The 144,179-nt window shown below is 42.2% G+C and overlaps 5 pseudogenes; 1 reads left to right on the plus strand and 4 right to left on the minus strand.

Moving 5' to 3' along the window:
• Nucleotides 1–15,703: 15,703 nt before the first annotated feature.
• LOC147452866 (monothiol glutaredoxin-S11 pseudogene) lies at nucleotides 15,704–16,328 on the minus strand (annotated as a pseudogene).
• A 1,746-nt stretch (nucleotides 16,329–18,074) lies between these two features.
• On the plus strand, nucleotides 18,075–27,417 carry LOC147452867 (mitochondrial adenine nucleotide transporter ADNT1 pseudogene; annotated as a pseudogene).
• A 14,325-nt stretch (nucleotides 27,418–41,742) lies between these two features.
• On the minus strand, nucleotides 41,743–66,566 carry LOC147452868 (uncharacterized; annotated as a pseudogene).
• A 16,380-nt stretch (nucleotides 66,567–82,946) lies between these two features.
• On the minus strand, nucleotides 82,947–85,405 carry LOC147452869 (uncharacterized; annotated as a pseudogene).
• An 8,483-nt stretch (nucleotides 85,406–93,888) lies between these two features.
• LOC147452870 (uncharacterized) lies at nucleotides 93,889–97,389 on the minus strand (annotated as a pseudogene).
• Between the last annotated feature and the right edge of the window lie 46,790 nt (nucleotides 97,390–144,179).

The raw sequence follows: 144,179 nt of genomic DNA on the forward strand, positions 1-144,179 counted from the left end.
AGCCCTGAAATTTTGTCTTGCACGTGCAGGTCCATCTTCTTGGAAGACAACTCTTCTAATCTCCTCAACCCTCTCTGCTTTAGAATGATATTTGGATTCATTAAAGTGAACATCATTGCTGCGGACAACCTTTCTGGATTCGGGATCCCAAAGTCACTACCCCATCTCACCAGAATTACCATAGCCTAGAAAGATGCACTTTCTACTCTTTGGCTCAAGTTTGTTCCTAAATTCCTTTGGAACGTGAGTATAAGCCTCACAGCCAAAGACTCTGAGATGCTTGTATGAGGGAATTTTGCCTGACCATAACATCTCTGGCACTGAATCCTTCTGCAAAACCTTGCTAGGAGATCTATTTACAAGATGAACAGTTGTTGATACAGCTTTAGCCCAAAACCCATTTGGCAGTTGTGCATTAGACAACATACTTCTGACCTTCTCTTGTATGGTCCTATTCATCCTCTCAGCAACACCATTTTGAGGAGGATTGTAAGGAGCAGTAAGTTCACGTTTTATACCTTTTGACTCACAAAAGTCCTGAAAGGCCTTTGAAACATACTCTCCACCATTGTCAGTGCGTAAGCAGTTAAGCTTCTTGCCACTCTGATTCTCCACAAGTGTCACAAACTTTTTGAAAACACTAAACACTTCATCCTTGTGCTTGAGAAAGTAAACCCATACTTTCCTCGAGTAATCATCTATAAATGTCATAAAGTAAGAAGCTCCCCCTAGAGATAGGTTAGGCATAGGTCCACACAAATCACTATGAACAAGTGCCAACTGTGTATCTCTTCTACTGCTTCTATGCTTATGTGGCTGCTGTGTTTGCTTACCATACAGACAATGTTCACAGAATTCAAAATCATTAAATGAAAATCCAGGCAAATAACCAGAACGAGACAAGATTTCTATTCCCTTCTTGGACATATGTCCTAACCGGCTATGCCACAAAGAAACGTTCGGCTGCTCGGTTACATTGATTACATTTTTAGAGACATTTGATACATAAATCATGTAAAGTTCTCTAGACTTTACTCCATGTGCTACTGTCATAGAACCCTTGGATATCTTCCACATGTTCTGTCCAAAAGTGGTGATGTAGCCAGCATCATCAAGTAAACCTGTGCTGATCAAGCTCTTTGTAATTGCGGGAACATGTCTCACATTCTTCAGCGTGAAAGAAGAGCCATTCTGAAACTTCAATTGAACATCTCCAACACCTAAGATCTCACATGTCTGCCCATTGCCTAGCCGAACATGATCTTTAGTGGTCACATAAGAAGTAAACCACTCCTTGTTTGGAGACACATGAAGTGATGCCCCTGAGTCTATAATCCAGTCACTCAGTGCATTTCCATCAGATGCTGTAAGAAGAGCGGAGTCCACTGTATTCTTCAAGAAGTAGATGTCTCCTGACACTAGACTGTCATCCTCTGCAACAGTGTTTGTCACATTTATTTCTTGAATCTTCACTGAGGACTTGTTCTTCTCACCATGGTCTTCAACTTTCTCTTTGCCTTTTTCTGCTTTCCATTCTCTGCAGTCTCTTTTCATGTGACCCTTCTTGCCACAATGGTAGCATTCTATGTCACTCTTGCCTTTAGCACTGCGGGACTTGCTACGAGACTAATTCCTCTTTCCACCTTTGTACTTTTCTTTGGTCCTTCCCCTGACAACTAAGGCTGTTCCTTTGCCTTTGTCCATTGTCTTTCTATTGGTTTCTTCAGTAAGCAGACTTCCTTCTACACCTGCTATGTTCAAACCATCTGGAGGTGTAGAATTACTCAAAGCTGTGTGAAAAGTGTCCCAACTTTCCGGCAATGTGATCAACAGGAACATAGCTCTAACAGGTTCATCAAACTTGACACCTTGAGCTGAAAACTGACTGTAGATGGTGTTGAATTCATTCAGATGATTGGACATAGGTGTCCCTTCTTTCATCTTCAAGTCAACAAGCTTCTTAAGCCAGTATACCTGTGAAGCTACACTCTGCTTCTCATAAAGATCACTCAGCTTTAACCATGCTTGATAAGCCGACATCTCGTCTGCTACATTGAAGTAAACGCTTTCTGCCAAAGTCAGCATAATGGTAGAAAGTGCCAATTCATCCATTTCGCTCCATTCATCTTCGTCCATATCTTTTGGTTTTATCCCCTTGAGCTTTATAGGTTTTATCTGCTTCTTTTGTACCAACACCTGCCAGATCTGCTTCTTCCACAATGGGAAATTGGTTCCATCCAGCTTCTTGATATTGTAAAGAGCAGTGTCTTGTGATCTAGCCATAGCTACGCTTCACAGTAGTTTACTTTCCTGGGAAAAATTCAGAAGAGTTTCCCCTGTAAACTGACCTCTGAACCAATATCAACCTGATGAACTAGTGGATGTCGCCTACAATCTGTGTGTAGATGCGCCCGTGTCGTATGTGACATGCCTCCAAGAACTGTGACCCTCCTTTGATGTGTAGGCAGCCACAAATCAACACTCTGGGAGTGTTGATATCCTCAGAACCTGCAGTCGTAGGCCGAAAACCCCAAATTTGCAGAGTCGGATCTGCACCCGCTGAGACCACGTAGTCAAAAATGGCTTGCGTAGACCTTTGTCGAAGCCGAACGGTGGCCGAGATGACCTCAAAATGAAATTCTGAGAACACGAAGCCCTTAGGGCCGTCCCACAGGATTTGGGGCCGTGTCTTCGCCTGTCGAATTTCACTCCAATCTGAGCTGGTGACTCTAGCCTCCTACAATGTTGCCCCGAGCCTCGATCTGAGCTCTGATACCAGTTGAAGGAGTACGAGCGGAAGTGCGACGCGAGAGAGAGTGCGAGAAGAAGAGCACGAGGATATGGTGAACTCGCTCTACTGTAATGTGTAGAGCATAGTGAGTTCTTATTAGGTTTTTACAAAAGAATATGTGTACATACTTGGCGGCCCGCCCACTTACCTGGGCGACCACATTGGGCTTTATACCCCAACAAGAAGTTTGCGGCTGTAGTGAGGAAACTTCAGAGCTTGGCGATGGCGAATGAACAACAATAGGTAGGAGGTCGTGCAGGAGATTTGCGAGGAAAAACGCTTCTCGCCTCATTGTTGTACGCATTCCTGCCATAAAAGCTCCACCACTTACCATTCCTAGAGTTTTGTGCACCACAATTGACGTGGCAGACATGCATTGGACAAGACTCTCTCTTATCTTTGAAATGATTACAATTGATAGTCCTTATGACTGTTATTCCCATAAAAACTGATATTGATTTCCATACTTTTATGTTCTTGGTATGGACATGGTTTGGCCGTATTGGTATTGTTTTGACTTTTTTAGTAGCTCTGGAAGTGGCTGCACATGAATAAGCCTAAAATAGTTGATTCTAGAATTTCCTAGTCTTCAGTTCCCAGACCATCAGTACCCTTTTCTCGAAAATTTTCTCTGGCTTCTGAATAATAGAGCTTGATTTTGGATCCATTATATACCCCTGGCAACAGTAATCTAGAAAAATATTTCAGCCTTATTGTGCCATTAAAGAGCACCCAATCAGCTTTAAATGGTCCTGCCCAGGCTATCTTTAAGTTTGGTTTCTTAGGGCCTAGTTTTGATTGATATAGGAGAACCAAATCGCCTTTTTGAAACTCCCTGACTTTAATTCGTTTGTCATGCTAGCGTTTTATTCTTTGTTGAACAATTTCTTATTCCAGCATAGCCCTCTATATCAACTCATCTAGCTGTGTTAGCTCCTCTAGTCTCTTTTTTAGATCGTGATTAAAATCCAAGCCATGCTCTACTGCTATCCTGAGACTGGGTATGACAAATTCCATATGTACAACAGCTTTAGTGCCATACACCGTTCTAAATGTACTCCGTAGTGATCTTATAAGCTGTTCTATATGCCCATAGAGTAGTTTGAAGTTTGAAGTCCCACTGCTCTAGCTTTTCTGCATAATCTTGGTGAGGATAGTCTTGATAGTCTTGTTGCTGCTTTCGGCTTGCCCATTGCATCTATGATAATATGGTGTGGATTTCCAATGCTTGACTGAAATAATTTCCATGAGAATATCCATAGTGTCATTTATAAAGTGTGTACCTTGTTCTGACACAATTTCCATAGGACATCCATATCGGCAGACAATATTCTCAAATAGAAACCTAGCAGTGGATTTTGTCGTGTTGTCAAAAAGAGACTTAGCTTCTACCCACTTGGTCACATAACATGTAGCCATCAATATATACTTATTCTTCCTTTGAGTAATATTCTTGAATGGACCCATAAAATCCAGACCCCATTTCATGAAAACACCCAGTGGCTGGACTGGTGTTAAAGGAGTCATATCTCCTGTTGTGGATCTGCCCATTCTTTGGCATATATCACATGTTTTACAAAAGCTTCTGAAATCAGATATTAAAGTTTTCCACCACAATCAAGCCTGCAGAATCTTCTTGAAAGTAATATCAGTAGAAAAATGTCACTAGATGCCCCATTATGTGCCTCTGAAATAGCTTGCATTCTACCCTCCATAGGCACACATCAACAAAGAATCCCATCGGCACCCAATTTGTAAAGTGAGCCACCAATGATAGTGAGCTTTAGACTTTTAATAACCAAAGCCTTCTTCTAAGTCTGAGTCCAGTCATCTGGGAACCCACCCTTATAAAGAAACTGATATACTTCATACAATTTTGGATCAATTGATTCTACCACTTGTAGCTGAAATAATTCTTCATCTACTGGCTTGTCTCTTAAAGACACCTTAGAGTAGCCCTCCGTACTCCTAGACAGGAAATCAGCACCACAATGGTTTTTGCCAGGTATATGGAAAATACAAAATTCAAATTCCATAAGGAACATCATCCACCATATCAGCCTGCCTTAAATAATGAATTTATTAATGATAAATAATAAAGCTTGATGATCTACATAGAAATGAAACAGCTTGCCCATCAAATAATGTCTGAATTTAGTAGCACTGAAAACCATCCCCAAGGATTCTCTTTCAGTACTTGAATACCTTTGTTCAGCCTCTCACTGAACCTCCAATTGGCAAAGTATAGTGGATAATTAGTTCTTCCTTCTGGATGAGCTAGTATTGCTCCCATCGCCAGTCTTGAAACATCAACATGCACATGAAAAATGACATCCCAATTCGGTTGTCGAAGAACTGGTTTACTGATAATGGCATTCTTTAATTTTTGAAAACTTTTCTCACATTCAGTAGTCCAACTGAACTTGTTGGTTTTCTTTGTAAGTTCATACAATGGTAATGCTTGGGAAGTAGACTTCTGCACAGATCTTATATAAAAATAAATATATCCCAAGAAAGAACTTAATTTTGATGCATTTCTAGGTGCCTTGGCCTGTTGAATGCACTCGATCTTGTCATTGGCCATTTCTATTCCATTCCTGGACACCACATGTCCCATTAACCGTCCTTTTCAAACTAAGAAAACAGATTTGAATGGATTCAAACAAATCCGCTTTTCCTGAGAGCGCTTAAAAACCATCTCAAGAAATAGTAAATGCTTCTCCTCTGTTGAATATACAGTGAAGTCATGCATAAATATGGCAAGGAATCGATGAATAACTTCACTGAATATTTCCATCATATATCATTGAAAAGTGGTTGGTGCATTGAAAAGGACAAATGGAATTACCAAATACATAAATGCTCCCCACTTCGTAATAAATGTGGTCTTACCCCAATCCTCAAGAGCAATCTATAATTGGTTATAGCCACTATACCATCCATAAAGCTATACATCTCATATCTTGCAATTTCATCAAGTAACATATCCGTGAAGGGTAATGGAAATGCATCCTTAATGGTTTGAGCATTTAGTTTCCTATAATCCACACATACTTTCAGCTTCCCATTATTCTTGGGAACAACCACAATAGGAAACAACCAATCACTACTGGCTACTTCAGTAATGAACCCAGCTTTTAGAAGGTTGTCAATCTCCTCCTTAACCTTCCTAGGCACAACCACAATAGGAAACAACCAATCACTACTGGCTACTTCAGTAATGAACCCAGCTTTTAGAAGGTTGTCAATCTCCTCCTTAACCTTCCTAGGCACAACCACAATAGGAAACAACCAATCACTACTGGCTACTTCAGTAATGAACCCAGCTTTTAGAAGGTTGTCAATCTCCTCCTTAACCTTCTTAGCATAATTTGGATTCATTTGATATCGCTGCAGTCATATTGGTTTGGCATCTGGTTTTAGTGGTATTTGATGTTGACATACCTCTGGATCCGCTCCTTTGAGATTAGTATATTCCCATGCAAACACATCTTTATAGTGCTGGAACATATGTCATGCCTTCTCTTTCATCTCAAGATTTAGATGTTTATTGACCTTGATCAATCTAGGGTTTTCCTCAGACCCCAAATTCCATTCCTCTATCTACTGATCATCTGGAAGCAACCAACTAGGCCCTCTTCCCTTTCTCTTGGTTGACTTCTCAATGTAATCCCAAGACGGTCCTCTGAGCTCTATGTTGAGATGTAGAGAGAAAGAGAGAGAGACAAGACAAGAGACACACCATATACGCTCCCAAAGACTGATTCATATTGAGGACAAGATACAAATATATAGGTGAGACCAAGTTCAGTAGAGTGAGCCATATATAGCTCCAACACCCCCACTCAAACAAAGGTCTCTAGCTTTGGATGAAAAAACCCTTGGGGAGTTCAAGGGAAAAACCCAAGCCCCTATACAATGTGAAATATGAACCAGCGGTGATGATGTGAAAGTGAATTGTGCATCTATGTACAAATGTTCAAGTGACTTAGATATCACAAGGTGCAAATGTGGAGTGTGCATAGTGCATGGTACCTAAAAGATTACAATGTCATATGTACAAAGCTATTACAATAGAAAAGAAGCTAATCTAGAAAGAGTGAGGCCGAAGCAACTCCAAGCTCCGAGTGCAAGAGGATGAAACGTGACTCATTGAGGCCTTTGGTAAAAATGTCTGCAATCATCTGGTCACTTGGACAGTGTTCAACCATAATGGTTCCCTTGCGTACTTCATACCTGACATAATGATAATGGACAACAATGTGCTTTGACTTATTATGTTGAACATAGTCTTTTGCAAGACTAATAGCACTTTGGTTGTCACACCGCAAGGGTGTGCTAGAAAGAGGAGAGTGACCAATATCAACCAGCATTTGTCGAAGCCAAATCAACTCACGAGCTACAAGTGATGCCGCAACATATTCTGACTCAGTCGTAGAAACTGCAACACAACGTTGTTTCTTGCTGGTCCAAGAAACAAGACAACCATTTATAAAGAAGCAATTTCCACTAGTAGATCGCATAGATAAATGTGAGCTTGCCCAGTCTGCATCTGTGTAACCCAAAAGAGAAAGAGATTGCATAGAATCCGATGTGAGTTGTCGTCGATAGACTAAACCAAAATCTGTAGTGCCTTTCAAGTATTTCAATACACGCTTTGCAACAAACCAATGCTTAAGAGAAGGACATGCAAGATGTTGTCCAAGATAGTTAGCAGCAAACAGAATATCAGGACGAGTGTTCATGCCAACAAACTGAAGACATCCAATCAAGTTAGCATAAGGTTGATTTGTGACAAGTTGACCGCCATTGTCAGAAGTATTCTTCGTAGAGCTCGCAAGACAAGGTGTGTTGGCTGAATGAAAGATTCCATACCAAATTTTTGAATAGTATCTGCAATAAACTTTGACTGTCGAAGGAATAAAATACCTTTTGTACGGTTCCGTTGGATTTGAATGCCAAGACAAGAGTGAATCTCTCCAAGATCCACCATATCGAATGCAGAAGACAATAACTTTTTCACTTGCTGAAGAAATCCCAAATCATTGGAAACAAGGATGGTATCATCCACATAAAGAGCAAGAATCACAAAACTGCTACCTTGGCGTTTTATGTATAAGTTGGGGTCTGACGAGCAAGAGATGAATCCTTTAGAGGTGAGAAAAAGATCAAATTTTGTATACCAGGCTCGCGAAGCTTGTTTGAGACCACATAGTGCCTTATGGAGTTGAGCAACAAGGTCTTCTTTACCTAGAATAACAAACCCTTCTGGTTGTTCCATATAAATTTTCTCTTCCAAGTCACCATTAAGAAAAGCAGTTCGCACATCCATTTGATGAGCTTCTAAATCAAATTGAACAGCAAATGCCAATAAAACTCGAACACTTGTAATGCGAACAACTGGTGAAAAAGTCTCTTGGTAATCAACACCAGCTACTTGGGAGTAACCTTTTGCAACTAAACGCGCCTTGAACTTGTCAAAAGATCCATCTGCTTTTACTTTTGTTTTATACACCCACTTACATTTAATAGCTGTACGACCAGGAGGTAATTCAGTTAGTATCCATGTACCTTTAGAGATAAGAGAATCGTACTCTGCTTCCATAGCCTCTTGCCATTGATCCTTTTGTGGTGAAGAGATAGCTTCATCATAAGTAACGGGATCTTCAGAAGTAGAAAAAGCATTATCAGCAATATTGTCATCATAAACATGACATGAGCCATGTTCAAAATCAATAGGCAGATCAACAAAAATATCAATATCATCATTGGCAACATTTGGAATGGATGGTTGTGAGGAGGAAAGTTGCTCTATAGGAAGAGTTTCATCTTCTGAAAGGAATGGAAAAGCCTGAAGCAATGATTTAGTATCATCAGAATCATCCATGGACCATGAGCCTCCCATAAGCTGTTCGTTAAAAGTAGCATCACGATTCACAATTACTTTCTTGGAGGAAGGGTCATAGAATTTGTAGCCTTTGGAAGTGTCAGAATATCCAATAAAAATAACTTTAAGACCAGGAGCATCAAGCTTTGTTCGTGTTTCTTTGGGAACATGAATATAAGCAATACATCCAAAGGTTCGAAAATGAGATACAGAAGGAATGTCACCTGTCCATGCTGTGATGGGTATCTTACCAGAGGGTGCAGTAGTAGGAAGATGATTCTGAATAAATGTTGCTGTCAAAGTAGCTTCAGCCCAGAAAACACGAGATAAGCCAGAATGAATCAGCATACATCTTACAGCATTGAGAATAGTGCGATTCTTTCGTTCAGCAACACCATTCTGTTGAGGCGAATATGAAATAGTGTGTTCATGATGAATTCCACTGTCAGCACAGTAACTCACAAACTCTAGAGAAACATATTCGCCTCCATTGTCACTACGAAGCTTCTTAAGGCGACGACCAGTTTGAAGTTCCGCAGCCTTGTGGAATTGTTTGAAAACAGATAAGGCTTCAGATTTTTGTCTAAGTAGAAATACAGTCGTATACCTTGAGAAATCATCAATGAAAGTAATGAAGTAGCGATATTGTGATCTCGAAGAAGGCAGAGGTCCACATATATCAGTATGAACAAGATCCAATATGTCATGAGAATGAGTTGTATTTGAAAGAGGAAAGGGTTTACGATTGTGTTTCCCAAGAGCACAAAATTCACAAATTCCCATATGGGGATGGGCTTTAAGATCCATGCCATGAACAAGATCACGACGTTGAAGATCAAGGAGTTTTGAGAAATCAGCATAAACAAAACGGTGATGCCATACTTTGCAATCATGATCACCTGGAGCAGTGAAAATATTTGCTACAGCATCATTGAGAGAGAGTTCAAACAAATTACCGTTTCGAGGAGCAGTGGCTATAGTCTGTCCATCTTTCTCAATTCCGCATTTGGTATAATCAAATCCAACAAACAGACCAAGATCAACAAGTCTAGCAACTGAAAGAAGATTACGTTGAAGATCTGATACATGTAATACTCCTCGCAAAATTCGAGTGGAAGAAGATAAGGTACCAAGATATAAGTCTCCAATAATCTTTACTTGACAAGTAGTATCATTAGCAAGATAAACAACACGTTGAACTGGCAGTGGATGATAGTTATGGAGCCACTTAGACTGATATGTCATATTTCCTGTAGCACCAGAATCGACAATAAAAAGTGATCCATCACATACATGAAGTATTTTGTCTGGAGCAACTGAATATAGGACGCAGCTTGTTTCTGGTACAATATTGTTTCGATGTTCACTAGCATATGCTCTATTCCGATCTGTGTCGAATCGACGCTTATAGCACATATGAGTGGGATGATCAGATCGTCCACAATATTCACAAGAAGAATAAGAAGAGTCTCTAGATAAACGTGGTTGTTTTGTGGTAATATTGTGTTCTTCATCATATTGACGTGCCCAACAATCATCTTCAGTATGGCCATTTCTGTTGCAGTAAGAACATTTCTTATTAGGAAATTTGAGACGAGAGAAAATATTACCGCGACGGCCACCTCTACGGTTTCCTCGTTGAAATGGACGCCTTCGAGCATAAAAAGCACGTTCCATCTGTTGTGACTCAGTCTCCTCTTGTGAAATCATAGCTGTATCGTGACCAGCATTCCGACGTTCTTGACGTTGAGAGTATTCAATTAAAGACATGCAAGCTTGGTCGAAATCAAGACCATCTTTATTAGAGAGAATAGTAACAATGTTATCATAAGAAGAGTCCTTCACCGTATCAAGGAGAAGTGTAATCAGTTGCTTTTGTGGAACAGGATCACCGGCAGCAGCAAGTTGAATAATAATAGATTTGAAAGACTCAATATGTCCCGTCATGGCAGTACCAACTTCATATTGTAACTTGTTAAGCAACCCTCTCAAATAAAGTATTTCTGTAACAGATTTCCTCTGAAAGTTTGCAATAAGGTACTTCCATACGTCATGGGAAGTAGGCAGTTCATACATATCAAGCAAAAGGGAATCAGTAAGAGCAGAAAGAATATACCGACGAGCTGCTTTATCACGTCGTTGCCAATCCGTATAGGCAACATTCCAATCTTCAAATATAGGTCCTTCAGTGATAAGCACGTTATCATTATCCGTATCAACAGGCTGAGGCGGACAAACACGGTTTCCAAGAACAGCATCGGAGAGTTCATCGCCTTCAAGAATTAACAACATCTTTGCTTTCTAGCCTGGAAATCCTTGACCTTGGAAAGGAGGAACAGAACGCTCGCCAGAAGGAAAGCCGTTGACAAGAATATTCATAGCCATATCTTGTCGCGAGAAGACGTATAAGATAAGATCGCAGAATTTGCACACCATATATGGTGAAGGCCGCAATTGAGAATGAGAGAGATATGAGTACTGCGTTCTGTCAACGATAAACGTAAGAAGGATGCTCAAGGAACGTCCAAAGATGTGAGAGACATCACCCAAAAAAGACAGGGTAAAGGAGACGTTAATAATAAACGAGTCTTCAAAATAGAGTGGCGTGAGACGCAAGATTGACGGCCACAATACGAATAGCAAAAAGCTAAATCTTCTCAAAAAAGTTAACGCCAAAATAAGAAAAATGATCGCGGACGCTTCACGAAGAAGTAGGACGAAGAAAGCTGCGTCAAGCTCTATTGCAGTAAAAACAGCATAACTTTCTGCTGCGAACTCCGATTGACGCAAACCTAGAACTCAAATCGAAGAGCTCGAGGAGACGAACAAGTTTTGGATGAAAAGTGCAGAACAGCAAGAACAACAAGAAAAATTGAGATGAAGTTCAGGGTGTCATTAACAAGAAAACGTAATCAACAATTAGATTGATTATAAATAAACGCCACATAAAACACTAATCATATTCTTCTTAACACAAAACAACCACAATTAACAAGAATCAACGTTCAAAAATAAAATTTGTAACAATTTTGAATCTTACATGCGAATCGCATACACAAACTGTTGTCACCATGAATTGAATCGGCGCGTGATCGTTACCGCTCTGATACCATGTTGAGATGTAGAGAGAAAGAGAGAGAGACGAGACAAGAGACACACCATATACGCTCCCAAAGACTGATTCATATTGAGGACAAGATACAAATATATAGGTGAGACCAAGTTCTGTAGAGTGAGCCATATATAGCTCCAACACTCTGAACTACTATTTTGATTTTCGGTAGCTCCTTCAGAGTGTGCTTGTTCTACTGGTGTATTGAAATCAACTGGTTCTTCTAGCCTTCAAGTTAGCTGGACTGGAAGTTCTCCTGAATTCAGTTCAGTGAACTGGTCTGGGTATTGTTTCTTTTGTTTTTCAGCTTGATCTTTGTTGAGTAAAAATGCATTGAGATCTATTTGTGTTAATGGAAAAATATTCATGGTTGCTATCATTCTCTCAATTTTTTTTCACCTTATACTTCTGGAAAATCTCTTTGGGTCTCAGTTTCTTTCTCCAACTTCTAGTATTATTCGTCTGAATCTGGATTCTGCCACTGGCCCCTTCTATTGTCAGAGTCTGATTAGCATAGTCATGAGAAGCCTGTGTCGTTCATAGCCATGGGCGCCCCAGTAGCATCCCATACGCTCCTTGCACATCTAGTACTAGGAAACTAGCTTTGAACTTTTCTTTGCCCACTCCTATCTACATACTCTCTATCATACCAGTTGCCTGCACCACTCAATGATCCGCCATTCAAACTTTGAAAGGTTTGTAACTCCCATCCTTTGCTCAAGTTGTGCCCCCTAAATGTTTACCCCTGCTTCTCTATCTAGTATGACACCCAATAGTGGTTCCCACTGTTTCCAAACTTTGTAATCCACCTAGATCACCGGCACTTCATCATCTCTGACAGCCGCCAAGTCCACTGATCTGGCCTCTGCCTCAGCCTTCATTTGTTGTCTGATGAATTTCGCAGCTTCAGGCAAAGTTTTTCTAATGTCCTCTAACTCCACATTGAGTTTCTGAATTCTCTCACAAATCTTGACATGAATTTCCTCTCTCTCCTAATCAGAGTTGTTATGAGAACTTGAAGAACTGGTAGTATCTTCACAATACCATTCCTTCATTTTAGTGCTTTCAGCTCCTTTGTCAGTTCCCAACTCTTCCATCAATCCTTGTACTGTAGCCAACATGATCTCAGGTATTCCAGGCTTTGACTGATCTGGTTGTGCTATTTGAGAAAATTGGGTGGTTATCTCTTGAACGAACCGTGCGTTAAAACTCTCTGGCTGCTCTAGTAGCTTCTTGGCTGAGTCCTTTGTGATTTTTGCCGCTAGTTCTCTCTACTCCTACCATTCATCAGCCACCTTTTCTTTACCCTTGGCCTTCCATACCTCTCTCTGCTGAGTCTTTGCTACTTTCAGGAGCGACTGGTTTTGCTGGGTTTTCTGGAATTTCCTCAATCACCACCCCTTTACTTCATGTTACTGCTTGTATAGGAATTGGTTTTGGAACCTTCGCCTCAGTATCCATAGTCTCACAGGTGGTTTTGGACACCAAGCCGCAAAATGCCGAGTCTTACCACGCATCGAGCGAGTTTTTCCGAGCAAAGACAAACCCGAGCAAGTGTTTGTACATAATATAGTAAATTTTATCATCAACATAATATTTTTTGTTTGTTATATATTGATGCACCTACAACAAAAAGAGTTTTCACTGGCTAAACTTGGAGGCTTTTAGTGTAAAACTAGTTAAAAATCCAAGAAAAATTTGATAAGATATTCAATGTTCTTTTTCCATTTGTTCCTACAAAAGGTTTTGTTGAACACTTTAACAGGATCCTCTCACTCTCTCTCTTTTTTAGTAAAGAGGATAGAGGATCCTTGGAACACCATTACTTTTCAAGTCATAACCAAAACTCCTATTAACTATTTTAGTATTCAGACCTCCACTCACAATTTTAATTGGCCTGGATCTTTTGATCATTCGAATTGTCTTGCTAGAAAGTGAATATTTACAAAGTGACTCCATCAATGCCGATGACTAGCCGGTTGTACGGATATGGCACATAAAAAAGAAGCCAAACTATAAACTATTAGATAATGGCTCGACTTAAAACACCAGTTAGCAGGCATCATGGGCGTTTTTTCCCCCCAACGCAATAATTTAAGTCTTCTCGTGACAATTGGCTTAGACAAAGCAGACAACTCCATCAAACCAGACCTTTAGCATGGTTAATAATCGAGCCACTTGCAAGACAGTGCGACAAGCCCTATAATTCTCCATTGCATGTACATCATTCCTTGAAATTGCATTGGTATGATCAACAAACTTTTGGAGACATACCTTGCTTCATAGAGCCAGGTATGTCTATGGGAGTGAGTTTGCCCTGCTGCATAAAATCTTTAACATACCAATCCAAGTTATCGGATGAGATAGCATAGAGAAAAGAGAAAGTGGGCACCCTTGTCTTATGGATTTATGCAATGGAGTAACATCTGTAAGAGTACCATTAACTGAAATTCTAGTTGACACATTTCAAAAAAGGAATGTGAAAAAGTGTCTGTCCAAACCCATATCATATAGAATTTGAAGTATGAACTCCCATTCCATTCTATCATAGGCCTTATCACACGCTCTATGGCCGATTGTTTGTGAGAAGATCTTTTAGAAGAGAGTTTTTTGCAATTTTGCAGTGGAGTGATCAACATCATATGTAATAATCAATGAATTATTATGCTCTTTGAATGTTGTACACTGGTGCTAGTACTACTACTTGTAATCAGCTGAAATATTGGCAGCTACAGGAGTCATAACATAGTAGTGCAAGCTCGTGCTCATGCCTCTTGCTTCTTCCCAATATCAGATGGCCAATTAGCTCTCGCTTCCTAATTGTACTTGCATGATTTACTACTTGATTTCCGCTGCAATGCTGCTTCATCTCCTTGGAGCTACGTCACATTAACCAATTCTTGCGGACCATATTTGGCGTTGAATCGATCATGAGAGATGAGAGGCCAACAGCCTGATAGCATCAGCAAGAAAATGTGCTGACAAGTGGGGACTCAAGTACATGAGCACTTCTGACACCTTAACATTGTCTCGCCCAAATGCCTCTTAAAGGGGAGGATCACATAAGATCTACGATTTCTCAATACTACTCTGGAGCTTGTGAGCCTTGATGTAGTCCCATACTTTCTTGAGGGCATTAGGCCTCGTGGTCTCCGAGGTTTGCAAGATGGGAGACAGGATGGAGGAGACCCTATAGAGGATCTGAGCGCCACCTCTGGGCTTGGGCTTGGGGTCGGGCTTGAGAGGTGTTTTTGAGTTCGGCCTTGGGCACTTTCTTGCTCATCTATTCACCAACTCATGCAAAACGCAGAGCAGTCACACACTAGACCAGGGGCAAGATTCCAATCGATGGGAAGACGAAGGATCACGATCGATGGCAAGAAGACAAATTGGGATTGGGTGGGGTTGAGCGATCGAAGCTGGCACTTGCAGGTACAACACCCCATACTGTAGAAACAAGGCTGCATGATACAGCCGAGCATTGGACGGCATGTACCGAAAAGCACTTGCATGGACCAGAAGAGAGACGTTGTGGTGATGGCGAGGCAACTTTACACAGCTTGCCGGCGAGAGAGGAAAGTGATGACGAGATGGGATGGCTGCAACATTACACACAGAAACCCTCACTTCTCCTCTCTCTCTCTCTCTCTCTCTCTCTCTCTCTCTCTCTCTCTCTCTCTCTCTCTCTCTCTCTCTCTTTGAGGAGTGCCAATAGCCTGCATGAATTGAAATGAGCTAAAAAGTTCAATAGTATGACAAAAATCCACAACCTAAGAGTAACAAGCTGCCTCAATAAGTCGGACGATTCAAATGCTTGAGAGACCACAATTCAAACATTGCACAATAAACATATGACAAAAAGCCACAGTTACAAGGTCTAGTGAATTGCAAGAAATCTATGATAAACTGGGTACTTTAATGTGTAAATTCTGCACAAAACTCATGAAGGTTTTACCAATTATGAGAGCTCTGCCTTCAACTCACCGCTTGCTTTTAGCTCCAAGATGATATGTCGCACCCTCCTATTAGTTCACCAAGCTGTAGATAAGTTGGCCAGTTGGCATACTTCTTCAGACCTTCTCGAACCTCATTATCACTAAGAATATGAAAGGTACCAAAAGATATACCCTCCTTTTGTAGTATGCTCACCACCTTGGAGTTGAAGCCACAACGCACCGCATTAGAAGAACCTTTCATGAAAAGCGTAGCGGGCGATGAATATATCAAACTCTTTAGTCTACTTTCAAGACTTTCTTTATGGACCACGCCTTTCTCCATCAGTAACTCCTTCAGTTCCCCGCTCTTCTACATCTTATTATCTTAGTGACAATATCACATCCACCGATGAGTTCACCAGCAATATACAACTGAGGGTATGTTGGCCAGTTAGAAAAAGATTTGAGACCTTACCCGACCGCCTCATTCTCTAGAATATCAAAGCTTCCAATTTCGATGCTAGTATCTTTCAGAATCTCTACAACCTTGTGGCGGCTGAATCCACACTTTGGCTCATTAAGTGAGCCCTTCATGAACAACATTACTAGCTTGAAGGCAACAAGACTCTTCAACTTTTCTTGCAAAAGCTCACCCTTGCCTGCCTGCCTCTGAGTCATTTGCAGACATAACAGAACCATTCATCTTACTTGCATCTCTAATTTCCTCTATTTTTTATGTCCTCTTCTCACCACCTCCAGGGCTATAAGCTCAGATACCTTTTGAGCCAATTCAGCTGGGTTGGCGCCCTCCAGTTTATTTACCAAGACGCCATTCTTGAACAAAACAAAGAAGGGAACAACTGACACATTGTAAGCCTCTGAGAAATCCTATGTCTCTGCTGCTTCAATGTTAATTTGAAGAAGTGGACGGTGGGATTGTCGGAGCAGCGAGAGAGAGAAAGTTTTCTTTGATTTCTGTTTGCTTTAGGCAAGGTTAGCATGATCGGCCGAAAAGCAAGCAAGCCTTAGCTAAGGCGGGTGTGGGCTGTGAGTACGGGGATTTTAAAGCTTGGGTGGGAAGTATTGCACGGCGCACAAAACATCACCCCGCAATCCCCCCCCCCCCCCCTGACTTGACGGTGTTGCTGCGTAAATCCTTGAGTGATGCAGCCATCTTCGAGCTCCGTTGACTTCTCAGAATCGCCCTCTTTTCTCTCTCTCTCTCTCTCTCTCTCTCTCTCTCTCTCTCAAAGAGTTTTTTTTTTCGACTGAGAGAGAGAGAGAGAGAGAGAGAGAGAGAGAGAGAGAGAGAGAGAGAAAGGAGGGCGATAGTGATAGTGGTGCTAGTGATAGAGATAGTGATGCTGGTGGCATAGATGAGCAGCGTTGCTAATGCTGAGGCGGAGGAAGTGGGGTGCAAAATAGTGACTGGGGCAAAAGCAGGTGAGGAGGCAAGCACAGAATGATGAGTACAACACTACGGAGGGAAATCCTTCGTTTTTGCAGATGATTCTGTTGCTCCCTACTTGCGATGAGCATCAACGCACAGACAAAGCAGGTGGCGCACCCCAAGGAGAAGGGTAAGCAAGAAAGGAAATCACCCTTACAAGAAAGGGTTCAAGAAGAAGGGCACAGGAAGGCATGGGTGGCCCGGGCCACCCTCACTAACTCAGCCAGCTACTTCGTCCGAGCGCGTCTTCTGTTCGTTTTTTGGTTTTGAATAAATAATAGGGAAAATTACCAAAATACCCCTCTAATTTGTGGAAATTCCCAAAATACCCCCAATATTTTATCATAAATCCCAAAATGCCCTTCAAATTCTCCAAAATTCCTGAAATACCCCTAGTTGTGAGATTAAATTTCTCTAAAGATGAAAAAATTTGTAGCTTTTCATAAGAACTCTTATTGTCTGTCAATATAGGATGCTAAAACTAGAATTTGATTTGGTAATGTAGGGTTTGGAGATTATTTTCTTCATTATTTTTTGACATAACTTCCCTTTTCTACGAGGTAAGTTATGACAATAATATTATAAGCACTCAAAAAAAGATCTCAATTGTCAACAAGGGATAAAGACTAGGAAACCTTGAACAATCCAACCAAAATAGTAACAAAGGCATTTTGGGAAATTTTGAAATTTGAGAGGTATTTTGGGAATTTCCACAAATTAGAGGGGTATTTTGGTAATTTTCCCTAAATAATACGGTGTCTGCACTTGGGTGCCAAAATGTGTTCTTTGTTGTAACCTTTTTACCTTGTAATTTTTGGTGTAATTTTTGTCTATCTTGCCTTTTTGTAAAGATAAATGTTCATCTTAAGGATGTTAATGCTCCTTCTTTTTTCTTTTAAATGAGAGAGAGAGAGAGAGAGCTCTTTTGTACCCTAAATCACTGGCAATCATTGGACATGGTTCGGGATATGCTTACAATGCAGACAAAGGATTCACCAATGCTCTATCGAGGAATGTTCCATGGAGCGTCAATGATAATGAAAGAGGAAGGACCATTAGCAGTCTCCAAAGGTTGGTTGCCGTTTGTTATTGGTGTGATCTCGTATGTGGGTTTGAATATTGCGGTGTATGAATCACTCAAAGACTGGCTGTTAAAGAGGAACATAGCAAGCAAGCGAGAAAAGAATGCTGATTTGAACGTTGTCAGGAGTTTTTTGGAGCAAGGGATTGCGCATATGTACATACACATGCATGGTGCATCGAATAAAGGATTGCCCAATTTCCATAGCCAGGTGGTTACGTGGGGCCCACATGTGTACAGGTAGGACAGCATGTACATAGTGCATCGATTTTCACTATCACCAGTACCAGTATGTTTTTTCTAAAATAATGAGGAGTTTATAGCGCGTAAAACTTCTCAAGGAAGCTGTCCGTGGGCCGACGACATGAGATAAGCAGGTGCGTCAGATGGCATCTAGTGGCGTTAGGAGGGCGGACGGGGTCAATATTTGCACATGGATGAATACGGACACAAAGTGGTGTTTTCTTGTGAGAGTTATGCAAAAAGGTCATCATTAGGACCACTTTTTCGGGCCACTTCACGTGGTTGCGAGACGCATTATTGAAAAGAAATGAGTGCCAGGTGTGCGCATGGATGCAGCAGGGTGACAACTATGCACTGCGAGGTCAGTTTTTGGCCTGTTCGGGGTCCGTTTGAGGTCATCTAAAAGGCCAAGGGTGCCCAACTAATAAAGCTAAGTGTGGGAACTGAAAAAACTGAGAGAAGACCAGAAAAAACGTGGAGAAGAGAGGAGGAACAGCCGCAGGTGTGTTTTTGCTCATTTTGGAGCTTGTTTTGGCCGTAAACTGCTCATCCGAGGTTGGATTTGAGCACTTTGACATTGCAGACTGGGGTTTTGGGCCGTTCCGGACGCGATGGAGCTGTCTATTTTGCCAAATTCCTCCCTCTTTTTTCTGTTGTTTTGGCTGTGTAAGTTTCTCCTATGAGCGAAGTTTCTGCTCCAATTTGTGATTGTATCTGGTATCTTTTACCCATATTGTGTGAGTTGTTTGCCCCATTGGTGTTGGCCCAAGCTCATTTGTATCTAAACATCAAAAATTCTCCTCTTTTGAGCTGAGTTTTTTGGGTGTGTGTGTGTGTGTGTGTCTGTGTGGAGTGGGCAAGTGGATAGTCTCTCTCCTCTCACTCCAGAGGTGTGTTCCCTGTCTCGGCCAGGTGTGTTGTGTAAGCCGAGTGGTGCCCCATAGTGTGTGTGTGTGTATCTTCCAAAGAGTGTGTGTCGGGTCGTTGTAGAGGCGCTGTGTGTGTTTTCATCCCGCTCACATTCTTTTGGCGCCCCCACGGAGGATCTTCTTCGAGTACCTTCTGCTTCGAGCTTCAAGCTTCGAGATTCGGGATTACAGGTTACAGGGACAGGTACAGGTACAAGTGATTCACAGAGGTACAGGTAGCTAGAGTACAGTGATATACTAGCAGTGATGTCACTTGCAGTTGTTGTGGGTATGCATCACTTGGCGCCTATTTGAGCGCATTGTCTGCTGGATTGTACGTTACTTGTGGAAACTGCCATTGTACGCATTTGTGGAGCCATAAATGGTTGTATTTGGCAGTCCCAACCATTTCTGAGACTTGGTCTGGAAGATAGTCATTTCTGAGACTTGACTATACGCGATTTGCATTAGCCTTCGTGTGAGGCTCGATAGCGTGAGGTTTTTATTGAGCTGGGGGATTCTCAAATGTAGAGATCCTTTCGGTGATACAGGTAGCTGGAGCACCCTTTTTGTGACCTCGCCATAGGCTATGTACTAGTGAGTCCTACTTGATGCTCGGGTTCTATTGTTGAGAGTTTATGCATACATATACAGTCTATATTTTGGGTTCCTAATGCTCTATTTCTGGGGAAACTCTGCCAAAATTTTTCCAAGTTATGATGGCTGGTTTTTTGGTATTTTGAGCCATTTATGCTGTTATGCTGCTGAGATTTGGGCAAAAATCAGAGGATAAGTCAGGTGTGCCTTCTTGGAAGCTTCACGGTTGGCTTTAATGGATGATCAAAATGGCCCTCAGTTCACTCCTTTTCATTTAACTCAAAGAATCCAGATTAATGTTCATGTGTCCAGGAAGATCTTTTTCCAGCAGCGCATAGTCTTTATGTTTGGGCCAAGAAGATTGAGAGAGATCCTGGAATGTCCTTTGCCTATTGTCATTCCGATGATTAACTATGAAAACTCATTTGATGTGCATGTGTTTGTCCTTATCTAAAGTTGAGCTCCATTGAAGTGTCTGGTGATTGGATAGTGAAAATTTTTGGGTTATTGCACGTGTGTTCAAAAGGGTTCTCAAAGCATTGTAACTTGGGTAGCCATGGCTTTCTCTTATCCGGAGTTTCATGGAAGAAGTGATGAAGATGTGGAAGACTTTTTGGAAAAGATGGAGGTTGCCTGCATTAGCAACCAGATTCATGACCCTGCGCAGATGTTACATCTTCTCCAAATTTGTTTGAAGAGTGATGCACGAGTTTGGTCTAAAGCATTTGAAGAGGAGTTGCGTGTGGCTGATCCACCTGTAAGGTTGAGTTGGGACAATCTACAACATGGGTTGGAAGTGGAGTTTGTGAAGATAGAAGATCCTGACAAAGTGTGGCAAGAAGTATAGGCTTTGGTGCAAAAGGAAGGTGAGCCAGTAGATGCGTACATACGTAAGTTTTCATTGGCATGGGAGCGAATGTGCAAGGCCTTAGCACCACAGGTACCCCCGCCTGACATGATGAAGAAGGACAGGTTCTTGGTTGGTCTTTGGGAGAATATACGTTGGAGAGTGGAGCTAAAGAAGCCTAGGACATATGAAGATGCAGTAGAGGTAGCAAGGAACAAAGAGTTGAAGTTGAGGAAAATGAGACAGTTAGGGGTGGAGTCTTTGCCAATGAGGTCTGAATTTCAGCCTATAGAGTCTTTACAAGGTCGCATGTCAGGGGTTCATCATAAACCAGTGGTTCGTCTTACTACTCAGGTTATGCCAGCAGTGGTCACTACATCGGTGCAAGATGATGGGCTAAGGCAAGACATGAGGCAAGTGGTAGATTTGATGAAGAATCTCAGCCTAAACATGCTAGGTCAAGTGGGAATATAATCGAGGTCGAGGGAGGTTTGAAAATCAGCCAAAAGGTGAAGAAAGGCCTAGGAATGGTGTTGGACAAAGCAATGGTAGGTACTGGAGGCAGACGCCCATATGTTATAATTGTGGAGAGTTGGGTCACATCAGCCTGCAATGTGATAAGCCACCAAGGATCGGGGGAGACATGTATCCATTGCCAAGACAGGTGCTAACTAGGTCAAATGATTATGGCATCAAAATTAAGGGAGAGGAAGGAACTAGTGGACTGACCCAGGAGGAAAAGGGAAAGACAAAAGTGCTAAGTGTAGTCACCTTGGAGAAGGCATCAAAGCTAGAGGATACATTAGTGATGCCTATTGGGAAGAGGACCACAGAGGATAAGGAAGGAAGAAGTGCCCCAGGTCCTAGTAAGAAGAAAGGAAAGATCCATGAAGGCGAGGATGTCAAGGCCAAGAGTAAAAGGAGAGCTCGTCGAAAGTTTCATGTTTTAGATTTTCCACTAGGGGATGGGCAATTAAGCTATGACTTGAAGGAGGATCTGATGATAAGGAAGGCAGATGTTACTTTTGGGCAGCTTATAGAGATGGTGCCTAAGCTAAAGCGACAGTGGAAGAGGATGGTTTACCCAATGGAGAAAGATCCAAAGAGAGGTTCAGTAAAGGTGTTGGGAATGGATGAGCTACCAGACATTTGTCCAATAGTAGATGTGTGGCATAAAAGGAAAAATTTGGGACAAGGTTATGTGGATGGTGGAGCCCAAATATGCGTCATAACACACTCATGCATTGAGAAGATGGGTCTCACAGTGGCTGGGGTGTCAGGTTTCCGGATCAGATTGGCAAACCATCAAAAAGTAAAATTCTTGGGTGTTGTAAAGAGCTTAGAAATGGAGGCATATGATGCAAAGGCAGTGGTTGATTTTCATGTGATGCCAGCAGGGTTGGGAGCATATCCTATTATACTGGGCAGACCATGGTTACGTGTAATGGGAGCTGTTCAAGATTGGCGACATGGTACGATTAGCCTCTATGGAAAGACAGGTACCAAGAAGCTTTATAATATGGACACAAGGAAACGATTAGAGGAGATTTATGAAGATGAGGATGAGTCTAGTGATGAAGACTCTTCCACAGTGACAGATGAGGACAATGATAGCACTACTAGCAGGGATGAGGATGCTAATGTTGCATTTCTTTTTATGGACAAAGAAATACAGGAGTTTGGTTTAGTTGCATTTGCGAATGAGGTTGAAGATGAAAGTGAAGGGCCTTATGAAGTGATTGAAGGGCTAATGCAAACCAAGGTTGAGTTGTCAAAGAAGCAGGAATTGATGACACAAATGATCAGCGGAGACCTCTCAGCTATGGAGAAGGATATATCTTTGCATATGTTGGCTAGTTTTCCTGATTTGTTCATTACTTCAAATGAAGAGATCAGAGGGTTCAAGGGTGAAGAGATGCATATAGAGCTGAAAGAAGGTGCTAAGCCAGTGCAGCAAAGGCTAAGAAGGATGGGTCAAGAGAAAATGGAAGCCTTGCGAGAAGAGGTGGACAAGTTATTGAAGGCAGGGTTCATAGTCCCTTTGGAGACCACAGAATGGGTGAGTCCAGTTGTAGTCAGTCCAAAGAAGGATGGGAAGTGGAGAATTTGTGTAGATTTTAAACCCTTAAACGCAGCCACTAAGAAGAACCCATATCCTCTTCCATTCATCGATCAGATCTTGGATTCAGTGGCAGGTTATGAGAGGTACAGTGTGTGTGATGGCTTTTCAGGCTATTTTCAATTGAAGATTTCTCTTAAAGATCGCACAAAGACAACTTTCATTACGCCATGGGGCTGTTATTGTTACACAGTATTGCCGTTTGGGTTGTCAAATGGACCATCTTTCTATCAAGAGAGAGCAAATTGGGTATTGGAACCATTCATTGGTAGTTGTGTTAAAGCTTTTATGGATGACTTCTGTGTTTATAGCAGTAGGGCTGAACACCATGAGAAGCTGCAGATGGTATTGGCTCGATATGATGAATGCGGAGGACAACTAAATCCAAAGAAATGTCATCTAGCACAGCCAAGGGTGAAGTTATTGGGCCATATGGTGTCAAAAAATGGCATTGAGGCTGATCCAGATAAGGTTAAGTCTATTATTCTTCTTCCATCACCTACGAGTACGAAGCAATTGGAAAATTTTATACACAAAGTGAAGTACATGGCACGGTTTATTCCATTGTCTTCGCAGCTTCTTTATCCATTACAGCAAGTGGCAAAGCATGATCCATTGCAATGGGATGACAAGTGTGAAGAAGTGTTTCAAGAGGTGAAAGAGGTGTTAGGGGGCTTGTCAGCCATGCAGGCTCCTGATTGGGAGAAAGTGTTTTATGTAAATCCATCAGTAGGGGATGATGCCATTGGAGCCATGCTATTGCAAAAGGGGAAGGGCAGCCATTATATGAGGCCAGTGTATTGTGCAAGTCGAGTGAAGTTGGTAGCGGAGAGAAAGTTCTCGGAAGTAGAGCTAGTGATGGCCAGTGTAATATTTGCTTGTCGACGATTTCGTCATTACTTGCTACCACGACCTTTTGTTTTCTTGACGAGTTATGCCTTTTTGCCACAGTTAATTAATGGCACTAACATGTCAAATGGGGTGAAGAAATGGGTAATTGAGCTGCAAGAGTTTGAGTTCTCTTTTCTAGTGGAAGATAGTACAAGGGCTACCCTAGCTGATTTGTTGACCTACAAGGAGAATCCCCTTATTGTTAAGGAAGAGGTGGTGAGAAAGGTAGTTGAAGAAGTGCCACAGATCAGCAATGCACATGTGTTGTTCTTTGATGGTTCATACAGAAAGAGCCACGATGCAGCTTCAGGGGGTATAGCACTTTATGATCCAGAGAGGAAGCTAGTATGCAAGAGAGGGTTCAAATTGGATGCTCATAGTAACAATGAGGCTGAATATGCTACTCTGGAAGCCGGATTACACATTTGTTTGAAGCATGGGGTTCGAAGGTTGAGCATAAAAGGTGATGCCTTGTTAGTGGTGAAGCAAGTTTTGGGTGTGTGGAAGAGCAAGAACACCTCATTGAAGGAAATGTGCTTCATAATTAAAGGCCTGTTAAAAAAATTTGAAGCATGGATCATCAGACACATTGAACGTGCTCTAAATGGAGAGGCACATGAAGCAGCTCAAGGAATGATTGGGGAGCTATTTGTGTTGAGGACCACTTTACCTCTTTATCATGGCCGGGAAAGTTTGGCTCAAGAAGAGGAGTTTTTGCTAATAGGAATCATTCCAAAGAAGATTCAGAAGTCTAAGAAGTATAGCTTTGTGCGTAGAGCATACAGGTACAAATTGATTGGTGATGTCTTATACATGAAAGGGGCTGATCTCGTGTTGAGACGTGTACCTTGGCGGGAGGAGCTTTACAGAGTGTTGGAAGAGAATCATGAAGGCGCATGTGGTGGCCATTTTGCTCTAAAGATCACCTTGCATAAGATTTTGCAAGAGGGGTATGTATGGCCTAGTTTGCACAAGGATGTTCACCATTGGTGTAGGTCTTGCAATAGGTGTCAAGCATTTGGGAAGAGAGTGTTGAAGCCAGAGCTACGAAAAACCATTATGGCATTTGATGTGTTTGAAAAGTGGGGCATTGATGCAATAGGCCCGTTACCTATCACAAGCAGGGGCAAAAGCTATATTTTGACGGCAGTGGACTATCTCTCTAGATGGGCAGAGGCTATAGAAGTAAAGAAGATCATTGCAAAGGATGTGGAAAAATTTGTGTATGATGAAATATGTTGCAAGTTTGGGGTGCCATTAGAGCTACTTTCAGATAAGGGGCCAGGATTTAGAGCTAAACTGCTAGACTTCTTATGCACAAAGATGAAGATTAGGCACCAGCATACCACTCCTTATTACCCGCAGTGTAATGGCTTAAATAAAAGATTCAATGGTGAGTTGGTACCAATTCTTGCTAAAGTGACAGAGCACCAAGGAAAGAATTGGGATTTGGAATTGCCTAGTGCATTATGGGCTTACCATACTTCGGTGAAGACAGGTACTGGGTTTACTCCGTTTCATTTGGTGTATGGAAAGGAAGCACTATTGCCTGTGGAGGTAGAGTTGCCTGCGGTCAAGATGTTAGAGAAGTTTCTTGGGACGCCTAGTGATGCATTCAAAGGGAGGCTCTTGCAGTTACAAGAGGTCCAGTTGGATAGGATGAGCGCATTGGAGCATTATAGGCAGATGCAGGATAAGGCTTTGGCAAAGATAAATGAAAAGGTCAAAAGTAAGGGTATCAAGAAACATGACTTGGTTTTGCGCTACAACAGTAATCTGGATAACACCTTCCAAAAGAAGTTTCAAATTAAGTGGGAAGGCCCTTTCAAGGTAGTGGAGTGTTTCCCGAATGGTACATATCAGTTGGCTAACTTGGATGGGTTTCTACATAAGTCAAGGGTAAATGGATTGCGTCTTAAATTGTATCATGCCAGGTTGATGATGGTCGAGAAGGATGAGCTGTATGTGGATCAAGGAGTGTTGGTGAGGGATGAGAAGACCTGTGATGCGGCGAGTCTCATATCTCTGTTTGCTGCTGCTGATCATAAATGATCTAGCAGGCTAGGGGATGGGCAAATTATGTCAGGAGTTTTTTGGAGCAAGGGATTGCGCATATGTACATACACATGCATGGTGCATCGAATAAAGGATTGCCCAATTTCCATAGCCAGGTGGTTACGTGGGGCCCACATGTGTACAGGTAGGACAGCATGTACATAGTGCATTGATTTTCACTATCACCAGTACCAGTATGTTTTTTCTACAATAATGAGGAGTTTATAGCGCGTAAAACTTCTCGAGGAAGCTATCCACGGGCCGACGACATGAGATAAGCAGGTGCGTCAGATGGCATCTAGTGGCGTCAGGAGGGCGAACGGGGTCAATATTTGCACGTGGATGAATACGGACACAAAGCGGTGTTTTCTTGTGAGAGTTATGCAAAAAGGTCATCATTAGGACCACTTTTTCGGGCCACTTCACGTGGTTGCGAGACGCATTATTGAAAAGAAATGAGTGCCAGGTGTGCGCATGGATGCAGCAGGGTGACAATTATGCACTGCGAGGTCAGTTTTTGGCCTGTTCGGGGTCCGTTTGAGGTCATTTAAAAGGCCAAGGGTGCCCAACTAATAAAGCTAAGTGTGAGAACTGAAAAAACTGAGAGAAGACCAGAAAAAACGTGGAGAAGAGAGGAGGAACAGCCGCAGGTGTGTTTTTGCTCATTTTGGAGCTTGTTTTGGCCGTAAACTGCTCATCCGAGGTTGGATTTGAGCACTTTGACATTGTAGACTGGGGTTTTGGGCCGTTCCGGACGCGATAGAGCTGTCCATTTTGCCAAATTCCTCCCTCTTTTTTTTGTTGTTTTGGCTGTGTAAGTTTCCTCTATGAGCGAAGTTTCTGCTCCAATTTGTGATTGTATCTGGTATCTTTTACCCATATTGTGTGAGCTGTTTGCCCCATTGGTGTTGGCCCAAGCTCATTTGTATCTAAACATCAGAAATTCTCCTCTTTTGAGATGAGTTTTTTGGGTGTGTGTGTGTGTGTGTGTCTGTGTGGAGTGGGCAAGTGGATAGTCTCTCTCCTCTCACTCCAGAGGTGTGTTCCCTGTCTCGGCCATGTGTGTTGTGTAAGCCGAGTGGTGCCCCAGTGTGTGTGTGTGTGTATCTTCCCAAGAGTGTGTGTCGGGTGGTTATAGAGGCGCTGTGTGTGTTTTCATCCCGCTCACAACGTCCTTGCAAAACTTGGATGTGGAGCAATAGCACGTACAGTGGGCCAGACTGTGGCATATCCACTTGATGTGCTATTGAGAAGGATGCAGATGGTGGGATGGAAGGATGCCTCCTCTGTCATCATTGCGGATGGTCAAAAGAAGGCACCGGTTCAGTACACTAGGATGATTGATGCTTTTTGGAAGACTGTTCGTAATGAAGGCAATGGAGCCTTGTACAAAGGCCTGATTCCCAATTCTGTCAAGGTTGTTCGTTCTATTGCTTTGGCGTTTGTGACATATGAGGTGATGAAGGATCTTCTTGGAGTCAAATTCCAAATATCAAATTAAGTGATTGTAAATGGACAAACGATTTCAAAGCACATTGGCCGTAGTACTGATTTGTAAGAGTCTCTAGTTTTTCAAAGAAGGAAAACTTAAATGATAAGTCCGGGTGTGCGTAGTAGGGAGGGGGGCAATCACTTTTACTCTTTTATTACTGAGAATCGAGAAAGATACCACCAATTGCACAAGCTACCATTCGTTGAAACCATTAGGGCTACCAATTGTAGGAGTCGGTAGCTACCAGAAGAACACGTAAAGAGGCGGTATCAAAGACATGTGTAGAGGAGCTTTTGCGGCCCTTTGCAGACGGATCTCAAAGTGTGGTTGTGCTCTGCAAGGACAAAGACACAGGTGCTCTTATGGTCTACAAGATGAACTGGGTCCATGCCTCTACAAGTAGACGACTGAAGAGTACAAAGTCTGCGGCGGTGAAACCAGTTGCTCTCACGTTCATGCCGCACTAGAAGGCCACGCAAGGGGGCTTTAAGTCTCAACAGCAAGCTAGGGGGGGGCTTTAAGCCTCAAACAACAAGCTACGGGTGGTGGTGGGACGGTTAGCCCATGCTTCTTGGTTCTGGTCGGGGTAGGCAGAGATCAATTCTTGCGTAGTTTTTCTTTGTGTCATGAGGTAGTACTACTTCAAGTATCCTGGCTGGAAGAATCTGCAAAGTATCTACGTAATAAAAAGAGAAACGACCCAGTAAATAAGTGTGGGTGTGCGCTAGTTTGATTCTTTCATATCAAGAGAGAGAAAGAGAGAGAGAGAGAGAGAGAGAGAGAGAGAGAGAGAGAGAAGTTTGATCTAGTAGCAACGCCTCTCCGGAGGTCTCCTTTTGCGGCCTCTACCCATCCCCAACAGAATTTCTGAACTCTTGCCTCACAGGAGCACATGCTCCTCCAATAGTCACGACAATTCTTCACACTGGAAGCTTAATTGGGTTGGGGAAAACCTACTCAAGCCGCAACACCAAAAATTATTATGCCACAAGAGATTAGGTCGAGATGCATCAACATCCAGAAGCTCTCCTTGTGATAGAGTACAAGGTCGCGTGGTGCACGTCAACACATATATGTTGATCCTACAACATGCAAAATCTCCGCCTCCTCACTCTCTTCCCTTCCAGCCTTCCCTGGCCATATATGATCCCCTCCTCCTCTCTCTCTCTCTCCCCCCTCCATCTCTCTCAATCTCTCTAAAAAAAATTCCACACTGGCGCGGGCTCTTTCAAAGACTTTTTTTTAAAGAGATTGAGAGAGAGCGAGGAGAGAGAAAGAGAGGGGGAGGGGTTGAAAAAAAAAACCTAAGTTTAGTGTAATCCCACCTACAAATTTTGAGATTTAGCTCTAAATTTTAAATTTAAAAAGTGAGAAAACCTACAAAAAAATTAGAGAAATTTAGCGTCATTTGGTGTAAAAACCTTCAAATTTAGTCAATTCACCACTAAAATTCCGATAGCTAGGTTTGCCAAGTTTTCTGAACATTTTATTTTTCGAGCATTGGCCCTGCACGTACGTGAAAGAGTCCGCGTCTCTTTCAAAGATATTTTTTGAAGGGTTTTGTTTATACTATATAGTTGTTGAAAATGATGACGATTGAACTTTCCTTGACCAACTCCTTCAAAACCAAATTTGTCAATGATTAGGGACCCTGAGATTTACCTTTCCTAGCCAACACAGTTTTTTGAACATGGCACAATGTTGTTTGTTGTAGCACAACCAACCTCCCGATTACCCCTTGGAGGGAGTTAACATATGGGGTGCTCAGGACCGAGGCCTGGGGACAGATGCAATGCTAGACTACCATCCATTTGAATTGTTATGAAGCATTGATGGACGTACAACTCTCAAACAATAGATAGAGTACAAAAAAATGGAGGGCTAAGCCGCATTAGGAAAAGCATTTCAAAGGAATACAATGACAATCATACACCATGGCGCTAAGAAGTGTATTCAGCATGGGGGCATCACATGTTGGGTGAGCAATCTGGGTCGAGGCATAACGGACAACTCAGAAGACTAGGAACCCCGAGCAATCTAGGAGCTTTGAGCTATGCTTATATAAACATGGAAATTTAAGAGAAGGTTTTTACACTAAATTTCTCTAAAGTTTGTAGGTTTATTCACCTTCTACTTTGAATTTTGAAGATAAACTCTCAAAATTTGTAAGTGAAATTACACTAAACCTAGCCTTTATCGATATGGGTAGGTGAAAGAGAACTAGCATGTGAACAAAGTTGTCATAAGAAAATTGTTTGTAGCTTTATCAACCTTGCATACTCTTCTATCAAAGCACTCTATATAATCCCCCACCATTACCACCTCCCTTGACACGTTTGCCGCCACCACCTTTGGCAACACCACTAACTCCCCCCCCCCCCGATAGAAGGCTGCCTATGATGGTGTGATCAAAACATTAATATATACCATGATGTGGATTTTCTCAAAAGAATAGTCTCATTTCAATAATAGAAGTATTTTCAAGTTTCCACCGTTTTCTCTAGAGTAACTTAGAATGCATAATATGTTATCATACATCAACCCACAATAACTTGAGGTAGAGCAAGAGAGAGAAGAAGAAGAAGCATAAGAAGAAGTGAAGAGAAGCTCGAGCTCACAGACTCTCCTTATTCATAAGATTTGTTTGAGTGGAAACCACCTTACTCTTTTAGTGTAAGTCCCGTGGTCCTATATGTAGGGAGGTAAGAATAGGAGATATATATCCATTGGAATCATGGTGCCACTATTCCCAACAAGGATCAATGGTGGTAGAAATGAGCTTCCAATATATGAGGGCAACTAGACGAATATCAACATGCCATTGTATGGGTTCCAATTGTTCTAGCCCATCAAAGGAAACATTGTACCAAACCCTTGTTCAAGGGGTTTTTTTGGTCAAAAAGTTGTGGTCGTTTTACCATTAAAAATAGGTGTAATCTTGTTTTAGTTTTTTTTTGTTGTTCTTGAAGTCACCTAAAAAATCTTGTTTGGTTTTTGTTTTGTATTGTGTGCCTTGGCCATTCTTGCTCGTTTTAGGGATTGCTCGAAAAATCTCGCTTGATATTTGAGATTCCTCCAAAATGCCCATACTTACCACAAGTATAGAAATTCAGGCTTTGGCTCTGGAAATTACCACGACCCCGGCCCCGGCTAGTACCCCCTTGGTATCTGTTGGCACCCACTACCAGTACCACTGATACCTGATTTCTGTTCTTGAGAAGCACTGGTAGTTTCCACTCTAATTGGTTCAGCATTGGTAAATGCCACCACCGACAAATCTTTTTCCTTCTTGAAATGATGAATTAGAATACTACAGTTGTTCCATAGATGGCCATAGGCTTTGCAATAAGTACACCATGGGCATTCATTTGAAACATGATCTTTAGATTTACACTTTGAACACGAGGTTTCCACTCTTCTTGCCGGTTGTCTAGTCTGGCTAATTTCAGCAATTTGTCGGGTCATCTCTTCAGCTTTCCTAGACCAAGATCCCTTATTAAGCTTGTCTTTGCTCTTTTCATTTGAGATACTTTTAGAACTACTGGAGGACCTACTGGAATCAGAATCCTCAATAGAAGTACTGCTACTACTGGACCTCCTCTTTCTATGACTCTTTTCCTTCTTAGCTTGTTGTTCTAGCTTCAAGGCTCGCTGTACCAAATCATTGAATTTGTTTGTTGGTGCTAGCACCTCCTGTTCCCTAAGCTTCTTACTACAAAAACCATGCCCGCAACCACTTTTTAGATGGTGGTTCTTGCAGTTATCTAGTTAGTTCCTTAATTTTCTCAACATAACTTTTGACTGACAATTTTCTCTACTGTATCTTATCCAATTCAAAGAGTATATCCTCATCTCCTCTGTTGTCTAAATATTCCAATCAAAAAGCTTTAAGCAGTTTATTATATGATATGAGTTGGCAAGCTGGGTAACGGTAGTACCATTTCCTTGCAAGTCGGGTAATGGTAGTACCATTTCCTTGCTACCTCCTTTAATGTTTGCGGAAAGTATTCACCCCAGTCATCTTCATCAATATTTTTCAAATCAGCATATTGCTCAAAGGGTTGGATATGAACATCTGGGTCATCTTTCTTTCCCCCTTTGAACACGGGAAAATAAATTTTCAATGAAGATGTGTAATCATGTCTATCAGCATCATTTCTTCCTCTTCTCACCTTGGGTCCCTGACTCCTTTTTGAAGCTTTCTTATAATGGTCTATGTCTGCATCCCAATTAATTTTTGCCTCCGTCTCAGTTCTTTTTTCCTCCCTGGATTTTCTACTAGAACTATGGCGACTTCCTTTATTGCCTTTGGCTCCTTCATCCCCCTATATTGTCCGAGAACTCTTGGCCTTGCGTTCTTCCCTTTCACCCTTCTTCTTCTGGACTGACTAGAATGGTGAGAGTCCTTTGCCTCATCAGCATGACTATGCTCCTCCTGAGCCTCAGTGTCAGTTACTTGTTCATTCTTAGGATCAGAATCTCTTTCTGACTCCTCAGGGATAGGGTCAACACGGTAGGATGGTTTCCGGCCACGGCTGGGTTTGGGTGCCATCACTGCAGCTAAAAACTCAAACTGGGAGAAGAGTTTTCTAGTTAGCAAGCAACAGATCTAGCCATCGTGATCGCCAAAATGGAATTGGATCTGATCTCTTTAGATAGCTGATTATAGTGTTAGAATTTAGAGCTATTGGTGAGTTGTTAGTTCAGTCAATAGAACTGGAAGAGAAGATAGAAACTGAACTCGAATAATTACATGAACTAAAATACATCTGTGCTGAAGCAAGAGACAGACTGAAGGATTGGAAATAGTGTTAAAATTTAGAGTTCATGAAGAATGAATACAAGGTATATCCGACTGAAGTACACTCAACTACTGTATTAAGGATTACACAGTAGGATTACAAGTGAAGATAGTGTAGCTCAAGAACAGTTTCAGGACTAAAACCACACAACTAAGAGTAAGAAGTCAAAAGATAAGTAGCCCAAAAGTACAATCAGCCCGATTACAATGTAATGGGTCCTATTTATAGCCCCTTGAAGTTACTATGGTAACCGCCATGGTAATTACTGACTGGTCCGCTGTTCGGCTTCCAGGAGCCAGTTCCCACCTATTGAGATAGTCTCCACCATCTACACCATCAGGTTCTTGTGGACTACCTCTTAATGTGGTCAAACTCTACTTTTATTCTGACTTAGAGGAACATGGATCACGATCCATGTTGGGAAGCCAAATTGACTTTTCTTGGCACCATCACATCTAGCATGATTAGTAGGTCCTATGGTATCAATTTTTTTAGAAATGGGTCTCTAAATTGAAAATTAGTTCAATTCTAACACTTTACCAAAGTACTTGGCAGTTTTGGGCTTTCGGTGTGTCTTTTTATATCCAAATTCAGTTTCTAAAAGGTCACTAGACTCCCTATGATACCCTCTAGCTATGGTGAAAATTTTGTATCAAATTGTGTCAAAGGAATATGGATCATGATCCATGTACCTAAGTGCCAAAATGTATTGAAACTTGATACACAACTAGTCCTTGGTCTAATGATGCTAGCTATATGGTTTTTGAGTGTTTTGGAGTTTTTTTAAGTCAACCAAAAATCAATTTTAGGGTATGTTTCAATGGTTTCCTCCTTGATCTATTTTTTGCCCTTTTGGCCACCTTTTGAACTTTTTTTGATAAGTGTGTTTTGGGAGAAAGTATTTCAAATGTTATCACTTTTCTACCTGCCAATTATCAGCTCAAAATTCCAAAAAATGACATGGATCGCGATCCATGTTTGGCAAGATTTTGGCATGACCTTTGGTGAGTTTGTGACAGAGAGTATGGTGATGCTCTTCCCCAAATCTTTTTGGATTTGACCCACTTAGGCCTAAAGTGTAGTTCAACTCCTCGTGAATGCAATGCTATAAAGTAATCACAAAACGAATGAAGGTTCGAGAGAAAACTCACTTTGAAGCTCATGACCGAGCTCTTCGCGAAGAGACTAGAATTGTGCAAGCTTGGCGTTGAAGAGTAGCTCTCACCATTGCTAACATGATCGTGTAGTGGCCTTCACAATGTAGCTTCTATAGTGTGCATAGAGAGTAGAATAAAACCTCACTCACTCTCTCACACAAAATACACAGTCACCACATGCTTAGTTGAGCTCAAAAGCTGATTAATTCAAACGTTGTTCGAGGGCTAAGAAAATTGGCTTATATACCTCAGCCTTGGAGGTACTAACTCATCAAAATTACTTCATATTTTCTACCATGGGTTCAACCGATCCGCATATTTAATGAGCTACAATCTGGAAACTTGATTGAGTCCCAAAAAACAATTAGAATTGACTCCGTCAAATTAAACAGTACAAAAATGGTGTAGCTTTCCCGTGTTTCGTAGTGTAAACAAACTATGTGGCACCTACACCCTGTTTTATATACAAAAACAAGCCAAGTATCTCATTGTATTGGTTATCAAGAGGTTCATTCATTTGAGAGCTTAGGCCTTCATCAAGCTTGACGTCCTCATCCACCTCCTATGCCAATAGAAAAAAGAGAAATCACATTGGGAGGGGCTTCAACTGCACAATTGCTAATGTAAACCACCGTTGGAGAGGAGGAATGGGAATACACCCAAAAACACACAGAGATGCCTCTCTATAGCTCACGGTACTCACAACACCCTTGTCCACTAGAAATTGCCATCAAAATTGCACACATTTGCAAGCAAGCCACCGTTTGCACACATACCAATGCACACACACTTTGCACCATCAACAGATAGCCCATCATCCAAAATTTTCCTTCTTCTAGCACTTCCAAAACATAACAACTCTCTCTCTTTCTCTATCACACACACAAATGATCTGGGGGGTGCACACCTCTCACACACCGGCATCACACACTCTGGAGTAGAGCAAAGGTGAGAAGGGGGGAAAGAGGGAAGAAACGGCACAAAATTTGGCAATGGTTTGCTTCTTCTTTAACACCATATACAATCTATGGATACTCCGCATAGGCTTGGCACCATTGGCACACACATTGGCTGGCACAAAATCTGGCTCGATAGCCCTCATTGGTGACTCCTCTATCTTGGCCACCTCCTTTGTGCAAGCTCTCTTTCTCCTCTTCCAAACTTTGAGCAAACTCCTCAAAAGAAAAAAATATGTTGCCCTTATAGGGTGTAGTCTTTTTTTGTTTCCGTTTTTTCATTTTTATCAACCCTTCCTTTTTAAAATACATGCACAAAAACTACCCCTCCTTTTTTGATAGCGTGCATGCCAAGATAGGCCCGTGCGAGCCCCCTCCTTTTGAGAGAAGTTATGATGCCATCATTGCTCAAGGGAAGGTTACTTTTCCCTCAAAAAACATATGCCCATTTGGAGAAGCGAGAACACACCCTACGCGAACCGCCACACAATCACCTTCTCCGACACGAGTGGCCAACACTACCTACTCCATCACCATCCACAAAACTTTGCGGCTAGGACCTCCCTTAACAACACCATAGCTTGAAATGTCATATCCCACGCATGAGATATCAGCTCCCCTCTCTCCCTTGGTTTGCTTATGAGGGTATTATCTCCCAATATACATAGTCCCATTTTTGTTCCCTCGCCATCATATGTGGGACTTATGCAACTACCACGTGGAATGTGCTCATTGATTTTCTTTCAGAAGCCTCCCAAAATTCACCAAAACACCTTCAAGTAAACCTTTTTTATCCATTTCAAACACCTACTACCTTGTGCCCTAGGACCCAATGACCGAGCCACAAAGTACGGTCAAAAACTTCAAGAAAACCTTTTTTGTCCCATTTCAATCACCTGCTACCTACTACCCCAAGACCTATAGACCAAGCCACAAATTTGGGCTGCCCTTGGATCTTGTCGGGTCCGCAAATAGAGGCCACCAAAACTTGACAAAATCACTTGGCACTATCGTGTCGGCAATTGACACTAAATTCAAGATTCAATATCTCCATGATCTGAAATTTGATTGACGTGGCATTAACTCTTATGGTCTTCACACACCACGTAGATTTCATACAAGCCCTAGTAAGGTTGCAAAAATTCCAGATGGCATACCTATCAAGGCAATCAAATTGGTAGAGAACTCGCCCCTGATGAAACTTTAACCTATCATATCTTGGTCATTTCAACTCCCAATGTTGATCCAAAAGGACCCACATGCACCATAAGATGAGTACTTTAGGTCCACACACTCACTTTAGCTTTGTAGAGACCTACAAACCACTTGGAATTTCAAACCATCATAACTTCCACATTGTAGCTCCGTTTGAGGAGCCATTCTGACTAGCCTGTAGACCACACTAAAGGACACTTTTGGCACACCCATTTATACACTTTTCATGCTTCAACCATCCACCCTTGATAGGCATCATAGTACAACATTCTATCTTTGAAAACCATATAAAGCATACAAATCCATTAGTCCTTGCCTGCTTTTGGATCTCCACATCTAATCAATTACTTTGGCATCACCTTGAGAGTTCACGTATCACTGCATTGCACTCTTCATAGCATCGACCAAATTTCGTTGCACCATCATTGCCCAACCCCCTTGCTAAACATTCATGCTCAACCAAAAACATGACTACGGGAGCTAGGAAACTACAAAATTAGTAAACATCATGAGAAAACCAAAAATTTCCTATTATACGTACAAAGTATTATTTGTGGTGTAGATGAGCCATGCTTAGGTTGGTTGCCTAACCGCCTCCGTAATCTAACCTCTTGGCTCAAACACTTGGCTTTGAGTGCATTCATCCATCTGCATCAACCTCCAATGGTGCTTTATCCAAGCACATAGGCATCCATCCATGTAGCAAGCCCATATCACTCTTGCACCTCACAAGAGCATCACCTTGCCTTTCTCGTGCTTGAAGAAGAGCAACACCATGCATACCATTCTATTTCAACACTTTTGACTCTACAAACACATCATCTGACCCTCCCTCCCAACCTTGTAAAGAGGAGATCTCTTGAACAAAGCCCCATATCTGATAGATAATGGATTGCGCTATTGTACTCACAAGCATACCTTTTGACCACGATTTATGTATCTCCTTTGAAAAGAAAATCCGCAACTTAGGATTCTTCTCAATAAACAATGGATCATGCTTGTTGACTTAGAGACTCTTCCATCATTGGATCTATACTCTCTTTCATATTTGCAATGCACTCAATCCCAACATCATCATTGCCTTCTTCATGAACTCGACCTTCAAGGTCAATCAAAACCTCTACTTTGTTGACTCCATCTACCTACTCTTCCGCTTCATCTGTATAGACAAGATTGTTCCATCCCTTAGGGTAGACCTTCATACCTCCTACACCACTTTAGCACATCCCACTGCAAAAATTCACAAGCATATCCATCAACTTGGAACTATGTAGCATCTTCACTTGCATGTCCTATGTTGTAGGCTTGGAATCCTCTAGTTGTCTTCTATTTATCACATTGGTTTTAATTCTTCCTGTTCCTCAAGCACATTGTTCATATCTTTTTCCACATGTAAGAGATAAATTTTTTTGTACCTTGAGCGAGATAAATTGGTTTTCCAAGTTGTATCTGCATCCATAGAACTACTATTGTCTACTTCTACCTCTTCTTCCATCTCAGGATTTGGATTTTTGTCAGCCTTCACCGCTTCAACATCATTTGAAAACCTCATCCGTAGAACTCCTATCGTCTACTTCTACCTCTTCTTCCATCTCAGGATTTGTATTTTTGTCTACCTTCGCTGCCTTAACATCATTTGAAAACCTCATCCTCTGATCCCTAGCACACATCAATGGGTTTTGACCAACCATACCTAGATTTTCCCGTGCATCTTCTACCCCATCTCAAACCATTTTCACTTCTTCCACTATTGGAGATTCCTTGATTGACATCCTTGGCATACAAATCATCCCATCTCTCTCCAGCCATATAACCTTGGTTTGTCTTGCATCATCACATCTCTCTACACCAACCTACGCTTCACCTCTACCACATTGACCTGCATAGGAACCACCGCATTTGAGAGACCCTACCTAGCTTGTCTCTTCTTCAAAATATTCTTGGTTTGGCCTCTTGCCAAATCAAACACTTCTGCATATGTCATAGGCCCATCTGCTTTGACCTTATCCCGAACATTCCTATGCAAGCAACCCATGAATTTTCTCAATTCTAAATAATCAACATTTTCTCTAGTAGCTACCTCTATCAGATAACCCCAAAGAGCTTCAAATTCGCATTTGAATGCTGAAAAATTCCCATCCAAGATTTGGTTCAGACCATCCAAGCTTCTGATTGACTTCATGTAGTTGCATGTCAGGCATAAATTGTCATAAAAAATCCGCTTACAAAGCCATCCAATCCATCTTTTATTCATTGTGCAATTCATTGTACCATCTTTTAGCTTTACAATGAACTAGGAGCGGAAAAACTTGAACCGCGTCTTCTTCTCTTGATAATCTACTCTCTAGCGTATACTGTAATCCAACAACTAGGTTTCTACATCTTCCACCCCAATGAAAATAAGAAATCCTGACCATGCCATCTTTAACAGCACCTACTCTTCAAAATTTTCACCTTTGGGTGGCACCCAAACCACAACTTCACCTTCAAAAGGGAGCAATGAACATACTCCTTTATGTGGGCACCAGAAGATGGAGAGGGGGAATGGGAACACAACCAAAAATAGACACATATGCCTCTCTATATCCCACGGTACTTAGAGCACCCTATTTACTCGAATTCACCATAAACACTATACACATCTGTACAAGAAAACCACCATTTGTACACATACCAATGCACATGCGCTTTGCACCATCAATAGATAGAATATCATCCCAATTTTTCCCACTTCTAGCACTTCCATCTCTCTTTCTCTCTCTCACACACACAGATGATCCAAGGGGCAGAGACCACTCACACACTCACACTAGAGTAGAGAGATATGGGAAGGGGGGGGGAAAGGGGGAAGAAACGGCACAAAAACTAGCAACGGTTTGCTTCTTCTTTGATAAAAATACCATAGGCAATTTGTAGATACTCTGCATTGGCTTGGCTCTCTCGGCACACTCATTGACACACAAAATCCAACACAATCGACCTTTTTGGTGCCTCCTCTATCTTGGACACCTCCTATGTGCAATCTCTCTTTGTCCTCCTCCAAACTTTGAGCAAAAACGAAAAAATATTTCCCTCCTAGGGTGTCATTTTTTAATCATTTTTCCATTTTTATCAACCAGTATTTTTTAAACTATATTCATAAGAGATACCCCTCCTTTTTGGCTATCTTGCATGCCAAAGAAGGACCATGTGAGCCCCCTCCTTTCTGGAAAAATGATGGCACCATTATTGCTAAAGAAAAGGGTTACTTTTCTCTCAAAAAAATTTGGCTCCATTGAGAACTAGGGGAGCACACCCAAAGCAAACGGGCATGCCATCACCTTATCCATTGTTGCAGATCATTGGTAGCGGGTGGCCAATGCCACCTACATTGTCACCATCCACCAAAAATCACCATTGAGATCACCCTTATCAATGCTACATCATGCAAGGCCATAGCCCATGCATGAGAGAGGTCCCCTCTCCCCCTTCGTTTTTTTATGAGAAGATTATCTCCCAATATAAATAACCCCATTTTTGTCCCTTGGCCATCGTTTTTGGGACTTATACAACTGCCATGTGGCACCCGCTCATCAATTTTCTCTCACAAGCCTCACAAATCTCACCAAAAAAAACTTCAAGTAAACCTATTTTTCCATTTTAATCAGCGGGGATGATTGGGTTCTAAAGGTGAGCCAGATCAGTGCTGGGATGCTCGTTGTGGGAAAAAAAGGAGAGAGAGGGTGTGCCACACTGCACAAAAGAGTAATTGTTGACTGGAAATGAAAACGGAACATAGACCTAATTGATTTTACTAACACGTTTGTCAAGGAGTGTTTTTAAGGAGTTTAAGCTCCTTTTACAAAAGCTAGACCAAATTAATTTAGCTTGCCCTTAGTTTGTGCGTCTGTTGATTCTCTCTGTTGATAATTGAAATTTTTTGAATGATTTTGAAGATCTTAAAAGAACGGTGAAGATGCACCCAATATTCCTTCATCTGCAAAAATTCCACCTTACTTGATTCCTTTCTTCATGCCTTTGAGCCTCCTTCTTGCTCCCCGAGGTTGAGAGAGAGAGACAGAGAGAGAGAGAGAGAGAGAGAGAGAGAGAGAGAGAGAGAGAGAGAGAGAGAGAGAGAGAGAGAGAGAGAGAGAGAGAGAGAGAGAGAGAGAGATAGAGAGAGAGAGAGAGAGAGAGAGAGAGAGATCTCGGTTCTTTTTTCCCTTGTATGTCATCCCTAAAAATATCCTCCCCCCCAAGCAATGAGAGCATCGTTCTTTCTAGGGAGCATTAAAAACACCTCTAATGGGCGTGGCATTCAAATTTTGACCGGCAAGAAATCTGCTGCAAATGGTGTCGATTAGGGGTTCCATGGGGCCCTAATCCTGGGGTTACTATTGTGAGGGCATCCGAGGCCCGTGGTGACCAACACAAGCTCTTCTCCTTCCTTCCTTGCTGCGTGCACTGCCATGGCTTCCTCCATTTTTCACCCTTCACACACATTAACCTCTCTTTGGCTCTATGGGTGGCCATTTTCCTTGGTTGCCTTTAGGCTTCCATTTGCCTTTGGCCTTGGGCGGGCGACTTCCCTTGGTTTTATGGGGCACCACATTTTGTATACTCATCGAGCAAAGCATGTCTAAGCATAACATTTGGTATACATTCCAGCCAACCACATTCAATGACACCACATTGGGTATAAATTCTGGCCAAATCATTCAATGGCACAACATTTGTCCTTAAATGACAATATCATCGTGAATTCTATTGCCCATATTAGAATCTTGAATAATGCCACATGTTTTTAAGATGCACGTATATGTGATTTTCATTTGATGGAAGGCATTCCCTTTGAACTCGGTTGTTTATTGCTTGTATCAGCTTCTTGGATGATGCCAAAGATTGTCCAGCTCAGTAGTGCCAGCAACTGACACCAACCTCAAGCCATATTATCTCATCAACTTGGACTCTGTTTGACAAGCCATAAACTCTTATAGACTTCTCAAGCTGCATAGACCACATACAAACCCTGTTGAGGCTATAAAATTCCCATATGGCACATCGATCGAGGCGGCTAACAACCTGGCACCTGCAAAAACCTAAGCTGGTAATAACTTGGTGACCATATCTCCAATTGCTGATTTGAAAATATTTACATACTCCACAAATTGATCACTTCAGGACCATCCATTCTCTACAATTGAGTCAAACTTCAAACTGCCATAATTTTTTCACCGTAGCTCCAATCGATGAGCCGTAAAGACAGGCCGGTAGAAAACTTCAAGAACTACAATTCTAGATCATAATCTTTCATCTGTGATCACCTCAATCATACTCCTTTTTAGCATCATCAAGGCATCTGTTCGTCCTTTAAAGCCGCATCTAGTGTGCATTAATTGTAAAACTAGCTTGTTAGCAAGCCCTCAACACGAATCATTAATTTGGTAAGATTCAATTAAGCTTGATGTGCATCTTCCTGGTATCTTTCTTAGCATGGAAGCGGAGCTGCACAACATCCAACCCCTCTTAACCTGCACAGCCTCCGGTCTATGCCAACTGCACTTAAGTAGCATCATGAAGAGCATCATGAGACTCATCATATGGTGCATACATAGAATTATATTCAAGAGGTTGATCTGTGTCGATATCTTCAACATTAATCTCACCTTCTCATTGCTTAGACAACTTAAATATTTTTCTTGCAATATGCACCTTGAGCTTACTGCCATCTAGCTCACATAGCTTATATTTCACATTATCATAAACATGAAGTACTACATATGGTCCAAACCATCATTTAACCATCTTTCACAAAGCAGTGTACTGATTCTCCAGCTACTTTCATATACAAGATCCAATCCCCATTTTTAATAGCATGAGTTCATAGTTTGTGCTTACCACCAAATGTTGCTTCATTCTTTAAACTTGCTTCCTTAAGCTCCACTTTAGCCTGTTCAATATCTTCCCAACGCCTTTCAAGTTGGCAAACGCACAAAGCAAGAAAATCTTCTGTAAACATACCTTCTTCCCATGGCATTATGGCCCAAGAAATAACTGCTTCCTCTATAGGCATAATGGGTTTTTTCCCATACATTAGCTCAAATGGCATAAAACTTGTAACAAAACTATTTGTAGTGTGATCAGCCCATAAAGCAAATGGTTGGAGTTTAGGCCAATCACCAATATGTCCTTAGCATGCCTTTTCTAAAGCTTTAACAATAGGTGCTACTCTCTTTCATGTTTAACATTACCCTCTGGATTGTATGTTGTAGTGAGAGCCAATTTAATGCCCATACAAGCAAAGAAATGTGTAGCTTCATCTGCATCTAGGTCTCCTTTATCAGCAGTGATTTTACCAACACAGCCATACCTGGAAATTACATCTTCAAGCAAAAATTTTCATACAATACTTGTAGCCTTTGTACGCAAAGCTCTTCCTTCAACCTGATTAGTGAGATCTTTTCTAGCAGAAACAATATACCTCATCTTCCAAACACCCACAGGCATTGTAATCGAATCTACTAGCCACTTGTAATGCACAGCTAGTGGATAAGTAGGATGTAATCCATCTCAATGCCGTACATTTTGGATATTGTTGGCATACTAAGCAAGTCTCCACAAATTAAGTAGCATCTTTGTACATTCCCTTCCACCAATAGTGATCCTTGATTTTGACAAAGTTTCCCTTACCTCTTTGTGTCCAACCCATAAGCTGTGGGTTGTTTCTTTATCACAAACAACCCACTGTGGTACCCCTCTTGAACGCTTTGGTTGCTTCTACAAATGACCATCCTTTAAAAAGTAGCCAGAAGAGGCTTTTTCCTTAACCTCTTGTACTCTTGATCACTGCATTTCTCTTGCCTATAAGAGTACTTAGGTAATGGCCTATCAAAAGACATTCTCCTTCATACTTCAAAAAAGACTTGAAAAACAGGATCATGAGTACCACAACTTACACGTAAATGAGAAGAGGTATAAAAATTTAAGCCCACATCATCATTAGTGGTAAGCATGTCATCTTCATCTTCATATCTCGCCCTTGAAAACATATTTGCAACAGGATTATCTCTACCTACAATATGACAAAATTCAGGGTTGAGAGACTTAATATAGGCTATCCATCATAGCATGGCAATGTCCAGAGTAGAGCATTTTTCAATCATCCCTATCAGTGGCAAGAAATCTGTTTCTACCATGATTGAAGCTCCAATAAAATATTCTTTATCAGTCCTTAGAGAAGTAGCAACGCCCCGAAGTTATCTCTTAACTTGTTGGTAACCTCGTTGACAAGCATTGAGCACATTTTCTCCAGATCGAATTGCATACTTGTGTCCTTCTACATCATCTTGACCTATAGCCCAACCAATACATGTCGGGCTAGTGTCAACAATTAAGATCACTCGCCTTCCACACTTATAGTCAACCTTTCTCAAGTTAGGAGCCTCGAGAAGCTACATTTTCAATTTTCTCATGGCCATCATACGAGCTTCTTCCCATACAAACCTTTTACCCTTCCTTAGCAATTGATAAAGCACCTCTGAAACATGAGGAAAGTGTGGCAGCCAAATATGATAAAATACACATGCACCCAAAAACCTCCAAATCTCAATGATCGATGTGCATGTTTCTTTCATCTTCTATATAGATTCAACTTTAACCTCTCTCGATCGCCTTCCATTTGGGCCACACATATGTCCCACAATTAAGACCTATTTAGCACAGCAAAAAAGTTGATTTTTTTCTCGGAAAGTGTTACGTTAACTTCTTATAGGCTAGATAAAATAGCATCACAGTCAGCAGTATGTTGAGCAACAAACCGTCGACACCCCTCTGATCTTTTACCTCATCTTTGGATCCTTCTTCACATTCTTTAATTGGTAGATCATCAATGAATTGCATAGTAACATGAGAGATAAAGTCCTTTAATACCTTATTCATTCCGCTCATAATATGAGCTACATAATTAGTTGCACCCTATGGCAGAGTCCAAATCCCTACCAAATTGAGAGGAGTGTGCATCGTAATAAGATCCCTGCTCTCTAAAGATAAATGAAATTGATCGTATCTAGAGTAAAGATCACCCATGGAGTAAATAGATCTACCTACAAAGGCCTCACCAAATTCATCCACAAGTGGGCCAATACCCACATTGCAGAGTGTTACCTTGTTAACCGGCTGCATGTCCTATATGAACCTTAAACTACCATTTTTCTTTGGAAAAGTGAACCATCGGTTGGAGTATGGTGCACATGATGGCTCCAAAATTCCCATTTGCATCTTCTCATTAATCATATCAATAAGCTTTGACAAGTGCTTTAGGAACTAGAATAGGATGTAAGCTTCATGGCATGTGAGGAACATTGAATATAACTATAGGTGAAACAACACTTGGATCGACACATCCAATCTCACTCGGCTCAAAAGAAAAAGCTTTATCGTGTTTTTTGAGCATACCTTGAAAGCACTAAATTTCCTCTTTGTTGAGGAAACCATCTTCTCCAATCTACAATTGGTGCAATGTCTCCTTAGTGAATTTATGCCCAATGTTCTTTGGATTCCTGAGCATAGGCTGTCAAGAAGCTTCTTTGATCAACCCATCACTTCTTTATGGCAGAGGTGTAGCCACTTGTCTCACTTTCTTTGCAAAAGTCTTGTACTTTGTCTCTACTTGTGCTTCAAATGCATTACCTGAATCATCCTCAATATGCATAAGTGCCTCATATATGCCCAGCTCCTCATACATGTCCATTGGGTGGAACTTAACCACTTCAATTACGCTTTTTAACCTTATCGCCTAATCTCCTCAAGCTCTAACATAGTATCTACATAAGAAACCTCTGCAAAGATCCTTGAAATCACATCATCTAGTTCAAGCACATCACATCCTTGCAATTCACTTTAGATACTTGAAATGTACTGCTTCTCCCACTTTGGCAAATCATTAAATGTTTTGTAAGATACTAAACCTTTAGATGTTAACCCCAAAAACCCTAAAGAGAAAGCTTCTCTTTTCAAGAACTTCTCCTCACGTGTACCACCATAGTCTCGCTTTATAGTGGAACTCTGAGAAAATCATGTGCAAACCTGTGTTCTTTGAACTTCTTGCGTATCTTTGGCAATAGATGATCACGTTGTGAGGGGGATGGAAACACACAGAACGCCTCTATAGTGACCCAACACACACTCTTGAGGTGATGTGAACACACACTATGGGGCACCACTCGGCTTATACAACCCACCTGGTCGAGACAGGGAACACACCGCAGAGGAGAGAGACTATCCACTTGCCCACTCCACAATGAGAGAGATAACACATACACACACACACACACACACACACACACACACACACAAAACTCAGCTCAAAAGAGGAGAACTTCTGATGTTAATGTACAATTGAGCTTGGGCCAACACCAATGGGGCAAATAGCTCACACAATATGGGTAAAATATGTCAGATACAATCACAAATTGGAGCAGAAGCTTCGCTCATAGGAGGAACTTACACAGCCAAAACAGAAGAAAAACAGTGAGGAATTTGGCAAAATGGAAAACGCCATCGCATTTGGAATGGCCCAAAACCCCAATCTACAATGTCAAAGTGCTCAAATCCGACCTCGGATGAGCAGTTTACGGCCAAAACAGGCTCCAAAATGAGCAAAAACATAGTTGCGGTTGTTCCTCTTCTTCTCTCCATGTTTTTTTCTGGTATTCTCTCTTGTTTTTCAGTTACCACACTTAGCTTTATTACTTGGGCACCCTTAGTCTTTTAGATGACCTCAAACGGACCCGGAATAGGCCAAAAAATGACCTCGCAGTGCATAGTTTTCACCCTGCTGCATCCATCCGCACACCTGGTGATAGCCGACTTTCGAAAATCAAAGAAATAAAAGAAAAAAAAATTCATTTCACCCCCCCACTCTCAGTAACCCCCCCATCGTAGCTTATTCCCCCCCCCCCCCCCCCCCCCCCTACGGGCATTGGATAAAAACTCTCTCTCTATCTCTCTCCCTCATTTTTCCCTACATACCCCTTCCCTAATATCTCTCTCTCCCAATTTACCCTCCCCAGCCAGGCAGAAGCTCTGAAAAACTCCCGACCCCTCTCTCGTGCTCCCTCTGTGTGAGCCGCATGAACCCCCCCCCCCCTTCCGCTCTCCGTATTCTTACACTCACTCTTACACTCACCTTTACATTCCCCCACACATTACCCAACCCCCCCCCCCCCCCCCCCCCCCCCCACCACCACCACCACCACTCTTCCCCACCTCCCCTTTTGGCCCGCTAATATTCCCTCCCCGACCCCTCCTCCCACTTCCCCACCCGCTCGCCTCACCCTCCATTGGCCTCGTCCCCCCCCCCCCCCTAAGCCTCATCCCCCCCCCTCTTGGCCCGCAGATATATTCCCTCACTCCACCCATTGACTTATCCCCCCCCTCGTCCTCAAGTTCCCATGCAAGACAATGAACCCCCCCCCTCTCCCTCTCACCCACACATCTCCCATACCCCACTCCCCAAAACCTCACCCCTCCCCCTCCCTCACACACTCTCCCTCTCTCTTATCCCAAAACCTCACCCCTCCCTCTCCCTAACACACTCTCCCTCTCTCTTATCCCAAAGCCTCACCCCTCCCTTTCCCTCACACACTCTCTCTCTTAGCGCGGATTCTCTCTCTCTCTCATCCGGGCGCTCAGGCCACGCAAGCAAGGAATTTTACACTCTCTCTCTCCCTCTCACGGGCAAAGTCGCATAGGCTCGCCTCACACACCATACACACACACACACATACTATCACCCCCCCTCTCCCCTCTCTCCCATCGAGCTATGCACAGCAGTCTGCAAAGCACGCACACACCCACCCATTCACCTCGCGTTGTGCACAGCAATCCGCATATCACCCACCCACACACCCTCACGGGTAGCGCAGTCCGCAAAACACACACACACACACACACACACACACACACACCACACACACACACTCTCTACCCCTATTCAACCCCTCCCCCATCCGCCTTGCGCAGAGAACAGGCCACCGGCCATCCGGCAGAAGAAGGAAAAAAAAACAAAAAAACTATTTATGTATTATATATATATAGCCCCCCCTTCCCACACATGTTTTCGCACACACCTACCTATATAACACACACACACACCCGCACAACACAAATACATAAACACACACACACATATACACACCGCACCACAGATACAATGAAGAAAACGACTACGACATCAACAAACAAAAGGAGAAGGATCCAAAGCACGCGCCGCCAACAACAAAAAGGGAAAATGTGCCGAAGGCATGCCCCGGCCGACTCCGAAAAGAAGTACGCTCGACACCGACGCACCAGCAGCACGCCATTCGCCGGCAACACGCAACCACGATGCCATCCAAGTAATTTATAGGTTATTTTCATCATTATTTTAGTTTTCACCCGAGCCATTGTAAATTTCCATTCTTTGTAAATATCCTCTCTCTAGGTGATGGTCACAAAGGCCCACCTAGAGATTCCGATCTTTTAATAACCTCCCCAAAACAAAGCAAGGGTCAGCCACACTGGTCCCACCACTTTCTTTGTCTCCCTGATTAAGCTTACCCTAACCACACTGGGATTACCATAATCCAAGCAGCCAACACCTATAAATTGGCACCGAGAGGTCACTATCGAGGGGGGGGGGGGGGGGGGGGGGGGGGGGCAATTCATGAGGAACCAAGCATTTGGTAGAGTGTAGTAGGAAGGATTGACACTATCACCATCACGGGGAGGGGGCTTGTGTGTTGGGTTTGCCTTGGGAATTGCACCATGCGAAGGGAACCACATCCATCTCTCGACTCCAATGGATGCACACACGTATGCACGCTCTTGGTGGTAAGTATTCACAATCATTGATCCGCCTTAGAGAACGCACCAAGTAGGTTGCACCACCTCCTCCCCCTACCTCTCTACCACCACAGCATGCCACCTTGTAAATATTGCAGAAATAATTCACCCTCACACCCCAGAGGGTTTTCATCATTTGCAAGTGCTCTCTCTCTCTCTCTCTCTCTCTCTCTCTCTCTCTCTCTCTCTCTCTCTCTCTCTCTCTCTCTCTCTCTCTCTCTCCCTCTCCCTCTCTCTCTCTCTCTCTCTCTCTCTCTCTCTCTCTCTCTCTCTCTCTCTCTCTCTCTCTCTCTCTCTCTCTCTCTCTCTCTCTCTCTCTCTCTCTCTCGGTGTGTAGGCTTGCGGTGTTCATATCACCGCGGTCTTGCGTCCTAGCCGCTCAAAGCTAGGTGGTGCCCCCTGTTCACTTTACCGTGGCAGGCTTGAGGCGTGCCATTTGGCCCCCAGAGTTTTAGAGGCCATCGGGGTTCAGGGTCCGCTTTGCGTCCGTCATTTGGTGCCCCCACGGAGGACTTTTCTAAGACCCTTCAGTTTACAATGCTGAAAGTGACGCCCACTATCAATCATGGACGAGTGGCTGAAGGAATTTTCTAACTGGAGGACGGAAGAAGAGGAGATGAAGGAGGCACTAGCCACCTTCATTGAGGTGCTACTGTCAGGCTGCAGTGTCATCAGCGTTCAAGAGGTAAATTCTCCATCTTGTGTCGCTCGTTCTAACTATAAATCAAAAGCATCACGTGGGAGATTTGTGAAGTGCCATCACATTTGTCAACCAAGGCACATGGTCGATGAGTGCCAGCAACGAAGGCAGCGAAAGGGCTGAAGTCATCTACATCGACATTCATCGCAAAGAAATCATTCACGTCAAGGAAGGGAAGCAAACGGTGAGGCCTCTTTTCCCTAAAGAAACTGCAGTCAAAGATATCACTCCAAAGTGTCCTAAAGGGTCTGCTCGAGCCAAAGGCAAGGGGACTATAGGCTAGCCTAGAAACACATGACCCTGAAGGGAGAGGCATCTGGCCAAGCAAGTGCTTCAAGCTCAGAGAGCCAGGTTGTACCCACTTTGTCAAAGAAGAAGTCATCTGAAGCTAAGCGGCGGAAGGTCGGCTACCAATTTGCACGACGCATGCGAGTGCTACCAATCCACTTCGACAATCCAGAAGAAGAAGTGGTGAGAAGATTCCCATGTCCTAGAGAAGAGTGGTTCAGCTAATGCTCTCGTTGTTTTAGGAAGTGAGTGGAGGACCTTCCTCCTCTCCCTGTACAACTTATCCTGAAGAAGCTCTCTACCATGGGAGAGACCCAGTGGGTTGGAGACGAGCTGCAGCTGAATGGAGTAGAATTCATGCAACACGCCGATTGCGAAAATTACCTACAATTGCTGTTAGCCAAAAAGGCTGGGAGTGGTCAGACGCGTTGCCATCACCCCGTACGTGCTGAGCAACGAAGGAAAGGTAGAGCCCATGAAAGGTAACGACCTCTTGTGGATGTGCCGACTCATCAACACTGACACGATAAGATTATAAGTAAGTATTCCACCCTCTGTGCATAATGGAAAACGGGCCGACGACATTCCCGTTCAGATTCTTGCAGCATATGCATGTGAATATCTATGTAGATAGGAAAGTCTTCTACCAACAGAAGATCGTTTACCTATTCGGTGCGGTGGTACTAGGAGAAATCCTCAATTCCCCGAACCCTATCATTCTCCCCATATTAGATTACCATCATTCCTTTAATGTCTCTATTTTTATCCTGTTTGATTACACTTAGACTGTAGAGCAAGACACAAGGAACACATTGTGCTATTTGGAATCAAATTCTGATTGCTAGGCAAGGAGAAAAGCGGATTACAAGTTGTAGCAGCAAGAAGCTCCCATAGTCGACGTCCAAGACTTTCTTCAGCTAATGATAATGTGTTAGTCAAAACTAAGGGTTTGGACTTAAGAGCTAAGGGGACTTTCCCACGGCCATATGCCACTTACAAGGGGTGTAGACTCAAAGAGGTTAAGAGGGCATGACAAAATATTTGACAATTGGGAATCCTTATTAGCAGAATTACACCACTTCTTTTGAAAAAATGAGTGAGTACAACAAGGTTTGGTGTACATCCGCCTTTTACGTGTCAGTCCGCTGTGTCCACCAAACAATCTTCTAATGTTGGTAGTTTTTGCCATTGAACTTCTCAATCTTGAGCTTCCCTTCCTTCGTCATTACTCCCACTCAATTCAAGGAATCCTTTCCTTGAGATACTCTAGCTACAAACAAACCCTGCTTTGATATCAGTTTGTTAGGAAATAGGATGTAGCTAAATAAATAGTAGAGTAGCTTACTTAATGGAGAGAGACAAATTTTCACACACGAGAGATTATAGAGTAGAGAGAGAGAGAGAGAGAGAGAGAGAGAGAGCGCACATACGATATACATGGTTTACCCTATGTGGGATACATCCATAGGAAAGAAGCCACTCAATGGCTTTAGTACTTCAAACAAGAAGTAGGCTACAAAGAGATTATACCCTTAATAGAGCTCCCACCTTGCTTCACTCTCACCACCTCACACCCAGCTTGTTGCACCACCTTCACAATGCTTCACCTCTTTAATCCAATTTTGTGTGTAGAAAAGGCCTCCTTTTATAGGCCAAAAGTGCTGCCCTCTCTTATGAGAGGCAGCCGTTTGTAGCCGCCCTTCTGTAGACAAGTCCAAATTGGACTCTCCAATTCGCCCATGTGTGGCTATCCTTGAGAAGACAAGTCCGCCTTTGAATTCAGCCACCGGCCATTGACTTCCAATCATTGGTGATTGACTACCGGCCACTGACCAACAAAACTGTTTTCTGACCACTTTTCGACTGCCGTCCCTGACCATAATTGGAAGTGAAATTTTTGGTTTCCGGTGAGTGATTTTTCTTCACGCACAATGGATTCTCCTCATAATAGGCGCCTTATAAATGTGTGTTTTTAATACAAAACATTACAAGAGGTAAATCGGGCTCTATACTTAACATAACCTATAGGCAATTGTTGTTGTTATCGCATCACCTGCATGAAAATCTACTCAAGTGCCCACCAAAATTGACCAACGAGAGTCCCTCCTGTAGAACTGGCCGCCACCACACCCTGCCAATTGTAACTCCCATGCACACTCCCATAGACAGGCGTTTAGAATCTCTCTCTCTCTCTCTCTCTCTCTCTCTCTCTCTCTCTCTCTCTCTCTCTCTCTCTCCTCTCTCTCTCTCTCTCTCTCTCTCTCTCTCTCTCTCTCTCTCTCTCTCTCTCTCTCTCTCTCTCTCTCTCTCTCTCACACACACACACACACACACACACACACACACACATTTTCAACCACCCACTCGCCATGCATGGAAACTCCTGATGCACACCCTTCTTGCGGCTTAGTTGGTTCCCCTTTCCCTCATCATTGTTACACTCTCTCTGAGTCATGGCACACACCAAACAAGTGGTCAAACTTGGTGGTGCAACTGTTGGGGTATAAAGCCCAATGTGGTTGCCCAGGTAAGTGGGCGGGCCACCAGGTATGTACGCATATTCTTTTGTAAAAACCTAATAAGAACTCACTATGATCTACACATTACAATAGAGCGAGTTCACCATATCGTCGTGCTCTTCTTCTCGCACTCTCTCTCGCGTCGCACTTCCGCTCCTTCTCCTTCAACTGGTATCAGTGCTCAGATCAAGGCTCGGGGCAGCATTGCAGGAAGCTAGAGTCACCTGCTCAGATTGGTGTTCTCAGAATTTCATTCGGAGGTCATCTCGGCCACCGTTCGGCTTCGACAAAGTTCTGCGCAGGCCATTTTTGACTACATTGTCTAGGCGGGTGCGGATCCGACTCTGCAAATTTGGGGTTTCGGCCTACGACTGCAGGTGTTGAGGATATCGGCACTCCCAGAGTGCTGATTTTTGGCTGTCTACACATCGAAGGACAGCTCACAGTTCTTGGAAGCGTGTCACATACGACACGGGCGCATCTACACACAGACTGTAGGCGACATCCACTAGTTCATCAGGTAGCTTGTGTTTGCTGCTTGATATTCCAGATCTCATCCTGACATTACAGGTACTTCCACATGGGATGTATTGTCAGAGATGATGTGTGTCTGTTGAGGGTTTGTTGGCTGTGAGTCAGGCAGCAAACAACCACCGTAGCGGTTACAACATACAGTGGGAAATTTGTGGATGTATGACTTTGTGGGAAGTCTATGTATTGTGAGATTTACTGCAGCCTTTGTTGAGGGTCGAGTGAGGTTTTATTGAGCTGGGGGATTCTCGAATGTTGAGATCTTTTCGATGATACAGATCTTGGACCGATCCCTCGAGCACCCTTAGATAGGCAGCTAGGATGTATTGACTATGAGTTAGGCAGTTGGGATTGCATCTTTGCTTTACTGCCGTTGAGGCATTGTCGCAGTCTATGCTTATAGGACAGTGACAGGACAGTGAGAGACAGTACAGGTGCAGGACAGGTTTACCCACAGCTTACAGTGTTAGAGAGACAGTGGTTTTTTGAGCTGTTTTTTGGTCTGTTTTTTTAGTACACCAGAGCCATTTTACAAAGGAGACTCTGCCAAAATTTTTGCAAAATCTGAAGCTTTCTTGGTTCATTTGACAGGTTGATATTGGTTCAGAGGTCAGTTTACAAGGGAAACTCTGCCGAATTTTTCCCAGGAAAGTAAACTACTGTGAAGCGTAGCTATGGCTGGATCATAGGATACTGCTCTTTACAATATCAAGAAGCTGGATGGAACCAATTTTCCATTGTGCAAGAAGCAGATAAAACCTATAAAGCTCAAGGGGATAAAACCAGAAGATATGGACGAAGATGAATGGACCAAAATGGATGAATTGGCACTTTATACCATTATGACGACTTTGGCAGAAAGCGTTTACTTCAATGTAGCAGACGAGATGTCGGTTTATGAAGCATGGACAAAGCTGAGTGATCTTTATGAGAAGCAGAGTGCAGCTTCACAGGTATACTGGCTTAAGAAGCTTGTTGACTTGAAGATGAAAGAAGGGACACCTATGTCCAATCATCTGAATGAATTCAACACCATCTACAGTCAGTTGTCATCTCAAGGTGTCAAGTTTGATAAACCTGTTAGAGCTATGTTCCTGTTGATCACATTGCCGAAAAGTTGGGACACTTTTCACACATCTTTGAGTAATTCTGCACCTCCAGATGGTTTGACCATAGCAGGTGTAGAAGGCAGTCTGCTTAATGAAGAAACCAACAGAAAGACAATGGACAAAGGCAAAGGAACAGCCTTAGTTGTCAGGGGAAGGACCAAAGAAAAGTACAAAGGTGGAAAGAGGAATTAGTTTCGTAGCAAGTCCCGCAATGCTAAAGGCAAGAGTGACATAGAATGCTACCATTGTGGCAAGAAGGGTCACATGAAAAGAGACTGCAGAGAATGGAAAGCAGAAAAAGGCAAAGAGAAATCTGAAGACCATGGTGAGAAGAACAAGTCCTCAGTGAAGATTCAAGAAATAAATGTGACAAACACTGTTGCAGAGGATGACAGTCTAGTGTCAAGAGACATCTACTTCTTGAAGAATACAATGGAATCAGCTCTTCTTACAGCATCTGATGGACATGCACTGAGTGACTAGATTATAGACTCGGGGGCATCACTTCATGTGTCTCCAAACAAGGAGTGGTTTACCTCTTATGTGACCACTAAAGATCATGTTCGGCTAGGCAATGGGAGACATGTGAGATCTTCAGTGTTGGAGATGTTCAATTGAAGTTTCAGAATGGCTCTTCTTTCATGCTGAAGAATGTGAGACATGTTCCCGCAATTACAAAGAGCTTGATCAGCTCAGGTTTACTTGATGATGCTGGCTACATCACCATTTTTGGACAGAACATGTGGAAGATATCAAAGGGTTCTATGACAGTAGCACATGGAGTAAAGTCTGGAGAACTTTACATGATTTATGTATCAAATGTCTCTAAAAATGTAATCAATGTAACCGAGTAGCCGAACGTTTCTTTGTGGCATAGCCGGTTAGGACATATGTCCAAGAAGGGAATGGAAATATTGTCTCGTTCTGGTTATTTTCTTGGCTTTTCATTTAATGATTTTGAATTCTGTGAACATTGTCTGTATGGTAAGCAAACACAGCATCCACATAAGCATAGAAGCAGTAGAAGAGATACACAGTTGGCACTTGTTCATAGTGATTTGTGTGGACCTATGCCTAACCTATCTCTAGGGGGAGCTTCTTACTTTATGACATTTATAGATGATTACTCGAGGAAATTATGGGTTTACTTTCTCAAGAACAAGGATGAAGCGTTTAGTGTTTTGAAAACGTTTGTGACACTTGTAGAGAATCAGAGTGGCAAGAAGCTTAAATGCTTACGCATTGACAATGGTGGAGAGTATGTTTAAAAGGCCTTTCAGGACTTTTGTGAGTCAAAAGGTATAAAACGTGAACTTACTGGTCCTTACAATCCTCCTCAAAATGGTATTGCTGAGAGGATGAATAGGACCATACAAGAGAAGGTCAGAAGTATGTTGTCTAATGCACAGCTACCAAATGGGTTTTGGGCTGAAGCTGTATCAACAGCTGTTCATCTTATAAATAGATCTCCTAGCAAGGTTTTGCAGAAGGATTCAGTGCCAGAGATGGTATGGTCAGGCAAAATGCCCTCATACAAGCATCTCAGAGTCTTTGGTTGTGAGGCATATACTCACGTTCCAAAGGAATTTAGGAACAAACTTGAGCCAAAGAGTAAAAAGTGCATCTTTCTAGGCTATGGTAATTCTGGTGAGATGGGGTACAGACTTTGGGATCCCGAATCTAGAAAGGTTATCCGCAGCAATGATGTTCACTTTAATGAATCTAAATATCATTCTAAACCGGAGAGGGTTGAGGAGATTAGAAGAGTTGTCTTCCAAGAAGATGGACCCAAGAAGATGGACCTGCACATGCAAGACAAAATGTCAGGGCTCAAGAGGAGCAAGGACAGGATAGATTGGAACCACAGGTTGTGGCTGAGCCTGAGCCACCTATTTTGCGTAGATCTGGATGTATCACACGACCTCCTGATCGGTTTGTTCCATCTATGAACTATGTCATGTTGACTGATTGCAATGAGCCTTCATGTTACAAGGAAGCAGTGCAAATGAAGGACTCCGGGAATTGGCAATTGGCCATGCAGTCAGAGATGACAACTCTGCATAAAAACCAAACATGGAAGCTAGTTAGATTACCACAGGGCAAAAAGGCTCTACCTTGTAAATGGGTTTACAGGTATAAGATCACCACTCATGATAGTCAGCCAAAGTACAAAGCAAGGCTTGTTGCCAAGGGCTTTAAGCAAGAACAAGGCATTGACTTTGATGAATTCTTCTCTCCGGTGGTCACAATAACTACATTGAGATGCTTTCTTGCATTGGTTGCCATATTAGATTTGGTGTTGCACCAAATGATGTCAAGACAACGTTCTTGCATGGTGATTTAGATGTGGAAATTTACATGCAGCAGCCATAAGGGTTTGTTGAGAAAGGCAAGGAAGATTTGGTATGCCAGTTGTTAAAGAGTCTTTATGGCTTAAAACAATCACCGAGGGCATGGTACCATAAATTCCACAAGTTTATGCTTTCTCAAGGCTACAAACGTAGTGAGTTCAATCACTGTCTATATACAAAGAAGGCTAAGGAAGGTAGTTGGCTGATCCTTATTTTGTATGTGGATGACATGTTGATTGCTGGCAAGCACTTGGAAGACATTTCAGCTTTGAAGTCAAAGATGGAAAAATCATTTGACATGAAAGACATGGGTGAGGCAAGTCATATACTTGGTATGCGCATTGAGAGAGACAGATCAAAGAAGTTGATTTGGTTATCTCAAATAGAGTATATTGACAAGGTTTTGCAACGTTTCGATATGGAGAAGGGAAAGGCATTGAGTGTTCCATTGCCACCATATGTGAAACTTAGCAAACAAGATTGTCCTGTGTCTAAGGAAGAACAAGCTGAAATGGATAATATTCCATATGTGTCTGCAGTGGGTAGTTTGATGTATGCAATGATTGCTACTCGCCCAGACATTGCATTTGCAGTGGGATTAGTAAGTCGATACATGTCAAATTCAGGCAAGAAACATTGGGAGGCAGTGAAAGGAATATTGAGATACCTGAAAGCTACAAAGAGTATGCGTATATGTTGTGGGAGTCAGGAGCTAAGTGTAAAGGGTTTTACAGACTCAGATTATGCAGGTGACTTAGACAACTGAAGGTCTACGTCAGGGTATGTCTTTACATTGGCTGGTGGAGCAGTATCATGGCATTCTAGATTACAAGATTTTGTTACTCAGTCTACTACACAGGCTGAATATGTTGCAGCATCAGAGGCATGCAAATAATCAATTTGGCTTAATCGACTAGTAACAGATTTGGGAATCAAAGAAGAGATTCCTGTGTTATATTGTGGTAGTCAGAGTGCTAAACAATTGGCTCGCAATCCAGTTTATCACTCAAAGACAAAGCATGTGGATGTGAAGTATCATTTCATCATGGAAATGCTCGAGGATAAGCAAATTCAGCTTGTCAAAGTTCACACCACAGAAAATCTTGTTGATCTACTTACAAAAAGACTTCCCTCAGAGAGCTTTGCGCATTTTCGCAAGCAGTTAGGTATAGGGTAGTACATCACTTCTCTACATCTCTTGTATATTAGCTTGTATAGTAGCTTCTCTCACACTTAAAGTACCACATTCGACTTTAAGTGGGAGGTTGTTGGGGTATAAATCCCAATGTGGTCGCCCAGGTAAGTGGGCGGGCCGCCAGATATGTACACATATTATTTTGTAAAAACCTAATAAGAACTCACTATGCTCTACACATTACAACAGAGGGAGTTCACCATATCGTTGTGCTCTTCTTCTCGCACTCTCTCTCGCGTCGCACTTCCGCTCGTACTCCTTCAGCAACCTCCATCCACCACCCATGCAGTGGCCTTTTGCTATCTCTCTCTCAGTGGCTTATGATCGCCATCTCTCTCTCTCTCTCTCTCTCTCTCTCTCTCTCTCTCTCTCTCTCTCTCTCTCTCTCTCTCTCTCTCTCTCTCTCTCTCTCTCTCTCTCTCTCTCTCTCTCTCTCTCTCTCTCTCTCTCTCTCTCTCTCTCTCTCTCTCTCTCACCCCTTTCCAACCTCCTTACTTGTACTCGACATTTCTGGACCCTATTCTCTGCACTACCCAATAGCCCCTCAAGTTCTCAACTCCATGTGCTCCTTGGCAGCCTCCAACCTACCAAGCATGGTGTTCCTCCTCTTCCCTAGAGCTCGTGCTCCCCTCTCTATAGATCTTGAATCCCCCCGACCATTGCCCCCCCCCCCCCCCCCCCCCCCCCCTCGGCCCGCCCCCAACTATCTCTCTCCCCTCCCTCCCAGCACGCATACTTACAGAAGCGGACATTCACGAACCTCTCAATGGCTGAAGCAATACTTTCTCTAACCACGCCCACTGCCAAGCATTCTCAAGCATTGACGATGATGACTATTATTTTAATCTGGTGTTTTTAGGATTTTAGTTTAAGTTTTTTAGTCTTTCACTTTACTTCATTTTAATTTTGTACCCAGACATTGGATTAGATCCACAAGCATTGTATCACTTTTGTCTCGTCAATCATTTTTACCTTTTGAAGACGTTTAATATAGCATTTCATTTCAATTACTCTCTCTCTCTCTCTCGCTCTCTCAATATGAAATTCTTCTCACCATCTCCCCACAACAACTCACCAAGCATTTCAACTTGCACCAATCAAATAGGTTCGTCTGGGTTACCTACGAGCACCATCATCCCTTGCACAAAAATAACTGCATAGATGCTCCTCATTAACACATATATTACAACCCTCTATTCACAGTCACATGCCACTGCTTATCGCCCGACACTTCAAAGACCTGACCAAACGTAGGATTAATAAGATGATGCAAACTTTTGATCACTCTCATGGCCATTTGAAGAGGTCCACCTTAGAAGTATAGATGACGATCGACACGATGATAGGACATAGTAGACATGAATCAACATTTACGCACGTACAGTTAGCATTATCATCTATGTCCTAAACTCTCCAATCTTGTATGAGCTCTTGGTCTTAACATGTTCAATACTGACCCCGCTTATGCCTGAGATGTTAAACATAAAGAAAATAATTCAAATTCTTAGATTCAAATCTTCAACTACATTTAGCCTAAGATCACACAAACGTTCCTAGTACCTTGATAAATATGTTTAATAAACAAGATGGAGATGGTGACCATGTGGAGTTATAGAAGAATAATTTGATTTTCATGGGTCTTGTTGGCTTAGGAAAAACCTTGCTGGAAAACCCTTTGACCCAGTCTATAAATATGCCCTTTGCTATTACGGATGCCTCAATCGTTACTCAAGTATACATTGCTGATGTACCCATATGCACACATACACACACATGGGCAAGACAACCATGAACTCTCTTGTTTGCAGAGCTTTCTTAGATATTTACACCAATTCTTGTGCTCTCTCTCTCTCTCTCTCTCTCTCTCTCTCTCTCTCTCTCTCTCTCTCTCTCTCTCTCTACCCTTTTTAATTTATGTCTCTTAGTTTATTTTGATACTTTCATTGCCTAGATTGTAAACACCATGAATAATCATAATGTGCTAGGGTAAAATTTTCACCCTCAAGATACATTAGGCCTTAACAATGATGACCATAGGAGAACTCTGACTTGATACACTTTTAGCTACCAACACCCAAATTGACTATTACCTGGATTATTATAATGCAGATACAACTATGTAAGCAATTATCAACCATAAACAAGAAAAACCCTCTCTCATCATTATTTTCACGAGTCATTATCCAAATAATGTACGATTATACCCATTAGCAATGATGTAATGTAATTAGATTTCACTTCGATTACTCTTTAATTATCTTAAACATTGCATCATACAGTAGTGAGATTGTTGTTCCATATTACTCAATATTTTTTCATTTATTTGCTTCTGTATAGAATCCTTGCCAATGTTTCCAACACTCCTTCACAAAGGACTATGAAAATTGAAGGACACTTACCTCTACGCCAAAATTTGATGCCAACTACTTTAGGAGACCTGCTTTTGACCTATCCGAACATTTATACATTGAGTGTGGCATCACTTTATCAAAATACCGATATCCACTGGTTATCCCAATCTTGAAGCACCTTGTAAATTTAGATGACACCCCTAGTATCCGCTTGTTTGTACTTCAAGTTGTCTACTTTCATTATCTTTTCTTGGCAAACAAACTTTGCATCAATTTTTTCCTTCATGGCCTTTAAAAGATAATGCATTTGATGTGCAGTTAACTATTCTTAAATTTAACAAGAATTTTTTTCTAGTCCTTTGTTTTTTTTAAAGAAACACGTTTGCAGATAAAGCTAACCACTGTGCTCATGCTTGCCTCGAGTGTACCTCTTGTAGATTTGTCTATGGATAGCACACTCTCTCCACAATGGTTACTAGATAGCGATGTAGTTTTCCACATCACACCATGTCTGAGTGGTTTAGCATATCTTCTAGTGGGAGACTTGGCTGTGTGTGTGTGTGTGTGTGTGTGTGTGTGTGTGTGTGTGTGTGTCTGTGTTATAGAGAGCTATAGTGCATTCAATAGGAAATGGTATGGTTTGTACGAATTGTCTTGTGTTCATGTGAGTGATAGCTACCAGTGAGTTCATTCTATGTGTGTGTGTGTGTGTGTGTGTGTGTGTGTGTGTGTGTGTTATAGAGAGCTATAGGGCATTCAATAGGCAATGGTAGTTTGCATGAATTTTATTGTAGGTCGTGTGGTAGACAATGTTCTAGTTTGCATGAAATTTCAACACAAGGCAGGTATTACAATGTAGCATACTTAGATATTGCCCGGGGGATTCACTATTAGTAATAGAGGGATGTCACCTGCGTGCATCAAAATTAGAGAAACCCCCCTATGTACGGTATCTTACATGCTAACCTACCCCCTACATACATACAAGATACGGACGTCTTCGCAATGTGCCATCCCCCCTCATACGGATTTCGTACGCAATGTAATGACCCACTATTTTATGTATACTAGTAACATAACAATTTTAGAAGCTCGATGATTAGGCAAAACCGGTTGACATAGACATCTACACCAAGAAAATTGCTTGCCCACCATCATCTGGAAAGTTTACCAACCACATGCAGCACAAACTAAGTGACCAGCACATATGTCAGCATGCTTCTTTGCGTCCTTCTAAATACTTCTAAAAAATAGGGCATCTACCCATACTGAAATATACAGCGTCATACATAGCAGTTTAACACAAGGCATCATTGTTTTTTAGTGTCCTAATGTCCATCCCATTAACAAAAAGGTTTCAAATTTTTTTCTTCACTTTATGCTACTTTTGACTGCTCTACATGCAAAATCAAGACGCATTCTTGCTCCACAAACGAATGTACAGTGTAGGCCTGGATACTTTAGGTTCCTTGAGAGGAATGAGTCCCATTCAAATCTTTTGATACATTGTACTATTGTAAAAGACAATTTTCTCTAAGAAAAACTAAGTAGAGCCAAACCATGCAGCTATGTTTTGATCAGCAAGCACTTACATCGGTGTAAGAAAGCCAAGTGCAAAAGACAAAAATTGCACATCAACTCTTTGTGATCGTATCAAGAAACAACTTCAAGCACCAAATGAAGATTACATTCTTTTTCTTGGATAGTTTTCCACCCATTGTATAGGTATGATCAGCCTTCCTAAACCGCTTTCCTACCCCATTAATGACTTTGAGAGATCCACTAAGCAGAGTTTGTGCACGTTGCAGACCTTCACACTAGGGGGGGAAAAAGGCAATCAATTACATCTCTTAAAAGCAATATAAATACAAAGAGTTGGCGTTTTCCTATAGCATCTAAAAAGTATCAAGATTCCTAATATTGCCTTCTGTCTCTTATTGCAAACAATCATCACAAGCATCTTACTAAAGAAGCTAGCAAGCCTCAAGCCATATAACTTTTTGACATAATGTACCACCAGACTAAAAAATGAAGCGACACCCAAGAGTGCCAAAAGACTTTAACAAAATAGAAAATATGATAGAACCTATCCTCTAGCAAAAATAAACTTGGCAAAGGTGGTGGAAAACATAATAACAATAGGTTCATTCAACAGGCAGACCATGTAACAACTTAAGATATGAAAATTTACAAAAAAAGTGTCAAATCTGTCTATAACATACAAGCCAATTGAAAACTTCCATGTGCCTAGTTCCAGCACACGGTTAGCAGAGTGCCCAACACTAAAATTTAGGGTTTGCATATTTATAGCCATAGTGTTAAGAAATACCAGGAGAGCTTGGCTAGTGTCCATAATTTGTCAAGGCCAAGACAACAGGAGCTAGCAAGGATGGCTTAGCACTTGGATCACATTGAGATGGTGCGTCCATCAATATTATGGGAGGGGCTTGTTTTAAAGGCTCAAGTTGAAATGGCTTGCCTCCAAGATCATCACCTTTTTGCACACTCCTTTGTTATCACCTCTATCTCTGCTAACAACAGTTGTGAGAAAACAGATCTTGATGTTGGAAATTAATGAGCTTGAGCAGATGGGTGCAATTTTTCACAGACAATCCAAACTAATAGAGCATCCTAAGTCAAGGAAGGACGTCAACTGTTGTATGCCACCTAAGTTCTCCTTTTGTAGTAGCTTATGATTTACACACCTTGCAATCGAGCCACAGTCTTACTGCAAGGATATCAATGGCACCAAGGTTTGCAACATTCAAAAGTTCTTCCCTAGCTTGGAGAGAGGAGCTGCAAATAAGAAAATTTATAACAACATTTGGAGCCACTTATTTACTTAAACAAAATAACACTTAAGGGACTTTATATAGATGAGATGAGATGTGTATCGTTGCATCCCTGTAATGCCCACTGAAAAGACAACAGCATCTGCAGGTATTGTCTCATCTCCACAGACCACATCCTTGACGATTCCACTCATCTCATCCACATGTAAATTAGTGACTCTTCTTTTTGTAAGAAAGTGGCACCCACACCCCTCTTGCTCTATAATATGTACCCAAGGCTTAAAATTCTTCTCTCCAACAATTCCTCTACACCACACCACATCAAAGTCTTGATGCAAAGCACTGGAGGATCAACCAAAATCTCAAAGAAAACATGGCCAAGAAGTGACCTCCTCATGTGAACATCTACAAAATATGTGCGTGCTCCATGAGCAATGTAGCACAGAAATTTCTCAATGAATTGGCACCTGTTGAGCAAGAATGAAATAGTAAAGCATGCCAAGTGCTGTTGCTGCACTACATTTCTCTTCTGGGGCAAAAAGGCCCACCAATAACATAGGATCGAAAGCATCTGGATAAAGACGCTCCGAGCATCCAAACTCTTTAAACAATCCTCTTGCAGTTCCTTCATGGATGAGCAGAAAAGACATGAATGTGTCATGCTATATACAAGCATTTCAGCTTCTTGTTTTGCCGTTTTGCTCACTCTTGTCATAGTTTCTCCATGAAGCACCATTGTTGTCAAAATTGATCACTATTAAAACCATAAGGATGCATCAGCACCTCAAAATGTTTTGCATTATCACATACATGCTGAGGGAAACATGAATCTTACCTGCATACATGAGAGGTAAGGATGTAAGATGATCAAGGAATGAAAATTGCTTGAACTACATTCCAATGCAAACTAAATTACACTCGGAAAATGATTCACAGTCGCAAATATCAATATGGTAAAAGTAGGTAGGCAGAGCAAACATTGTGAGAGAGAAGAACCTACCTGTAGATGAAAGTTCCCAAAGGTGTGGGCAAACGTGGCTGTGCCTAGAAAATTGGTGACTCAACCTGTCAACATCCACAACATGCTATGAGATTGGCGTGATGCTTAAACTTATCCTCAAGCTACTCTTTTCCTTTACGACTTGAAATACCTTTAAAACTTTGGGCGAGTATTGAGAAGACTAGGTCCACTTTGTGAAAGGCTGTATTCCCAATTCATCTACCAATGCAAAAATATTTTTGTACGGGTACCAATCCTGTATCAAACAAGAGAGGGTGAGAAATAATTATTCAGTGGAAACTATGTTGCCATCTTAAAGAACTTAGTAAGAGGTTGACACTTCTAAAGAGTCATTAGCCATATTCAATACAACTAACCATAAACAATACTCTTCAAATAGACTCCATCGTTGTTTGGAAAAGATGACAATAGAGAATAGTAATGCCCCCATGTGTGTACTAACACTAACAAAGTTGTAAGTGTTGTGTTGTGCAGGTGATCCATTAAATAGCTTATGACTCAGTATTGGAAAAATGTGAATTCCAACCCCCAAAGGAGGGACTGTTTTCTTGTAAAAATAGACTTGTTGCTATTGCTTGAGCCATCTGGAGACCTAGATAACGAAGATTTTGAATGATACTCACCGTTCGGCTCTAAGTCAGTTTTTCCTTCAACTTTACTTGACATTTCCACCAATTTCCTGCTAGAGTAGTTCTTTGAAGGATCCCTTAAGGGCCTTTCCAGGATGCATCTTTAGCACATGTGCCTGCTGTTTGTAGCGTAGGCCACGTCTGCCTCACATTATGTTGCTTGTTGGTGGAACCTACTACCACTTCCCCATTGACACTAGCAGAAGCACAAGCCATGGATGTGGAAGGGTCGTGCAGGTGACAACAGGCCGGATGTGTGCGCAAACAAGGGGAGAGGGATGCATACACGGACAGGGGTGGAGGAGGGACACTAGGGCTAGGAACAGAGCCAGTCCTAAGCCAGACATGACGTTTAGACAGAAAGATAGATCAGCCAATATAAAACATGTACTTGGGTTTGAGTTCTCCAATGACTTTTTTTCATATGCAATATTGACTCTACCACCCCTACTATTGGGTCTACCAACGGGGAGGTTTATAATAAAATTCATTTGTTAGAAGATACGTAAGAATATTTGGTCTACTCAATGCACGGCTGCATGCAGGGGAAGGCAAGCTTTGATGGATCCATAGCACTTCCCTGAGCGACCACACACCTAGTGCATGACAAAGTCAAAGTAAGAGCACCCTCGCATGCATGGAGAGAGAGAGAGAGAGAGAGAGAGAGAGAGAGAGAGAGAGAGACTCATAGAGCACCCTCTCATGCAACACTAGCATCATCTCCACTCGCCTCTTCCCTGCGAAGCCTCTCTACCTTAGCTTTGTGATGCACGCGAGAGAGAGAGAGAGAGAGAGAGAGAGAGAGAGTTCTCAAATAGGTAAGATAAAAGCATGGCATCCACATGGCATGCCTCTGCTCTTCCATTAACGTCCTATTCTTCCCACGCTTCCCCTAATGAGCATTTTTTTTTTAAATTTCCCATGTGGTATCCCCTACTAGGTCCATTGTGTATATATTATAGGGAATCTTTTGAGATTCCAAAAATTCAATCACCCTTGATCATGCCATTGGTGTTGCTATTGAGTTTGCATATGAAGAAGAAGAAGAGTAGATTGACTTGGATGATGTGCAAGAAGACAACAGTAATTAAATTGAGGGTGCAAATGTGGAGATGGAGGCTATGCAGATGGTGGTATTGATGATTATGATGATGATGTTGAAGAGGCTAATGAGGGTTTGAATGTCCAAGATATTGATGCCTAGGGGCTACATAAAAGAGGATTAGTCAAGTTTATGGTAGCATCAACCCCAACAAATCAAGAAGCTTGTTGAACAAGTCTTAAAGATGTTAGCTAAGGGAGAGGATAGGGAGGTACCATATCTTCTCATTGGTATAGCTATCTTAGTTTGCTAGTGGAGTAAATTAACTCTTTGAAATACCAAGAACAACACCCTCATGTGAAAGATTCTTTAATTGTCTTGTTAGGGAATGTGTCTTATGGCATAAGCACTTAATATTCCCCCCTCCCGCCTCGCCCCCCTCCGTGGGGGAGGTCCCCCCTCCCTTATGCATACGGTATGAGCATGAAATAATGGGGGGCTACCCCTATTGTATACGCTTATGTTTGACCTCTAAAAACCCCCATCTTGTACACTCACGTGATACCATACAGAAATCCATAGTGAATCCCCCCGGAGATATTGTAGGCAGGTCCTCTCTCATCGATCAAATGCATAAGACAAACACATGCGCAATTAGATAATCAATGGATAGGTAACCAAGGTGCATGTGCATGTGCACATTGTAATGATTTTCAATCGTTGGATTTTTCCCATTGATTATATCGAGACCATTGCAAAGCATGTGCGATGGCTCTCGGGTCTTCAAGGTGCAAGCATAGGTGATTGCATTTAGTGGAAGGCCTTCCCTTTGCATTTAGAAATAGAATAGAGCTTCTATGCCACAACCATATTAGGCACATCCTACAATCAACGCATTCCAAGATATGATATTTTGAGCAAAAAACTCATCAAGAACTTGATGTTCTTTTTGTACCACGAGTGGACTCCTGCTGCATTTAGCAATGATATTGCACAAAAGGAAAAGTGTGGTCCAATCTCAAAATCATGCAGCATCGTCCTTTAGCCTTTGTCTATATGTAGATTGAGTCAAGTGATTTAGAACATGTACAAACTCCTATTCTCTCATCCTAGAGGTGGGGTAGAGGCCTTCTTTTTCTAACTTTTCCCAACTTGGCAGAGTTGAAAGGCATGATGGGGTAGAGGTGATAACACAATAATGTGGGGGAGCTACTTGGCAAAAATCCCCTCGGGAGATGATGATGGCGGCTAACAATCCCATCCCCCCCCCCCCCCCCCCCCCCCCCCTCCTTCCCCCTTTCCCTACTTCTATTTATTTTCTCTTGCGTCAGCTTGCTTGAATATGGATCCACAATGGACAATAGGTAGTACCATGAGTCATCATTCAAAATCTTTTCTTGCGGTGTCAAACTTCCAATATGACAATTTGAATGAGTCCCCACTAAGAAAATGTTGGAGTAGGAGCTTCATCATCAAAGAAATTAAAAACATACGGAATGGACATAGATGTAATAAATAGCAAAAGCAAAGGTTATAGTTGGGAGTGATGCTACATCGCCCTAGATTCTTAGGAAAGTGATAGAATAGAGGGATAGGAATGGAAGAATTGCATGAGGAACATGGTGGGTAGGAGCAAGAGGCTGTTGATGGCCACACAAGCTATATACAATAGTAAGAATAGGCTTGGGAATCTTGGAGACACTTGAGTAATCATGCTTAAATGTTGTGCATGTGATATATCTCTTGTAGTGAGTATGACAGAGGTTGGGAAAGAGTAAGTACATTGTTTTTTATGATGATTGACTACGATCAATAGTATAGATAGCACAAATAGAGGCATCACTTCTCCCCAAACACATGCATAGAAGTAAATGGACATCAGGATTTCCAAGTAGGAAGCTTTTCAAGAACTTGTTGTGCTTTTGGAAGTACATTGTGCTTGGCATGCATGTCAATCAAAGCATTGGCGAGCGTGATAACGTAGTTGCTTACCCACCATGACTTACAACTTCATGTGTGTTTGTTGCTCACGTTAGCATTTTGCATAATACCACGGCTTCAAGATACAAGAAGAGTCATAATACCACATTTTCAAGACGCAAGAAGTGGCGTTTACACTTGGAGAGTATCTCCCACTTGACACACATGTCGACTAAGCAAGCATGATATTATTTTCCAATAGACCTTGAATGTAAATCTCATCATGAATTTGTTTACCCAATATCTTGCTTTATCCACATGCTTTCAAAGACACCTACAACATTCGCATTGGGAGAAAATTCTTGTTTTGCATTCATTGAAGATAGCCAAAAGAATTATCAATTACATTGGGCGAAAAGCCCCAAATCTCTATTTGTTGAAGATGTCCCAAAGTTTCCTGGCGCTGCAGGCGACACACAATTAAAGATACATGTTGAACACAACAATTCCAAGCAATATTTTTTCTTTCCAAGTGCTTGCAATAAACCATCTCATCAGTAATATGTTTTCCAGTATCAACTACTTGCATAATGTCATATGCCTTCAAGATGCAAGCATAGGTGACTACGTCTATAGAGTAACATTCATTCCATACCAGCTTTAAAAACCCATTGCTTTCTTGCTGGTCCTTTCCCTTTTTGGCATATCCTGCAACCATTGCATTCCAACAGACCACATCTAGGGTAGGATCTCATTGTGCTATCAACAATATACCATATTTGACAAAAATGGAAACCACAAAATTGCGAGACAAAACCCACTCAAAAATATCTCGTTGTGTTGTCAAAAATATACCATATTTGATAGATATGACAACCACAACATTGTGAGACAAAATCTGCTAGGTAAAGATCTAATGATGAATTTCTTTATGTACACAGTAATTGCACTATAACTTCAAGATGCAAAATAGACGAGAGATTTTGGAGATTGATAACCTAGAGCTTCCAGACCTTGCCCATAGTGGGCGTACCATCTTATAAATGTACTCTAAAAATGACACCCTTACTTATCCGACAATTAGTGCATTCCAAAAAAAAATTGTGTATTTAGAAGTACACCACAATTGACATGCATGTTGAGGAAAAAAATTCCGAGCAAGATTTTTTCTTTCTAAGACCTGCAATGAACAATCTCATCATGAAGTTTTTTACAAAGACAACTTCTTTCATAATGTCTTACGCCTTCGAGATGCAAGCATATAGTGAGTGCATCTTAAGAGAAGTTCTCACTTTGTATTGGCTGAAACAACCAATTGTTTGCTTGCTAGTCCTATCGCTTTTCAGCATATCACAACCATTGCATTCTAAGAGACAACATCTCAACAAATGCAGAGTGAAGGTTTCTTTTCTAGATGAAATCACCTATGGTTGCATCTTAAAGACATGGGGAATCATGCAAGAAAATTAACATGGAAACATTTTTCACCAGATGCAATTCTTTATGTTTGCATATTGAGGTCGTGGTTAAACGACTGTGTACATTGATGCAAAAATTTCATGATGAGACTTTCAGCTAGTATCTCTTGCAATGTTGTGGTTGTTAGGTATGTAAAATATGGTATACTATTGAAAGTTGTAAGCAGCCCACCACTTCCTAGTCCTACCTATGTTGGGCTTATTCGACAATCATTGCATTCCAATATAATTTTGTGCGTTCAAATTTATATCTATATTGACTTACACTTCGAGCAACAATTTCAAGCACATTATTATTTCCCCAAAGCCTTCAATGAGCAATCCCATCATGAAGCCATTTGCTTATGTGCATGGTGCTTCCTAGACCTCCCTAGGTGGCCTTGTTGACAATTGTTGCATTCTAGGAATGTTTCGTCCATTTAAAAGTACACCAAATTTGATAGACCTCATGTTAAGTGAGAGAAAAGGTCAATTTTGAAAGCCCCAAAAATTACAACGGTGCAGTAGAAATTGTACAATTAGAGATCAGGAAGATAAAGAAGAAGATAGAGCAGGATGCGTTGGGCTACAAGATGATGGTTCCCCCTCAACCATAGAGTCCGAGAGAGGCTGTTATAAGGAGAACCATGGAAATTGAGGTGTAGCCATTGTGCCATAGAATTAGGTGCGTATTGTGCAAGATTTGTTTGAGCAGATGTAGGAATTGTGGATAAGTGTGATGGATAGACGATAGCCAAGAGGAGCAAGAGACATGTTAGGCCATTGTCAAGTAGGTGTTAAAATTATGGAGTAGAGGGACATTATCCGCTTGATTTTCCCCAACCGCCCGGAGAGAGAGGTGGTATATACCCACTGTTTGGTAGAGGTAGAGGTCAAGGGTAGCCCAATGGTCAAAGAGAGCAATAGTGGAGAATTTTGTGTAGGCCTCTCTACCAAATGGAGGTGAAGTCCCAAGGGTGAATATCATTGGAGTGGACAAGCAGGATGTCAAAGATTTGTCCAACAAGAGGGCAAGAGATGAAAGGGAAATGGAGATCAAGCGGGAGACTAGATCTTGCAAGTGTAAGGAGAAAGTGTACAAGGGCAGAGAGCAACATGAGACTAGCAAGACAAGAAGACGCTCCAAGATCAAGAAATCATATTTCTAGTTGGATGAGGCTACCCCGAGTATGACGGTAAGTGATGTGAAAAAACAATAAGCAAACATTACTTTTGGTCAGTTGTTGTCGCTGAGGAGACACTGGTCTACAAGTGTTAGCACTAGTGCAATGTGGTGCAGAACATGGCCTTGAGGATAGGTAGTCCCACTAATGTTCTTTTATTGGTGGATGTTGTCATTGAGAAGTGGATACAAGTGGAGGCCTACATAGACAATGGGGCACATGTTTCTGTCATGATGGAAGCAACCATTAAGGAGACAAGAGTCAAGGCAGTGGCCAATTCGAATGTGGGCATGAGGATGGCCAACCATGCCAAATCTAGGTGTTTGTGTGTGGCTCAACATGTGAAGGTTAAGGCGATGGGCAAAGAGTTCCTCATAGACTTCTTTGTGATGAGGGCAAGTGATAATGCTTATCCAATCATCTTGGGTAGGCCATGGATTTTGTCTATAGGTGCTAAGCAAGATTAGGAGAGCAAGGCGTTCACCTTGCCTAAAAAAAAAAAAAGGAGACATGTTATGTTAGATTTAAAGACCAAGGATAGCAATTCTCATCCTATGGCAGATGAACAGAACACGATGAGCTACGAGTACGTGAAAGAAACGGCCTATAAATAAAGGCTACATAGACATTGAGGAAGAGGAGAGCAAGGACAATATGCTAAAGATATAAGTAGATCTATTTGGGGTCACCATAGATGACTCTCCAAAAGAAGAAGGTATGCAACATCAAGTTCATGTGTTGGGTGTAGAATAGACATCTCCCTGATTAATGATCAGTGTTCAAGGCTTGCTAACAAGCTAGTTTTACAATTAATGTATGCCAGATGCGGCTTTAAAGGACCAACATATGCCTTGACGATGCTAAAAAGGAGTATGCTTGAGGTAATCAAAGATGGGATATTATGATCTAGAATTGTAGTGCTTGAAGTGCTCTATTGGCCTGTCTTAGGGGATATTTCCACGTGAGCACTTTTTGGCGAGAGCTTTTTAGGAATCAGGTGAGCAGATTTCTAAAAAGATTCTCTCTTCCTCCTTGTGGACTATCTCTATCTCTCATAGAGAGAGAGAGAGAGAGAGAGAGAGAGAGAGAGAGAGAGAGAGAGAGAGAGAGAGAGAGAGAGAGAGAGAGAGAGAGAGAGAGAGAGAGAGAGAGAGAGAGAGAGTTGAGACATAGTCAAAGATATGGAAGCTAAACAAATTGTTTCAAAAACAATAGAGACAAGGCTATTTAAAACAAGAACACCCATTAATAATAAAAAAGTTGCATTTTATTAAACTTGCATTACATAAGCAAGAAGTGTTCATCTTTTGGAAGGTCCGGTTTTAGGAGTTGATGTTCTCCCTTCGATTGGCATATTAAGATTCGCCATGTTGCTTAGCTGATGCCTCATTTCCTCCTCATCCTCCTCTGTGATGAGCCCAATCTTCTTCCAGCAAGAGAAAGCAAATCGTCCCGTCTCGTTCAAATTGATTAATCTCCGCATATTGAGTTCCTTGCGGCATTGATAGAGGCGATACACGTTGATGGTTGCCTTTAGAGCCTGACGAAACTAGTTGGCTCCATACAATGCCTCTACATTTGGAATGGCTTCCATGGCATCCCATGCAGACTTGGTTTTACTCTCAAGATCGTCGGACATCGTGAAAGAAAGAGAGGTGTGCTAGGAAGGTAGTGGACGCTTTCACAAAAATAACTCAAGCTATGGCAATTTATAGCCACTCTGGTAATATTATATTATTTGTTACACGATTTGACACATAAACAACCAGTACTCACATATGAAAAATAGTTGCAAATGAATGTATCCAAATGTGGCCATCCTAAGATAAAATTAGAAAGTAGTACAGTTGTCTAGGTAAAGCATACTAAGAAAAAGTGAGCATTGACAAATGCTATGCATCCATGCCTGGATAATTCCGGCTTTGACTCAGTGCCCTGAAGATATCAACATCTCCCAGGATTGGTTGATGGATAAACATGTTCTCATTTTGGCTTAGCCCTAGCACACGCAGATAAATAAAATACAAATGTTTACATGCAAGATATGGTTTTTGCTTTGACACCCGTTCCATGAAGTCTGGACATGTGCACGATGGCTGGTTGCTAATACAAACTTTGTACATCCCGACATGACCATCTTCACTTTTCGTCTCTACTTTGAAGACCTCACTAACACCATCTACTGCACATATCTCTTCTACGACCTTCGCTCTCAGGGCTAGTGCTAGACTGATCTTGCAAGCAGTATCCTTGGAAATGGAAGTCCGATACGGTACACGCAGACCATCTCGCACTGTGGCTCTTGCACTGCCTTTAGGAGTGGATGTATCTTGAGACTTGAAAAGAGAGTTTTTCATATTTTGTTCTTGAGCAACTGGCGTTACATTAGATACTCCTTCTTTGCTTAGCTCCACTTGATACCCCCCTTCATGCAATATTTGCACCTCATCCTCCGATAGGTTGGTGCCCACATGCACGGGCCAAGTGTGTGGTGGATGCTGAGGCTGTGGCTCAATGTTCTGGTCTACTATATGGCAATGCAAGACATGATCCGGACAAAACCAAAACCATTGACGCACCACACCATTTGTATGTTTTCGATATCCTTCAAACGATGGGGCTGGTATACCAAGGCTAGAACCTGCTATACTACATCCACACCTTCGTCCTCCTCTTGGCGTGCCGCTACATGTGACCCTATTACCTTGTGGAGTTCGGCATATGGCCCACATTGCCTAATTGACCTTGCGCTCAACTACATACTGCCCACCAAAACCTATACTTTGTTTTGGGGTTTGTGATATCCCTTATTCTGCAAAGTTGATCTTACGTGGTCTTCCACACTTCTTGAGATCTTTGGTGACCAAGTTGTACTCAGGCCTATGTGATGCATCATCTTCCACGTTGATAACCTCATTTGGCTTCCCTTTTTGCCTTGATGTCTCCTTATCTCCTGTTAATGGAGTTGGTTGTTTATACATTGGAGTGCCCTCAGTAGCCGCATTCACTGCTCTTATCACTTGGCTAGGACGTTTTTCATGGCGTTCCGTAAGCTTTTGTATTGATGGACCCTTCCCAATGTGTTTTCCATGGCTGTATGAAATGGCCTTTGTGCTCTGTAAGATGGAATTCTCAAGGTTGGTTGTACATGCATCATATAATGAAATGCGTTTACGAAAAACCTCCCCTGCTAGCCAGCTGCCATGCTTGCTCTCCGCAAGGTTAGTGCGTGGAGTGTTTGGTCCATCAGAGCTACTTTCTACGCATGTCATAATGCCACCCCAATGTGCAATACAAATTTCCCACCAACTAAACCATGAATCCATGTATGGAATGTTACGGTCTATGCAATGACCATTACGCAACCATTGGCAAATTAGACGAGCCTCTGCTACTGCAGCCTCTTTTGTTGGTGCTTGCCCTCCACTTCTCACACATTTCTTTGTGTGTGTGTTGAGAATCTTGCACCACATACTTCATTGTGTGTTGATTCAAGCTTTGCTTCCAATGGAAAAGACAAGAACGCTCTCGACCGATCATTGTATTGGTCTTGTCACCACCATTGAAAACAATTCGAACTGCATTCCAATTTGCTTGAGCTTCATCAGCCATGTAGCCAAAGAAATTAGCTTTGTCACACCCACATGATATCATTACATCATTGAGGCACTCCCAAAACAAACATTGCATTTCCATGTCTTCCTGTTTCATTTCACAAGTTGCAATAGTCAAAAGGTCCTACATGCTGCAAACAAATTGTTTTAGAGAGAGTAAAAGGCAAGCCACAAAGCTCTTAAGGTGCGCCATGTACCTTGGATCATAGGCATGGCAGGCCATAGTCACCCAATCGTTACGTCTGGTGTGATCAAACTGGATCCACTCACGTAGAAGATTGCCATCCCGATCTTGTCTCATTCGGTTCACTAGGTCCACACCGGATGCTGGACCAATTGTGGACATTTTGAAGACATAACATTTCTCCCCCTCCATACCTTGACCAGGAAACCGGCTTCCATGGAAAAACTCATATGTGCAGTCTCGCTTCAATTTTAGGAGTGCATCAATGCCAAAAGATTGTTTGTCAACCCCTCTACGTAAAATAGATACTGACCTCCGAAACCTATCAATGTTAAAAGTGTTTAGATAAAAAAATAATTTAGCATAGAGTTTTGCATCGAAATAAGATTCTAGGAAATGCTCATACCAGTTATCTTGCACCAATGGCCCCAACTCCTCAGTGATTGCAAATAGCTGTTGCTCGCCTAAAATACCTTCGTTGGTTTTGTTGCAAAGAAGTGTTGTACTGATAATTTCTTTTGCCAAAAACATTTGAACCTTCCTGGCTCCTGCGTGTGGGTCAAAAGTCAAAATCCTTTGCACCATCATCTTGGTGTTGTCCGTTAGTGTTTTGGATGTGCCGCTGCGCACATCGTGTCAATGTGTGCCACGATGAATCATGACTCTAGTGGCAATCTCATCGGATGGCATGACATAGTATACTACACAATCACATGTTGCAATACAGAAAGAAATTTCCTTACAAAAGTGGCATGTAAGGATCTTATCTCCAATCTTACAATATTCCCCAGGTCCAGTTGCCTTTTGTATGTACCCGTTTAAATGACTTGTATTAGGAATATGATAATTAACCAAGCAGACACATTGTTCATTCATGCACTTGAGAGATCCTATGCAATGACTAAGATGCACTACACCTGGAAAAGAAATATTGGATGTAGTAGGCTTCGACCACAAATGATGACCATACTTATGCTCCATCGCATCCATATGATGCAACTTTCCCATGGAAGGTATCCTTGAAACCAATTGTAAATGAGAATATGTTTTCATTGAGAAATCTTATTATGTGTATTTTGATTCAGTCCTTGGAAAATGATAGGAAGAGTTCGATCATATGTTTAGTAGTAAAACGAAAGGGATGCCCATCAAAAGGCAGTTTTGACTACGAGTTGGCACCTGACGCATACGAGGAAAGCATCAATCTAGCGCTATCTCAAACAGAGCAATACTTTACGTGCAAAGGGCTTGAGATAGCCACCATTGCAAATCTAGAGAATGGCAATGATTTTTCCCAGAAATGTATATCATTTACAAGTTGGGACGAGAAGACCACAAAAATGACACCCTTGAGAGTGGCAGAGGTTGCGCATGCACGCATTAGCCCAATAGAGTAAGTAACAGTCGTTTAAACCATTGGATATATTTCTCCTTTTATTATGTATCAATAAAAAAATAAGTTTCTCTTTACCATTGATAGGAAGTGCCGCTTGCTTGATTTTCTCCAAGGTGGTGATGCACCCTTGAAGGACAAGGGCATCGGTTTGACGGAGAAGGCCTGGATCCAGTGGCTTCGATATCACGTGTACTGGTGGCAATTGGAAAGGTTAGATTTAGTGAACATCTGCACCAGCTAGCAATTTGTTAATAGTGTAACTTGTGACTTATTATTTGCTGTTGCAGGAGAGTGCTTGAGAAGGCCAAGAAAATTGAGGCCGAGAATCGTGATGTTGCTATCCAACATGAGAAGGCTGAAGGTAGGCATGGTTGCGCACTTTCCCACACATTATTGACATACAGACGCAAGCACTTTGAGAAGGCCTTCAAGAAGTGGAGTGCTCAGATCAAGTCCACACATGAACCCAAAGAGCAACCCCATTTTGCTTGTACGGCACGATGCTTGTTGTATAGGTTTGACATCTTTGATTGACAAATTAAGAATGTAGTAGGACACACTAATCTTGTTCTATGCAAATGAAAACATTGTGGTCTATCTTGTAGATGGTGGAGAGATGCTCTTGTCTTTCCCATTCCCGAGCACCCCAGTGATGCATGGTGCAGGTCGCAGAGAGAGGAGACGGGCTTATATCCTGACAAGTGGATAGCCGACTTGCAGCCAAAGGGAGCATGGCTCAAGTGTCCTTGGTGGCTGGACTACCCGAACAAGGAGTACCCACCCAAAGAGGAAGATCTATACATAGGTATGCCTCTATATAGTTTTTACCTTTTCCATGAAGCAATAGAATATGGGCTCAATAACTCTTCTTCTTTTAATTAAAAGAGGAGCATAGTGCATCACGGAAGAAAGCGGTTGTGATAGAGGATGCTCTATCTCTAAACACATCAAAGAAACCGGAGAAGAAGAAACAGACCTCAAGGAAAGACTCGCAAGCACAACCGGCTGACAAGCAACGTGGGAAGAGAAAGAAGAGGGCTGTAGTTTCCAGTGACAGTGAGAGCGAGCATGTGGTTGTGGATTATTCTGTAGAAGTCAGCGATATTGCTCATAGCCTTGGTGCTATGAGTCACAGTGTACCGACACTATCCTTCACTCCAAGACTAGTGGGGGGCATCTAGGAGTCCGCTCCATGTTCACCATCACATGGTAGGGCTGCAGAGGACCTATCAGACATGGCCAGAGTTGTGGGAGATAACCATCCAGGTACGTGAAAATGCTTAATGTTGTGTTGTTCTCTTTAGCATTGCTTGAAAGATATATTTGATCTTATGTTGCTACATACAGATATGCATGTAGAGTCACGCCACCTTGCAGTGCATGCTAGTGCCAAAGAGTTGGCAAAAGCTATTCCAGATGTGTTGTGCAATGACAGGTAAGCCGCGCTTATTTACAATCATAGTTATGTGCACAATTTTATTGCTAACAAAGATTGCATGCAGCTCTATGCAGTCACTACGTAGATTCTTGGGCTCTCTATCAGGAACAGGGAAGATGAACCCCAGTGTACATGGCCTTTCCCTTACACACTAGGCCACATGCAGCTAGCACGGGTGGGGTTCCTTTATGGAACCAATGGGATAGTGACCTTGTGGATGCTGCATTCCTTCTGGCATCCAAGTTTCTTTTGGTTGATGGCATGATTGTGGCGACATGTCGTGCAGAACATCTTTCCATTGTCACTTCGAAGGCAGAGGGAGCTGGTTTCCAGTTGTTGAGGATATTGTACTTACGGCTACCGGAGGCTAGTTGTACGACTGTTCAGGACTATTTAGAGGGGGTATGTTTTTTTTTGGTTTTGATAATGAATAGTAACTTCGATGTTTGTGGGTCAAAAAATAATGTTTTACTTGCATTCATAGGTTGGTACTTTGTTGCTTGCCATTTTTTCACCCCCTAGAACTGGTGGGTGTCAGCTTCCGAGGTACGATTGAGCGGATGGAAAGATTGCAACAAATGTACGTGGCTTCTCTGTAGATGACGACATGTTGTGGGAGAAGCTACCAGGATCAGATTCCACACAGTGGACGCTTGATCATATGGGCGGTCCTTATCGTAGAGGTGTTGAGAGGAGTCCAGCGTTTGCTAGTGGTAGAACACTTTTGGTAGTTTTTTTGTTTGTTCCTATAAAATTATAGGTATAATAAATCTAAATGTTACTTTTTTTTTGGTAGATGGCTACTAGGTACCTTCACAGACATGGGAGATGCTATGTTGGATTGTTTTGCAAGAGTTGGGACATTGGCAGCGCAATGTTTACTACTACGTAGACATTGCATCAGTTGTGAGAAGGATTGGGTAGTTTTCAGTGCATGTTTGGAGCCAGCTCAGCATCTACCTTCTGATTGAGGCTCAATATTGATGTATCATAGGAGTGTCACAGCTCAGGTAACTGAGCAACCGAAGCCGGTGTGCGAGCATCTTCATCCGCTTGACCCACTGTTCTCGACACCACTCAGTAGTCAGGGTGGGGTAGTAGCAGCATCGTATCCCACTTTCACGGTCCCAGTTTTGGCATAGCGTGCAACTGGACCGTCTCCCAGTGCATTCATTGCCTCCACATCTGAGGCCCCACCCGAGGTTGATCCATTGCCTCTTTCACTACCTACAGCCCCCCCCCCACATATAGTTCGTACCCTTTGCCATTTGGAGGAGTTTCCCCACCATTTGGTGCACTGCCCCCGTTGGCACGACCTTTGTTTCCTCCCAAAGCATATGGCCCCCCACCGCCCTTCTTTCCTCCATGTCACCCATGATGTATCACCCCCCATATGTATTTACTTTTGATGCAATGGAACACATAGATTTGGGGTTTGCTATTTGAAATAGACTGTAATTGTGTGTACGGAACTTCTATTTCTCTTATTAATAGTGTATTGAATGATTCCATGGTGTTTTTTGTTTGAATGTAAGTTGGTCGTAAAATGACAATCAAATTTTAGTTGGAGAGAGAGAGAGAGAGAGAGAGAGAGAGAGAGGAAACAAAAGAGAGAGAGAGAGATGGGTAGATTGTCCCTTCTTTTGGAAATTCGCTCGCCCGATTCTTAAAAAGCACTCGCCAGAAATTTCTCGCCCAGAAATCGCATCCGCCTGTCTTTACGGCTCATCGATTGGAGCTACGGTGAAGAAATCATAGCAGCTTGAAGTTTGAGTCAATTGTAGATCCATACTGGATTGGGCAAGTGTAGTTGAGGGATCAGAGACGAAGAGAATGGATCCATACCATATTGGGAAAGTACAGTTACAGAATTAGAGATTAAGAGAATGGGTGGTCATAAAGTGCTCACTTTGTGGAGCACGTCAGCCTTTTCAAATCAGCAAACAATCAGATATCTGGTCACCAAGTAATTACTAGTTTAAGTTTCGTTGAGGGCCAGTTCCATGCTAGGTTAGTTTCCTTGACTAGTGTGCCATCTGGGAATTTTACAGCCTCAACAAGGTTTGTATGCAGTCTATGCAATTTGAGAAGTCTATAGGAATTTACGGCTCGTCAAACAGACTCCGACTTGATAAGATAATATGGCTTGAGACTGGTGTCAGTTGTCGGCACTGCTAAGTTGGACAATTTATGGCATCATCCGAGAAGCTGATACAAGCAATAAACAACCAAGTTCAAAGGGAATGCCTTCTGACAAATGCAATCACCTATATGTGCATCTTAAAAGCATGTGTCATTATTCAAGATGTTGATATGGTCAATAGAATTCACAATGATATTGTCATTTAAGGACAAATGTTGTGCCATTGAATGCCGATGAGTATACAAAATGTGGTGCCCCATAAAACCAAGGGAAGTTGCCCGCCACCCAAGGCCAAAGGCAACCAAGGTAAATGGCCAGCCATAGAGTCAAAGAGAAGTTAATGTGTGTGAAGGGAGAAAAATGGAGGGAGCCATGGCAGTGCGCACAACAAGGAAGGAGGGAGGAGAGCTCGTGTTGGTCACCACAGGCCTCCGATGCCCTAACAGCAAAACAATCAATGAGACAACCCAAGGAACAAGGAAATTCTTATGAAAACAAAAAAAAATTGATATTGCAGATCTTGGAGAAGGATCAAAGCTAGCATACATAGTTATAGATATGTGTCAAAAAGAAGAAGAGATTGTGATTCGGATCTTGAAATATGTCAGCATACTAACCCTATGAGTGATGATGCTAAGCCAAGTAGACAATGCCCATACACCTACAATAAGACATTTTCTAAGAAGATTAAGGAAGAGATCCAGAAGCTCAAGGAAGCCAAATTCATCTATGAAATTGAGCACACTGATTGGGTATCACCTATTGTGGTAGTACTAAAAATGAATGGGAAACTCGCAGTATATTTGGTGAACCTTAAGAATGTGAATGAAACTACCATACGAGATAGCTATCCTTTCATATCACGGATCATGTTCTAGAGCGAGTAGCTAGAAAGGAGGCTTACAGCTTCTTGAACGGATTCTTGGGTTACAACCAATCAGCCATAGATCCAAAAAGTTAACACAAGACTCCTTTTGCCACGGAATGGGGATTTTTTTTATTACAGGGTCATGCATTTTGGATTGACTAATGCATAGAAGCATTCTAGTGGCTAATGAGCCATGCTTCAAAGAATACCTGCAAAATAACTTAGAAGTTTACGTAGATCTCTGTGTGCATTCAACTACACAAGAAAGTCATTTGAACACTTAAAGCATGTCTTTGAGAAACGCCGTCTATATTGGATTTGCTTAAATCTAGAGAAATGTATATTTATGGTTAGACAGGGAAAAATTCTCAAAGATATTGTCTTGAAAAGTGATATTGCAGCAGATATGAAAAAAGTGGCAGCATTCATTGAGATGCCTACACTGACCAATGTCAAGAAAGTTCCTGCATTTATGAGGCATTATGGATTTTATTGTAGATTTATCTACATATATGCAGTCGCAAAACCCATTTATGGCCTCATTACTCATTTTGAATGGACAGAGGAGTGTGAAGAGTCCTTCCAAAATATTAAACAAGCCTTGACATCAACACCAATATTGAAGACTCCAGACTGGAACAAAGTTTTCCATGTGCATGTTGATGCTGTAAATTTTTTATTTGTTGCATATTAGCTTAGCCAAGAGAGGAGACAATGGATTTTCCTATCTTTTATGCTAGCAAACAACTGAACTTAGTGGAAAAGAACTACACCACCACTAAAAGAGAAGGCCTTTTAATGGTGTATGCGGTTAAGAAATTTTGACACTACTTGTAAACCAACAAGTTTATCTTTTTGTAGATCATCAAGCCTTACTCATTTTGATGAACAAGCCATGAAAAACGAGAAGGATAGTAAGATGGTTTATCATCCTACTGGAGTTTGATTGTATAGTGGTAATCACCCACCAAAGATCGGATCACCTGTCAAGGATCACTTTGACGGAAGCACCGAAAGGGGTAGATGATGATTTCCAAATGCTTACCTTCTCTCAGTGGAAATGATCCCTAGATGTTCAGAAGACCTTGTATCTTTAATAACCATAGCTCAAGTAGATTTACAGATCCCACTTCCATCACACCACATCTGACAGAGCAATCTTTACTATATCAGTTGTTGACTGGAAGATTGTATCAAAAAAACAAAGATGGGATTCTACTTTTGTGCATTAGCCCTGAGGAACAAGCAAGCTACTTGAATCAAGCTCATACAAAGGTAGTAGAAATTTGTTTTGTAGAAGATCAAACCTTGTTTTTGCCTTTACTGGCCTACCATGAGGAGAGATGTTCATGCTTATGTAGATGATTGTTCCAAGTGTAAGGAAAAAGCAACCATTCCACATGCCACTTTATTCTAGATCTCCATTACACCACAATGGAGTAGATATCAGTAGAATATCTGACAAATAGGATATTTCCTAAAGATATGAGAAAATAAAGACAAAGATAAATCAAGACTGAAGTAGCCAACTATGTGATGATCGATCATTACCTCTATAGACGAGGAAAGGACCAACATCTTAGACTATGTGCCAACAAAGATGAACATCTTTCTATCTTGGAACAAGCACATGTCAGTCTTGCAAGAGGCCATTTATCTCACAAAACCACAGCTAGAGCTATATTGATGGGTGATATTTGGTGACTAACTCTATTTGCTTATGCAAAAGAATTTGTTTGACGATGTGACTCTCTCAACGAGAAAAAATACCGAGAAGAATTGACAGTATGCCATTGCGACCTATGATGGGGGACAAGAATCATGAGCAATACATTATTGTGACCACTGTTTACTTGACCAAATGGGCTAAAGCAAAATTCTGATGCTCAAACCACTGTAGCATTCCTATATGAGTCTATACTTACATGGTACAAACTTCCTATCAAGCTTGTAAGTGATCGAGGAACACATTTCCTCAACGAGGTGATAGAATATTTGTTGACCAAGTTTATGGTGATCCATAACAAATCTGCATCCTATCATCCTCAAGCAAATGGTCAAGCCAAATATACAAACAACCCTATCATCCTCAAGTGAATGGTCAAGCTGAATATACAAACAAGATCTTGAGCTCAATGCTTACTAAGATTGTCAGCTCGGGAAGAATTGGTTGGGAAATAAATCTTTATTATGCCTTGTGGGCTTATAAAGTGTCATTCAAAATGGCTTTGAATGCCCCTCCCTGTAACTTGGTCTATGAACTAGACGCCATATTGCCAATGGAATTCTTATTGCCAACCCTTAGAGTTGCGCACAAATTAGAATGGAAAGGTCATGAGTTATCAGAATAATTGGACAACATAGAATAATTAGATGAACAAAAATTAGCGGCCATAGCATACATATATATATGTGTGTGTGTGTGTGTGTGTGTGTGTGTGTGTGTGTGTGTGTGTGTGTGTGTGTGTGTGTGTGTGTGTGTGTGTGTGTGTGTGTGTAAAAAAACAAAAAAAATAATTATTTCATTCACATTTGTTAATAAAGGTCTTCAAATAGGGAGATTTGGTATTGGTTTACTCATTGAAACAACACATTCTTAAATTCAAGAAGAAGGGACATGGTCCTTATGCAACTGAGAGTGTTCCACCAAGCAGGGCAGTTAAACTAGCTACCTTAGATGGGAAAATTATGGAAAACTGATTAGTGGATGTCATCTTCAAAAATACCACCTACCATTGACTAATGATCTTCTGCAAAGAATGCATGTAGCAAAAAGAACAAAAGCTAAAGCAACAACATGTGATTGAGGAGGCTCAACAAGAAGCACACATTCAAATTTTTGAAGAGAAAAGCTCCAATGCACCCAATCCCTGAAGCTTCCAATTAATACCCTTTAGATTCTCCATCCCTCCTTTACTCAATCTTTAGCCAAGGATGAAGTGGAAATAGATGATGACACTACAACAAAGAAGGGGACCTTCTACGTGCATATCGACGCATTCCGTCGCTATGCCCGTCGATGTACGCGTCCCTACCAAATCGTCGCTATATGCATCAATATGCTCCCTTCGTTTTTACATAAATTTTTCAAAAAAAAACATATCATGTATACGCCTCCTACATGCTATCCATGTAGGATCTCACATGAGGTTTAAGGCCAATGAAAGAAATGAAATGAACTTTGTGCAAAACCATAACCGTACCAACTTAAAATCATAACCATAACGAACTTAATTTGTGCAAAACCATAACCAAATTAAAACCATAACCGGCCATAACCACTTTGATCAAAATCATAATGCAGATAACCATAACCATAAACAAAAATAACAATAACCATAAGCATAACCAGAAAGTTAAACATAACCATAAACAAAACCTGAACCATAACTATGTCTATACAAGAATAGGAGAAATAACCATGTCTATACAATGACAATGACAATGACAATAACCATAAGGAAAACAATAACTGTCTAAATAATAACCATAACCATATATGTCTATACAAAAAAGAGACACAGAAGCGTGTCTGTGTCTCACAAAGCATATATCTGAAATCCGGTCCACTGATGACTAGACGTCACAACCTGCACATAGGACAACTCACAAAATTAGTATTGATATTACTTCACATATACTTACTTAATTAAATCAACTATGTCATATTAACGTCTCACCTCAAGCGATCAGCGAGACTCTAAGGCCTCCCAGTCTACAGGCTCTCCTGAAGCATCAAGATCATTCAATACTTCATAGATACCTCTCCGATATCCATCTGACTCCTCCTGGCGTGTCGAGGCTCGATGCATTGCAAGATTCTGTGTTTATACAAATATCAAAGTAATAAGAATACATGATTTATTGCGTTTTAAAAAACACCATAGTTAAGATTGGATTAGAAACACACAAACTCATAGCGAAAGGTGTCGAAGCCTCCGTTGCCAAGATGAGATGTCCCACTGGTCATCTGTCGTATCTGCGTGGCCTCATGTTGTTGTCTGAACCACGTGTCCGTTGTCCGCTCATCCTCCTTGATCTGCAGCCACGTCTCGTGTGGGATGCCCGAAGGCTTCGGCGAGCCGGTCCTAAAAGTCTTCCGAGCTGCATCTTGTTGATGTTTCACGGTGTCCCGTGCAACACCCTTTATCCACCTCCTCGGAACAGCCTTTGAACCCGGAGCAAGCTGGTACTCTCTCAAGATGGTCTCCACTATGTAACTGACTTTGTCCTCATCCTGCTCAAGCCAAGGCGTCAGAATGCTGGTCGAAAACTACAGCTCCGCGAGCTGGCAAATCCGCTGTCTAATCTTAGTCCCGACTATATCCGTGTCCACAGAACCATCTCCCCGTACAGTATAGAGCTTGGAGGCACTAGGATCGAGTGACCCTCAAGGTGTCCGAGGTGTGTTGAGAGGTGTGCCTGGGTAAGACAGGGGTCGTGAGCGAGGAGGGGTCGAAGCATCTGTGGACCCTCCTCCACAGCAACCACCACCTCCATGTGACGATCGCCAAGATCAGCGAGTGTGCCTGTGCTGCAGAGATGAGGACGTACCCGCCTCTGCCCCACCCCTAGGTGTCAAAGCGGCCGTGATGGGAGAAGCAGGCGTCGTACCCGTACGCATCTCCCCCCCCATAGGTGTCCCCCCCCTAGGCATCGGACCCTCGGGTGTGAAGCCCGGAGGCGTAGTACCCATGCCTCTGGCTACCTAGTACTGAGAAGCCTCTGCCATCTGAGCAGGCGTCATCCGTGTGACGAAGCCCATGAATGCATCTACACTCATAGAAGCGGGAACTGGAAACTGGTGTGCCATACTAAAGTCCTGCACAAAGAAAGTAAAATAAAGCGTCAGAACACAGTTGTTTAAATTAACTTTAAGCTTAATTTTAAATCAACGTCTTCACACAAACACTTACAGGCCTATGCCTCGACGAGTGAGGCATCATCGATAAGAGCACCGTATCATCGTCTATCTCTAATTGCAAACATAACTCTGCCCCAACTCATTCTGACACATTGTCTTCATCCATTGCATCTTCATCTACAAGTGTAAATTCTGTCTCATCTGCGTCATCCCTCGTATATCTGTCAGCTTCCTCTGCCATACCTTCGTCCATCTCATCTAATGTCATAGTAGTATGGACGTCATCTGACTGACTTTCCTCCAGGAGCTCTTGCCCTTCAAATACTTGTTTATTTCTTGGAGCAACCTGAACCACAAACCACCATTGTCGCTCTCGAGGGTCTGGTACAAAGACCACTTGCTCGCAATGTTCGGGGAGAGCAAATGTGTCACTCGCATCTGTCCAAACCTTTGTAGAATCTATTTGCACAAGTTTGTTTCCATCTCTATGTATCGTTGCATTGCGACCAGAAGTAATCACCTTGAACCACTTCACATCCAACAAAAACATCTCAAATCGCCTGAAGCTTACTTTCAGGATATCTGACACAAGATCACAGTAATCCAGGTTGCTAGTGCTCTCATTCGTGTCTCTAGCACTGGCCCTGCTCTTTTGCATGAAACTAACCATTACCCCACTATCAAACGTGTTTCTTCTGCTGTCAATTTGTTGTGTTCTGAAATGCTTTCCATGCAACCACAGTGCCATGTATGTATGATACTTTCAGTCACATACAATAGCCAACTCTTCCTCTTCTAGAGATATGGGTTCTCCGATCTGTCGAGTTGGTCTCACTGTCTTGTCCAGCCATGCCATTGTAGGGAATTCAGGTAGAGGAGCGAGATAGTCTGGCAAGGGTAAGCCTCTAGTCGTTCGGCTTCACCTGAAATCTCCCTATTGCATCTCTCTTTCTCTTCTTTGTACCTTTCAAGCCATTTTTGCATCGACACTGAATTTAGTATATAGAACTTCATGATCTTTTCTCGCATGGCGTCGTTCATTTTCTTCGGCACCCCTTACCCTTGCGGCTCCTCTCCCATTAGTCTTGCATCCTCCTCATCGCTCCACAGTCGAGGCATTTTTGGGTCAGAAACGGATAGAAATTCTGTTGTCAATACAAGAGACTCTTGCACCAGCCATCCTTCTGTCATGCTCCCCTCTGGACGCGGTTTTTGGCGAACAAAACCCTTAAGTGTTTTCATGAACCACTCTAGAAAGAACATCCAACGGCTGTGGACTGTACCTGCCACTGCAACCTCATCTACTACATGGACGAGCAAGTGCATTTGGATAGTTAGGCAGCTCGTGGGTAGATACTTCTCAATCATGAAACTACCTCAATGGAGTTAGCCCTTGCAACTGCAATAGATTCCTCCTGTATCTCCTTGGAAGAGATCCACCGCACTAGCTCTGAAATCTTGTATATGCAGGTCCTCACTTCCTCCATTAAACACCCCTTGATCCCAATTGGAAGAATGAATTGCAAGAACTTATGCCAGTCGTGCGATTTCAGTCCCGACAGTTGATCGTCACGAGTGAATACTGTCTTGAGACATCACATATATTGAGCTTCTCAAGCCAAATGGATTGACTCCATCCATTGCCATGCCCAAAAGCAAATTGCGTGGTGCACTCTTAAAATGTGGCCAGGTATCTTCAATGTGCCTCCAGGCCTTTGAATCAGCGGGCACCCTAAATGTTGCGTCAGTGGATCTATTCATAGAATGCCACCGCATCAACTTTGCAATGGAACCACAACAAAAAATTCTTTTTATCCAAGGAATAATAGGGAAATACCGCGGCACTTTAGCTGGCACTATCTCACCAACTGCATCTTGTTTGTAGCGCATTGCTCCGCACTTAGGACATGACAGACAATCTGCGAATTCATTGCGAAAAAGAATGCAATCATTTGGACATGCATGAATCTTATTGTAGTCCAAGCCAAATGAGGTGAATAGTTGCTTTGCATCTGGCTTGGAGGGGGACATTTCATTGCCAGCCAGGAGAAGTTTCTCCCGCAACAACCTGTTTAAGCCACATTAAATTAAAAAGCTCTCCAAGCATGTCACCGTTGCAATCGGAAAATCTCTTTTGTAAATTACGTACCTAAACAAAGCAGTGACGCTTGCATCTGACCACCCGTACACTGACTGAAGATTCAAAAACGCCAGACAAGTACAAAGCGTCGATATTTTGGCGCCTTCATAAACTGGTTGACGTGCCAACTTCCTCAACATGTCTTCAGGAGATAGGCGCATGGCTTCTGGTGCTGCTTCGTTAGCGTTCTCCTCGCTTGTCTAGAAGATGGCATCCAGCATCTCCTCCATGCCATCGTCTTCTGTCTGTAAGTCCTTTTCTGCTTCCATCCTTGGCTCTATATTGGTCGGACCTTCATGCATTATCTTTTTTCTCTCTCTCTCAGATGTAGGTGCTATGTCGCAAAAATCAATGCCCGTTCCGTAGGAGTCGTATCTTAGATTCTGTACGGTTTCTTTAGCAAACTCTCCGTACTTGTGCACATGCTCATTACATATCCTACGCTTGCGCAGGATTTGATACTTGCAGAGCGTGCACGAGCATGCAATCTTTTCCTCCATGTTAGTTGATGACGTTGCCATCTATAATGATTATGAATGTTGTTTTAATATATATACTCCTCACAATGTAAACTACCTCGCATTCTCTAGTCTTGCCCAATCTTTGTACACCTCGGGCCAGAGGTGTACGGAGATCAGGACCATCGGGTCAAAATATCGTCTTTATTGGTCAAATCTTATATGGGTAGACACATACGTGCACTCCCAGGTGTACATGGCAATGCATGTAGCGGGCCAAATATTGTCTTTATTGGTCAAATCTTATATGGGTAGACACATATGTGCACTCCCAGGTGTACATGGCAATGCATGTAGCGGGCAAAACCCCTTTGCCACTTTTAGTTCCATAGTTTCTTCTAGAGGGAGAGAGAGAGAGAGAGAGAGAGAGAGAGAGAGAGAGAGAGAGAGAGCGAGATAGTCGAGAGTTTCTGTCCTTTTCACACATGCAATTGGTCAGCCAACCTAACTCTTTCTCTATCTACTATCTATCTCTCTCTCTCTATCTATCTCTGTACCTATCTCTAGTTAATTCTCTCTCTCTATATACATATATATATATATCACTCTCTATCTCTTTATTTCTCTCTCTCTTTGTCTACGTACCCTATCTCTCATTCTTTCTCTCTCGATCTCTCTCTCGCTATCTCCCTTCCTCTCTCTCTCAATCTCGCTCTCGCTATCTCTCTTTCTCTCTCTATTTTCCTATTTCCCTATCTCTCTCTCTGTCTCGCTCTCCACTTCTCTCTCTCTCTCTCTCTCTCTCTCTCTCTCTCTCTCTCTATATATATATATATATATATATATATATCACTCTCTCTCTCTATATATATATATTATATATATATATATATATATATCACTCTCTTTCTCTCTCTCTCTATTCTATCTCTTAATTTCTCTCTCTCTATTTTCCTATATCTCTATCTCTCTCTCTCTCTCTCTCTCTCTCTCTCTCTCTCTCTCTCTCTCTCTCGCTCTCTACTTCCCTCTCTCTCTCTCTCTCTCTCTCTCTCTCTCTCTCTCTCTCTCTCTCTCTCTCTCTCTCGCTCTCTACTTCCCTATCTCTCTCTCTCTCTCTCTCTCTCTCTCTCTCTCTCTCTCTCTCTCTCTCTCTCTCTCTCTCTCTCTCCTTCTCGGAACGAGGTAACCGAACCCATTCCTACATCCTTGAGCCCATCCCGTTGAGTGCGATCCGCACCATTGCCTCCATTCCTCTTAGCTCCCATTCTCTACGCTGCGAGACAGGACGTTGGGGCACTGGCGAGGAGTGTCATCGACTTTGCACCTTATGCCCTCGTCAAGTGCGAGAGAGTGAGTACCACACACTACTTGAGTGCTCAGCTTTTGACCACATTAGGTCCTCTTTTCCCCATATATTCAGCCATGAGCTCTCCCTACATACCTTCCTCTCCCAACCACGATGTGGACTCTCTATTGCGATGCTCATTTCAGCCATTTTTGAGCATCGAGAGTCACTTATGAACTCCACTCACACCACGTGACATGTTCATTTGGTCCCATAGGTCATATTTGACCTCCCAGGACGATAATAGAACTATCTATCTATCTATCTATCTATCTCTCTCTTGATTGTATGCAGCAAGAAGGCATAGAAGAGGTTAAGATTGGAAATGCGGTGATCATGCTTTTGCTTTATGCCGATGATGTAGTGCTCTTGGCACATACCTTAGAAGATGCACAAAAGCTTATGAGTGTCTTGGAACGCTTTTGCCTACATAGCGGGCTGATCGTGAATGGATCCAAAACCAAGGTTATGCTTGTAAAGACCCTCAATGACGAAAATCCATGCATTGTATACAACAATGAGAAACTTGAAGTGGTAGATCACTTCAAGTACCTTGGCCTTGAGGTTCCATCCAATCATAAATGGAAGGATTGTGCAATGCGTCGCTTGGAAGCCGGAAAGAGGGCTTATTATGCATTTGAGAACATGTGCAATGCAGGAGAGATCAAGTCTTGGGCTCTCAAAAAGTACCTCTTTGACACATTGGTGACACCGGTGCTTCTTTATGGAGTGGAGGTGTGGGGTGGAAGCATCGGGAAGTCTACTTGGAAAGAGTTTGAGAATGTCCAAAAGCGTTTTCTCACCAACTTTCTCCAAGTCAAGACACAAACACCCTACATGCTCTTACTTCTTGAGTACGGATCGCTTCCCATTGAGGTCTTGGGCATGGAAAGGGTTGTGGAGTACATGCGTAAGACACAACGTAGCCCTTTGCATCGACTTCCTAGAATCGCATATGAAGCAAGTCAAAAGGTTCAAAAGACATGCAAGAGCAAAATACTAAGTTCGGGGTGGATGCTTGATATCAAGAAATGGTTTGGAAGATGGGATGCATGTCACTTGGTCAAGGATGCGTCGATCGACTCCCAAGTTAATGAGGCCTTCTTACAACGCCAATGTATCATGGCTTGGGAGAAATCTGGAGGTTCTCGCTTCAGCCATTAGACCACACACGTTGCCCCAAACTACAAATCTCTCTTCTTCTCGGAACGAGGTAACCGAACCCATTCCTACATCCTTGAGCCCATCCCGTTGAGTGCGATCCGCACCATTGCCTCCATTCCTCTTAGCTCCCATTCTCTACGCTGCGAGACAGGACGTTGGGGCACTGGCGAGGAGTGTCATCGACTTTGCACCTTATGCCCTCGTCAAGTGCGAGAGAGTGAGTACCACACACTACTTGAGTGCTCAGCTTTTGACCACATTAGGTCCTCTTTTCCCCATATATTCAGCCATGAGCTCTCCCTACATACCTTCCTCTCCCAACCACGATGTGGACTCTCTATTGCGACGCTCATTTCAGCCATTTTTGAGCATCGAGAGTCACTTATGAACTCCACTCACACCACGTGACATGTTCATTTGGTCCCATAGGTCATATTTGACCTCCCAGGACGATAATAGAACTATCTATCTATCTATCTCTCTCTCTCTCTCTCTCTCTCTCTCTCTCTCTCTCTCTCTCTCTCTCTCTCTCTCTCTCTCTCTCTCTCTCTCTCTCTCTCTCTCTCTCACTGTCTACTTCCCTATCTCTCTACGTACTGATCGAACGAGTGACTGAGCTAGGGAGATCCAGACGCCCACGACTGCGGAGGCCAGACTACACAACATCGACAGAGGCTGCATCAGACGATCCAGGTCACTTTGGTGCGACATGCACAACGCCCGGTCAGACTACTGACCATGGAGGAGATTGATGAGGTCCGCCAGTACAGATGCTCGATCTCCTATGATCTACCTATCCCAGCTAGTTGTTTTAGCTGCTTAGTCCACACCCAGTAGTTTAGGATTCCATAATATTTTATTTTGTCATTTTGTCATCTTGTTATTCTGACTTTGTATCAGATCTACCACATTGTAACTTTCTTGTCTCATAGGTCACTTTGGCCTTTTGAAGAGTTAATATAAGATTTCATTTCATTTCTTTCTTTAATTTTAATTTCTTACGCAAACCATAATTCTCTCTCTCTCTCTCTCTCTCTCTCTCTCTCTCTCTCTCTCTCTCTCTCTCTCTCTAGTTTTAATTTCCTATGCACATTTTTCTCTCTCTATCTCTCTCTTTAATTTCCTACACGCACACTCTCTCTCTCTCTCTCTCTCTCTCTCTCTCTCTCTCTCTCTCTCTCTCTCTCTCTCTCTCTCTCTCTCTCTCTCTCTCTCTCTCTCTCTCTCTCTCTCTCTCTCTCTCTCTCTCTCTCTCTCTCTGGAGAAATCCGGAGGTTCTCGCTTCAGCCATTACAGCGCACATGTTGCCCCAAACTACAAATCTCTCTTCTTCTCCGAACGAGGTAACCGAACCCATCCCTACATCCTTGAGCCCATCCCATTGAGTGCGATCCGCACCATTGCCTCCATTCGTCTTAGCTCCCATTCTCTACGCTGCGAGACTGGACGTTGGGGCACTGGCGAGGAGTGTCGTCGACTTTGCACCTTATGCCCTCGTCAAGTGCGAGAGAGTGAGTACCACACACTACTTGAGTGCTCAGCTTTTGACCACATTAGGTCCTCTTTTCCCCATATATTCAGCCATGAGCTCTCCCTACATACCTTCCTCTCCCAACCACGATGTGGACTCTCTATTGCGATGCTCATTTCAGCCATTTTTGAGCATCGAGAGTCACTTATGACCTCCACTCACACCACGTGACATGTTCATTTGGTCCCATGGGTCATATTTGACCTCCAAGGATGATAATAGAACTATCTAAATATCTCTCTCTCTCTCTCTCTCTCTCTCTCTCTCTCTCTCTCTCTCTCTCTCTCTCTCTCTCTCTCTCTCTCTCTCTCTCTCTCTCTCTCTCTCTCTTTCCTACTTCTGCACACACACACACACACACACACCGCTCTCTCTCTCTCTCTCTGTCTCTTTCCTACACACACACACACACACACACGATGTGGAGAGAGAGAGAGAGAGAGGGGTTGGGGGAAGGGTGCCATAATACCTGCTGCGCAGGTTTCGGCCAAGATATGAGCGCGCGCATTGAGGGCGAAAATGGCCCCTGCGCGCGGGTTCCCCTTTTTTCCCCCAATTTTTTAGCATCGATATACGCGTCGATAATAAGTGCGTTGATATACGTGTGGAAAACTTTGCCTTTCCACTTGTATTTCCACGCCCATGTCGACGCACTTATCGACATGTATATCGACAGGGTGTAAGAACTTCGATATCCGCGTGGAAAGGTACGGGCGTCGATATATAGGGCATCGATAACTTTGGGTTATGTTGTAGTGTGAACGGTTGGATTGATTGGATGTGAGGATAATAGCTACCTTGAAAGATGGGTTCAGGGTCAAAGCACTAGCTCTAACACAAGTGCACAGCACAATGCTGTCAACTATTCGACTTACAAATGAGCAACAACCCAACCCTTATAATACTATAGAGCTAAAGTCAAGGGATGTCATAAAGACTTCACAACAACATTGGGGTTGATTAATCTCAATATCTTTGTGCATGGATTTTTGTACCCACGCATGCTTCTTTGCATCTCTGATGAGGATATGAATGAAGTATTGTGTTAGGAGTTACATTAATGCGAACTTATAAAGTTGTGTAGGATTGGGATGATAAGGTTCTTGAGTTAACACTCAAGGATGGATAGTTACAAGTACCATCGCTCATAGCCATGAAGAGTGGAAAGCAACTCTCAACACTCCAAAGCTACTAGACAACATGCTCAACTCAAACACAATGCCCACTACTCGTCAACATTTAATCCATCCTCATAATACCGTCATGCAAGGAGCCAAGAAATTTTGAGTACCCAAAACCTAGCTCACCAACAATTCTAAATAGATTTGGGTGCCTATTGTTACACATCCCTATCAACCGCAACAATGGACACCAAAGTCACAGCCAGCTCAATGGCTGTGGAAATCCAAGAAGCAACTTGAAGCGCAACCCAAATCAAGGACATTATACAAATGGCAAACCAAGGCAAAACCTACTAAAGTGACATACAAATGGGTACCAAATATTCCACAATTACCAACAAAACCACCAATTACAGTGCCACATGATTCTAGAACCACTGATGAGGGTTTTACACACGACTTCATCAAGGAACAAGCACAATTACTTTAAGATCTACTCTTTAAGAGATTCAACCAACATGATGCTTTGTTATCACCAACCCTTGATGGAATGAGTTGTTGGATGTGTGTAAACAACTTTTCTAGGTTGGTACTTAGAGTTAATAATATTAGACTTAGAAGGATCAGATCAAACTTCAAAATACAAAAGAATGAATTGGAAATGAAATAACGAGAGATACAGAGACTAGAATGTCATCTGGCTGTCAAGCCTCACCATATTGATGCTAGCAAAGTGAAAAATAGACATACAAATTGTCAATCCATGGGACGCAGATAACCCGATAGTGCATGGAGGCTACAAGAGATAGCTAATCTCTCTAAATTCCCAATTCTAAGCCGTTTCTACCTAACCCAGTTTCAAATGTATGTCAGACATCAAAAGCTACTCTTCTTACCACAATATTTATCCGATGAATTTGTATAGCTAAGAGACTCCAAATGCAACAAAACTTAATACCTAGCATGAGCAAAGTATCCTTAACACTCTCATGTACTCAAACATCATTTTTGACACTTTAAAAAAATCACACATAAGATAAACAACCTATTTTAGGTCAGTCAATTTTGGCCTCCAAAGCAATCTATGCTCTATCTATTCCTCAGGTCAAAACCCAATTTTGGTGAGTGTATTGTGCATAGGAAGCAAAAATAGCTCGTAGATGGGCACAAAGAAAACACACTTTCATCATGAGAAACTTATGTTAAATGAAAGATCTTTCACCTGCAAATGCGTTGGTAAACACTCACTTCCATTATCCAAATCTTAAGTTTATAATTACAAAAGTTGGCTTTATACCTTAGCCAAGGTTCAAAGAATGGATTCCTAGCTATTTGGGCTCAATACAAGACTTAAAAATTGCATAAGATTACAAACTTGGAGGCCCTCAACCCGTTTAGACTCGTTAGCAATCAATAATATTACAATGCCTCTGGACTTTGTGGGATTTCTCATTAATACAAAGGGTTTTAATACAATCAATTGGCTTAAAAAATGAGTGGTTCCCCTTTTGATGCTCTTTCTCTGGCTCCTGTTAGCTGATCAGCTAGCATCCCCCCCTTGCATGTGTCATTGGCGACACATCTACTTAGGGTACTAATAAGTGTCCGAACTTCCTTGTTGTAGTCCTTTTTGCATGCTGATCAAGACCTTGTTGGTACCTGAGGTGGAGTTCTTTGTCTTTTACTGACATAAACTGCATGGTGATTGAGTTCTTTTGCTCAACTACGGAGTAACTAACAAATCTTGCTCAGAGGTTGGTGATGAAGGGGCCAAAGATCTTGGATATGTAAGTAAAGAAGCATGTATAGAATGCTTCTTCAAATGTTTTCATATAATAGGATGGCAGAAACATCACCCCAGCATAGAATCCATGGAGCACTTCCTCTGAAGGTTGACCAGATAAATCATAGCATAAGCCCTTGGCACCTTCGCGGAATGACATCCATGCTGCATTTGTTTGTTCTTCACGGTAAAAATTAAGCAAGCAGGTTAGGAGAATTTTGACAATCTTTACCAACATGATGCATGCTAAATCTGGAATCCCTCAAAATAGCTGAATGGTTAAGGATAATGCTTCCACCATATATATTTATGTGGGTTGGTTATTTTGGGGTGGTGGAAACCTAGGGTAATTGAGCCAAGTGGGTCTCTTTTGTTGGATGATAGAATGTTGCTGCCAGCTTTTGACTCTTGATACCGAGCATTGTACGGGATCTTGTTTGATATGTAATGGCGCATCTGTATACAAATTAAGATACATGGGGTGCCAACTTAGCCAGATCTCCCGCCTTTTTGGATGCATAAGCATTGGGTTGGCTTGGAAGCCCTTGAGTAGTCTTTCTTTGATATGGAGTACTTTAAACTTTACGAGGGGGAAGGGGAGAGCTTGTTGATGCCATGCCTCATGGATATTGGCCAGTGTGAGGAGGTTGACATTGATGGAGTGCAATATCCACTCTTCCAACTGCATGGCTTCTTTCCAGATTCTCTTGGTATCCTCTTCCACTTGCTTCTTTAATGTCGCTTCTTCTTCAACAGTTAAATTTTTTGGTTGAGTTGAGGGTCCAGCTTCATCATGAGAAATATCTAGCTCTAGGATACTGGCCTCTTTGGTGGTAGCTACTTCAAAGTCCATAAATTGCAGGGTGTCTTTATCTCCCATTGCAGAATCTATTGGTTCTTCCCGTGGTGTGGTTGCAAATGCCATGGCAGCTTCTTGTGCTTTCCTCAATTCCGATGTAAGTTGGTAAATGTCTTTTTGGTATATTTCCTCCCGCTCCATAAACCCGATGGAGAGTTCTCTCCTCTAAAAAGAAAGAGGAGAGAAGAGAGAGACATTCTCCCAAGCTACACATAGACACACACAGAGAAGAAGATACACATGGTAGAGGGCTAAACTTTTCTTCTTCTTCTACTTCACAAAATGAGTGTGTATATACATAATGAAAAAACTCTAGTACAACCAAAAGAGAGATGCGGTCCATAATGTGAACCCGCTAAGTAGCTATGCTGGCTAGATAGATATGCCATCTATAGAATCCCTGCCAAGGATACACCACGTTGATCACCAATCGTGTTGGTGATGTAAATGTGGCCCAACGATCACCAAGGCCTACCAAGAGTGCCAGCTCATGGAGAGCTCGACATCTCAACACTCTCCCTTGAGCTCGACACCAACTGAAGGACTCCAAGCATAGTCCAAAAACGATGGAGCTTCTCAGCTCCCAGGGCCTTGGTGAAGATATCCGCTACCTGCTCCTCTGTGTTGATGTAAACCAAGTCGATGTTGCCTGCCAGAACTTGATCTTGAACAAAATGGTAATGGACCTCTATGGGCTTGGTCCACGCATGAAATAATGGGTTCTTGGCCAACTAAATACTGCTAAGGTTGTTACAGTAAATGACAACCTCTCTGTCCACCTACAGCCTCAAATCCATAAGTAGCTTTTGTAACCAAGCTACCTCACATGCTACAACTGCAGCACCTCTATACTCAGCCTCTGTACTAGCAAGGCAACTGTGGGCTATTTCTTGCTGCTCCAAGTGATGGCAGCATTCCCAAGTGTAAACATAAACCCGCTAGTAGACCGTCGATTAGTGGTGCTACCAGCCCAATCTACATCTGTGCATACCCTTTTGGGACCAGCCTTGCCTTATATCTTTCAATTGTACCATCATCCTTATGCTTTACTTTATACACCCATTTGCACCCAATGGCTTTCTTTCCCTCTAGTAATGGCACCAACTCCCAAGTCTGATTTACATCAAGCGCAGCTATTTCTTCATCCAATGCATTTTCCCAACTCTCATTGCCAATTGAATTCTCAAAACATGTGGGTTCTACATCTTGAACAACCTTTGCCATGTAAGCATAATGATGAGTAACATACACATCATAAGTCAACCTGTCCACAGGAAATCTGATCCTATTAGACTTGTGTGGTCCTGAATCACTACGTGGTGTCCTTGCAATCTGTTTTCTAGCACCCGGGGTCTTGACTGCTGGTATACCAAGCTCCTCATCAAGACTCTGATCTGAACCATCAGAATCTACATCAATGTGTGAGGAACCTGAAGACACACTAGTCATACATGGGGCTCACCTACCTTCTCTTTTCCTTTGCGAGATACTTGCGGTGCACTTTGTGGTGTAACCTACGTGCGTAATCTGCCACTCCATGGCCTATCAATAGAACCACTAGAAGAGGACTCTCTTGGTCCACTTAAAGTATGTGACTCTTGCTTCCCACTTGAAGCATCCACAGGCTCTTTTACATCACCCCCAATATTGTCCTTTACATCACTGCACCAGCCCACCATCTCATCAAAGACAACATCCCTACTTACACACAATTCACGAGTACCAGGATTGTAGCACTTGTACCCTTTTTTCTCATTTGAGTAACCCAGAAAAATACATTTTTCAGCCTTGGTATCTAGCTTTGTGCGCAACTCATCTGGAATGTGCACATACACAATGCACACAAACACTTTTAAATGTGACAAATCTGGTTTCTTGCCACTATACTTTTCCTCAGGAGTGACTCCATGCATAGCAGCAATAGGAGTCATGTTCATAATGTAAACACCTGTATTTACTGCCTCAGCCCAAAAATGATGTGGCATATCTTTTTCAGCCATCAAGTCTCTTGCCACCTCTACAATATGTTTGTTCTTCCGCTCAGCAACTCCATTTTGCTGTGGAGTGTATCGACATGAGAACTGCCTGCGTATACCATTTTTTTGCAAAAAATTAAAACTCTTTGGAGAAGTATTCTCCCCCTCCATCTGATCTTAGTGTCTTTACCTGATCACCTGTTTCCTTTTCAACAAAAGCTTTGAAGCTTTTGAAATGATCGAATACTTTGCTCTTCTACTTCATAAAATAGACCCACACTTTTCTAGTATGGTCATCAATGAATGACACATAATACCTACTTCCATGAATGCTGGCAGTCTTTGTTGGGCCCCATACATTTGTATGTACCACCTCAAGTGGCCTCTTACATACATTACGTTCTTGTGGAAAGGAATTACGTGACTGTTTACCAAATTGACATGCCTCACATACTTTATGCATGCCATCAACCTTAAACTTCGGCAAACCTTCAACAATCTGTTTTGATTGCATAGAGCACAATCGCTGCTCATTTACATGACCAATGCATTTATGCCATATATCTACATCAGCCACAACACCTACACCTTGTGCAAACATAGCAGCTTTTACTGTAGGCATATTCACATCCAAAGTAAACATCCTGCCAACATGTCTTCCTTCTGTGATCAACTTGCAGTCATTCTTGTAGTCTTCCACATAGAAACCATCTGGAACAAACAGGACCTGCAATCCATGCTCTATCATTTGCCCAACTGAAACGAGATTCTTTGTAATATTTGGAACATGAAGCACATCAGCCAAGTAGTTCATTTTACCATCTTGCATTTGCAAGGGAACTTTTCCAACATGTGCAATAGGATGAACTAAATCATCACCTGTTTCTACATAACCTGGTCCATCTAGTTGCTTCATCTCTTTGAACCACTCACCATGAGATGTCATGTGGTTAGAAGCACCTGAATCCACATACCATACACTGTCACTGGCATGTACATCTGCAGTCATAGCATTTACCGTATGTTGCATAACAAATAACTGCTCAGACCGATCATCATCATTGTTGTTCCTGTTTGTTGCATCATAATTGTTTTGATGCCTTCTCCCTCTACCTCTGTTATTTGGCCTGCTTCGTGTTGTTGGACATTCATTTGAGTAGTGACCCCGCTCACTACATGTCCAACATTCAACATCAGATGCATTATTTTGATCTCTGTTTGCATTCCGATTTCCACCTCTCCCCCTGCCTCTATAATTTTGTATTGCTCTTCCATGACCTTGACTCTAATTTTGCTACCAATTTTGATATTGACCACCGCGACCAACACCTATGCCACAACCTCTACCTCTACCTCTATTTGAATAGAAGGCTTGTTGATCAGAACTGATAGTGCTCTGAAAAGAGGATGCACCAAGACCAAGACTCTTCTCTTCATGAATTAACATGGTTGTCAATTCTGTAAAGTCAGGAACATCTGCTCTAGTATGCATAGAGGACTTGAAATTTTTGTATTCTATTCCAAGCCCTTCTAATGTCGCAACAACAACATCATCGTCATCAACTGTGACACCAATAGATCCAAGAGAATTTGTTATTTTCTTGATCTTTGAGGCATAGTCATTGATAGACATGTTGCCTCGCTTCACTGTATTTAGCTCTGTTTTGAGCTGCAACTTCCTAACTCTGGTATGGTCTTCATTGAGCTTTTATAAGCTCTTCCATGCTATGACAGGAGAGGGTGCACTCTCTAAGTAACCCATCATACTATCTGAGACACTCATAGATAGCCAATACATGACTTTCCTTTTGACTTGCTTCCAATCTTTTTCAAGGCTTTCTTCTCTTCTGGAGTAGCGTTCTCTTCGGGACACCATGGAGCTTCATCATTTTCACCTTCAATGTAATCCCAATAGCCCTTTCCTTGTAGGAAGTTTGTCATCCGAAACCTCCATGTAGGGAAATTATTATTGTCCAACTTCTCACTAGCGATTTGGTTGAACTTGTCTGCCATATTCCTACACAGCTGCAACTTGCACAAAACCTACAACCTTGTTGTACTGTTACTTGTGAACTACTAAACACTCAACAAGAGTGACCACAGCTCATATACATGTATCCACAATCATGCATACATGTACCAACTCTGTTTGCACACAATTTTGCATGCAAATCTGCAACCTGCACAGAAACCAAAACACTGCAAATCAGGTCGTCCCTATTTAATTACCTGTACCAGAATTCTATCTCTCAGATAGAGCCTAAATTGAGCCTAGTACCAAACTTTGTGAGAATTAGCGTGTCAGTACAGTGTGTCAACAGCTCTAACTTGCTGGAGATCTATAGCTCTAACTTACAGTGTGTCAATAGCTCTAACTTGCTGGAGATCGCCGTGTCATTACAGTGTGTCAGTAGCTCTAACTTGGCTCTATACCATGAAAAGAAAGAGGAGAGAAGACGGATAGCAATCAAGCAATCGAGTGCTCCTAAGTTAGTAGGCAATGTGGATCAAACTGTGGGGTACAACAATGCTTTCCCTCAAGGGAAACCTCTAGTACGCCGGGCAATGAAAATTGGGCATATGACCTACAAATTGAAACCTTGATTGACCTATACACGTGTTACACATACGATATAGGTTGGTTAGAAGTTGTACAATCTACTTCTATCGCCACAAGTCTAGAGGAGCGGCAACAGATGGTATGCAATGTCATCCATAGCATCATCCATAGCATCATCCAATCGGAGAGGCAAAACCGAGGGATTAACATTCCTTCAACGAGCCTTATGAGATTCTTGGATACAGACAAGGCTAGACAACTGACACTATCACAGATGGAGACTCCTTCAATGAGTCCAATGGACCCTTCATACATTGTGTCGCTGGAGTTTCTATAGAGTCTTACTTTTCCAAATCTGGCTCATCTGTCTCTCGGAGAGACTACGGCTACGATACCTACTCCGATGATGAGTACAAAAAGTACACCTTGAACCTTGTTTGTTAAGATCTACACCACTACCTAGTAGCAGACTGCCCCCAACAAAACCTACAGATTTGGTAGCATTTGCTCAAACCATCAATCGATCTATTGCTGAGAATATGTGTAACACGCCTGATATAGAAATCATATTGAATTGTTTGAACAAATATGCAATTCTCTAGGAGAACACAATGACCTACATAAGAGCAATGCTTTAAGCATAACCTTAAGTGGGAAGGCTAGGGATTGGTATAGAACCCTAAGGGTGGAATAAAAAATGATTTACCCTACTCTTAGGAGACTCTTCTTGAAAGAATACATACAAGAGGGAGTGCTTTGGGGTGTAGCCTCTCAGCTCCAGAAAGTCCAGGAGAGGAAGGCGAGTCGGTGAGAGACTTTATTAGTCGCTTGAAGCACTTGAATTCTCGTTGTAATCCAAATGAGCGCTTCAATAATAATCAATTGCTTGATAGATTCATTAGGGGATTATGACATGAGGATATCTACAATGGCCTAGTCATTAGAGGTTCCACAAATTGGGAAGCAGTCATCACCAATTCAATCCAATTGGAGGATAATTTAATAATTCAAGGAGAAAGAGTGTCTGTTGAGCCTAAATCTACAAGCTCGCAATCATCGGGGCATCAGCCAATGACCCTAAAGCCTATTGCTAAGGAGCCAAAGATATATGAGATGACTTTAGCAGATCTCACCAAGGCCATTCAAGAGAGTCTTACAGACAATCATGCTCCACAAAACAATCATATGTATCCAAGAAGGGAGCAAGGTACTCTCCTAGCATCAAACTTGAAGTGGTTCATCAGGTGATTCTTGAACACTGGGAGTGTGGATTCCTTTGTAGCTTCATGGAGGTCCACTATTGTAGGTGGAGGCTGTGGAGAAGATTTTACCTCTATGATGCATTACATGAGGAGCTAGAAGCTTCATGGGACTCCCCCCTTCCTGAGCTAGGTGGAATAATTTGATTTTGCCTTGGAACCCAAACTAGCTCTGGAATAGGTGTGTAGCATTCTGTGATCTTTCCCTTTTCACGTTCTGCCATTGGCTTTGGAGTTACACTGATTGACTCACATGGTTTTGCAGGTGATAGGGAAAGACGCATCTTATGTTTAGGTACCCAAATTTTATCATTTCCATCATCGTAGCCTTGGGCTTCTAATAGTCATTATGGAATCATCTTGATTTGGTCTTGACTCTCCTAGAGTGCACTCTTGGTTTTCCATGAGAAGTTTGTCTTGAAATGGATGGAAGGGTTGAGGTATCTGGAAGTAAGGCCTTGGGGACCCATTGATATGTACTCTTAGGTTGTGCAGGTTGAGTACTTGCAATATTACTACTTCCTGCAACTACAAGTGTTGAAGTGTTAGGTTCATGGGCAGTCGACAAGGACGAGTTAACCACTTTGGTTTGTGAATCTTGGCTATCCTGCAACTTCGCTAGAGTCTGCAACGTAGGTGACTTTGCTTCAATGATAGGGGTAAGAGTCAGTGATCACATCGTGACACTACCAGTACCCCAATCAATAGTGCAATTGGTTGCCAACATCCACGTGCATCCAAGGTTTATGTTGCCCTCCATAGTTCCAGCAGGCATGACCAAAAAGTCTTCAGCTACAACCCCATTGTCATAACTGATAGAAGTGTGCCAGATACCAAAAATTGTGGTTTTTATCTTGTTGACAACCTTGACTTGGATAATACTCTCAGATAGAGATGGCTTTTCTAACTGACACCACACCCCATATGATACCTGATTATACTTAGCACCATGTCCAATAAGGAATTATATAGTAATTTTCCATAGGCATTGTTTAGCTCAATAGGGTATTGCAGAGATGTGTCAGAGTCCAACCAATCCTCGTCGATTTCAACGTGGAATGCATGTGTAACTCCAAGGTTAGCCTCTCGTTGGCATCTTATCCGTCGTAGTTGCTCCTTAGCCTCAGCTTGAGCTTGTATCTTCTTCAATTCTGTTTGTGCCTTGGCTACCTTTTTTTATGGTGGCACGTCCTCTTGGCTTAAAGGATCATAGTATCTTTTAAATTTTCTCCCATTGAGAAATCCAATGGTCTCAACTCCATCAAGAGTCTCCACACGAATGGTTCCTTGTGGGGTGATTTTTCATAAAATCTAATATCTAATATCTAACCAACCCAAATGATTCTCTCATATTAAATTGATCACTTAATGTGGTAGAATAAATAGGAACAAAGGTTAAGATATAGACATGTGCTTATAGATCTACCTCAACACGAGGCCAATGGTAAAGGGACCCAAATAAGAGATGGTCTATCAAAGAGCAAGGCTAACCAATGGAGCATAAGACCTTAGGGTTAGCTTCATTGAAGACCTCCAATAATGTGTGTAAAAGTCCTTTGACCTTAGGTAAGCTAGGGATGACCTTGAGACGCGGCAACCCGACCCAGTTTGAGGTGCTTGTCCTGCTTGTCATGCTTGATGACTAAGGTGCTTGAGGTGCTTGATGATTGAGGTGCTTGAGATGCTTGAGGTGCTTAATGATTGAGATGCTTGAGGTGCTCGACATGCTTGAGATGCTAGGGTTGTACTTGAGGTGAGAACCTCGCCCAAGCTCAAAGTGCTTAAGGGCCAAGCTTGTGGTGGGAACTCGGCCTATGCATGAGGGCCTTGAGGTGTCAAAAATTCAAATATTCAATCCCTACAAGGAGGGGTCAAGCCCTACATGAGGGGGGATGAGAGAGAACACCCACACACTCACACAAGGCATGCATGGTACAAAGAAAGCAAAAGGGACACTTGTCAAGTTCCTCCTCATGTTGCCCTCATGGTGTGCCTGAAGCCTATTGGTTGGCCACCCAAGGGGTCCAATGATAATTTAGAAGATTTAATTAATTGATTTTGCATTTATCTAGCCCTCTCTCTCAAAGGGGAAAGGGGGACACTTGTCTCAAGGCTACCCTTGCTGCTTGTAATGCCTCCTGCTTATGATTGGCTAGGCCTGGAGGGGTCCAATGAGCTTCAAGCATGAGCTACAAGGGGGGGTCGACCCAAGCACTCTAGGGGGTTGCTTAGGAGGTATACTCACCCACACACACTCAAAAACACTCTCATTGTGTGCTATGCAAAGTGCAAGAGCTCCCTGTCCTTCTCCAAGCAAGTAGAGGTTGAGAGCCTACACCAACACTCTTGGCTATGGAGTGCAAATCCAACCAAGAGCCATGCTTCAATGCTTAAGCTTGTCATCTCCTTCTTCTTCATTACTATGCTATTATGTATGCTAGCAACAAGAGTTATGATAAGTGAGGAACTAATTCTTTCTCCTACGAAATGTTTCTTCTTCCTCTTCCCTACCCTCATTCCCTGCTAGCTCTCTCCACCTTCGAAGGTGTTTGAGGTCTTGGGATTGAGGCTTGGGATAGTTAAATCTTTCTTCAAGTTTATGTTATGTTTGTGATGCATGAAGCTTTCCATCTTCATTGCATCACCTATGTCACAAGGAACACAAAGATTGTATTGTAACAAGTCCCTCTTAATGGGAGAAATCATAATACAAATGCCTATTGGAGGGGGGACTGGCTCCACATAAATCCAGTCCTTAATTGTGGTCATGTTCTCTAAACCTCTCTCTTGCAAAAGTATTGCTCATGCCAAGTTAACTAATTGCTATGATTATGTTGCTATCTTCAATTATGTTCACCCGCTATGCTCACAAATTTATTCTCAAAAGTACTCTCATTAATTTCCGCTACTCTCAAATTAAATAAGCCAATTACATTACATTGGTATCAGAGCATTTGGTTTCTCTTTTCTTGCTTAAGAAGAGAGGTCCTTAAGTAGCCTATAAATGGTTGATGTTGTTAATTATATTTGGGTAAGTCGAATTGGGATCTATTATCGGTTTTGTTGAGCCCACTATGTGGGGGATGGTGCACACCTCGGGAGCTTTGGACTTAATAATGGAGTCTTTTTAGACTTGCCTACGGCTTTACCATTATTGAGCCATAAGAAGTCCGAAAGGAGCTAGCCCTTGGAAACTCTTCTATGTTAGACGTACTCCTCTACTCTCTATAATTAACCACTTCGAGCCGTGGGTGTAGATACTTAAGAGCCGATTTTCAAAGGCTAAGAGGAGTGGCAACTAAGTTTTTGAATTGCCAAAGCATACACTAAGTACATACATAAATTTTGTTAACATGGCTGACAATAATCAAGAGAGTAGAATGAACATTGATAACTTTGATTTTGCACATGAAGGTGCTAATGATGATGCTCCCATGTTTGTGAATTATCTCGTCACTAGGTTGCAGCAAGCTATGGGCAACCCTGCTTTGCAAGCCGAAGTTACTCAACAACTTCGTGCTTATGGAATTTTCCTTCCTCTCCAAGAGAAGAGAGAGCTTAGGAGGCCTCTTGAAAGGACCCCCAAAAGAAGACTCTCTCCCATTTGAGAGGAGGAATCCAAAGAGCAAGAAAGCACTGAAAGTTTAAGTTCCTCTGAAGATGTGGCTCCACGAAGACGGCGGTCTAGAAGATCGTCCACTCCTCCCAAGAGGAAAATATCAACACATAGTCCTTCTCCTGATCACTCTAAAAGGCAAGAGAGGAAGAGGTCACCCTCTTCTCCTTCTTCTTCACCTTCCTTATATTCCAACGAAAGCTATGGCTATTCTCCTAGAGAATACAAGAGGGGAGGACATCGCAAATCATTTCCTGCATGGCGAAGGTCACAAAAGATAAAGAAGTTCAAGGAGGGAGGAAAGAGTACCTCTTTTCTCACCTATGATGGCACCTTTGGTGCTACCGACAAAGTGTTGGCCTTCATCCAGCAATTTGATGTGGCCTTTGGAGACGAGGGCTTCATATAGTCCTCCAAGCTATGCCATGTAGCTTTGCACTTCCAAAAAAATCAGCTCGTCAATGGTGGGCTAGCCTTCGTGGCAATGATGAAGCCCCAAAGACATGGAAAACTCTACGAGTTTCCATCATGAAGCAATTCCTTGCAAGCGATGCAAAAGACAAAGTGCTTACCGAATGGCATAGCTTGAAGCTTCTCTCCCATGAGTCTATCCACAAATATGTAGACAAGTTTTGGGATTTACATCTCAAGGCTACTGTCTTTCAAAAGATAGACCTTGCCGAGAAAAGGTAGCAATTCTGTGCAGGATTACCTGAAGAGATGGCCATATACATTAACTCTCAACGGCCTGGTACTATTAGCGAAGTAATCCATCACACCATGGTTTCTTCACGCATCAATTTCCATCAAGGAGCTAGACGTAATGTCAAGCCCATGGAAAACAAAGACAAAAATGATGCAAAGGGGAAAACCAATGTTCAAAATACTTCCCAAGTCACTTCCAACAACAACAACAATCGGTCCAAGGAGAAGGGAGTTTACAAAGGTAAAAAAAAACTCTCTCCTAAAGATCTTGAAGCTTTTTGCAAGGACCATAAGTGTTTCAAGTGTGGGGAGCAAGGACATGGCTACCGTTCTTGCCCCAAGAAGAATACTCGCAATGAGACTCCTAGGGCTTCCACCATTGAAGTTCCAAAAGAGGATGCTCATTTCAAAGGATCGTCACTTTCCTATGCTTGGGGAAAGGTAAGAGAGCATGATGCCTTCATCTTGTTTGACCTTGGCTCTACTCACAACTTCATATCAATAGAGTTGGCCACCAAGTTGGGCATTCAAGCTTTTGAGATGGGAGATATGGTAACCGCTAATGCATCTTTCAAGGGACTAAAAGCCTTTGTTACTCCCTTGATTGGGAAGTTGAGGATTCATGTCCAAAGCTATGTCAACAAAGAAGACTTCTTCATCTCTCCTCTTCAACATGAGGATGCTATCCTAGGGGCGCCATGGTTTGATCGCATGGCTGCCAACATGAAGTTCCCTGAAAGGAGAATCTACTTCACCTACAGGGAAAAGAACATGTATATAGATGATAGTGAGCGTGGTCGCACTATTCTACTTGTAAATTCTCTTGCTTTTGATAAGACAATGAAGAGCTCAGTTTTTGCATACATGATTTTTGTCAAAGAGTCTCTAAAAGATACTAATGTTTCATCAAATGTAAATGGTAGGAATCAAGAAGAGTTGGACTTGTTTAATTTTCTAAAAGGATTCCAAGATTTGTTCATCGATGATATCCCTATGGACTTACCTCCAACACGAGGGCATGATGACCATCGCATTGAGCTCCTTCCAGGAAGCTCACCGCCTAACAAACCTCCTTATCGAGTCTCACAAGCTCAACAAGAGGAGATCATGAGGCAAGTACAGGAATTGGTAGACAAAGGCATGGTGAGGCCTATTTCCTCTCCCTTTTGTCTCCAGTCCTTTTAGTGCAAAAGAAAGATGGTACATACCGTATGTGTGTCGACTATCGAGCACTAAACCATATCACTATCAAAAATAGATTTCCCGTGCCTCGGGTAGAAGATCTACTTGATAAGCTACAAGGCTCTACCTACTTCAGTAGGATTTACCTTAAGAGTGGTTATCATCAAATAAGGATAGTGGATGAAGATATCTTAAAGACCGCGTTTTGCACAACGTTTGGTCTTTATGAATATCTAGTCATGCCTTTTGGATTGACTAATGCACCAGCTACGTTTAACCGTCTGATGGAGAAAATTTTTAGACCATACCGCAAATTCATTGGAGTGTTCTTTGATGATATCATCATCTACTCCAAGTCTTTGGAGGAACATAAGCAACATCTCCAAGTGATTTTTCAAGCATTGAGGGAGAACAAGCTTTTTCTCAACCAAAATAAAAGCAAGAGATTCAATACCTAGGTCATATTATCTCTCACAATGGTATCCGCATGGATCCATCAAAGTTAGAGGTAATAAAATCATGGCCTAACCCAAGAAATCTACATGAGCTAAGAAGCTTTATTGGTATGTGCACATACTATAGAGGCTTCATAGCAAAATTCTCTCAAGTAGCAGGACCACTACACGACTTAACTAAGAAGAACGTTAAATATGTATGGACTGCTAAGGATCAAAATGCTTTTGATAAGCTCAAAGAGAAGCTTACTTCCCAACCAGTCCTCGTGCTTCCGGATCTCTCAAAGCCATTTGAGGTCCAATCTGATGCTTGTGGTGATTGCCTTGGAGCAGTTTTGCTTCAAGAAGGGCATGCCATAGCATATGAGAGCCGAAGGCTCAATACTGATGAACGAGTCTTGGGCATTTATGAGAAAGAGCTTTTAGCTGTTCTACATGCCTTAGACACATGGAAGCACTACCTATTGGGGACTCCATTTATCCTACGAACCGACCACCAAAGTCTCAAGTATTTCATGACGCAAACCGAGCTTTCCAACAAACAAATGAGGTGGGTAAATTTTCTTTCACAATTTAATTTCATATTGCTCACATAGCTAGTAAGCACAATCAAGTGGCCGATGCACTTTCACGACGACCAAAAGTTAATGCAGTGTCTATAGCTACTCACAATGATCTATCCTCTATGATAGATGAGTATGCTATTAACCCCGACTTTAGAGACATAATGTCAGCCCTTGCTTTGGGGAAGAAAGAGGAACCATTCACCTTTCAGGATGGTTATCTTCTCCACGGAAATAGGCTATGTGTTACCCATTCCCTTCATGAGAAAGTTATGTATGAATCCCATGCTCCTCCATATGCGGGGCATAGAGGTTTTCAACCTACTCTCCGAGCAGTAGAGACGTACTTCTATTGGCCTACCATGAAATTGGACATAAAAGATTATGTTTCAAAATGTGTAGTATGCCAAAAGACCAAGTATGATAGAGGGAAGCAACCTGGATTACTCCAGCCATTGCCTATCCCAAATTCACTATGGGAGAGTATATCCATGGATTTCATCTTTGGATTACCCAAGTCTATCCATGGGAATACAGGTATATGGACAATAGTCGATAGGTTTCGCAAGCAAACACATTTTATTCCTGTCAAAAAGACTATTAAGGCACATCAAATGGCAACTCTCTTCATATCTCAAATTTTCAAACACCATGGATTACCCACATCCATCGTGTCAGATAGAGATCCCAGAATGACCAGTAATTTTTGGAAAGATCTCTTTGAAAATCTAGGAACAAGATTGAATTTCTTTTCGGCCTATCACCCACAAACGGATAGCCAAAGTGAGATAGCCAATCTTATGATACACGATCTACTCAAGACTTATGTTACCAAAGTAGATCAACGCTCACAATGGGAAAAGTACTTACCTCTTGTAGAGTATGCCAACAATAATACTGTACATACTTCTACGGGAAAAGCACCTTTTGAGATCATTGAGGGAAGACCCAAAAGTCCCTTGCTACTCAAAGTACCTAGGAAGATCTTTGCTGCCGATGACTATAGTCGTGACCTACAAGAATCTTTTCAAAAGATTAAGGAGGCTATATCCATCTCTAAACAAAGGCAAAAAGCTGTTGCTGCTGATAAGCACAGAAGAGCCTTTATGTTCAAAGAAAATGATTGGGTCTTACTCAAGTTTCCTAAGGCTCAATTAAAGCAAACAACGGGCAAAAATCCTACGGACCATCAAAAGTATTATGCTAAACTAGCAAAAAGATACTATGGTCCTTTCCAAATCTTGAAGCCCATCAATGAGACGACTTATCAACTCAAGTTGCCCAACCATTGGCTCATACACAATGCCTTTCATGTAAGCCTAATTAAGCCCTACAAAGGAGAGCCACCAACTGAACCAATTATTGAAGACCCTCCCGAAGTTGAAGACCAACAAGAGGTGCTACAACCCGAAGCTATCCTTTGGCATGAAGACAAGGTACTACGACATGGTAACATTATCCGACGGTATCTTACTAAGTTCAAAAATTATAATTTTGAAGATGCTAGCTGGATGCAAGGAATACAGCTTAAGGATAGTATGAACCTTGTCAATGCTTACAATGCTACATTAGAGTAAGCAATTGTACAAATTTCTTTTAAATGACTCATGTTTTTGTCTTATGAGACTAGTCCTCTTTTTTAATTGTGTACAAATTTAACTAGCATGAATGCTTAGAATCATGTTTGAGATGACGACCAACCAATCCTCATCGATTTCAACGTGGACTGCATGTGTAACTCCAAGGTTACCCTCTCGTTGGCATCTTATCCGTCGTAGTTGCTCCTTAGCCTCATCTTGAGCTTGTATCTTCTTCAATTCTGTTTGTGCCTTGGCTACCTTTTTTAATGGTGGCACGTCCTCTTGGCTTAAAGGATCATAGTATCTTTTAAATTTTCTCCCATTGAGGAATCCAATGGTTTCAACTCCATCACGAGTCTCCATACGAATGGTTCCTTGTGGGGTGATTTGCCATAAAATCTAATATCTAATATCTAACCAACCCAAATGATTCTCTCATATTAAATTGATCACTTAATGTGGGAGAATAAACGGGAACAAGGGTTAAGATATAGACATGTGCTTATAGATCTACCTCAACACGAGGCCAATGGTAAAGGGACCCAAATGAGAGATGGTCTATCAAAGAGCAAGGCTAACCAATGGAGCATAAGACCTTAGGGTTAGCTTCATTGAAGACCTCCAATAATGTGTGTAAAAGTCCTTTGACCTTAGGTAAGCTAGGGCTGACCTTGAGATGCGGGAACCCAACCCAGTTTGAGGTGCTTGTCCTACTTGTCATGCTTGATGACTAAGGTGCTTGAGGTGCTTGATGATTGAGGTGCTTGAGATGCTTGAGGTGCTTAATGATTGAGATGCTTGAGGTGCTCGACATGCTTGAGATGCTAGGGTTGTACTTGAGGTGAGAACCTAGCCCAAGCTTAAAGTGCTTAAGGGCCAAGCTTGTGGTGGGAACTGAGCCTATGCATGAGGGCCTTGAGGTGTCAAAAATTCAAATATTCAATCCCTACAAGGAGGGGTCAAGCCCTACATGAGGGGGGATGAGAGAGAACACCCACACACTCACACAAGGCATGCATGGTACAAAGAAAGCAAAAGGGACACTTGTCAAGTTCCTCCTCATGTTGCCCTCATGGTGTGCCTGAATCCTATTGGTTGGCCACCCAAGGGGTCCAATGATAATTTAGAAGATTTAATTAATTGATTTTGCATTTATCTAGCCCTCTCTCTCAAAGGGGAAAGGGGGACACTTGTCTCAAGGCTACCCTTGCTGCTTGTAATGCCTCCTGCTTATGATTGGCTAGGCCTGGAGGGGTCCAATGAGCTTCAAGCATGAGCTACAAGGGGGGGTGGACCCAAGCGTGCTAGGGGGTTGCTTAGGAGGTATACTCACCCACACACACTCAAAAACACTCTCATTGTGTGCTATGCAAAGTGCAAGAGCTCCCTGTCCTTCTCCAAGCAAGTAGAGGTTGAGAGCCTACACCAACACTCTTGGCTATGGAGTGCAAATCCAACCAAGAGCCATGCTTCAATGCTTAAGCTTGCCATCTCCTTCTTCTTCATTACTATGCTATTATGTATACTAGCAACAAGAGTTATGATAAGTGAGGAACTAATTCTTTCTCCTACGAAATGTTTCTTCTTCCTCTTCCCTACCCTCATTCCTTGCTAGCTCTCTCCAGCTTCGAAGGTGTTTGAGGTCTTGGGACTGAGGCTTGGGATAGTTAAAGATTTCTTCAAATTTATGTTATGTTTGTGATGCATGAATCTTTCCATCTTCATTGCATCACCTAGGTCACAAGGAACACAAAGATTGTATCGTAACAAGTCTCTCTTAATGGGAGAAATCATAATACAAATGCCTATTGGAGGGGAAACGGGCTCCCCATAAATTTGATCCTCAATTGTTGTCATGTTCTCTAAATTCTCTCTCTTGCAAAAGTATTGTTCATGCCAAGTTAACTAATTGCTATGATTATGTTGCTATCTTCAATTATGTTCACCCACTATGCTCACAAAGTCATTTCTCAAAAGTACTCTCATTAATTTCCGCTACTCTCAAATTAAATAGGCCAATTCCATTACATGATTTCACATACTCTATATGGTCCTTTTCCCGCATATTTCAACTTTTTCTTTTCGTTACGCACTCCATACATAAGGACTTTATCACCAACATTAATATCCTTGTTCTTTAGATGACAGTCAAACAATTTCTTCCTGCTATCTTTCTCCACAAGTGCGTTTTGTACAGCCAATTGCCTTTCTTCATCTAACCTTTCAAGGATATATAAGCACTTTCTTGGAAATCGAATCCAATTTGGATCGAATAACAGCCATCCACTCCTCATTTTCAGATGCATTTTCAAAAGATAGTGGTTCTTCATTACATGTTGTTGCAATGAGAGCTACATCCACAAAACCACTCGATACATGGCGAGTAGATGATCTTGTTCTACCATGCAAAGGAGCACTCAACTTACTATCTTGTAAAGTTTACTTCAGCCATCTTGGAATTGCTTGTGCATCACTGATAGAAGTGCGTTCCTTGTGTAATTCATGATCAACTTGTACATCATCAATGGACTGAACTTCATACTGATTTCCAGCCATGTTTGGATGCAAATTTTCAACTCTTTGAACCTCATTTGGCTACTCTACATGGTCAGTATCCAATGTACCACTTTGAAACAAAGACATAAGTGTATCAAACATATCTTGTGACCCAATAGTTGGCTGCATTTTACATTCAAGCAAGGGATAGGTTGAATTTTCAGCAAATACCACATCACGACTTACAACAATCTTGTTCGTTAATGGATGATACAAACGATAACCTTTACTTTCAGCACTATAGCCCACAAAGATACATTTTATAGCCTTGTCTGGCAGTTTGTGACGTTGTTGTGAAGGCACAAGAGTATATGCCAAACAACCAAACACACGCATATGGCTCACCATTGGCTTTTGACCATTCCAAGGCTCATAAGGTGTAACAACTCTCAAAGCTTTAGTGGGACATCTATTCAAAACATAGTTTGCACACATGAGCGCTTCCATCCAAAACTTATGAGGAAGATGCTTTCCTTTAACCATACAATGTGCCATTTCCAAGAGAGTACGATTCTTACGCTCAGCAACACCATTTTGCTGAGGTGTATATGTCACAGTACACTTAATACCTTTGTCATGAAGAAAAACACTAAACTCATGCGACATATATTCCCCACCACGATCTGTGCGAAGAGTAATAAGTTTGTTGCCATTGAAATTTTCAGTCATAGTCACAAAGCTTTTAAAGCATGCAAAAAGTTCATTCTTTGCTTTCAATGGATACACCCAAGTATGGCAAGTAGCATCATCTATGAAGGTAACAAAATTTACATACTTTCCAAAAGACGGAGTCTTCACAGGACCACATACATCACTATGTACAAGCTGTAATTTTTTTGTAGCATGAACAGAACCATCCTTCAAAAAAGAGGCACGATGCATTTTGCTAAGTATACAACCTTCACAAGCATGCTTCTCAATGGAGCCAAGTGTAGGTAAACCAACAACCATATCACGCTTTTGTAAATAGAGAAATCTATTGAAGTTTAAATGACCAAAACGTGCATGCCATAACTCTGTTTCTGCCATAGAAGGAGTACGAACAAGCAAGGCATTTGATGCATGTCTCTCATAAGTATCCATGCGATACAAGCCATTGCATAACGTCCCAGACATAACAATAACATCACCATTGCTGAAGTCATGAAACATACATTTGGCATCCACAAAATGTACATGAAGACCCGAAGAGGCAATGGTAGGAACCGAAAGCAAGTTCTTATTTATGCATGGCACATACAAGGAATTCTTGAGACTCACAACACCCCCATCTGTAGCCGTAAGCTTTATGTTCCCAACTCTAATGATAGGGTAAGAGGCATTATTTGCGCAAACAACATGCCTCCACTTTGGTGCATCTTGCAAGGATACAAAAAACTTCTTACATGATGTTATGTGCTTGGAAGCACCATTATCAAAGTACCAATCAAGATCAGCCTCACGCACGGTCATACATGTAGAATGTAATGAAGAATCATATGTGCATGTAACAACACAAGCCCAAACATCTTGAGCAAGATTAGCTTCATCATCCTTTGCATTACTCATGCTCTCAATGATAGACATGCCCGATTGCTTCTTCTTATCATTACACTTTGCAAGCTTTCTACATTCCTTAATGGTATGTCCCGACTTCCAACAATACTTGGATGTCTTCTTTTTTTGTGAATCACCATCACTAGAAGAATAAGTGGAAGAGGGAGTTTAGGGCTTTGGTTTTGATGTGCCCAAAGCTGGTCCGGACTTGCTTTTACCTCTTTGAGAGATAGCAAGTGCTTGAGTTCCCTCAATCAAAACACTTCTATTCATTCTAAATTGCTCTTCTTGTAAGAGAAGTGACACAACCTCATCAAAAGTATACATGTTGGGATTTCCTTTTGCAACCAAACAAAGAGTAGTAGCAAAGCTTTGAAAAGAATCTTGCAGCCCTTTAAGCAAAGTGGAGATGAGACAATTGTTCGAGATAATCTCATCTATGTTTACCAATTGCTCTTTCAAATCCTTAATCTTTGTAACATACACATCAACGGACTCACCTTCAGCCATATGCATTTCCTCAAGTTGATTCCTCAAGTAAGCCACACGGGCTTCATTGCGCCTGGCATACAAAGAAGCAAGTACATCCCAAGCTTGCTTGGATGAAGTGTAAGACCAAATGTGTGGAACAATATGATGCTTCACGGATGGAGCAATCAAAGCATGTGCTTGGGCATCCTTTCCATCTCATCTAAGCTGATCCTGTGTAGGTGGAGAATATGAAGAAACAATTGTTGAAGAGCTACTTGCATCTGTAACAGTAGAAGTAGAACTGCGAGGTCTCTTGTCTACATCCGCGACAATGTTCCATAGTTGCTTTGCAACAAGCACATGTTTCATCATGTAAGACCACATAGGATAATTGGTCCCATCAAGCTTATCCTCAGCTTGAAGCATGACAAACAAGTCATTGTTTCTTGCCATAGCACCCACGAACAATAAATTGGCAAGAAATGCACTCCGACAAAACCTGCAGAAAATGTTGTTACAGCAAAGCCTTAATGTGTCCAAAAGTGATGATTTGTGATATCATTTCATAGTACTCGTTCTTAGCTTTGTTTTGAGTCCTAGGTTGAGCAAAAATGACACCCGGAGCACCCGTGAGGAGCAAAACGGTGACTAGCTATCCCGAGGCTGCACCTCCTACAAAACCTAATATGAGATATGGAGGAAGGAGAATGCTTGTGGGAGCTTAAGAGCCTGCTCTAATACCATTGTTGTGTGAAGAAGGGAGTGAGGGAAGCTATAGACGTGCACACACACACAAACCCGTAGATGCACACACACACAGAGCAAGAAGCTTGATAGCTTGAAGCTCCCTCACTTTGTTATGAGAAGTTCAAGTGTGATTATGAGAGAAAGATATGAGTCTCCCTAAGTACAACGTACCACCATACATGTGTATAGTGTGTATATATGGTTACACGGGGGGAAAAACCTCTAGCCAACACTAGAGTAAAAAGTGCCCGTGTATAGGGAAACGGTTCACATCAAAACTACCCGAGGGACACGTGAGTATAACAACTAGCACACACAATACCTGGATGACCAGCACTTGGACTATCGTGACACTCAAATAAGGTTTGGCACCTAGTGTCTGAGTCCTTTGGCACACATACTCTACCTTTGTGGAGTAAGTAGCCATCATCAATGGAAAAATTCTTCCATCACTTAAGCTCTTCCTGAGTAGGGGTGGAGATCTGTGTGTTGGAGTTTCTATTTGAGCATGCAAAGAAACACAATTTGTGTTTTAGATGTCTTTCGGACCAACATAACAAGAAAGATTTTCCTCTTTTGCAAGGCAAAGAAAAGGCCATGCACACGGTGCAACGCCTCACAATAGACTCATCTCCTAAATATTGTGTTGTAGAGGTTCTTCATATGGAAGAAAAGCACAAGTGTTGTGTGCCTGGTTTAATGTGGCAGTCCCCCTTTGGCCCCCATGATTTGATTTACATGCATGGCACTATTAATGGACAAGGTGTTCGTATTTTAGTGGATGATGGTGCAACTCATAACTTCTTGAACTATAAGCAAGAAATTAAAGCTTACACAGACTCCCTGCTCTCACAGGTATGTGGTGGAGCAGATGTCTGGGAATGATAAAGAAGTATGGGACAAATAGTTCAAGGGGTTGAGCTTATTGTTAAGATCATATGATGACCCTTGACTTCCAAGTTATGAACATGGACCGTGCTGATGTAGTTCTAAGACGGGAGTGGATGCATGGTTTAGGAAACACATTGCACACTAGTTATGAACACAACTCCTTATCCTTTATGGCCAATGGTAAACATGTGCTTTTGCTTAGTGAGAAAAAAATACCATATGCACCTCTTATATGTACATCCAAGATTTTTATTCTATAGAAAGTAGATTTAATAGATGAAGTCTTTTTGTGTTACTGCTTGTCTCCAAGTCTTGTGAATTCTCAAGAGCAAAGTGCGGTGAATTCTAGTAATGGTATGCAAAGTGAAATGAATTCTAATGGTATGCAAAGTGCAATAAATTCTACTGATAAACAAAGTGTTAACAAATCTAACGAGCAATGTGCTCTCAATTTTAATTCTATAGAGCAACGTGCAACTGTTGTAAAACAAACATTACAGGAACTACAAGATTCTGCATCCCACCATAACTCTAGTTGATTTTCTCCTTTTGCACGGTAAAAGCTGACTTACCTAATCATGGAGTATAGTGATGTGTTCTCAAGTGATTTACCAATGGGTTTACCCCCTACACGTGATGTGCAGCATGGCATAGATGTCTTGCCAGGCACTAAACCGGTGAGTAAACTACCGTATCGTATGAGTGCTAAAGAAGCCAAGGAGGTTGAGAGTCAGTTGGTTGACTACCCTGCTCATGGTTTCATTAGACCTAGCGCTTTGCCTTGGGCATCACCAATTCTATTGGTACAAAAGAAAGATGGTACTATGCGCATGTGCGTAGATTATCGCCGATTAAATGCGATAACCGTCAAGAACAAGTATCCTCTGCCTCAAGTGGATGAGTTGTTTGATCAACTCCACGGGGCAAGATACTATGCAAGGATAGATCTTCGTTCAGGATACCACCAAGTACATATCCTACTGTAAGATATCTCCAAAACTACCTTTAGAACACGGTTCGGGCATTTTGAATTTTTGGTTATGCCTTTTGGTCTAACCAATGCTCCAGCTACATTTATGACACTCATGGATAATGTCTTATGTCCCTATCTTGGAAAATTTGTTGTGGTTTTCCTTGATGACATTCTCATCTACAATAAGACTAAAGATGTACACATAGAACACTTACGATTAGTGTTTGAACAGCTACGAGCTCACGCACTGTATGCTAAGCAAAGCAAGTGTGATTTCTTTAAAACAGAGACACATTACCTCGGTCACGTGATCTCTTATTCTGGCATTAAGATGGACACAGAAAAGGTCGCTGCCATTCTTCGATGGCCACATCCCAACACGGTTGAGGAGCTTCAAATATTTTTAGGCATGGTTGGATTTTATCGATAGTATATCCATGACTTACCAAAATCTGCGCGGCCTCACGCTGCTGTCTGAACCACGTGGCCGTTGTCCGCTCATCCTCCCTGATCTGCAGCCACGTCTCGTGTGGGATGCCCGAAGGCTTCGGCGAGCCGGTCCTGAAAGCCTTCCGAGCTGCATCTCGTCGATGTTTCAAGGTGTCCCGTGCAACACCCTTGATCCACCGCACCGGAACAACGGAAGAACTCGAAGCATGCTGGTACTCTCTCAGGATGGTCTCCACTATGTAAGTGACTTTTTCCTTTTCTTGTTGATCCCAAGATGTCAAAATGCTGGTCGAAAACTGCAGCTCCACGAGCTGGCGAATCCGATGTCGCATCTCAGTCCCGACTCTATCCATGTCAACAGACCCATCTCCCCGTACAGTATAGAGCTTGGAGGCACTAGGATCGTATGCCCCCCAAGGTGTCCGAGGTGTGCCAAGAGGTGTGTCGAGAGGTGTGTCTGGGTAGGACGGGGTCGTGAGCGAGGAGGTGTCGAAGCATCTGTGGACCCTCCTCCACAGCAACCACCACCTCCACCTGACGATCGTCGAGATCGGCAAGTGCGCCTATGCTGCGGAGATGAGGATGTACCCGCCTCTGCCCCACCCCTAGGTGTCGAAGCGGTTGTGATGGGAGAAGAATGCGTTGTACCCATAGGCGTCGTGAACCCCGTAGGCGTCCCCCCCCTAGGCGTCGGACCCTCGGGTGTGAAGCCCGGAGGCGTAGTACCCGTGCCTCTGGCTACCCAGTACTGAGAAACCTCTGCCATCTGAGCAGGCGTCATCCGTGTAACGAAGCCCATGAATGCATCTGCACTCATGGAAGCGAGATCTGGAATCTCATCTGCCATACTAAAGTCCTGCACAAAGAAAGTAAAATAAAGCGTCAGAACACCATTGTTTAAATTAACTTTAAGCTTAATTTTAAATCAAAGTCTTCACACAAACACTTACAGGCCTAGGCCTCGACGAGTGAGGCATCATCGATAAGATCTTGCACCGTATCATCGTCTATCTCTAATTGCAAACATAACTCTGCCCCAACTCGTTCTGGCAGATTGTCTTCATCCATTGCATCTTCATCTACAAGTGTCAATTCTGGCTCGTCTATGTCATCCCTCGTATATCTGTCAGCTTCCTCTGCCATACCTTCGTCCATCTCATCTAATGTCACAGTAGTATGGACGTCGTCTGTCTAACTTTCCTCCAGGAGATCTTGCCCTTCAAATACTTGTTTATTTCTTGGAGCAACCTGAACCACAAACCACCATTGTCGCTCTCCAGGGTCCGGTACAAAGACCACTTGCTCGCAATGTTCGGGGAGAGCAAATGTGTCGCTCGCATCTGTCCAAATCTTTGTAGAATCTATTTGCACAAGTTTGTTTCCATCTCTGTGTACCGTTGCATTGCGACCAGAAGTAATCACCTTGAACCACTTCACATCCAACAAAAACATCTCAAACCGCCTGAAGCTTACTTTCAGGATATCTGACACCAAACCACAATAATCCAGGTTGCTAGTGCTCTCATTCGTGTCTCTAGCACTGGCCCTGCTCTTTTGCATGAAACTAACCATTACCCCACTGTCAAACGTGTTTCTTCTGCTGTCAATTTGTTGTGTTCTGAAATGCTTTCCATGCGACCACAGTGCCATGTATGTATGATACTTCCAGTCACATCCAATAGCTAGCTCTTCCTCTTCTAGAGATATGGGTTCTCCGATCTGTCGAGCTGCTCTCACTGTCTTGTCCAACCATGCCATTGTAGGGAATTCAGGTAGAGGAGCGAGATAGTCTGGCAAGGGTAAGCCTCTAGTCGTTCGACTTCGCCTGAAATCCTGTCGCTCTAGACATCGTCTCTCTTTCTCTTCTTCGTACCTTTCAAGCCATTTTTGCATCGGCGCTAAATTTAGTATACAAAACTTCATGATCTTTTCTCGCATGGCCAGGTTCATTTTCTTCGACACCCCTTGCCCTTGCGGCTCCTCTCCCACTAGTCTTGCATCCTACTCATCGCTCCACAGTCGAGGCATTTCTGGGTCAGAAACAGATAGAAATTCGGTCGTCAATACAAGAGACTCTTGCACCAGCCATCCTTCTGCCATGCTCCCCTCTGGATGCGCTTTTTGGCGAACAAAACCCTTAAGTGTTTTCATGAACCGCTCTAGAAAGAACATCCAACGGCTGTGGACTGTACCTGCCACTGCAACCTCATCTACTACATGGACGAGCAAGTGCATTTGGATAGTTAGGCAGCTGTGGGTAGATACTTCTCAATCATGCAAACTGCCTCAATGGAGTTAGCCCTTGCGACTGTAATAGATTCCTCCCGTATCTCCTTGGAAGAGATCCACCGCACTAGCTCTGAAATCTTGTATATGAAGGTCCGCACTTCCTCCGTTAAACACCCCTTGATCGCAATTGGAAGAATGAATTGCAAGAACTTATGCCAGTCGTGCGATTTCAACCCTGACAGTTGATCGTCATGGGTGAATGCTATCTTGAGACATCGCATATATCCTGTTGGCATCCTGAACTCTGAAATCACCCTTTTCACTTGTCGCTCTTCATTTTTTAGCAATACCCATGGCGCTCTTGGAAGTTTTGTTTGACCAGCTGCATTGGTGAAAGGCCACAGCTTTGGCATCTTTCCAACCGACTGCAAATCATCTCGTGAAGCTCGATTGTCTTTCATTCCCATGATTGTCTTCCAGAGGAGCTCTCCCACATTCTTGAATATATGCATTGGATCCAGCAAATGGTTAATTAGTAGATCACCCCAGTACGGCAATGTATGGAGAATGGACAAACGTTTCATTCCTGGAATAGGTTGCCCCTCATGTTGCTCCCATCGGCGACGCCACTCTTGTACATGCATAGGATGACATTCGACGCGACCAAGCTGGCCTTCGCGCAAGTGATGGCCATCTGGAAGATAACGATGGTGGCCTTGATAAATTGTCTTTAGAAGAGAGGTAGAATAGCGCACATCCAAAGACTGCCCGCAAATTGGACATGCATTGTATCCCGAAGTTGTGAGTCCTGCATATATCAAAGCATGAATCAGGCCAAGGCAAAGGGCTTGCGAATAGCGAGAATTTTGTAAATCAATAACCATTACCAGAAGCTTCTCCGTATCCTGGCCAATCATGCATAGTCCACATAAGAAGTCCATGGATCCTTGAATGATGTTGTCCTACTGGTTCAACCTCATCTGCTATGTCGATCCCGTGCCATAACTCCTGGAGCTCGTCAATTAGTGGAGCTAGATAAACATCCATGTTTTTTGCCTTGAACTTACCAGGTGCAATCAAGCTTAAAATCAGATGACCCTTCTTGATAGCAAGCCACGGTGGGAGGTTGTAATTGATAAGGCACACAGGCCAAGTGCTCCATGACGAGCTTCTCAAGCCAAATGGATTGACTCCATCCATTGCCATGCCCAAACGCAAATTGCATGGTTCGCTCTTAAAATGTGGCCAGGTATCTTCAAGGTGCCTCCAAGCCTTCGAATCACCGGGCACCCTAAATGTTGCGTCAGTCGATCTATTCGTAGAATTCCACCGCATCAACTTTGCAATGGAACCACAACGAAACATGTTTTTTATCTTAGGAATAATAGGGAAATGCCGCAACACTTTAGATGGCACTATCTCGCCAACTGCATCTTGTTTGTAGCGCATTGCTCCGCACTTAAGACACGACAGACAATCTGTGAATTCATTGCGAAAAAGAATGCAATCATTTGGACATGCATGAATCTTGTTGTAGTCCAAGCCAACTAAGGTCAGAAGTTGCTTTGCGTCTGGCATGGAGGGGGGCATTTCATTGCCAGCCGGGAGAAGTTGCTCCCGCAATAACCTGTTTAAGCCACATTAAATTAAAAAGCTCTCCGAGCACATCACCGTTGCAATCAGAAAATCTCTTTTGTAAATTACGTACCTAAACAAAGCAGTGACGCTTGCATCTGACCACCCGTACACTGACTGAAGATTCAAAAACGCCAGACAAGTATGAAGCACAGATATTTTGGCGCCTTCATAGATTGTTTGACGTGCCAACTTCCTCAACATGTCTTCACGAGATAGGCGCACGGCTTCTGGTGCTGCTTTGTTCGCATTCTCCTCGCTTGTCTGGAAGAAGGCATCCAGCATCTCCTCCATGCCGTCGTCTTCTGTCTGTAAGCCCTTTTCTGCTTCCATCCGTGGCTCTATATTGGTCGGACCTTCACGCATAATCTTTTTTCTCTCTCTCTCTCAGATGTAGGTGCTATGTCGCGGAAATCAATGCCCGTTCCATAGGAGTCGTATCGCAGATTCTGTACGGTTTCTCTAGCAAACTCTCCGTACTTGTGCACATGCTCATTACATATCCTACGCTTGCGCAGGATTTGATACTTGCAGAGCGTGCACGAGCATGAAATCTTTTCCTCCATGTTAGTTGATGACGTTGCCATCTACAATGATTATGAATGTTGTTTTAATCTATATATATATATATATATATATATATATATATATATATATATATATATATATATATATATATATATATACTCCTCACAATGTAAACTACCTTGCATTCTCTAGCTAGTCTTGCCCAATCTCTGTACACCTCGGTCCAGAGGTGTACGGAGATCAGGACCACCGGGTCAAAATCTCGTCTTTATTGGTCAAATCCTATATGGGTAGACACATACGTGCACTCCCAGGTGTACATGGCAATGCATGTAGCAGGCAAAACCCCTTTGCCTCTTTTAGTTCCATAGTTTCTTCTCTGTCTACGTACCCTATCTCTCGTTCTTTCTCTCTCGATCTCGCTCTCTCTCTCTCTTTCTCTCTCTCTCTCTCTCTCTCTCTCTCTCTCTCTCTCTCTCTCTCTCTCTCTCGGTCTCGCTATCTCTCTTTCTTTCTCTATTTCCCTATTTTCCTATCTCTCTCTATTTCTCTATTTTCCTATTTCTCTGCCATAACTTCTGGAGCTCCACTTCCCTATCTCTCTCTCTCTCTCTCTCTCTCTCTCTCTCTCTCTCTCTCTCTCTCTCTCTCTCTCTCTCTCTCTCTCTCTCTCTCTCTCTACTTCCCTATCTCTCTAATGATCGAACGAGCGACTGATCTAGGAAGATCTAGATGCCCACGACTACAGAGGACTACACAACATCGACAGAGGCTGCATCAAAGGATCTAGCTAGGTCACTTTGGCTCGACATGCACAACGCCCGGTCAGAGTACTGACCATGGAGGAGATCTACCTATCCCAACTATCTCGTTTAGCCGTTTGGTCCACACCCAGCAGTTTAGGATTCCATAATATTTTATTTTGTCATCTTCTTACTCTAACTTTGTATCAGATCCATCACATTGTAACTTTCTTGTCTCATGTCTCATATGTCACTTTGGCCTTTCGAAGACGTTAATATAACATTTCATTTCATTTCTCTCTCTTTAATTTTTTTTTCTTTAATTTTAATTTCCTAAGCATACATTAATTCTCTCTCTCTCTCTCTCTCTCTCTCTCTCTCTCTCTCTCTCTCTCTCTCTGTGTGTTTCCTACACACACACACTCTCTCTCTCTCTCTCTCTCTCTCTCTCTCTCTCTCTCTCTCTCTCTCTCTCTCTCTCTCTCTTTTCTACACACACACACACACACACACCTGCGCAGCAGGTTTCGACCAAGACCCGAGCAGGCGAAAATGGCCCCTACGCGTGGGTTTCGCTTTTTTTTCCCCAAATTTTTTTGCGTCGCTATACGCATCGATATACACGTCGCTATACGCGTGGCAAATAAAAGCCTTTCCACGTGTATATCGACGCACACTGCGACGTGTAGAGCGACGCGTATAGCGACGCCCGCTAATGTCGTCGATATACGCGTGGAAAAGCATGGCCGTCGATATATACGTGTCGATATCTTCATTTAGTGTTGTAGTGAAAATAAGATAGAAAAATGTCTTAAGAACGGGATGGATGTCGAATCTTATCATAGGAAGGAAGTTAGTCAGGAGCTTATGGGGTACATCTCTAGAAATGCAAGTAAAGCACATGAGTTCAAAATAAGGCGCATTTGGTCTGGAAATTTTTTAAATTTTAATGAGATTACATTTACCAAAGGTGTTTTTATCATATTTTGGAAAAAACACTTGTAAATTCTTACGAAATAGTCTTGCTTGGTGGGCGTTGCTATAAAATATCTATTGAACATAACACAACATGTGTAGATTAACATCGAGCCTCTAGAACTGAAGTAAACAAGTACAAAGTGCATTGGAAAATTTTTAAAAAAGAATTGTATGTATGATGATTGATTACCTCTATAGCTGTCAGTAAAATGGTGCAATTTCACGACATTGGTGAACTTTTTAAAATATTGCATGTGTATTTATTACTCTAAATCAAGCGAAGTCAATTTTCTCTTTTTCTTGTAGATCTTGAGAGAGAGAGAGAGAGAGAGAGAGAGAGAGAGAGAGAGAGAGAGAGAGAGAGAGAGAGAGAGAGAGTTATGTGTCATCATAGTTGGAGAGTCTTGGTTATTGATCACAGAACCTGGTGCAAAACATATCTAAGGAGGAAAGTGCTAGGATAAAGGGTTGTCATCGTGCTATAGAACATTATAGAGAGGATAACATTGGCCTACAATATGTAAGATGCATTTCCAAACAAGGACATGCATAGATTGACAACAACCACCTAGGAATAAAGTAAACATGTACAAAGTGCATCGAGTATTATAGTACTTAAGTTGACCAATGAAGTGCAAGCTAGAGTAAAGAGAGAGGGAGGTCGACCAAGGCAAGGAAGGGGGACTCATTGTTGCACATTCTCCCACACACTCACATACTCTCTCATGTGTTGAGCAAGAACTTCATATCCTTCTCCAAGCTTGAGAAGTAGAGAGCCTACATCAACATAGGAGTAAAACCTTTGCTTTTGAGCTCGTTTTAATGAAGAAAGGAGCATTGATCGAGGTGAGAAGGATGACCTTCATCAGCATATGCAATACTCTTAGGTTCCTTCTCCTAACACTCGGCTAATTCTTTGTAGTATGAAGTTGGTGGCAACATTTTTTGATTTGCAAGTGTTTCCTGTATATATCTAACAATTGCTTGGCTCTCTTGAGACAAAGGAGGTTGATGACCCAAAACTGGTTAAAGCTTGTCTCCCCCTTGGCTTGCTTTATTTGGGTCTATTTTGTATCTTGGTGGTGGCAATGGTTGCACCACCAGAGGTCCATATGACCTTTCCCTCACATAATTCTTGTTATGGTTGTTCCATTTTTGCTCAATCGCACACCACTTCAACACATGTTTTGCATTTATTGTCGCTAGTCTCGACTGAGTGTGACACCATGGGGTCGGATCACAGTATACAATTGAGAATTAGATAATGTGTTAATTCTTGCTTGATTACATTGAATAGTTGTTTCTATGACTCTCAAAGTGGCTTCTTTTTAGCTAACACAAGTGAGCTTGCATAGTATTTTCCTTGCAAAATTATCCATCTACATGGATGTGCACAATAAGCTCTTCTCAAATCTTTCTATTTAGTCTCTGTATGCAAAATTTGAAGCAAGCTACGACGACTTATTCTTGGATTAATGTTGGGCCAGATTGAAAGCTGAAAAGAAAATCTGCTAATTTTCTAAGTGAGTGTGTGTGTATTTGTGTGCCCTTAAATGTGTGTAAGACTGTGTACTTCAAGCCAAAAAAAGGCCCTCTTCATCAATGAAGCTCACAAGGACCAATATCCGTAGGGGCAACCACTTCAAGAAAAAAAAAATTCTTGAAAAGGTTTTTTCTTAAAAAGGTTTTTGGAGGCTTCTGCTAACATGTCACCACTGGTCCACTCAAGCTATCATCACCATCAATCAAAGCCCACACTTGCCCATTAAGCTCTTGTTTTTTTATTGCATTCACCCTACCCTCATTTCAACTCATCATTCACATTAACATTGCCATCCTCCAAGAGACGACTGCATACAAAAATCCTCTTGCAATTAAACTTAGTCGTAACATGCTTTGCGTCATGGTAAACAAAACTCCACTAGAGAGATAACCTTTCCAATTGGATTGCTTTTTGCTAGCATATCCTTTAGCACAAGATTAACACTTGTAAATCGCCTATCCATCTCTAGATAACGAGCAATATTGATATTCATGAGTTGTTTCTTCCCAACCGTTTAAAGACAGTCCTCCAAAATTGACTTGGTAAACGTGGGTTACAATGATTCCCAATATTTTTGAGTAATCTATAAAATCAATATTTATAATCATTACACATTATAAACAACCAACTTGGTTAATTTTAGAGATTGAGTAGTGAACTAAATAAACTTTATCAAGTTTAGTCAACCTATCTACAAGCACGCAGACCAAGTCATGGCTTCTTATGGTGATTGGTAGACCCACAATTAATCCCATTCAAGAACATGAATGTTTTCCACAGTGACACCTCTCATGGGTCCAACTGTCCATTCAATCGATACATGGTTTGGTAAGAGGTTCAATGAAACCAAGAAGAACATCTTGATTATCTACATTGTTGTCCCTTTTGTGAACGGCCTATATCTAAAATCGAATGATTACGATAATGTGTAGACTCAATTTGTAACTCACTTAAGTACTCTAAATGAGTTGTCTAAATGAATGACCAGTTTCTAGCCTTCTTGAAGGTACTGGAACATGTAAAAATACATCTTCTCAACTTTCCATGAAAGTGGCATGCTGACATATCTCATTAGCACAGATTAAGTCCTTGACTTGCTATCATTACAACTAAGAGGTATCTAAACGAATGACCAGTTTCCACCCTTGTTGAAGGTGCTAGAACATGTAAAAATACCTCTTCTCAACTTTCCATGAAAGTGGCATACTGACATATCTCATTAGTAGGCAACCCTACCATAATTGGTTATCGAGGTTGGACTAAACATAGTCACAACATGCTTTACATCATGATTAGAAAACTCCAACTAGAGAGATAATCTTTCCAACTAGATTGCATCTCGCTAACGTATTCTCTTAGCATATCCTCTAGCACTAGATTAAAACTTGCGAGCTATCTATTTGTCTTTGGATGATTGGCAGTATTGATATTGAATTGTTTCTCCCCAATCGTTTACAAATAGTCCTCTAAAAATGTTTGGTAAACATGGGTCACAATTAGTTCCAACATTGTTGAGTAATCTATAAAATTAATACAAATTATGAACAACCAACTTGGTTGACTTTAGAGATTGAATAGTGAACTGAATAAACTTTACAAAGTTTTATCAACTTATCTACAAGCACCCATACCAAGCCATCATCTTCTATGGTAGCCTGTAGACCCACAATAATTTCCATAAACATACTACACCTTTGGGGCAAAATTCTTCATAAGCTATCAATATCATGAATTTGCATGCTGTCCCAAATCTGCCTTTGCTAAATACTAGGACCCATAACACCTAGTGTGCATGCATTTAGCAAAAATTCGAGCATGCATTTTCATGACTACAATTGCTAATGCTCATAGCACACATGGAACAGAAGGGTAAATAGCTCTATGAAAAGAAACTAAATACTTCCTACTATAATCACTTGAAAGCCTTGCTATCTAATGACATGAAGTGTCTACGATTGTAGGCATATGCAACAAATAGAAGCAAATATATCATCCTCAATTTTTAATGAATAAAAGGTTATAGCTACAGGTAACTCCTACAACTTCAACACGAGAAACATCAAAAAAGATCAAGGAAAACAAATAAGATCTTATCTCGTCCTTGACATAGTAGCTGCTATTATAGCAGCAGCATGAACAATGATGGGGTGGAATGGCTTCCACCTTAGTGGCACGCCATGCATGCAAATTAAAACAAATAAAGTGATAATACTTTAGCTACAATGACGGTCTCCATAGTTTGATTCGATACTGTACGTGTCTTACACGATCTATATTGTCATGGATACATCACAATTTCATGTTTCCAAATGTGGAATGCCCCAAATTTTTCCATTATTGCTCTTGATCCCAAGTCAATGAGAAATATCTTGGCATGAGGTAGAAGCCTTGCTTCTCATGATGAACTTTAAAGCACCTTGCTTTGCAAAGCAGAAGATCTTGTCCAAATTAAACATTGAAGCATAGAAAAATAAGAATAACTTGAAATTGTCTAACCCAGTCTCCCCTTTGTGGCTAGTTGTCTTGGCTTGAATTTGGCTCATAGCTATGTATGTCGATAAATTGAAAGCTGTCGTATGTACTATGCATGCCCTCTTGGCTTGGTTCATACTAGGCCCCAATGAAAATTCATTCAGACATGTTGCGAATCTCCCCTAATTTTGTATGCTGATAGCATATTCCAAACTATAGAAGCCGTTATGAAAGATGCCTAAAATTGAAGCCTTGCTTCACATAAATCCATCAAAAATATGAAACATGATGGAGCCTTTATGCTTGTAGCCAACAGGTGCTCTTGTTGATATACAAATATCATGGAAAAATAAAATCGACCATGTCGAATTGTACTTCGTGTTGAGAATCATAAAAGTATCGTAGATTGCCCAATGTTGAAAGTAAATAGCTCAGGAAACTTAGCTATTAAACTTCCTCTAACTACAAAATCATTCTTGACCAAAGCAGCTTTTGATTTCCAAACTGGTTTTGTATAAAATTTTGTAAAATTTAATAAGTTTAAAATTGTAAACTGTAGATTTAACTTGCATACCGATGTGCTTGAATCACTAGCCTAGCATCTGAATTTGTATCACCTCTTGGTGTGGTTTGCTTATGTAGGATGCCTCATATGTGTGTAAGCCATGCTTCAGCATGTACAATCGCGTCTTGATCGACCTGATTAAGATTGAACTCGTGCTCATGGTGGGTACTGATCATGGTCATTTTCAACTACATCTAGCTCATAAAACTTGCCTAGGATCCATGCTCTAGCAGAAATTCAAATCCAAAACTCCAGAATAGAGAGAGAGACTCATGTCGTCTTCTTGAGTTGTAACAAATTGTCGGCCATGCCGAGCTTCTTTGCTTGCTTTGTCAAGCAAAGGTATGCTAGAAAGATATCTGATTTACAAGCAACAAGTGCTGCCTTAACTAGCCTTACTGCAATTGAATGACTTACCAACTATTAAGAAGCAAGAGAATGCTCAATGCGCTTGAATAATCCTTGAATACTCGGATGCACAGTGTGGTGGCGATGATGTCTTATTTGGAGCAAGACCAATGGTCGGCTACCGTTAGAATGGCCTCTTGAAGCCTTGTGTTGTCGTTAGATGGCGTGGGCTCCAGCAAATGATGAGGCAAGCACGCGGGCAAGCTTACCAAATGCAATAAGCAGTGCCTTGATGAGTGATTGAGAGGTTGCCACTTGCCGGTGGCGTAGCACAGAGCAACACCTTGCAGGTGCGCAACTGATGACGTTGAGGGGTTGCGAGCTTGTGTGAGCAGCGAAACTGAGAATAGAACACTTTCCGGGAAGCAGAGTCACGCACGGGTAGCTTTGTTGCAGAAGGTAGCAGGAGGATGACAATGCAGATTGTTGACGCAGGGCAAAGAGAGGGTAATGGGGCGTGGGGTGTGAGCATCCGAGGGTGGAGGCCAGTGAATGGTTGTTTGCAGAGCCGGGGAAGATGCAATAGCCGAGCAAGTTTCTGCAAACAATATTCGCTGGAGAATTCAGATGATGACCGTGGGGATGCAATGACGTGGCAATCGAGCTTTTGCAGGGTGCGTTGGTCGGAGCAGGATGGAGGAGGCAGCGAAGATGGCACAGCAGGTAGCGCAACAAGTGTGGCTTTTGTGCCTCTTTAAAAAGTCAACACACGTTCCCTTTGGCTCGACCACTGTAGCCTGTCGGTAGCTTTTATTTGTTTTTGAAGAGCTCTTTGGCTTTTAGATCCTCTCTTTCAAGTAGGTGTTACGTACGTGTTACACATTCTGGAAAAGAAATGGGAGAGAGAATCGTCAAAGATGCTCTCAACTTTGGGAGTTGGAGTTCCAGTGGAGGAACTAAGGTCCGTGCATGAGGACTTACTATGAATGAATTATATAGAGAGAGAGAGGGAGAGAGAGAGAGAGAGAGAGAGAGAGATCGTTTAATAAATGCAAAATGATGTGAGTATGGTATGTGCCATCTTTGTGCAGAGACATAGAAGGTGGGCGAGGTGCAAGGGAGGAGGTTGTGCAGACCAACAGAGATGGGTGGAAGAGAGGTCTTCACGTAGAGATACAGAGATGGAGAAGTTGGGCAAGGTGCAGGGGAGGAGGCCGCTCAGCCCAAAGGATATTAGGGAGCGGGGGGGGGGGGGGGGAGGTGGGCGGTGCAGGCAAGGATGCAGATGGCGAAGGCGGGCTGAGACAAGGGTTTTTGCAGGCGAGGGCACATATGGCGAGAGCAAGTTGAGGTGCAGATGACGAAGGGTTTTGTAAGGGGGGATATTCTTACTAATGCTTTTTTCTTTTAAAGTAGAGCCAGAAGGAACGAGTAGGCCAATCATGTTTATTGCTTTATTTGAAAGAATTTCCAGAAGATGCCCCCTCTGCGATCAAAGACAAAAAAGAAAAGGCTGACAGGTGTTGTCGCACACAGCAAGGAAGCAGTGACGCGCGCGGAAAGAGGACGACCAAAAACTTGGGAGCAGGTGGTGACTGAGCCTGCAAGGGAGACGATCGGACCGAGAAATCCAGGGAAGGTGGCGGTTGAGCGTACAAGGGAGGCAAGCCGACCGCACAAGCCAGTGGAGGAGACAAGGAGCAAGCCTTTTTTTTAAAAATGTGCAAAGGTAGTATTTTTGCAACCGTCGACAGCTACGCTAGTGGTTACTACAACGGTGGTCGAGTCATTTGATGATACGCGCGAGTTCGAATTGCTTCACAATTTTGGCTTGACGTCAACAAGGGGGAGGGGGTGGCGGGAAATCTCTCAAGGAAACACACACGTTGAAAATGAGGACAGAGCACACACTTAAAAATCAACCAGAAAAGTCGAGAATTAAAACATGAAGATTTTAATCATTACTGGTATGTAAACCGTCCTCTGGACAGGAACAATTCTATTCGTGATGCATGTTCACATCAATACTCCCTTGTTACCTTTCTTTGGCCTTTGAGCTAAGCCTTCCATTGTTCACTATATATGACTATATCACATGTGGATGTTCCTCATCCTAATTTAGTGAATTCGGCTACATACCCTCCTTGTTTCATCCATCAACCGAGCATTTAATTACTTACTATGAGGACATGCAAAGAGCTACTTTGCTCGCAGTGTCCTTTAGCGTGGGTACCTTGGAGTCCTCGCTTAGACGTGGAACCAATTGTACTCGGTTGCGTGCTTGTAATAGTTGGAGAGAAATATGGATCTTTGTTTAAGAAAATGATGTGCATACGCTTCATACAATATTGACCTAAACTATTGCAAGCTGGAGTTCTAAATAAACAGAAGGTTTTGTCGCATGTTTCAATTAAAGTTTTTGGCCTGCTGAAGAAAAGGCCTTAGTGTTGGGCTGGGTTGGGCGTCCTTTGACGGATGGCGTCTACGTGGACGGCCAGTAGGTTTTTAGCTTTGTGTGAAGGCGAGGGCTGCAGAACGACATGACTCGATGTGATAGAGGAGGAAAACAATGGCAGGCCTGCTGAGGAGTGCATTAACGCTGTGGAGAAGGCGTGCGAGTTCACGTTGCTGTCACCTGACACTCCGGCCGGCTCGCGTGTGGTTGTAGCCAATCTCTGACAGGGAGCCCCCCTTCTCGGCATTGCCCAGCTCTGCCTTGAAACACCGTGGCTGCGTGAGGGCTCACTCATACACTCATATAATCCTTCCTTTTACTCCTCTCTCCCGCCCTCCTTTCCTCCTCCTGCATCCGTAGCTTCCTTCGCCATGGCCGACTCCTCTAAGAAGACTGGGAAGGTCAAATGGTTCAACTTCACTAAGGGCTTCGGCTTCATCACTCCCGACGATGGCTCCGAGGAACTGTTCGTGCATCAGACCTCCATTCATTCCGAGGGATTACGCTCGCTGCAACCTGGCGAAGATGTGGAGTTTTTCGTGGAGAAGTGCGACGATGGGCGCACCAAGGCGGTAGACGTGACGGGACCGAACGGGAATCCTGTGCAGGGGTGGGACGGGAGATAGCTACGGCTATGGAGGTCGAGGTGGAGGCGGAGGCGAAGGAGGCAGAGGTAGGGGTCGAAGGGGTGCAAGAAGCAGCAACTATGGTGGAGGAGGTGTTGGATCTTGCTAAAACTGTGGAGAGTCTGGTCATCTTGCCCGTGATTGTACTGATGGTAGTAGCAGACGAGGCGGTGGAGGCGGCGGTGGAAGCCGCGGCTGCTACAACTGTGGTGAGCAAGGGAATCTTCATTCCCTCTCTTTGGAAAGCTTGCTGTGACTACGGTCTCTGGCAGCCTTTGCAAAGCTTTCCTTGAACTGGTTCTTGCGTTAGAGTTTTTTTTATAGTTACCATTCTTTGTAAATACCCAGCAGAACTTTGTAATTGCACTGGGCAGGACACACTTATTAAGCAGGTTTAATGAGTGCCTTGGAACTCCCAAGGGGAACACGATTTAAGGTGAGTAGTGTTTTGTGCAATTGTGAGCATTGTATTTAACTTTCACATATTAATTATGACAGAGGTCCACATATCTTCAATTCAACTCAATGATCTTCAGGGCAATATTCCCTAGATTAGGCTAAGGTAGATTGTGCCTTAGTAAAGGGCTACAACACGAGAATCTCAACCTTGCTTGTTCCTTTTTTGCCTACTATTTACTTGTGCAAGGAGTACTGCATTTTTTGAGAAAAAGTGGAATTGAATCAAAGAATTGCAAAGAGATACAATGAACCCACAGGAAGGAGTACTGTATTTGTACGCTGTACTTGATAAAAATGAGTGATAAAAGGTTCTTGCCATTAGTTTTTTCTATGTATGTTGGAAGGACAATGGAATTGTGTTCATGTTATGGTCAATTAGGTAGAAAATCAATGAGCCATTTGTAGTGAATGATTTGTAATGAAATAGTCGCAGCATGCATTAGATGAACATCTAGGGATGACAGAGGAGGGGTCATTTGCAATGGAATTTGGAGAAATTGTCCCTCTAGGGTACATGCATATTGACCTTTACACATGCTTAGGGTGCCTTTTTTATAATGAGACATTGAATTTCACGCATTCTACTGCGATGTATGGTGGATGCATTAGCACACATCATCTCATTCAATGCGACTTATGGTGGGTACTTGTATCATCTCCTTTGTTTATTTTGTGTGATGTGCAAACAGATAATAGCTGCAGTTTTGAAAAAGGAGATGTAAGGAATTTATTATTCTAGTGCCATACATTCAAAGGCTTGCCTTTCAATCTGTCTCATGAATTGTAAGATGTTAACTAATTGAGGTGAAGATGTAAAGACAGTCATAATGAAAGTCACTCATCCCATTAATGGTTGTAATGGCCTCCTGTCAAAACATGATAATGATTGAGAACAAGCATGCTTCTAGGTTATCTTGGAATTGTTATAACGAAAGATGCGAGGGTAATTGTAAAGTGTTTTTTTTACAAAATATTACAAGCAAGGTCTTCTCCGTAGACATATTTGTTGGCTTCATTTGCATCTCATGCCCATCTTCTACATGTGCTCATCTTTTGTTGCTTGTTGGTGGTGGTGGTGGAGGTGGTTGCCCATTGGATGTGGGTGCCTTTTGTCCTTTCACTATCCTTCTATTCTACTCAATAAGGGAGAGCCCTTTTTAGGCCCGTGCCTGAGGAGGCTTAGACATTGTTGAAATTCTTGAGCGGGAGCAGGCTAAAGCCTTGACATCGAGCAGCAAGATGCAGTTTTGAACCGAGTTGACCTCCTCTCGTGCATATCAACGCATCCACTATATCTCATTTTCCCTCACATTCCCTTTTTTGCCTTTGAAGTTGTACAGAGAGATTCTCTCTCTCTCTCTCTCTCTCTCTCTCTCTCTCTCTCACACACACACACACACACACACACAATTTTTTGGGGTGTGGCAGTGCAGGTGTTTGAAGGTGGTGCTTAGGTCCATCAATTGCGTTGGCAGTGCAGGTTTGAGCTTTGCCCTTCAACAAATGAGTGGTTGCACTATATCAATCATACAGTTTTTTGCTTTCCTGTGAGCTGATCTGCTCTGGTTCCTTCCCTCTTCGGCCTCACTGCCTACCTCACCTCCTTCGCCTCTTCTCTTACTCCACTGCCTACTTCGCCTCCTCCGACTGATCTCCAACCTCGCTTTGGAGCAATGTCGAGAGGAGGGCTATGTTGCTTGCAGTACCTGCACCTGAAAAGACTTGATAGCAGGGGAGTGCCCTGCAATGCCCCATACCTTCTTGCTTGCCTCCTTCGGTGGAAGGGGACTATGGAAGCAGATGAAAGATGTGCCCCATAGCCCAAGCCAAACTTAACCCCATTCTTGGCCAGCACCTCAGGCCTAGGGGTCACGCAGCTTGGAGAGCCGAACATTACTCACCTCGCAAAAGTCTCAGAGGTGCTAACAACCCCACCGTGTCGCATCTGACCATATAAGAGGCGGGTCGCACATAGGGGGAGTGGGGGGGAGTGGGGTGAGCATATTCACTATTTTCAAAATTTTCTAAAACTTATGCACGAAAATCGAATGCGGCCAATAACCCTACTATCACTTTGAAGAAAGGGGGCCTAAGCGAGGGTTGCGGGAGAATTCCTTTCTCCTTGATTGTAGGGAAGCTGGAGCCAATGAAGACAAGCATTTTTGTTGGTTTTTTATGTCGTGGTCTTTTCTGCGCTACAGTGATGCTGGGTGCGACTCGGTGTCTCCTCACTCACAGAGGTGCAACCCGGCTCTAAGTAGCCTCGAAACTTATCACCGATCAGGTATGGTAAGAGGGCCACCTTTTGGCACCTTGACCATACCAGAGATTGCCAACTACAGAAGCCTTCTGGCCCCTAGGGGGACATCATTTGCACCCATACTTCTTCCCGACCAGATCCCACCTTATAAGTCAGCTCATTCATAGACTTCAATTGCTTCTCACGACCACTGATTAAAGTTGTAGAATAGAGGGATGTTGTGCGCCTAGATAGAAGCCATAGCTTCAATATCGTGTTTTAGACATACCAGCATCGACTCTGCAGCAACATGTGTTTTCCTTGCAAGGATGGCATTGTTAACCACTTACAAACACCCTATCACCTTTGATGGACGCCTTATCACTTTATTTGAGTCATGGATCAAGCTTGTCGGTCCTACAGGTGCGTAGGTGATCACCGATGAGAGGCGTAGATGAGAGGCGCACCACTTATCTCATTTTTACACTATTTTTGCTATGACCGGCCACTGTGGGCGGACGCCCTTGTGTGAATGGGTCAGATTCATATAAAAGGTCCATTTTGACCTGAAATCCTCATTCTAGTGGTGCATGCTACAGAAGTGCTCTTGCACTACCTCTACCTTCTTCTCCATCGTGTGCTCACGAGAGAGAGTGTGTGTGTGTGTGTGTGTGAGTGGGGGAGAGAGAGAGAGAGAGAGAGAGAGAGAGAGAGAGAGAGAGTGATCGAGCATTGCGACAGCATCAGCGACGGCGAGAAGGTTGAGCGTGGCGACGACGGCTCCCTCTTCTTCATAACACGGAATCCGCCACGACGACAAGTGTAGTATGGTGAGTGATACACCATTGGCTCCTTTGAGCTTACTAGGATAGTCTTGCACCAAGCTCGAGGACCACTCTGTGTTGTCTCGTGAAGCCATTCATTTCTGACCTTTTTTGTTATTTCTGAGTTTTGATTAGATCTGTTAGTGCTGCAATGTGCAAGTTTGAGCATGTTTGTTAGTGTTAGTAGCTCTGTAATGTGCAGATTTTTTGTAGTGTGCAGTGTTGAGCAAGTTGTTAGTTCTATTAGTGTTGCATTGTGCATTGTTAATTAGTTCTGTTGGCGTGGAGCACATAGATGTAGCTAGTTCTGACAGAGTTGCAAGATGCAGTTGCACACGTTAGGCGGGCTCTATGCATGTGAGCTCGGTGTCTATGCAGCAACCTTATCCACAAAAAGATTTTTTGAAAAAAATAATATTTAATTAATTAAAGAAAAAACAACCAAAAATTTTGAAATAAAAAAGAAAAGGAAAAAAGAAAAAGCTTGTATTAAAAGAAGGGATCGGGATCACTCCCCAAGCCCAAGCCCAAGCCCAGGCCTCAGTCCACTCTTATGATGTAGTATAGACACTAATATATATATATATATATATATATATATATAGACTACCCCCTCAAGAGGAAGGGAGGGCATGTGGGACAAGTTCTTCAAGTCCTCCACCCTTCCCTTCACACTTACACTCTTGGACTTACTAATTTTAGCCTTCTTCTCGACTAGAAAAAGACTATTTTTAGGATTTCGAGGGTCTTAAGTAATTGAATCGGGGGACTGTAAAGCACGTCATGTCCCTCTAACCAAGACGCTCATTTTGAGCTATCACACGCCATATTTTGTGGCTTGCTAAAAAAAAAGGACCAAAAATTTTGTTGAGAGTAAATTTGGATTGCAAAACACCCAAAAAAACTAGGTGAGTGGCCTTCACGTTGAGGTCATATGCGCCTATGCTCTGGTTGTATGCTAGAGGGAGATCATATAGAGAGTGTCTCCGTTTACGTGGACACTCATTACTCCTCCACATTAGGCTCTAGGCCCTCAACGGGAACCCAAGGTAGTATCACTCAGGACCCACATAATGCATCTAGTGACTCTTCCTCTAACTACAATCTCATGGAAGGTTATCTGACACCCAGTCCTGATAATTAAAACCAAGACATGCATTCCATGGACCCACGGTCCAGGCCGAGCGTGTTTAGCCGCTTGAAAGAGACTTTTAGGAGAGCCATTCACTCCGAACATGGAGCTAGCGTTGTAAATGAAGGGGGTGGGAAAGCAAATTCACCATTCACGACCAATGTAGACCCCATGCTCCTAGAGAGTGTGCATGTGAATATTCCATTCATTGCACCCCCTAACTCTTCATAGCTATTCCCCTCCAAGGTTATATTACCTGATGGTAGAAGCCTTGTCAAAGTGCAAGAGGCTGAGCGATATATCCTTGCACCTAGGGAAAAGGAAATCAAAATCTTACGCAAGGTAGAGCAATGAAGAAAGCTAAAGGCGAAGGCCCCTGTGTAAACATCCATGCTAGTCAAGCAATCGAGTGCTCCTGAATTAGTGACCACTAAGGGTCAAACCATAGAGAGCCACATTGCATCTAGTACAATGGGCACTCCTAGCACCTCAATCCTAGATGGAGCATTTCTAAATGAAAATTGGGAGAATGAACTAAAAACGGAGACTTTCACCAACCTATACACAGGTCACACCTATCACGTGGGTTGGTTAGATGTCCTACAATCCACATTGGGTGCTACTAGCATAGAGGAGCAACAACAAAGAGTTTGTGATGTCATCCATAGGGTTATTGAGCTCGAGAGGCAGAACAAAGGGATCCACATGCCTTCAACGAGTCTCATGAGATTCTTGGATACAGGGAAGGCTAAGCAACCAACTTTATCACAAATGGAGACTCCCTCGTAAGCCCGATGGATCCTCCATATGTTGTTTTTCCAGGGGTCTCATATACAATCTGAGCCCACAAACGATAGCTTTACCTTTCCAAGTTTGGCTCATCTTTCTCTTGATGACACCACGGCTACCATGCCTACCCTAGTGTGATGGGCATGACAAAAAACACACCATGGACCTCATTTATAGTAAAGCACCGCTACATGGTGGCCCAATGCCTACAATAGTACCTACAAGTGTGTATCAATCATATGCACCTATGGCCCTCATGTTCATGTAGCTCCTACCCCTCCCATTATTTCAACAACTTATGCTCCAAGCCCTTATTTCAATGAGACCATACCAGCTAGCATTAGCATGTCACATCCCTTGTGTGATATGCCCTAGGCCACACATATGAACCTCAAGCCACTACAAGGTGCAACCAAGTACCACACTTGGAACCCAAGGGTTGCCTATACGAAAAACCCAATGTCAATCCCTATTCCACACGCAGTCCCGACTAGAAAGCATATTCAAGTATTTGAACAAATATGTGATTCCTTAGGAGAACACAACAAACTACATAAGAGCAATGCTTTAAGCCTGACTTTGAGTGGGAAGGCTGGGATTGGTATAGGACCCTAAGGATGGAAGAGAAAACGATTTACCCTACTCTTAGGAGACTATACTTGAAGGAGTACATACAAGAGGGAGTGCTTTGGGGTGTAGCTCAATGCTACATGGTGACCCAACGAGAGGAAGGGGATTCCATAAGAGACTTTATTAGTCACTTGAAGCATTTGAATTCTCATTGTTATTCAAATGAGAGCATCAATAATAACCAGTTTCTCGATATATTCATTAGGGGACAACGACATGAGGATATCTATAATGGTCTAGTCATTAGAGGTGTCACCACTTGGGAAGCAGCCATCACCAATGCGATCCAATTGGAGGATAATTTAATGATTCAGGGAGAAAGAGTGTCTATTGAACCTAAATCTACTAGCTCGCAAGCATCGGGGCATGAGCCAATGACCATAAAGCCTATTGTTAAAGACACAAAGATATGTGAGATGACTTTAGCAGATATCACCAAGGTCATTTAAGAAAGTCTTAGAGACAATCATGCTCCACAAAACAATCGTATGTATCCCAAAAGGGAGCAACAATGGTGCTCAGTTTGCTTTGGTCCACATAGTACCAATGAATGCCCTACGTTTAGAGTAAAATTTAATGGGAATTGCAATGCATGTGGGAGGTATGGTCATCAAGCCAAGGACTGCATAGTATTTAAATGCGCGATGGCCAATAGACTAGCCTTAGCATGGACAGACACACCTCGAGTGCCTGCATTGATGCTGACCCACCTCTTGAACAACCATCAAAACACATGGTCCCTAGGGCCCAAAATGTTGTTCAAACAACACCATTACCACCTCCTGTGTTAGGACCACAATCCCCACATCCAAGAATTACTTATGTGAATCAAGTGGGTTGTGAGTCATCTATTGCTTGTGTGGATTGTGAGGATGAGTTAGACCCTACTATTACCTATGAGATTGATGCACTTCAAGAAATTCAACAACACTACATGGAGGACTATTAGGGACAATTCAAACCTGTTTATCAAGTAGCTGCTCTTGCAGCAAGAGGCCAAAATATCAATCTCACTACCAAGAGACCACCTCTTCAATGCTATGAGTGTGGAGGTCCACATTGTGTAGCTGAGTTTCCTATTAGACTAGTGCATACCAATCAAGGGAGAACATCTACAATGCTGATAATACTCATGTGTAATCGATGTGGCATAGATCATTTGATTACTCTATGTCTTAATAACCCAAATGCACCAAAGATCATGCCATTGATCTTAATTGAGGTTATCAAGGAGCCATCACAAAGTACACTTGTGGTACCAATAAATGTACTCACACAGTCGATGCTCCAAAACAAAACTTATATTCTTGAAAAAAGAGACACAACATCAATTGCCCAATCTTAGAAGAAGAAGAAAACACAAAGGAAGAGATCACAAAAGGTAACAAAGTCAAACCCCAGTTCAAAGACTAACATAGGGACTCGTGACGACCCCGTATATATGAACGACGCTGAAGAAAATTTTGATTTGAATGAGACCATGAAGACTAAAACGGCCACTAGGAAACAAACAAACAAGGAAGATCATCATGAGCCATAATGTCCACGACCCAAGGAACCCAAGAAGAAGATAGGAACTTACCCAAACCCTATAGAGGAGATCGAGCGAGTCAAGCAATTAATCTAGTTTGATCGAAGGGACCTAAAGGGATCTAAAGCCAGCACCTAGACAGTCTAGATTACAAAGATAGTTCCCTATAGAAAATCAACCTCACAAAGACCATGGACCACTAGACATACCTAGTGTCATCCAAGAAAAAATTGACTTTAAGTCATTGGGAAGTGGGCGTTTTTCCCTTCTTGTTGGAAAGAATGTTTACAAAGGGGTTACCTAACCCTATTGAAGAAATGGAGATCCCATCTTCCCCATGTCAAGGGACTAAAGCTCAAAAAGTGTCGTTAAATGTTGCCAAATTGATGGATTTCACGGCTTTAGAAGTTAGAACCACCGTCATGTCCAAACTATATGGAGACCCCGAGCTATTTCTAGCTCTTTGAGCTTTCCTCAATGGAGAACCAAAAGTCGACTACAACAATTTGCACATATGGATGGAGCTAGGGAGGTGCCAATAGAGGAGGAACACTTAGATCCACAACCCAACCTAGATGAGAACTCTGTTGTTGAAATACCCGGTAACAAGTTGGGACAATACTTTGAAGGCGATGAATCCAATGCGACCATACCAATCACTACCAAGGGATTAACTGTGAAGGAAATCCTTGATGGTGGTGCTAGGGTTAGCATTGTAACTAAATTTTTTTGGGAATCCATGGGAAGAACTCATCTTGGGACTACAAACATAGTGGTAAAGATGGCTAATGGGACTATTGTTAAACCTATTACGATGCTAGAAGATCTCAAGATCAATGTCTTTGGACACAAAATAAGGCATACCTTCATTGTTATGGATTTTTCCAAGCACACTATGTCATCTGAGATGATCTTAGGACGTCCTTTCATGACGGAATCAAAAATGGTGCATGACTGGTCTATAAACTAGGTTTACTTGCAGTTCCAAGACTCTGTCAATCGAGTTGATCTTGTAACTGTTCAAGCACATCCTCTAGGAAACAGAATTATAATTGATCATAGATCTAACACCACAATTCACTCGGCCCCATTGCAATATTGTTACACGTGTAAAAAGGACAGTGATGTTGGGAAAGGTTCCCCTTATATGGATGTTCTACCTGGGATGGTTGATTCTGACAATGTGGATTGGGTCCACCTAACAACAACCATATACACTCGGGGAAATAGGGGGACAACCTAGGTAACACCTGCGGGGATGAATGCCACAACTCAAGCCTTTAAATATGATAGGATCAATGCATATAGCTCGTGAGGACCTAAGGTGAAGGCTTGATTGACACCAAAACCAATAGCGTCTCAAAAGACTATAGCTCACATGATTCGGATGTTGGATCATCACTTGAAACCGACTCTAAGGACGAAGAATTTGAATTGAATATTGGTGCAAATATGGAATCAAACCATACGGAGCCCAACAATGCCCTAATTGACAATCTATCCAGGGCAGGAGAAGACACGAGTAGCGATTCATCTAGTGACTCTTCAATGGAGGAAGGTCGTAGTTGAAAATTAAATAAGAGAAGAAAGAGATATAACAGGTGACGATATCGACAAATATGCGTTCTAGGATAAATGAAAAAAAATGTACCGCAAAATGGTTGGGGCATGTGATGCTCATCATAAGTTGGTAGATATTTGGGGTGAATACCTTTAAAGTGTCGTGTGGTGCAGCCCACAACCGATTGACATTACATAGTTAGAGGTCGTAGAGAAGCCAAAGAGCCGTACTACAAGGAGATGACAAAATCGAGAGCTACCTCAATGACAAAAGGAAGCATAAGAGAAATCACAATCCACGGAACAACAAGACCCCATAGATTTTCATCCCGCACCTGAGCATTTCAAATCCTACACCACAGAGGAGCGTAAGTTTGTGTATACAAAGGCCCAGAGAACACCTATCGATGGAAGTAATGGAGTCTATGATAGTCCAACAATAGTTAAGGAAATAGAGTTAGCAAACTTAGGTGAGGAGTCCAAACCTGTTTTCATTGCCCAAGATCTGAGAGAGACTGAGGAATATGTACTTAAGGAGCTTCTCAAGGAATTCAAGGATATATTTGTAAGGACATGGGTCCTATGGGCAAGGCCACCAGCACGGCCGTATAGTATGTATGCAATGCCACCACTAGGAGAGACCATTAGCCCTTGCCATATTAGGAACATGTACTTGAAAGAGTTACAGGGAAGGAAGCTTATAGCTTTTTAGATTGGTACTCTGGCTACAATCAAATCACAATTGCACTAGAGGACCAAGCTAAAACTGCTTTTATAATCAAATTTGGAGTGTTCACATTTTGTGATATGGTTTTTGGCTTAACCAATGCCCTTGCTACCTTCCAAAGATTATTAAACACTGCTTTTAGGGAGTATTTGAGGGAATTTCACAAAGCTTTCTTAGATGACCTTTGTGTTTATTCTTCTTGGAAAGGTCATATATTATGTTTATGAAAAGTGTTTGAAAAGTACAGATTGTATCGTATCTCATTAAACCCTTTCAAATACCAATTTTGGGTTAAACATGGAGTCATTTTAGGGCATATAGTGTCCAAAAATGGGATTTCCACAGATGAGAGAAAAATTAAAGCCATTTCCAATTTGCCACCACCTACAAACTATAAAGGAGTTCAAAGGTTCATGGGCCATGTTGGTTATTGCCGGCGGCTTATTTTAAACTTTGCCGAAATAGCTCGCTCGTTGTACAAGCTTCTTATTGAGTTCCAATGGACCGCAGAGTGTGACCATGCCTACGAGTTATTAAAAAAGGCCTTGACAAGTGCTCCCATCCTATGAGTGCCCGATTGGAATGTAATTTTCCATGTGCATATTGATGCATCAAACTTTGCTATTGGGTGTGTTCTAACTCAACCAGGATAACATAAATTGGACTACCCCGTTAACTTTACAACTCGTCAATTAAATGATGCTGAGAGGAACTATACCACTACAAAGCGGAAAGGTTTAGCTATGATTTATGCAATAAAGAAATTCACTACTACCTTCTTGCCAACAAGTTTGTTTTCTCTATGGATCATCAAGTGTTATTGTATAAACCTTGATCCATGAGAAGAATTACACGATGATTATTAATTCTTCTTGAGTTTGATTTTATCGTTGTCGTGAGACCCGATAAAAGACATGTTATGGCGGATCATTTGTCTCGCATACCCAATGGTGAAGCCCCTACTAGAATCGATAATGAATTGCCCAATACTTCCCTGTTCCTAGTCGAGACCATGCCAAAATGGAGTGAGAAGATTGTGAACTTTTTAGTTAATGGTTCTCCACCTAAGGAGCTTTGTAAGGATATAGCTTGGAAACTATTAAAGGAATGTGAACCTTATTCTCTAATTGCGGGAACTCTCTACAAGCTAGGGGAAGATGGTAGTCTTAGACGTTGTGCTCATGAGGATGAGTATTTATACATACTGTAAGAAGCCCACATGGGTATAGCCGGAGGACATTTTTCAGGCGATCTAACTGCTAGGAAGGTGTTGGAATCAGGCTGGCATCACTTTTTGCAAGGGGATACGATGAATGCCAACATTACAAGACCACACAATGGAAGGATCGGATGTCCTTACGTCCTATTAATGTGACCCAACCATTTGAAAACTAGGGTTTAGACTTTGTAGGCCCAATTAGTCTGACACCCCGTAACACTCAATCCTGATATATTATTGTTTTGCAACTGACTATGTGACAAAGTGGATAGAAGCTAAGGTGACATGCAAAGCTGATGCAAGGTCACTGATGCAAGGTCAACCGCCAAGTTTCTCTTTGAGAACATTATTACGTGATTTGGTTCTCCCTTTGAAATTGTGAGCGATAATGGCACTCGTTTTATAAATGAACTGATAAAGGAACTCACAATAAGCTTCATTGTACCCCACCATAAGTCGACACCTTATTATCCACAAGCAAATGGCCAAGTTGAGAGTACTTACAAGAATTTAATTTCTATCTTGGCCAAGACGGTAGAGGCTCATCGCACGGATTGGGATTTGAAGCTAACATTAGCTCTATGGGCTTATCATACTACGTACAAAGTGGCTATTAATTGTACACCATTCAAGATGGTATATGGCCAAGAAGCAGTTATTACATGGGAGTTTGTCATTCCTAGTCTTTGAGTACCTTCACAAGAAGGTTGGGATGGTAACCCTTTAGCTGAGTGTTTATATATCCTTGAGAGGTTAGATGAAGAAAGACAATTGGCTGTGCAAAATGCACTTGTGGAGAAAGATAGGAGAAAGAAATGGTTTGATCATCATCTAAACAACAAGGACATCAAGGTTGGAGATAAAGTCCTTATGTATAGAGTGCATAATGAGAATAAAAAGTTGAAATATGTGGGAAAAGGACCATATAGAGTATGCAAAATCACCCCACAAGGTACCATTCATGTTGTGGAAACTCTTGATGGAGTTGAAACCATTGGATTCCTCAATGGGAGTAAATTTAAAAGGTACTATGATCCTTTAAGCCAAGAGGAGCTACCTGCCATCCATAAAAAAAAGACAGCCAAGGCACAAGCAGAATTGAAAAAGATACAAGCTCAAATTGAGGCTAAGGAGCGACAATAGCATATTAGACACCAATGAGAGGCCAACCTTGGAGCTACACATGCATTTCAAGTTGAAACAGAGAATGATTGATTGGAATCTGACACACCTCTACAATACCCTATTGAGTTAAATAGCGTCTATGGGAAAGTGCTATATAATGCCTTATTGGATACATGTGCTAAATATAATCTGCTATCATATGGAGTGTGGTGTTAGTTTGGAAAGCCACCTTTATCTAAGAGTACCATCCAAGTCAAGGGTATCAACAAGAAAAAAACTATTGTTTTCGGAACCTGGCACACCTCTGTCAGTTATATGACAACGGGTCGTAGCTCAGGGTCGTAGCTCAAGACTTTTTGTTCATGTCTGTTGGTACTATGGAAGGCAATACAAACCTAGGACACAAGTGGATGTTAGCGACCAAATGCACTATTGATTGGGGGACTAAGAGTGTCACAACACAGAAAAAAACTCTTAGCCCTGCCACTCAAGCGATAGTCCCTAAGATATCATCTCCTGAGGAAATACAACCCAAAACATTGCATGTCCAAGAGGTTGAACCATCTGTACCTATAGCCCAACCCTCTAGAGCTTCAGCTTCTATAGCTGAAACAAAGCATGAGACACACAAGACTCATTGTAATATAACAAAGAAAACATACAATGGGTCCTTAAAGCTTCTTTAGAGACCATTTTGGACGCTAAAAAATAGAAGCCTTATAGAAGCCGCCCCACACGCTCCAAGAAATGTGAGAAAATGTTGCATTGGATTTATAAACGACTATCGGAAGCCCAAGGCTACTATGAAGGGAGGACCAAATCTGGGTGCCTAAATGAAAATTGTGTTCTTTCCTGTCACCTATAGATCCATGTGAGTCAAATCCTGTAAGGATAAACCCGATTGAAGACCGTGGGAAGGGAAAGATCACATAATACTATACACCTGACTGATCCAGAGCTAGTTTGGGTACCCAAGCGAGAACGACTTGTATCGCTCGGCTCAAACATAGAAAAAACAAAAATGAAGCTTCTTGCTCTTCACGTAGTTCTTCTACAGAAACACAAACTTCTTCACAACTTTCACCTACCACCAAGAATGTACAAAAAAAAGGGGAAAAAATGGAACCGTCCATTGTAAATTCATCACCTAAAACAACGTTTCAAGTAAAATCATGGGAGAGTACCTTACCACCCTTGCAACTAGATGAAATGCCAAAGGTGGTGAAAAACTATTGGTCAAAGTATTGACCCATTACAACTTGGAACAATTGTTTTCAAAAGGTGACGACACCGTTCCAAAAGGAATGATCTACCCAAGGAAGGGGGGAGTGTTTGCTGACATCCATCATTCACTTGCTTCCCTCTTAAGCTTCCTTCCTGGACTCTCAATCTCTCAATCTTAGAAAAATGTACAAAAATAAGAAAGTAAAAGAGCCAGAGCCACCAAACAAAAAGCTTGAAATCTACAAATTTGAATACATTATGCACAAGGACACGACCTTTTGACATGACCCGTATAATACTTGCACACTAACCAAAATCTATCTGTGTGTACAGATATGGCTAGTACGCTAGAGTCATCCACTCCTACCTTGGGTGAGAGGTACCCTATTTACTTTTCACAAGTGTTTCACATAGTCTACCCAGTGCTTGCCTGTGAATGGGATTTGGTAGATACATTAGTGTGTGAGAAAAATTTTGAGGAATTAGAATGGATGAGCTTCCCTACTTAGTAGAGAACGTCTCTCCAATTGCACAAGCTTACCCTTTTGAGCAAGATGACTATACACGCCTAGTGACATTCTTAGTGAACATATGTGCATCTAATGATGAGTAAGATTTACATGTTTACACGGATAGCACTATGGTCTCACTGATGATGACTTTATTTTTCTTGACAATGACGACGATAGGGGTTTAGACTTAGGGCTAATCGTCCATCTATACAATATTCTGTTCCCTTGACCCTCTAGGGGGTGCATACTTTGGTTAGGGTTCTTTATGTTGTTTTGATTGTGTTCAATAAAGGTTCGTGTCTCTTCCCACTGATGTGCCTCCTAGAGGTATTCCTTGTGTTTTCTAATGTGTACAGAAACACATTGTAGTAGTTGGGATTTTGAACTTCATGCAATCTTTGTCTAGTTCACTCTTCAAATCGAGTGTGGTCATCAACCCAAACAGTGTTTGAAGAAAGCTAAAAATATTCAATCTTAGATGCTCTTCCACCTCGACGAACGGGCTTCACCTCACTAGCTTCCAAGGACGGAATCTACATCAAGAAGAGGGACATGCTAACCACTTACGGACACCCTATCACCTTTGATGGACGCCTTATCACTTTATTTAAGTCATGGACCGAGCTTGTCGGTCCTATAGGTGCATAGGTGGTCTCCACTGAGAGGCGCACCACTTATCTCATTTTTACATTATTTTTGCTATGACCGGCCACTGTGGGCGCCCATGAATAAATGAGTTAGATTCATATAAAAGGTCCATTTTGACCTAAAATCCTCATTTTGGGGGTGTATGCTAAAGAAATTCTCTTGCACAACCTCTACCTTCTTCTCCATCGTGTGCTCGTGTGTGTGTGTGTGTGTGTGTGTGTGTGTGTGTGTGTGTGTGTGTGTGTGTGTGTGTGTGTGTGTGTGTGTGTGTGTGTGTGTGTGTGTGCTAGAGAGAGCGAGCGAGCGAGAGAGAGAGAGAAGAGAGAGAGAGAGAGAGAGAGAGAGAGAGAGAGAGAGAGAGAGAGAGAGAGAGAGAGAGAGAGATAATAACTAATATCTAGTTCTTTGAATGATTTTCTCATGTTAAACTGATCATTTAATATGGGGATGTACCAGTGGAGAAAAAGCTAGAATACTGGTTAGGCTGGCAGACCGGTCACAGTAGGGATCCAACGGAG

This window comes from Adiantum capillus-veneris, chromosome 8 (assembly GCF_014529385.1).
Source record: "Adiantum capillus-veneris isolate H3 chromosome 8, ASM1452938v2, whole genome shotgun sequence".
Classification (NCBI taxonomy): domain Eukaryota; kingdom Viridiplantae; phylum Streptophyta; class Polypodiopsida; order Polypodiales; family Pteridaceae; genus Adiantum; species Adiantum capillus-veneris.